Raw genomic sequence first — 140821 nt, 5'->3', positions numbered from 1 at the left:
GTCTGCAAATGTTATTTCCCTGCAACTCCCCAAATCCACCCAGGGCAAAGATCTCATTGGTGGGCCCCCTGGGGCAGCCTCAAGGCATGTGTGGTAGTGTTACCTTCAAGCAGGTGAACTAGGATATAGGTGGGCAATAAAGAAATGCTCTGTATTCTGTAACTGTCCAATCACAGCTTTTATACTTTCACTTATGAAAATTTCCTTCTTAATGTAGCCCACCTGTGCAAATACTGTGGTACTACTTGCTTACTTTGGCGCTACAGGAGCCCTGAGCCCCGCTTATTATGGGGACAGGCGTTTCCCAGCAATGGCGTGCCTCCACCCAGGGATAGTGGTATGGACTTATTTCCTACCCCCTGGGAACTTCATAGGTTGGTGTGCCCCTCCGGACTAATAGATCTCACCACACGGGTATATGAATGAAGTAAATAAAAAGGTTTATTGGACGAACACCTCTCCAGGAGCAGCTTAACCACAGTATACAGTGCAGGGTATATCTCCATACATCTCATTGAGTACCATCTCCTGTTGGCCTACCCAACGGTACTCCCGACATGTGTTCCCATCTAGGGGCTCTCCCCGGTACTCACGGTAAGACACTCTACCATAGAGTTCCCCCGGTACTCACGCTAGGACGTTACCCCACAGGGACCCACACCGGTACTCTCACGGGGCATCCTCAGATCCGGCCTCCTGGACTGGTGGTGCCTTGGTACACCTTCCCTAGCCTCTTGATTCCCTGCACTCCGGCTGATGTACTGCCGGGAGGTCTTAACCTCGCTTACTACTCCTGGAGGGGCCATGTCCGCCCATTCTAAACTCGCTACTCTACATATCACTCCTAGAGCGATCTATCACAAAACTCCTATCTCAGAACTGTGCCCGGGACACCCACTCCATTACTGGAGCAATCCCTGGACTACCCCACAGCACCTGCTGCTCCCCTTATATGGGCCTATACACCACCCTGTGGCCATAACCCGAACTACAATTGTACACCCTATTAACCATGTGCAACCCAGTCATCCCAGTGTCCCTGTTTCCCAGCACCACCCTGTGGTCTGTCCTAGGGGTTCCTGTCCTAAGGGCCCTTTTTTTTTTTTTTGTAACCCCTACATTCTCCCCCTACAAGAAAATTGTCACCTCCTGGCTGACACACATTCTACTAAATACAATACATTTACCATGTTGGTTTCACATCACGCTTCACAGTTCCTCCAGGAGACTGCCAGGGTACAATGGATGACTGAAAAGGAAAAGTGAGACATAAAAACATCCCCCCCCTCCATAGTCTTGGTGAAAGTCCCCATAGAGTCTCTGTCCCTTAGACATTTCACACTCAATGAAGAACCGGACAATTTATTTGCCCAAAAACCAAAACACTTTCTTTATTTTACAGCAAAGAAAATAAAGGTAAACTTTCCTTTTCCTGGCCCTCCCCTCCTCCTTGAGGGAGTCCAATTCCCAAGGTGATCCCACCTTGGGTCCGTTCATCCACCAACGGGTGGGCATTAGGCAACTTGCGCCCTCTTGGGCTAACTCAGAATCTCCCCTCCGGGAATCGTGACAGAAGCGACACTTTCCTCCCAACCAGCCGGTTGACTGCGACGTGGGTGATCCTTACCCATCGCCGATGGTTCCTCCCTGGGAAAAGGACAAGTCCCTCCTGAGGGGCACACCTAAACCGCAGGTGTCACTCACCCCTGAACTGAAAAGTTCCCTCCTGGGATTAAACAAGTCCCACTGAAGACTCTCTCACACCATATACGCAAAACGCATCTGTATATCAATATATGAAGCGTAGTAGCAAGGGTGTGGCTTTTCCACTGGTACCCCACTGGGCAATTCAACTTCCGTACTAAAATAGCGCGGTTCTGGGCTCTTTCTCCCGCAGCTATATACTGTGTGGCGTAGCACAGTGCGGCCCCACCACCACTCTTTTTCCAGCGCCCTGACAAACTTCCAGGCCGCCATTTTCTTCAGGGGATCAGCGTGGTACAGGCACTTCCCAGCCTTCTTTTCCTTGGCTGCTATCTCCGCCACCACCCAATCGTCCATTAGGGACTCCATTTTATCATACACCCAGAGGGGTGCGTATGGCATATAGTATCCCCATAGCCTAAATATCTTGTAATTCATGACCCGCTGTATTCTGGACACTCGGCAGAATATATCAGGGTCACCCTTACCAGGCAGAACCCAGAAGTCCTTCTCCTCCTGTTTCGTAATTTTTCTAGGAGCTAGGATACTATTAGGTAGTTTAAACAACTGAGGACTATAGAAGTCTTCCTCCTCCGTCTCATCCAGGTTATCCCAGCCGGGATTAGGGGTACTAACTGCCCCATTGGCTCCTTCAGAGGCTTCATTTCTCTTTTTGAGAACCTCTATATAGGGTGGTAGAGACTTTACTTCGGGTGGTCCCCCTTTATCACTAGTGGACTCGGGACTCTGCGCGGCCTCCTCCGGGCCTTGCTGCACCCCTTGGGGTTCTGGCTCAACCGTAGCCTGGGCTTGACTGATACTAGGGGCTTCAGGTAAAATGGCTGCAGGCTCACTCTCTACCCGTTCGGCCTGGGATTCCCAACCTTGGGACTCCTCATTCACCCCCTGGGGTTTCTCACTACTTACATCCCCGGAGGCTACGGACCCCGAGATCTCCACCTTCCAGGGATACAACTGTAGTGGCCCGGACACCAGGGTAAGGTCGCCGTCCCCTAGGTATCGCCCATATACGGCTGGACTTGGCTGGTTGGTATTTAGAGTCGTCAACATTGCCAGCGTGGTTCTGTATCCATCATTTAGCTTGTCCTCTCTCAAAGGTCCCATCCAGCCTCTGTGTCCACAGCTTGGGCAGCGACCCAGGGCCTGTTTTAGAGCTGAATGGACTTCGGCCCCGCAGTCACCACATATTGGCACCAGGATGAATTCTCCCAACGGCGTGGGCTTCTCTACAAAAGATCCTAGCCACACGTAACGAATATTGGCATCATACAGGCTACCAACTTCCGGTCTAGAAAGCATGGGTGTCTCACTCCCTCTTTCACTTCCGGACTTAATCGACATGCTTGCTGTGAAGTTGTAGAGAAGCTCACTCTCACGACTCACTGCCAACTGAGAAAGTCCCAAAATGGCCGCCGTGACGTCAACTAGCATCGTCACTTCCTCAGCCCTTGGCGCACTTTCTAACGTGTCCTATTGGCCGCTGAACCTCACGGGGCGGTCGGTATGCAAATCAGGTACTTTCCCTTCTGGCCCGCCTAAATCTCACGTGTCTTCCCCGGCTCTCCCTTGGCGCCAATCTTCCTGCAATCCTATTGGCTAGGAGCGCCCTTGCTCCTCTTTTCGCGCCAAATCCCGCCTGGGGATGCGGATCAGGGTGGCCCAAATCTAGTCCAGTCGGGAAAAGGGTTTCACAGACACACTAGGCCTCAGTTCCTTTAGGGCCCTGTCTGGCAAAAAAGTTCCTGCTCTCATCCCAGCGGTGCCTCCAAATGTAGCCCACCTGTGCAAATACTGTGGTACTACTTGCTTACTTTGGCGCTACAGGAGCCCTGAGCCCCGCTTATTATGGGGACAGGCGTTTCCCAGCAATGGCGTGCCTCCACCCAGGGATAGTGGTATGGACTTATTTCCTACCCCCTGGGAACTTCATAGGTTGGTGTGCCCCTCCGGACTAATAGATCTCACCACACGGGTATATGAATGAAGTAAATAAAAAGGTTTATTGGACGAACACCTCTCCAGGAGCAGCTTAACCACAGTATACAGTGCAGGGTATATCTCCATACATCTCATTGAGTACCATCTCCTGTTGGCCTACCCAACGGTACTCCCGACATGTGTTCCCATCTAGGGGCTCTCCCCGGTACTCACGGTAAGACACTCTACCATAGAGTTCCCCCGGTACTCACGCTAGGACGTTACCCCACAGGGACCCACACCGGTACTCTCACGGGGCATCCTCAGATCCGGCCTCCTGGACTGGTGGTGCCTTGGTACACCTTCCCTAGCCTCTTGATTCCCTGCACTCCGGCTGATGTACTGCCGGGAGGTCTTAACCTCGCTTACTACTCCTGGAGGGGCCATGTCCGCCCATTCTAAACTCGCTACTCTACATATCACTCCTAGAGCGATCTATCACAAAACTCCTATCTCAGAACTGTGCCCGGGACACCCACTCCATTACTGGAGCAATCCCTGGACTACCCCACAGCACCTGCTGCTCCCCTTATATGGGCCTATACACCACCCTGTGGCCATAACCCGAACTACAATTGTACACCCTATTAACCATGTGCAACCCAGTCATCCCAGTGTCCCTGTTTCCCAGCACCACCCTGTGGTCTGTCCTAGGGGTTCCTGTCCTAAGGGCCCTTTTTTTTTTTTTTGTAACCCCTACATTAATAAAACACTTTTTGCTTTTATGTTTTAGGAATGGGACAGTGCCACTGATCTTCCCCTATCTGCTCTACAGGACTTGCACCCAATGCCCCTAAAGCACCCAGCCGGAGCCTGGCTTCATCAGGTGGGCAAAAGGAACAGGGGAACAAGAAAATTGTGAGACGGCAGTGGGAGACCTGGAGCACAGAGAATAAGAACACATTCTTTGAGGCGCTTTTTGAAGTGAGCAGAACTGCCAGTTGCTGGTTGGTCATTGTGGGCTGTTTGATCATATCAGAGGTACTGGTACAAAGGGTACTGCCCCAATAACCCAACAGTGCTGGGTGCAGCTTAAGGGCAGTGGCAAACAGGGAGATTAGTCGCCTCGTGACAAATCTTTGTTGCCGCGGGCAACTAATCTCCCCACAATGCCATCCCACTGGCTAGAATGTGAATCGCCGGTGGGATGGCATACGCGTCCAGGGCAGTGCTTTTACCCCCGGTATGGAATCCCTTATCCAGAAACCTGAACCCAACCAGGAAAGCTTTGAATTACAGAAAGAACATCTCCCATAGAATTTATTTTAAGCCAATAATTACACCAATAATTCTAATTCCACTCACGCTATATTCTTATAGGCAAATATACCACTTTCCTTAGCAGGGGATTTCCCTTTAATATATTGCTATTCAACAGATGATAAAGTACAAAGGCTTAGCATATTTTTCTTTCACTTTATATGGATGGATGCTGCCAGTATGCTTTTCTTACTTCAGGAATTCTCTATAGATACGAGCCTATCACTATTCCATTTATAGAATAAGAATAAGAGGGTACCCAACGTGTTTCAGCCCAACCTACGGGGTCTTTGTCAGTCACAGTGACGATGAAGCACTGTTTTAACATACCCCATTTCTAAAAGATACTTGAAATTACATCCTCTATACAGCCTTTGATTTTCAGCTTGGAGCAGTCTGATCAAAAATAATTGACAACTGGATGCTTATTGCCAGCTTATTGCCAGCCCATGCCGATAAACCCCAGCTTCCTTTCTTGCTCTCTATATTATTAGTTGGTTGGTTTTTTTTGTAATTATTTTAACTTAAGATGACAACAAAGCAAGTTCTTTATTGATTTATCTTAATACCAAGATGTCCACTGCTGAATCCTTGGAGGGAAGATACCCTGCATTTTTCAGTTGATAATTGTTTTTTTTTCAGTTTAATATTAAACTGGTGCAGACAGTGCCACGCCATATATACATGTTGTTCATTTGCAGGGTGTGATTGTTTGCGAGGAAAATTCTTGTAGTCATGCACTATATGGAAAAAAGCATGTGGACTCCCATCTAATTATTGTAATTGGGTATTTAAGCCATACCCAACAATGCCAGCACAGATGCCACTATATCATACAATGACATCCTTCCATGATTCCTGCGGTGCTGTAACAGTTTGGGGAATTTTGCAGCACGATAATGCCCCCATGCACAAAGTAGGGTCTATGCAAAATGAGTTTCCTGAGATGAGACTGGAAGAACCTGATTGGCCTGCACAGGGCAATGGGCATGTTGCAGGTAAAACTTAGTCCCTTTGCTCAGTACTAATCTTAAATTACTTATATAGGTCAGTCAGTGTAGGACTGGCCAGAAGGGATGACTTTGACGTAGTTGGCCAGCTTGAAGTATATTGCAATGTACAGACAAACAATCCCTCTTTTTGGGGTGGGGAGGGAAGGCATTTCTTAGTAGCTGAATGCACAGAAATGTCCTAATGTCCTATTTCTACATATTAATAATGGGTGAGTGCAGAGGATTTTTTGCGGTTGTTTATATGCTCAGGGCCCTGACCTCAACCCAACTGTGAGATGAATTGGAACACATGGGTTCATATAGTCTGTGCTCAAACTTTCATGTATGAGGTGAAGCAAACCCCAACAACAATGTTTCATCATCTAGCAGGGCAGAATTGGATGTGCTGTTTTTCTAGAGAATGCCTAGAGTTAGCTATTGTGATTATTGTTAAATGCAAACATGCTGAGTAGGAATGTTCTGGGCACTTTAAGAAGCAATATGCCACTTGTCCAGACAAGGGAGAAACAAATGAATGATAGCAGCATTTACACATCCAGTATGTGTTGGGTTTATATACCCACCCCTGAGTGCCAAATAGAATAGCTGGGAATGCCCAAACCATAGGACAGCTGTCAAGCAGTGATTTAGTTTCATTGCTTTTGTTGGCACTGTACCTGGGAATTATCCTGCTCAACTGTCTCCAATCAGACAGAAAGTCAAACCTGCCTAATTGATGTCTGCGGGTAGGCCCGTTGGGGGTGCCCATACATAGCAGCTTAATTGCTGAATTGGTCTGAAGGACCTCAGTCGGCATCTGAAATCTGCTTGTGTATGGCCACCTCTAGAATCAGACTGAGCTAGCTTTCTTGCAGCCATGTGAATGAGGGCATCATGGAGCTTACTAACATAGGAGCTAAGTGTCATAGAATCAGCAATTAGCTTTGATCAGATGAGAAAATGCTATGAATAACTGCCCTGGGCGAGAATGTTATATGTGCTAGCGAATGAGCTCCCATAAAGCCCTTAGGGAAGTGCTCTGCCCATAAGCACTAAATTGTAAAAGGCAAAGCCCATAACCTTGTAACATTTACCAGCATACAGTATATTAAGGTTATCCACAACTGAAAAAAGGCATTGAAATGTGTTTGTTTTGTAGGCCAAGAGTTCCCAGCTCCTGTACTCCAGACATGCTAGGAGTTGTGGTTCTGTAGAGCAGGACTAAGACTAATGCCCCACGGAGAGATTAGGTAAATTCATGCAACTTTAGAAAACTGAAGGGACGTGTAGGCCTTTGTTCCAGGGATTCCCTTTATTGCCAGTGGGAAGGACCCTAGCAACCATATAGCTGCTTGACAAAAATTAACAATTCAAAAACTATTAAAAATCTAAAAAAAAGACCAACTGCAATTTGTCTCAGAATATTGCTTTGACATACAAAAAGTTAATGTAAAGGTGAACTACCCCTTTAACTACATGGCTATGGCACACAGGGTGTATTGTTTAGGACACTAATTGCATATGTACTCCCTTCTACCTCTAATGGGAAAACCACTGGCAATCTAATCGGCCAATGTGCCACCTGCATGGTTGAGGCACTTCCTGGGATTCATCTATTGCGCCACATTCATTTATCTGTAGAGTGCCAACATTTTGTGTATCATGGATTTATATTTATATAATCAGTCCCTGCTTATAGTCTAGGGCCCCTATCACATTTGTACACACTAGGGTCATTTTCATTACAAGTCAATTAACCTGGCAGATATGTTTCCATATGTGTCATGTTGCCTCCAACCTGGAACATTGGGTCTCTTCCCTTTGTATCAGTGTAAATGTATTGGTATCTCTTTGTATTAATTTGAACCTACCCTGTAAGGAAACACAGAAATCATAGTCTTCAAAAATAGCATGTTTTATTTTCATATATTTACATTGTTCTTCTAGTGTCATACATAAAGTTAGGCTTAATAACTAGGCAAAAGTGGCATTTAGCCAGGTCCATCAGGATAGGGGCGGCCACCATAAACCATAACTTTTGAATGCAGAATTGCCCAGAAATGGCAGACCATCGTTTTTATCCGGTGGCATGGCTCTTCAGCTCATCCTGTCATTTCTCCCCATTTCTGGATGGGGTTGCAGATGAGACGCCTGGTGGAGCTCGGCAGCAATGGCTTCTTCCTGGCCGAGGTTCCTCAGAGAGCTCAGTAGGGGGTTAAATGAGATTTCCTTTCCTTGCAGCTGCTCCGTCCCATACCTGGAAAATAAACAGAAATAATTAGATATAAATGGTCATTAAGGGGAACTACTGTGAAAATGTAATATCAGCTTTAACTCCTTGTAATAAGAAACTGTATAAGTATAATCAATAAAATCAGTTACAGTTTCTGACAAATCAAATTCCTCTTCTCTATCCCCCTCTCAGCAATCTGTCTCTTTCCATGCAGGAGTCAGAGTCAGAGTTTGATAGACATTTAGCTCTAATACCTCATGGTACATGCTCCCTTTGCCCAGACAGTGTATCAGAGCTGTCTATCAAAATAACGACACAAAGTTTTCCTATAGAGAGGCAGATTGCAGAGAAAGAGAGAGTGCAGTGTAACTTGGTAATTTCCATGAGATAAAGCTTATATTAAATTTCCATTTTCACAGTAGTTCCCCTTTAATTATAACCCAGGTTGATCTAATAGAAAATGTATTTTGAAAAACTTGAAATATATGAGAGCAGCTCCTTCCTATCCTGGGTTCCTAGGAGAGCGCAGGGGAGAACTCGATAAGATTTCCTTTGACCGCAGTCGCCTCCATCTCACTCCTGAGAAACAGAAACACAGCAGCAATTTCATCTAAACGCCCATTAAACCTGAGATACAAGTTGGTCCAATATGAAAATACATTTTGACTTGAAATATTGGGTGTGAAATGAAAGAGTTGGTTCTTACCTTGGTACTAGACCTTTTTTGGCTGATGCAGATGGAGACGTTTGTGTAGTAAACTGCAAGTTTTGCTGTGGAAACATTTGGAACTTTTAAAATGGCGCAATTATTTTTTTTTATTTAATACGTACATAAAATTTACTAATGGCTTTTAGTAACTGAACTTATAAAGGGTTTATCTGTAAGAACGTGGGCTCACCTGCAGGTACTGTTGTTCCACCATTAGGCTGTTCCTCCACAACTTGATGTCGGGGAATCTGATATCCATTTTGTACCAATGAGGCTTCTCATGTGTATCTGGGGCAGGCCCAGAGTGGCAATCTGTAGATTCTGGCAAATGCCACAAGGGGCTGTTCGGATCTCTGTACTTGAAATGCCAGGGTCTCTTTTGAATCTCAATCCAGAACTCTGCCCCTTAAGGCTGACGTACAGATACTTTGGTGCTGCCATTAGACTGTTCCTTCAGAAACTGATGACTTGGGGCATCTAATATTAACTTTAAGTCATTGAGGCTTCTGATTTGTATATGGACTGGCCCACCACCCGCCCTTTCCAGCCATATATCTGCCCCTTGCAATTGCCTCTCACTCAGCTGAATAGTCAAATCCTTCAAACAGCTCTTGTGCCTCTGGTGATATCGCTTCAGCTGGTGGCATTAATCCCCAGGCTTGGCATTCAGATTGCCTGGTACTCTCTGTAAGGCCACTGACATCTGGTTTAAATGGAGGCATCAGTTCTCTTTCAAGAAATTCTTCCCAATCAATATCCTGTAAAATAGGTGATATTAAATAACTACACACATGAAACATACAGATTACATACAAACACTGACAGATACAGGAGGTATAAAGGGCTGTGCTCATTAGAGGTCCTACTGTATTCCTGGCTTGATGCACAATAATTACAATATAAACTTACTTCAAAGAATTCATGGGCTTTAACCTCTTCAGCACCGGCCTCGCTGTATCCGAGGCGATCACATGGATTCTTCTCCAGTAACTACAAGAAATGTAAAAACATTGTTAAATTGACAGAACCATCAGGCCCCATCCCAGTCCCACAGCCAAATCATCATCCACTTACTCTTAGTATTAGGCACTGAGCTTCCTCTGACAATTCCTCTGTCAGGGCAGGTTTGTCATTCCTGATGCTCTCAAATAATTCCATGTCATCTTCTGCATCAAATGGGAACTGAAACATGAATTATTAATCCTTTATTAAACCAGTGTTCTAATTTAATATTATAAGTATTTTAAAATCCTATTTATCATTATAATGATAGTGATAGCTGATTTCTAGGCATTATGCTTACCTGGAACATGATCATGACATATAACACAACCCCAAGGGCCCACCAGTCAACGGCCCTGCTGTATGCCATCTCATCAATGATCTCTGGGGCCATGTAGCAGTTTGTTCCGCACCGGGTCTTACTGCGATCTCCATATCTGAAACCTTAAAGACAAGAAAACACAGTAAGATGATCTGTATCCCCTATCTGTGAGAGACTTCCCTCAGCTGCTTGCATACATACTGCACATACACAGATATATATATATATCATCCAAATCAACCCCAACTATTCCCTTATATGCTTTGCAATTATAACAAACGTTACCATCTTTGCTCAGGCCAAAATCCACAATTTTCAGATAGCCATGTACATCCACCATTAGATTTTCCAGTTTCAGATCTCTGAATTTGAAAAAATATGAAAATTGTTAAATAGTAGACACCATAGTGAGGGAAGACAGATATATTAGATAAATCACACCATTTTTTTTATTTTATATTAAATTATATAATTTGTACAGTGCTATAAGAGCTGTAACACTTACCTATGAACAATATTGTTCCGGTGCAATTCCTCCAGGCCGAGCACTATACAGGCAGTGTAAAACCTACATAAAGAGGAAAATAATTCAATGAGTGATTTGATTCAGGACATATATGTGAGTGCTACTCTATGGGGCTGATTTACTAACCCACGAATCCGACCCGAATTGGAAAAGTTCCGACTTGAAAACGAACATTTTGTGACTTTTTCGTATGTTTTGCGATTTTTTCGGATTCTTTACGAATTTTTCGTTACCAATACGATTTTTGCGTAAAAACGCGAGTTTTTCGTATCCATTACGAAAGTTGCGTAAAAAGTTGCGCATTTTTCGTAGCGTTAAAACTTACGCGAAACTTTGCACCTTTTAAGTTTTAACGCTACGAAAAATGCGCAACTTTTCGCGTAAGTTTTAACGCTACGAAAAATGCGCAACTTTTTACGCAACTTTCGTAATGGATACGAAAAACTCGCGTTTTTACGCAAAAATCGTATTGGTAACGAAAAATTCGTAAAGAATCCGAAAAAATCGCAAAACATACGAAAAAATCGCAAAATACCGATCATTACGAAAAAACGCAATCGGACTCATTTCGACCCGTTCGTGGGTAAGTAAATCAGCCCCTATGTGAATGTGATTGTCAGTGTGCTAGGACTCTCTGCCAGTCAGACACCTCAGTATTTCATATGGATCAACCCTGAATCCTAATCCCATCCCACTTACATGGCTTTTGATTCCTCAAATGCTCCTTGATGCTCGAGCAGATGGCACAGATCACCTCCAGGAAGATATTCCATAACAAAAAAGAGGTGATTCTCACTCTGGAATGTGGCGTATAAGGAAACCAGGAATGGGTGCTCTGCGCTGGTAACCTTCTGAAGGATTCGCTTCTCCTTGAATACACTGGGGGGAGAGAGTATAAAGCTGTCACTAAATGAACCCTGAACATTTACCACTTTTTGCACTTTGTTGAAAGTAGCAATAAACATTAATAATACTGACAATTCTTTGACATTTTGTTGTGCAAAAAAGACACCAAAAGTAAATTTTATATGACTAAATTAAAAATATCAGTAGAAAACAGAGAGCAGGTAATGACCGCTCTTTAACTGACCTCTTGATATCATTCTTGGCAATAATCCTCTCTTTCTTGAGGGTCTTTATGGCACACAGTTGTTTTGTGTCCTTGTACTCTGCCAGGAACACCTGGAATGAGACAGTAAGGTCAGTGCCTATGCTTTAGCAGGGTAATAACCCTTATTAGGGACACAGCAGCTCACCTTTCCAAAGGTGCCTTCACCCAATACTTTTCCCAGATTGAAGTTTTCCAGAGATCTGGGCATGGCGCTGAAATGAAACGTTACAGGCAGAGAGTTATAGTTATTTTATAATAATAATGGTAAACAGAATAACAGCAGAATACAAATAATAGTGAGAATATAGTCCAAACTAATACCTATCAGAGGGTCCTTCTGCGCCTAGTAGCTCAGCGACTGACTCTGAGCCATTGGAAGCTTCTTCATACTGTTACAGAACAAAGGGAATTATATATCATAAAAAGACTGATATATATGTGAAACATTTCTAAAGAATACATGGAATGTACTTACAGCTGAGGGGACACTAAAGGAGGTGACAGTGAAGTTTGCCACCGTGTCCTCTTCTGACTCAAATCCACCCTCCTCCTGTTCTAGGATCATTTGTCCAACAGTGTGAGACATTCCAACATCAGGAGGCTCAATCACTTCAGGAGAATCTATAACAAACAACATGGCATCATTAGCACTGTACCCTGTGATTGTTATTGTAACCAGGACCCCCCCAAAAAATATGTATAATCAGGAAATAATAGACTATAATATTCCCATAAATGGATAAGAGTATTGAGCTATGAAAGATATTACTCAATAGATAAGAAAGATTAGTGAATGCTAAACCTGGTTGTTATATATAATGTCACCCCATTTCTTATTGTTTTACCAAAAATATTAATAGTGAATGAGCCAGGAACTCATAGTATAAACATTACAGGTGCATATTAGTCTCTTTATGATCACACTTACCCATTAATGGCACCGGGTGGTCGGGCATCTCTACAGTGGCAATGAACTCCACCGGAGGCTCCAGCACATCAGTTATTTCATGAATCTTCACAAATATAGGTTCAAAATCGGAATAGTTCTGTAAAGGTGAAGACACGCAGAATATTAAATGACAGGCAGAATATTAAACAAACACACAAGGGCTCATTTATATATGTGGGCAATGTGCTGAGTACAAAAAAATCTGTTTGACCATTAAGTGACCATGTTAATTTTTGCCCAGTAAAATATTGTGTTTGCAACTATACACAAGCTATGCTATAACCTAAGTGAAAGTTTTATGCCCGGATGTGAATAGTGCACACTTTGCCCTGTGCCATTATGGGCATTAAGATGGTGGGCATGGGCATTCTCTTACATGCATATATTGAAAAAGAGAAGAGAATCCCTTTACCTTGGATTTCGAAAAAATAGTGTGACAGCAACCCATCACCATTTCTCCTGTAAAAGAAAAGAACATGGAATTAAAAACATCTCATGGAAACTGCTTAATGATGCAGGAAAATGTACTTACAGAGAGAGAGCAGGCAACAGGCAGGGATCTGTAGCTGTGCAGCTAACTGCATCATGGGATATCAGTGGAAACCAAGCATCTGATTGGCTGCCATGTGATACTAGACCTGGTACAAACTTTGTGACTATTATTATATTGCCCCAAAAGTGCTGCCATAATGCATTCCCTTTCTTCCAATCATTACCCAGCTGCCCATGTCTGGACTAGTATTCAGAGGTTCAAACAACTCCCCTCAGACCCAATATAAAGCAGCTTACAGCAGCCCCTTTGGCATTGACCAGAGTTTCCAGACCATCCATTTCAGTAATGGCTAAAGAATAAGGAACCTATAACTCTGATATAAGCAGCACTAATGTTACACTAAATATATTATATAGGGATAATGTGCAAAAAAAAATATGTATATGATTAATAAAAATGTATAGAGAAGTGTCAGTATCACTGCAACTACAATAGGGAGTCACGTGCCAGTGAAAGCATCAAAACACGGGCAAAACGGTCTCAGTACACTGGCCCAAGGACTGGCAATGCCTCCCTCTTAATGAATTAGCCCCTGGCCCTGGCATTTCAATTACACCAAGGTCCAAACAACTCCCCTCAGACTATATAAAGCATCAGTCTATGGCAGCTTACAGCAGCTCCTGTCATCAACCGCCAACCTACCATCCATTATCAGCAATGGCTAAAGAATAGGGAGCCCATAACTTTGATATAATCAGCACTAATATTACACTAAATATAATATAAAGTAAAAATATGAGGAGGAAATATTAATGGGATGAATAAAAACGTATAGAGAAGTGTCAGTATTGCTGTAATTACACTAGAAAGCCACGTGCCAGTGAGCCCATTGGATATGGGCAAAATCATACTTCTTGTGCTTTTAGTTTTTATTCAGTGCAGCCCAAGGACTGGCAATGCCTCCCTATTAATGAATTAGCAATGTAATAGCAGGATTCTTTCCATATTTAGCAGGAAAATGTACTTACAGTGAGAGCAGGCAACAGGCAGCGATCTCTAGCTTTGCAGCCAACTGTCAAAAAAAACAGTTGGGCAGTAAGGGCATCATGTGACATTGGCTGAAAGCATCGGTTGCTCTGTGACACTAGACCTGGAATAAACTGTGACAGTTATTACATTGCCCCAATAGCATTGCCATACTGTGTTACCTTTCTTCCAGCCATTGACCATTGAAAGCAGCAGAAAGTGAAATTGCTCTACTCTTGCAAATAATAAACACATCTTTAACCCTTTTACTGCCAGCCGTTTTGGTCAAAGCGGAACTTGTATTGCCCGACAGCTTTTTAACATTTTGATGTTTCAATTTAGGAGCCTTTCCTTGGGGGGGACTTTTAGTTTAACCAGGAAAGCAATATATATATTTTTCAGGACAACCTAAGCTTTCAAAATATGGTAGAATTTTTGTGTAATTCCAATTCTGTAACAAGATATAGGCTTCTAAATGTCTAAAAAATGAAAGTAATTAATATTTTTCATAATATCAACACATATACCATAAACAAAAATTATTTTATTCACAAAAATACAACTGATTTAGAAAGTCCCATGTCTTTTGGACGTGCCAATACCAAATATATTTAGTTTTATGGAGATTTCTCACTTGTATAGGTTAAAAACTCCCAGCAGTACACTACCAAATTTCCAAAGCACTGCTCCAGAAAGCTGCATACTTTAGATTTCAAGGCCAAAAATTCCACTAACAGAAGGTTTATCCCAGAAAATTAATAGGTAGAACTGTCTGTCTACTCCAAACCACTAAGTTGCAATGCTTTCCTAAAGTTATTGGTTTTTATCAAAATAAACCAATATGTTTAGGTTTACCTAAGTATGTGGCATGTAGGGGCCCCAATGGGAACATACCCCCATATGATCTATCATTTCTGTAATTTCAGCTCCTGCAAAATCAACACATTTACATCATTTTATGTGGGATAAAGCTACAAAAGAGTACACGCACCCCAAAACCATATATTTTTGGAAAGTACACATTCTTACAAATCCAACATGGGTTAAGAGTCCTTTCTACACCAAAGTACCAATCTGGAAAGTTAGTGGTTTCTATGACTTTTCTGAAAAATGCCTAAAAATGTTGCAAGCCCAATGACCATGTATTATGTGCCGTAAGACCCCCTAACTATACAGAGACCCCCAGAAAAGCATATATTTTTTAAAGTACACATTCTGACAAATCCAACATGGGTAAAGAGTCCTTTCTACACCAAAGTACCAATCAGCAAAGCTTTCCTAAAATTAGTGTTTTTTATGACATTTCAGAAAATCGCCTAAAAATGTTGCAATTTGCCGCTTTTATCTCACACAATTTCTTGCGTACAAAGGCAAATCACCCCAAATAGGAACACCAGAGGCCTACTGAACAGTTTGATGCCCAATAGGCATAGATATACCAAAGTCTGCGGTATGTACTGACCCCAAAATGAAAATAGCGCATATGGATTTCTCGCCTGCCAACTCAGCTTTTGCACACAGAGCCCCCTGTCAGTGTATTATGTGCCGTAATCCCCCCTAACTATACAGAGACCCCCAGACAACCATATAGTTTTGGAAAGTACACATTCTGATGAATTCAAAATAAGTAAAGTTATTTTCTATATTTTTCTTTCACTTTATATGGATGGATGCTGCCAGTATGCTTTTCTTACTTCAGGAATTCTCTATAGATACGAGCCTATCACTATTCCATTTATAGAATAAGAATAAGAGGGTACCCAACGTGTTTCAGCCCCACCTACGGGGTCTTTGTCAGTCACAGTGATGATGAAGCACTGTTTTAACATACCCCATTTCTAAAAGATACTTGAAATTACATCCTCTATACAGCCTTTGATTTTCAGCTTGGAGCAGTCTGATCAAAAATAATTGACAACTGGATGCTTATTGCTAGCTTATTGCCAGCCCATGCCGATAAACCCCAGCTTCCTTTCTTGCTCTCTATATTATTAGTTGGTTGGGTTTTTTTTCTAATTATTTTAACTTAAGTTGACAACAAAGCAAGTTCTTTATTGATTTATCTTAATACCAAGATGTCCACCACTGAATCCTTGGAGGGAAGATACCCTGCATTTTTCAGTTGATAATTGGATTTTTTTCAGTTTAATATTAAACTGGTGCAGACAGTGCCACGCCATATATACATGTTGTTCCTTTGCAGGGTGTGATTGTTTGTGAGGGAATATCTTGTAGTCATGCACTATATGGAAAAAAGCATGTGGACTCCCCTCTAATTATTGTAATTGGTTATTTAAGCCATACCCAACAATGCCAGCACAGATGCCACTATATCATACAATGACATCCTTCCATGATTCCTGCGGTGCTGTAACAGTTTGGGGAATTTTGCAGCACGATAATGCCCCCATGCACAAAGTAGGGTCCATGCAAAATGAGTTTCCTGAGATGAGAATGGAAGAACCTGATTGGCCTGCACAGGGCCCTGACCTCAACCCAACTGTGAGATGAATTGGAACACATGGGTTCATACAGTCAGTGCTCAAACTTTCATGTATGAGGTGAAGCAAAGCCAACAACAATGTTTCATCATCTAGCAGGGCAGAATTGGATGTGCTGTTTTTCTAGAGCAGTGTTTTTCAACCTTTTTTGGGCAAAGGCACACTTGTTTCATGAAAAAAATCACGAGGCACACCACCATTAGAAAATGTTAAAAAATTTAACTGTGCCCAGCAGCAGTGCCCCCCTAGTACACTGGTGCCCAGCAGCAGTGCCCCCCTAGTACATTGGTGCCAAGAACAGTGCCCCCCTAGTACACTGGTGCCCAGCAGCAGTGCCCCCCTAGTACATTGGTGCCAAGAGCAGTGCCCCCCTAGTACATTGGTGCCCAGCAGCAGTGCCCCCCTAGTACATTGGTGCCCAGCAGCAGTGCCCCCCTAGTACATTGGTGCCCAGCAGCAGTGCCCCCCTAGTACATTGGTGCCCAGCAGCAGTGCCCCCCTAGTACATTGGTGCCCAGCAGCAGTGCCCCCCAGTACATTGGTGCCAAGAGCCAGCCCCCCTAGTACATTGGTGCCCAGCAGCAGTGCCCCCATAAGTCAGTGTGCCCCGTGGCCCCCCCTAATACATTGGTGCCCAGCAGCATTTTACTTCTGCTCTTCGGCGGCTTCAGCAGCATCTTACCCTCACGCGCGCCACCTCTGCACTTCTGCCTACACGTGACCGCACACAGGCCCTTTTATAACGTTGCGCCCCGTGCGTACTGATGTCACCCGTACACACGGGGCGCAACCAATGACAGGGCCCGGATTTTATTAAGAAAAACTGTAGCATCGCCGGGCCCCCTTTGAAAGTAAAAATTGCGGCCCTGCCTACGGCACACCAGGCAACATCTCGCGGCACACTAGTGTGCCGCGGAACAGCGGTTGAAAAACGCTGTTCTAGAGAATGCCTAGAGTTAGCTATTGTGATTGGTTAAATGCAAACATGCTGAGTAGGAATGTTCTGGGCACTTTAAGAAGCAATAAGCCACTGTTGTCCAGAGAAGGGAGAAACACATGAATGATAGCAGCATTTACACATCCAGTATGTGTTGGGTTTATATACCCACCCCTGAGTGCCAAATAGAATAGCAGGGAATGCCCAAACCATAGGACAGCTGTCAAGCAGTGATTTAGTTTCATTGCTTTTGTTGGCACTGTACCTGGGAATTATCCTGCTCAACTGTCCCCAATCAGACAGAAAGTCAAACCTGCCTAATTGATGTCTGTCGGGTAGGCCCGTTGGGGGTGCCCATACATAGCAGCTTAATTGCTGAATTGGTCTGAAGGACATCAGTCGGCATCAGTCAGACTGAGCTAGCTTTCTTGCAGCCATGTGAATGAGGGCATCATGGAGCTTACTAACATAGGAGCTAAGTGTCATAGAATCAGCAATTGGCTTTGATCAGATGAGAAATTGCTATGAATAACTGCCCTGGGCGAGAATGTTATATGTGCTAGCGAATGAGCTCCCATAAAGCCCTTAGGGAAGTGCTCTGCCCATAAGCACTAAATTGTAAAAGGCGAAGCCCATAACCTTGTAACATTTACCAGCATACAGTATATTAAGGTTATCCACAACTGAAAAAAGGCATTGAAATGTGTTTGTTTTGTAGGCCAAGAGTTCCCAGCTCCTGTACTCCAGACATGCTAGGAGTTGTGGTTCTGTAGAGCAGGACTAAGACTAATGCCCCACGGAGAGATTAGGTAAATTCATGCAACTTTGGAAAACTGAAGGGACGTGTAGGCCTTTGTTCCAGGGATTCCCTTTATTGCCAGTGGGAAGGATTCCCTTTATTGCCAGTGGGAAGGACCCTAGCAACCATATAGCTGCTTGACAAAAATAACAATTCAAAAACTATTAAAAATTTAAAAAAAGACCAACTGCAATTTGTCTCAGAATATTGCTTTGACATACAAAAAGTTAATGTAAAGGTGAACTACCGGGGGCGTGGCTTGGCGCTGAATGTGAACAGACGCACCTAGAGACTGCTCCGTGCCCGGTCCTTAAAATCCTGCAGATAAGTGCTTAAAAAACCCACACAGAACGGATACCTGGGGATACACCGGAGAACCCTTACCCCCGAGAGCATTAATGGGGCAGAACAAAGCCCAAAAAAGGACTTCGGAAGCCGCATCAAGGCTTGAAAAGTTTTCCCGCGAAGCGTGGCACACCCAAGATGGCGATGAGGAGAATGAGGCCCAGCCACCACAACAACAGCAGGCCAGAGGGGAACCCAGTACTTCGCACGGTGACTCCCGAGCCTCCTCGGCAACCCCGCCAACTGAACCTACACTGTCCGACTTACTTTCAGAAATCCGGGCCTCCAAAGACTCCTGTACTTCCCATATATGCTCCAAAACTGATGAGATAAAAGTCAAACTATCAATAATAAAACAGGACTTCCAGAAGCTGCGGGAAAGAACCACGCTTCTAGAGCATCGGGTAAGCTCTTTGGAGGATGTCTCCAACCCTCTACCCGACCGACTGCAGCAACTACACCAATCAGTCAACACATGTGCAGCCAAGTCTGACAACCTCGAGAATAGGCTACGCAGGAACAACTTGCGATTCCTCGGTTTCCCTGAACGCTCTGAAGGCAACTCGCTGGAAAAATTCATTGAAACCTGGCTGGTAGACCAATTTGGCAGGAAGTCGTTCTCCACAGCGTTTGCGGTCGAACAAGCACACCGCATACCCACCAAGGCCCCAATACCAGGGGCACCAGCCAGACCGCTAATAGCCCGACTGCTGAATGCGAGGGACAGAGACTCAACACTGTCGCTAGCCCGCAAGAAAGAGCAATTAACCTACCAGGATGCCAAAATATCAATCTTCGGGGATTTTTCCGCTGAAATACAAAAGCAAAGGGCCCGGTTCCTGGAAAGTAAAATGCGCCTACGTGACTTGGGCCTCCAGTATGCCATGCTGTGATCGAGAATCGAGAACGGGACCTCACACTTCTTTACCAACCCGCAGGATCTCTGCAGCTGGATTGACGGCATGAGAAATCGTTAAGAGACTTTCGTCCCACACTGGACCCCCTCAAGCCAGGGCGGTCTCCGATCACGGCCTCATCTACCCCGTGCATACGGGCCACTGGACACTCCCAGGTTGTATAACAATATGTTGTGCTATGTTTGCTATTAAGTACCCCCCCGTTTACACCCGTTAGATGGTGGTTAAGACACTTGCATTAGAACCGGGACTGAGCACATACCTAAAGAGAACCACTCAAACTTTACCCCCAGAATCCCTGTATGGTGACAAGCAATACAGCTCTTTTCACGGCCGCTAGGCCAAGCGCTGACTTAGCGCCTCACTGTTATTCACAATGATGTTTGATGGCTTATGGGAACAAATCTGCCAGGAGTTGGGAATCTGTGCAGATGGGGAGGGTGCGCAGGGACTGTTACAAGGGTTTTGTTACACAGTTATAAGCATGGCCAAATCCAGGCACTATATTACTGATGCATGCAACCAGGTACTAGATAAGGTTGGACCACTACCGCAGAACACAAGGGGCACCCCGCTAGGACTACCTAAATCCCCAAATGGTTAAACTGCTCAGTTGGAATGTGAGGGGTCTCAACGACCAAATCAAATGTAGATTAGTGCTTGATTTTCTGAATCAGGGGCTAATATATTCCTGCTGCAGGAAACCCACCTCCAGGGGAGCAGAGCAATGGCCCTCAGACGGCCATGGGTGTACTGGCACTATCATTCGGATTTCTCAACACACTCGTCTGGGGTTGCCATCCTCATCACCCGTAACACCCCCTTTAGACTGGGGAAGGTGGAACTGGACCCTAAGGGTAGCTTTATTTTTCTACACGGCTTTCTACAAGCCCAAGAGGTTGTGATTGCCAATATCTACATCCCTCCCCCGTATCAAGACACATGCCTAACCCACTTTGCTAACTTTATAGCGAAATTCCCACATGCTGCGATAATCGCAATGGGAGACTTCAACACCCTTATGGACCCTGTTGTGGACAGACAGAGAAGGGGCAATAGGACTGGGCAGGAAATTAACAGCAACCTACGAGCCCTAACGGACTCGCTAGGCCTAACGGAGGTGTGGAGGCACCTGCACCCCAATACTCGCCAGTACTCATGTTACTCTCATTCCCACACAGTGCTGTCACGAATAGACCTGGCATTTGTCAACCGGGTTGCGCTTCCCTGAGTAAGAGCAGCCAAATATCTTGCAAGGGGCATTTCAGACCATGCCCCCTTGGAGATTCAATTCAGGGACGCGGAGCAAGCTAGAAAACCAAGGTGGTCTCTGAACCCAGCGTGGCTGGGAATCTTAGATAACTGTCAGCAGATAGAAGCAGCTATTAGGGAATTCATTTCACTAAATGAGCACACGGTGGGCACACTAACCTTCTGGGACGCACTAAAGGCATATCTTAGGGGCCTATTTAATGATGAAATAACAGCCTTTAAAAGGCAGTCCAGGAATGAACAGCACCAGTTAGAATTTGATATTCTGGAACTAGAGGCAGTGGTAGCTGCCACCCCACTCCCCGACAAATTTAAGCAGCTAGAGGAAGCCCAGGAAAGGTACGCAAAGTACATGCGAGACAAAGCACTCGCCCAGTATACTTTTATGAAACTAAATGTTATGGAGTACGGGGAAAGGGCAGGGAAGCTGCTTGCTCACCTAGTAAGAACACAGTCCACCCCCAACGCAATCACGCTACTAAAAATGGAGCAGGGCCCATTAACAACAGACACTAGGGAAATCCAGCAGGAGCTAACTAAATTCTACTCCAATCTCTATACGTCCACTCTGGACGATGCCAATATTAATAAAGTAGATGCCTTTCTAGACCCCCTAGAATTGCCGCAACTCAGCCCAGAATATAAGGCATTCCTGGAGGAGGAGGTCTCCTTGATAGAAGTGCAAGAGGCTATAGAATCCTTCCCAAATAGCAAGGCGGCGGAGGCTGATGGCCTCCCCGTAGAATTATATAAAAGACATGCAAAAACACTTGCATCTATGCTACTAAAGACCTTTACAGAGGCTCTTGGGGAGGGACAGCTACCCCAATCCATGTACCAAGCAGCAATAGTGCTGCTGCCCAAAACGGGCAAAGACCCCACTCTGCCAGAATCTTACCGACCTATATCCTTACTCACAGCTGATGTAAAAATCCTGCCTAAACTGTTGGCCAATAGGCTTAAGAAAATAATTGGCAGCATCACCGCTGATGACCAACTAGGGTTTATGCCGGTCAAAACAACAGCCATGAATGTTAGGAGGCTATTTCTGAGCATAACGATGGCACACACCAATGCAGGAGAGAGGGCCATAGCCGCTTTGGATATCGCAAAGGCCTTTGATACGGTCGAGTGGCCCTATCTATGGAAGGTCCTAGATAAATTTGGGTTCGGCACAAAGTTTGTAAACCTGATAAAACTACTTTACAAAACTCCTACCGCTTTCCTTAGGGTGGGTACTGACGAGGCACCCTCATTTAGCCTTACCAGAGGCACTCGCCAGGGCTGCCCCTTGTCCCCATTGTTATTCGCAATAGCAATAGAGCCATTTGCGGCGGCTGTCAGACAAAACTCCAAAATACAGGGCTGGATATCTCAAAACCGCATTGATAAACTCCAACTATATGCTGACGACACTTTAATTTACTTAGGGGACAGGGGGCAATCCCTATACGCACTTGTAGAACTCACGGCGGAGTTTGGAACAGTCTCAGGGCTAAAGGTCAGTCAGGCTAAATCCCTGCTTTTCCTAGTGGACCCGCAGCAGAACAGGCCTAGACCCACGCCTAGTCCACTACCAATAGTAAACCAATTCACATACTTAGGAGTAGAGATAGCACTCCCCATAACGACATATTTTGACCTAAATCTGGGCCCCTTGATGGGGTGGATGGGCGCCAAGTTTGCCGCATGGAGCAACCTGCCAATAGGACCCGCGGGTCGCATACAACTTATTAAAATGTTTATTCAACCAAAAATTATGTACGCCCTCTGGCACACACCAACGCCCCCCCAAAAACCTTCTTTAACAAACTGGATACACTTATGAGATCATTTATCTGGGGAAAGGGCCGCTCTCGGCTAAGTATGCCTCATCTGAGAAGGCCAAAAACAGGGGGTGGGATGGCTCTCCCTGACTTCAGAGTCCTGTACCTTGCGTCGCAATTGTCGCATCTATGCCCACTGGCCCTAGATGGCCCCTGCTCTGCCCTATACGGCTAATGGCAGGAACTAATACCCCCATATATATCCCCGTGGCAAGCCGCGCTGGTCCAGCCATCACTACTTCCCTGCAACCTTCTGGTGGCAGCAGTACGACGGGCATATGTGGACGCCCGGAAAATCGCCGGGTCTAGTACAATAGAGCCTGCCTCCCCCCTTTGGGGCAATAAAGTGTTGGGAAACCTGGCAGAAACCACCCCCCTAGGCAATGGCTGGAGGCAGGCCTCACCTGGAGACGTGTGGGACATGGGTGTAACGGCCCCATTCACATTCCTAAAACAACACCGCTCCCTACCAGCCTCCCAATGGTTAATTTACCACAGAGTAAACACAACCCTTAATCGCCTAAACAAGAGGTCCCAGTTGGCCACCCTAGAAGACCCACTTCTATCACTTCTAAAAATGGGCTATAAAAAGTGCAAGATTGCAGTCCTATACATTATGGAGGCGAGGCAAAAATCCTCCACCATGAGATGCAGGGAGGCCTGGGAGGATGACCTAGGTCCCATATCAGATGACCAGTGGAAGGAGGTACTGGCCTCCCCAAAAACAGTGTCCATCAACTGCAGACTTGGGCTGATGCAGCTTTACCTTATTCACCGGGCCTACTACACCCTGGCAAAACTCCACACAATATACCCAGAGTCCTCCCTGCTCTGCTTTAGGTGTCAGGCGGACACTGGATCCCTCCTGCATACTCTCTGGTCCTGTCCACTATTAACCACCTACTGGGCTAGGATTCTTACTAAGCTAAATGAGGTGACAGGCGCAGACATCACCCCGTCCCCAAAAATATGTATACTTGGGATAACCTCTAGTCTAGAGACCAACCACAGTCTAAAGACACTCATAATTAAGGGGCTATTCCAGGCCCATAGACAAATAACCCTTAACTGGAAAGCCCAGATAGCCCCTTCTTATGGCTCATGGTTGAAAGCCATGAACGAGGTATACCTGCAAGAAAAGCACTCACTAGGTAGAAAAGGGAAGGGTATCACCTGTACCAATATCTGGGGGAGCTGGGCAGCACACACGGACCAGGAACCTATACCAAGCTAAGCATGCCCGAGATACGCCAGTATCGACTGAGATTCAGGGCTCCCCAGATACTCACCTCTATGGCAAACCACTAAGGTGCCCTACCTGCTAGAGGACAGTACTACTCTATACTCCAATGCATAAAAGCTGAGTGTTTTTTATCAATGCAAATGTCTATTCTTCACAGTGAATGTATAACTGTATGCAGTACCGTGTTGTAACCTGTGATTGAAACCTTGCTTGTATAGATGCCAATGCTTTGTTTTCAATAAAAAATTTTATTGTTAAAAAAAAAAAAAAAGGTGAACTACCCCTTTAACTACATGGCTATGGCACACAGGGTATATTGTTTAGGACACTAATTGCATATGTACTCCCTGCTACCTCTAATGGGAAAACCACTGGCAATCTAATCGGCCAATGTGCCACCTGCATGGTTGAGGCACTTCCTGGGATTCATCTATTGGCACAATAATACATCACGTTACAGAGATTGTCCATTATTCACATCAGTCCCTGCTTATAGTCTAGGGCCCCTATCACATTTGTACACACTAGGGTCATTTTCATTACAAGTCAGTTAACCTGGCAGATATGTTTCCATATGTGTCCTGTTGCCTCCAACCTGGAACATTGGGTCTCTTCCCTTTGTATCAGTGTAAATGTATTGGTATCTCTTTGTATTAATTGGAACCTACCCTGTAAGGAAACACAGAAATCATAGCCTTCAAAAATAGCATGTTTTATTTTCATATATTTACATTGTTCTTCTAGCGTCATACATAAAGTTAGGCTTAATAACTAGGCAAAAGTGGCATTTAGCCAGGTCCATCAGGATAGGGGCGGCCACCATAAACCATAACTTTTGAATGCAGAATTGCCCAGAAATGGCAGACCCTCATTTTTATCCGGTGGCATGGCTCTTCAGCTCATCCTGTCATTTCTCCCCATTTCTGGATGGGGTTGCAGATGAGACGCCTGGTGGAGCTCGGCAGCAATGGCTTCTTCCTGGCCGAGGTTCCTCAGAGAGCTCAGCCGTTCCATCTCATACCTGGAAAATAAACAGAAATAATTAGATATAAATGGTCACTAAGGGGAACTACTGTGAAAATGTAATATCAGCTTTAACTCCTTGTAATAAGAAACTGTATAAGTATAATCAATAAAATCAGTTACAGTTTCTGACAAATCAAATTCCTCTTCTCTATCCCCCTCTCAGCAATCTGTCTCTTTCCATGCAGGAGTCAGAGTCAGAGTTTGATAGACATTTAGCTCTAATACCTCATGGTACATGCTCCCTTTGCCCAGACAGTGTATCAGAGCTGTCTATCAAAATAACGACACAAAGTTTTCCTATAGAGAGGCAGATTGCAGAGAAAGAGAGAGTGAAGAGTAACTTGGTAATTTCCATGAGATAAAGCTTATATTAAATTTCCATTTTCACAGTAGTTCCCCTTTAATTATAACCCAGGTTGATCTAATAGAAAATGTATTTTGAAAAACTTGAAATATATGAGAGCAGCTCCTTCCTATCCTGGGTTCCTAGGAGAGCGCAGGGGAGAACTCGATAAGATTTCCTTTGACCGCAGTCGCCTCCATCTCACTCCTGAGAAACAGAAACACAGCAGCAATTTCATCTAAACGCCCATTAAACCTGAGATACAAGTTGGTCCAATATGAAAATACATTTTGACTTGAAATATTGGGTGTGAAATGAAAGAGTTGGTTCTTACCTTGGTACTAGACCTTTTTTGGCTGATGCAGATGGAGACGTTTGTGTAGTAAACTGCAAGTTTTGCTGTGGAAACATTTGGAACTTTTAAAATGGCGCAATTATTTTTTTTTATTTAATACGTACATAAAATTTACTAATGGCTTTTAGTAACTGAACTTATAAAGGGTTTATCTGTAAGAACGTGGGCTCACCTGCAGGTACTGTTGTTCCACCATTAGGCTGTTCCTCCACAACTTGATGTCGGGGAATCTGATATCCATTTTGTACCAATGAGGCTTCTCATGTGTATCTGGGGCAGGCCCAGAGTGGCAATCTGTAGATTCTGGCAAATGCCACAAGGGGCTGTTCGGATCTCTGTACTTGAAATGCCAGGGTCTCTTTTGAATCTCAATCCAGAACTCTGCCCCTTAAGGCTGACGTACAGATACTTTGGTGCTGCCATTAGACTGTTCCTTCAGAAACTGATGACTTGGGGCATCTAATATTAACTTTAAGTCATTGAGGCTTCTGATTTGTATATGGACTGGCCCACCACCCGCCCTTTCCAGCCATATATCTGCCCCTTGCAATTGCCTCTCACTCAGCTGAATAGTCAAATCCTTCAAACAGCTCTTGTGCCTCTGGTGATATCGCTTCAGCTGGTGGCATTAATCCCCAGGCTTGGCATTCAGATTGCCTGGTACTCTCTGTAAGGCCACTGACATCTGGTTTAAATGGAGGCATCAGTTCTCTTTCAAGAAATTCTTCCCAATCAATATCCTGTAAAATAGGTGATATTAAATAACTACACACATGAAACATACAGATTACATACAAACACTGACAGATACAGGAGGTATAAAGGGCTGTGCTCATTAGAGATCCTACTGTATTCCTGGCTTGATGCACAATAATTACAATATAAACTTACTTCAAAGAATTCATGGGCTTTAACCTCTTCAGCACCGGCCTCGCTGTATCCGAGGCGATGACATGGATTCTTCTCCAGTAACTACAAGAAATGTAAAAACATTGTTAAATTGACAGAACCATCAGGCCCCATCCCAGTCCCACAGCCAAATCATCATCCACTTACTCTTAGTATTAGGCACTGAGCTTCCTCTGACAATTCCTCTGTCAGGGCAGGTTTGTCATTCCTGATGCTCTCAAATAATTCCATGTCATCTTCTGCATCAAATGGGAACTGAAACATGAATTATTAATCCTTTATTAAACCAGTGTTCTAATTTAATATTATAAGTATTTTAAAATCCTATTTATCATTATAATGATAGCGATAGCTGATTTCTAGGCATTATGCTTACCTGGAACATGATCATGACATATAACACAACCCCAAGGGCCCACCAGTCAACGGCCCTGCTGTATGCCATCTCATCAATGATCTCTGGGGCCATGTAGCAGTTTGTTCCGCACCGGGTCTTACTGCGATCTCCATATCTGAAACCTTAAAGACAAGAAAACACAGTAAGATGATCTGTATCCCCTATCTGTGAGAGACTTCCCTCAGCTGCTTGCATACATACTGCACATACACAGATATATATATATATATATATATCATCCAAATCAACCCCAACTATTCCCTTATATGCTTTGCAATTATAACAAACGTTACCATCTTTGCTCAGGCCAAAATCCACGATTTTCAGATAGCCATGTACATCCACCATTAGATTTTCCAGTTTCAGATCTCTGAATTTGAAAAAATATGAAAATTGTTAAATAGTAGACACCATAGTGAGGGAAGAGAGATATATTAGATAAATCACACCATTTTTTTTATTTTATATTAAATTATATAATTTGTACAGTGCTATAAGAGCTGTAACACTTACCTATGAACAATATTGTTCCGGTGCAATTCCTCCAGGCCGAGCACTATACAGGCAGTGTAAAACCTACATAAAGAGGAAAATAATTCAATGAGGGATTTGATTCAGGACATATATGTGAGTGCTACTCTATGTGAATGTGATTGTCAGTGTGCCAGGACTCTCTGCCAGTCAGACACCTCAGTATTTCACATGGATCCTAATCCCATCCCACTTACATGGCTTTTGATTCCTCAAATGCTCCTTGATGCTCGAGCAGATGGCACAGATCACCTCCAGGAAGATATTCCATAACAAAAAAGAGGTGATTCTCACTCTGGAATGTGGCGTATAAGGAAACCAGGAATGGGTGCTCTGCGCTGGTAACCTTCTGAAGGATTCGCTTCTCCTTGAATACACTGGGGGAGAGAGTATAAAGCTGTCACTAAATGAACCCTGAACATTTACCACTTTTTGCACTTTGTTGAAAGTAGCAATAAACATTAATAATACTGACAATTCTTTGACATTTTGTTGTGCAAAAAAGACACCAAAAGTAAATTTTATATGACTAAATTAAAAATATCAGTAGAAAACAGAGAGCAGGTAATGACCGCTCTTTAACTGACCTCTTGATATCATTCTTGGCAATAATCCTCTCTTTCTTGAGGGTCTTTATGGCACACAGTTGTTTTGTGTCCTTGTACTCTGCCAGGAACACCTGGAATGAGACAGTAAGGTCAGTGCCTATGCTTTAGCAGGGTAATAACCCTTATTAGAGACACAGCAACTCACCTTTCCAAAGGTGCCTTCACCCAATACTTTTCCCAGATTGAAGTTTTCCAGAGATCTGGGCATGGCGCTGAAATGAAAAGTTACAGGCAGAGAGTTATAGTTATTTTATAATAATAATGGTAAACAGAATAACAGCAGAATACAAATAATAGTGAGAATATAGTCCAAACTAATACCTATCAGAGGGTCCTTCTGCGCCTAGTAGCTCGGTGACTGACTCTGAGCCATTGGAAGCTTCTTCACACTGTTAGAGAACAAAGGGAATTATATATCATAAAAAGACTGATATATATGTGTGAAACATTTCTAAAGAATACATGGAATGTACTTACAGCTGAGGGGACACTAAAGGAGGTGACAGTGAAGTTTGCCACCGTGTCCTCTTCTGGCTCAAATCCACCCTCCTCCTGTTCTAGGATCATTTGTCCAACAGTGTGAGACATTCCAACATCAGGAGGCTCAATCACTTCAGGAGAATCTATAACAAACAACATGGCATCATTAGCACTGTACCCTGTGATTGTTATTGTAACCAGGACACCCCCCAAAAAATATATATAATCAGGAAATAATAGACTATAATATTCCCATAAATGGATAAGAGTATTGAGCTATGAAAGATATTACTCAATAGATAAGAAAGATTAGTGAATGCTAAACCTGGTTGTTATATATAATGTCACCCCATTTCTTATTGTTTTATCAAAAATATCAATAGTGAATGAGCCAGGAACTCATAGTATAAACATTACAGGTGCATATTAGTCTCTTTATGATCACACTTACCCATTAATGGCACCGGGTGGTCGGGCATCTCTACAGTGGCAATGAACTCCACCGGAGGCTCCAGCACATCAGTAATTTCATGAATCTTCACAAATATAGGTTCAAAATCAGAATAGTTCTGTAAAGGTGAAGACACGCAGAATATTAAATGACAGGCAGAATATTAAACAAACACACAAGGGCTCATTTATATATGTGGGCAATGTGCTGAGTACAAAAAAATCTGTTTGACCATCAAGTGACCATGTTAATTTTTGCCCAGTAAAATATTGTGTTTGCAACTATACACAAGCTATGCTATAACCTAAGTGAAAGTTTTATGCCCGGATGTGAATAGTGCACACTTTGCCCTGTGCCATTATGGGCATTAAGACGGTGGGCATGGGCATTCTCTTACATGTATATATTGAAAAAGAGAAGAGAATCCCTTTACCTTGGATTTAGAAAAAATAGTGTGACAGCAACCCATCACCTTTTCTCCTGTAAAAGAAAAGAACATGGAATTAAAAACATCTCATGGAAACTGCTTAATGATGCAGGAAAATGTACTTACAGAGAGAGAGCAGGCAACAGGCAGGGATCTGTAGCTGTGCAGCTAACTGCATCATGGGATATCAGTGGAAACCAAGCATCTGATTGGCTGCCATGTGATACTAGACCTGGTACAAACTTTGTGACTATTATTATATTGCCCCAAAAGTGCTGCCATAATGCATTCCCTTTCTTCCAATCATTACCCAGCTGCCCATGTCTGGACTAGTATTCAGAGGTTCAAACAACTCCCCTCAGACCCAATATAAAGCAGCTTACAGCAGCCCCTTTGGCATTGACCAGAGTTTCCAGACCATCCATTTCAGTAATGGCTAAAGAATAAGGAACCTATAACTCTGATATAAGCAGCACTAATGTTACACTAAATATATTATATAGGGATAATGTGCAAAAAAAATATGTATATGATTAATAAAAATGTATAGAGAAGTGTCAGTATCACTGCAACTACAATAGGGAGTCACGTGCCAGTGAAATCATCAAAACACGGGCAAAACGGTCTCAGTACACTGGCCCAAGGACTGGCAATGCCTCCCTCTTAATGAATTAGCCCCTGGCCCTGGCATTTCAATTACACCAAGGTCCAAACAACTCCCCTCAGACTATATAAAGCATCAGTCTATGGCAGCTTACAGCAGCTCCTGTCATCAACCGCCAACCTACCATCCATTATCAGCAATGGCTAAAGAATAGGGAGCCCATAACTTTGATATAATCAGCACTAATATTACACTAAATATAATATAAAGTAAAAATATGAGGAGGAAATATTAATGGGATGAATAAAAATGTATAGAGAAGTGCCAGTATTGCTGTAATTACAATAGAAAGCCACGTGCCAGTGAGCCCACTGGATATGGGCAAAATCATACTTCTTGTGCTTTTAGTTTTTATTCAGTGCAGCCCAAGGACTGGCAATGCCTCCCTATTAATGAATTAGCAATGTAATAACAGGATTCTTTCCATATTTAGCAGGAAAATGTACTTACAGTGAGAGCAGGCAACAGGCAGCGATCTCTAGCTTTGCAGCCAACTGTCAAAAAAAACAGTTGGGCAGTAAGGGCATCATGTGACATTGGCTGAAAGCATCGGTTGCTCTGTGACACTAGACCTGGAATAAACTGTGACAGTTATTACATTGCCCCAATAGCATTGCCATACTGTGTTACCTTTCTTCCAGCCATTGACCATTGAAAGCAGCAGAAAGTGAAATTGCTCTACTCTTGCAAATAATAAACACATCTTTAACCCTTTTACTGCCAGCCGTTTTGGTCAAAGCGGAACTTGTATTGCCCGACAGCTTTTTAACATTTTGCTGTTTCAATTTAGGAGCCTTTCCTTGGGGGGACTTTTAGTTTAACCAGGAAAGCAATATATCGTTTTTTCCAGGACAACCTAAGCTTTCAAAATATGGTAGAATTTTTGTGTAATTCCAATTCTGTAACAAGATATAGGCTTCTAAATGTCTAAAAAATGAAAAAAAATAATATTTTCCATAATATAAACACATATACCATAAACAAAAATTATTTTATGCACAAAAATACAACTGATTTAGAAAGTCCCATGTCATTTGAATGTGCCAATACAAATATATTTAGTTTTATGGAGATTTCTCACTTGTATAGGTTAAAAACTCCCAGCAGTACACTACCAAATTTCCAAAGCACTGCTCCAGAAAGCTGCATACTTTAGATTTCAAGGCCAAAAATTCCACTAACAGAAGGTTTATCCCAGAAAATTAATAGGTAGAACTGTCTGTCTACTCCAAACCACTAAGTTGCAATGCTTTCCTAAAGTTATTGGTTTTTATCAAAATAAACCAATATGTTTAGGTTTACCTAAGTATGTGGCATGTAGGGGCCCCAATGGGAACATACCCCCATATGATCTATCATTTCTGTCATTTCAGCTCCTGCAAAATCAACACATTTACATCATTTTATGTGGGATAAAGCTACAAAAGAGTACACGCACCCCAAAACCATATACAGGTCCTTTTCAAAAAATTAGCATATTGTGATAAAGTTCATTATTTTCTGTAATGTACTGATAAACATTAGACTTTCATATATTTTAGATTCATTACACACAACTGAAGTAGTTCAAGCCTTTTCTTGTTTTAATATTGATGATTGTGGCATACAGCTCATGAAAACCCAAAATTCCTATCTCAAAAAATTAGCATATCATGAAAAGGTTCTCTAAACGAGCTATTAACCTAATCATCTGAATCAACAAATTAACTCTAAAAACCTTAAAAAGATTCCTGAGGCTTTTAGAAACTCCCAGCCTGGTTCATTACTCAAAACCGCAATCATGGGTAAGACTGCCGACCTGACTGCTGCCCAGAAGGCCATCATTGACACCCTCAAGCAAGAGGGTAAGACACAAAAAGAAATTTCTGAACAAATAGGCTGTTCCCAGAGTGCTGTATCAAGGCACCTCAGTGGGAAGTCTGTGGGAAGGAAAAAGTGTGGCAGAAAACGCTGCACAACGAGAAGAGGTGACTGGGCCCTGAGGAAGATTGTGGAGAAGGACCGATTCCTGACCTTGGGGGACCTGCGGAAGCAGTGGACTGAGTCTGGAGTAGAAACATCCAGAGCCACCGTGTACAGGCGCGTGCAGGAAATGGGCTACAGGTGCTGCATTCCCCAGGTCAAGCCACTTTTGAACCAGAAACAGCGGCAGAAGCGCCTGACCTGGGCTACAGAGAAGCAGCACTGGACTGTTGCTCAGTGGTCCAAAGTATGTCATTCGGAAATCAAGGTGCCAGAGTCTGGAGGAAGACTGGGGAGAGGGAAATACCAAAATGCCTGAAGTCCAGTGTCAAGTACCCACAGTCAGTGATGGTCTGGGGTGCCATGTCAGCTGCTGGTGTTGGTCCACTGTGTTTTATCAAGGGCAGGGTCAATGCAGCTAGCTATCAGGAGATTTTGGAGCACTTCATGCTTCCATCTGCTGAAAAGCTTTATGGAGATGAAGATTTCATTTTTCAGCACGACCTGGCACCTGCTCACAGTGCCAAAACCACTGGTAAATGGTTTACTGACCATGGTATTACTGTGCTCAATTGGCCTGCCAACTCTCCTGACCTGAACCCCATAGAGAATCTGTGGGATATTGTGAAGAGAAAGTTGAGAGACACAAGACCCAACACTCTGGATGAGCTTAAGGCCGCTATTGAAGCATCCTGGGCCTCCATAACACCTGAGCAGTGCCACAGGCTGATTGCCTCCATGCCACGCCACATTGAAGCAGTCATTTCTGCAAAAGGATTCCCGACCAAGTATTGAGTGCATAACTGAACATAATTATTTGAAGGTTGACTTTTTTTGTATTAAAAACACTTTTCTTTTATTGGGCGGATGAAATATGCTAATTTTTTGAGATAGGAATTTTGGGTTTTCATGAGCTGTATGCCACAATCATCAATATTAAAACAAGAAAAGGCTTGAACTACTTCAGTTGTGTGTAATGAATCTAAAATATATGAAAGTCTAATGTTTATCAGTACATTACAGAAAATAATGAACTTTATCACAATATGCTAATTTTTTGAAAAGGACCTGTATTATTGGAAAGTACACATTCTTACAAATCCAACATGGGTTAAGAGTCCTTTCTACACCAAAGTACCAATCTGGAAAGTTAGTGGTTTCTATGACTTTTCTGAAAAATGCCTAAAAATGTTGCAAGCCCAATGACCATGTATTATGTGCCGTAAGACCCCCTAACTATACAGAGACCCCCAGAAAAGCATATATTTTTTAAAGTACACATTCTGACAAATCCAACATGGGTAAAGAGTCCTTTCTACACCAAAGTACCAATCAGCAAAGCTTTCCTAAAATTAGTGGTTTTTATGACATTTCAGAAAATCGCCTAAAAATGTTGCAATTTGCCGCTTTTATCTCACACAATTTCTTGCGCACAAAGGCAAATCACCCCAAATAGGAACACCAGAGGTCTACTAAACAGTTTGATGCCCAATAGGCATAGATATACCAAAGTCTGCGGTATGTACTGACCCCAAAATGAAAATAGAGCATATGGATTTCTCGCTTTTGCACACAGAGCCCCCTGTCAGTGTATTATGTGCCGTAACCCCCCCTAACTATACAGAGACCCCCAGACAACCATATAGTTTTGGAAAGTACACGTTCTGATGAATTCAAAATAAGTTATTTTCTATATTTTTCTTTCACTTTATATGGATGGATGCTCCAGTATGCTTTTCTTACTTCAGGAATTCTCTATAGATACGAGCCTATCACTATTCCATTTATAGAATAAGAATAAGAGGGTACCCAACGTGTTTCAGCCCCACCTACGGGGTCTTTGTCAGTCACAGTGACGATGAAGCACTGTTTTAACATACCCCATTTCTAAAAGATACTTGAAATTACATCCTCTATACAGCCTTTGATTTTCAGCTTGGAGCAGTCTGATCAAAAATAATTGACAACTGGATGCTTATTGCTAGCTTATTGCCAGCCCATGCCGATAAACCCCAGCTTCCTTTCTTGCTCTCTATATTATTAGTTGGTTGTTTTTTTTTTCTAATTATTTTAACTTAAGTTGACAACAAAGCAAGTTCTTTATTGATTTATCTTAATACCAAGATGTCCACCGCTGAATCCTTGGAGGGAAGATACCCTGCATTTTTCAGTTTATAATTGGATTTTTTTCAGTTTAATATTAAACTGGTGCAGACAGTGCCACGCCATATATACATGTTGTGGAAGAATGGAAGAACCTGATTGGCCTGCACAGGGCCCTGACCTCAACCCAACTGTGAGATGAATTGGAACACATGGGTTCATATAGTCTGTGCTCAAACTTTCATGTATGAGGTGAAGCAAACCCCAACAACAATGTTTCATCATCTAGCAGGGCAGAATTGGATGTGCTGTTTTTCTAGAGAATGCCTAGAGTTAGCTATTGTGATTATTGTTAAATGCAAACATGCTGAGTAGGAATGTTCTGGGCACTTTAAGAAGCAATATGCCACTTGTCCAGACAAGGGAGAAACAAATGAATGATAGCAGCATTTACACATCCAGTATGTGTTGGGTTTATATACCCACCCCTGAGTGCCAAATAGAATAGCTGGGAATGCCCAAACCATAGGACAGCTGTCAAGCAGTGATTTAGTTTCATTGCTTTTGTTGGCACTGTACCTGGGAATTATCCTGCTCAACTATCCCCAATCAGACAGAAAGTCAAACCTGCCTAATTGATGTCTGTCGGGTAGGCCCGTTGGGGGTGCCCATACATAGCAGCTTAATTGCTGAATTGATCTGAAGGACCTCAGTCGGCATCTGAAATCTGCCCGTGTATGGCCACCTCTAGAATCAGACTGAGCTAGCTTTCTTGCAGCCATGTGAATGAGGGCATCATGGAGCTTACTAACATAGGAGCTAAGTGTCATAGAATCAGCAATTGGCTTTGATCAGATGAGAAATTGCTATGAATAACTGCCCTGGGCGAGAATGTTATATGTGCTAGCGAATGAGCTCCCATAAAGCCCTTAGGGAAGTGCTCTGCCCATAAGCACTAAATTGTAAAAGGCGAAGCCCATAACCTTGTAACATTTACCAGCATCCAGTATATTAAGGTTATCCACAACTAAAAAAAGGCATTGAAATGTGTTTGTTTTGTAGGCCAAGAGTTCCCAGCTCCTGTACTCCAGACATGCTAGGAGTTGTGGTTCTGTAGAGCAGGACTAAGACTAATGCCCCACGGAGAGATTAGGTAAATTCATGCAACTTTAGAAAACTGAAGGGACGTGTAGGCCTTTGTTCCAGGGATTCCCTTTATTGCCAGTGGGAAGGACCCTAGCAACCATATAGCTGCTTGACAAAAATTGACAATTCAAAAACTATTAAAAATTTAAAAAAAGACCAACTGCAATTTGTCTCAGAATATTGCTTTGACATACAAAAAGTTAATGTAAAGGTGAACTACCCCTTTAACTACATGGCTATGGCACACAGGGTATATTGTTTAGGACACTAATTGCATATATACTCCCTGCTACCTCTAATGGGAAAACCACTGGCAATCTAATCGGCCAATGTGCCACCTGCATGGTTGAGGCATTTCCTGGGATTCATCTATTGGCACAATAATGCATCACGTTACAGAGATTGTCCATTATTCACATCAGTCCCTGCTTATAGTCTAGGGCCCCTATCCAATTTGTACACACTAGGGTCATTTTCATTTCAAGTCAGTTAACCTGGCAGATATGTTTCCATATGTGTCCTGTTGCCTCCAACCTGGAACATTGGGTCTCTTCCCTTTGTATCAGTGTAAATGTATTGGTATCTCTTTGTATTAACTGGAACCTACCCTGTAAGGAAACACAAAAATCATAGTCTTCAAAAATAGCATGTTTTATTTTCATATATTTACATTGTTCTTCTAGTGTCATACATAAAGTTAGGCTTAATAACTAGGCAAAAGTGGCATTTAGCCAGGTCCATCAGGATAGGGGCGGCCACCATAAACCATAACTTTTGAATGCAGAATTGCCCAGAAATGGCAGACCCTCATTTTTATCCGGTGGCATGGCTCTTCAGCTCATCCTGTCATTTCTCCCCATTTCTGGATTGGGTTGCAGATGAGACGCCTGGTGGAGCTCGGCAGCAATGGCTTCTTCCTGGCCGAGGTTCCTCAGAGAGCTCAGCCGTTCCATCTCATACCTGGAAAATAAACAGAAATAATTAGATATAAATGGTCACTAAGGGGAACTACTGTGAAAATGTAATATCAGCTTTAACTCCTTGTAATAAGAAACTGTATAAGTATAATCAATAAAATCAGTCACAGTTTCTAAAAAATCAAATTCCTCTTCTCTATCCACCTCTCAGCAATCTGTCTCTTTCCATGCAGGAGTCAGAGTCAGAGTTTGATGGGCATTTAGCTCTAATACCTCATGGTACATGCGCCCTTTGCCTAGACAATGTATCAGAGCAGTCTATCAAAATAACTGGCACAAAGTTTTCCTATAGAGAGGCAGATTGCAGAGAAAGAGAGAGTGAAGAGTAACTTGGTAATTTCCATAAATAAAGCTTATATTAAATTTCCATTTTCACAGTAGTTCCCCTTTAATTATAACCCAGGTTGATCTAATAGAAAATGTATTTTGAAAAACTTGAAATATATGAGAGCAGCTCCTTCCTGTCCTGGGTTCCTAGGAGAGCGCAGGGGAGAACTCGATGAGATTTCCTTTGACCGCAGTCGCCTCCATCTCACTCCTGAGAAACAGAAACACAGCAGCAATTTCATCTAAACGCCCATTAAACCTGAGATACAAGTTGGTCCAATATGAAAATACATTTTGACTTGAAATATTGGGTGTGAAATGAAAGAGTTGGTTCTTACCTTGGTGCTAGACCTTTTTTGGCTGATGCAGATGGAGACATTTGTGTAGTAATCTGCAAGTTTTGCTGTGGAAACATTTGAAACTTTTAAAATGGTGCAATTATTTTTTTTTATTTAATACGTACATAACATTTACTAATGGCTTTTAGTAACTGAACTTATAAAGGGTTTATCTGTAAGAACGTGGGCTCACCTGCAGGTACTGTTGTTCCACCATTAGGCTGTTCCTCCACAACTTGATGTCGGGGGATCTGATATCCATTTTGTACCAATGAGGCTTCTCATGTGTATCTGGGGCAGGCCCAGAGTGGCAATCTGTAGATTCTGGCAAATGCCACAAGGGGCTGTTCGGATCTCTGTACTTGAAATGCCAGGGTCTCTTTTGAATCTCAGTCCAGAACTCTGCCCCTTAAGACTGACGTACAGATACTTTGGTGCTGCCATTAGACTGTTCCTTCAGAAACTGATGACTTGGGGCATCTAATATTAACTTTAAGTCATTGAGGCTTCTGATTTGTATATGGACTGGCCCACCACCCGCCCTTTCCAGCCATATATCTGCCCCTTCAATTGCCTCTCACCCAGCTGAATAGTCAAATCCTTCAAATAGCTCTTGTGCCTCTGGTGATATCGCTTCAGCTGGTGGCATTAATCCCCAGGCTTGGCATTCAGATTGCCTGGTACTCTCTGTAAGGCCACTGACATCTGGTTTAAATGGAGGCATCAGTTCTCTTTCAAGAAATTCTTCCCAATCAATATCCTGTAAAATAGGTGATATTAAATAACTACACACATGAAACATACAGATTACATACAAACACTGACAGATACAGGAGGTATAAAGGGCTGTGCTCATTAGAGATCCTACTGTATTCCTGGCTTGATGCACAATAATTACAATATAAACTTACTTCAAAGAATTCATGGGCTTTAACCTCTTCAGCACCGGCCTCGCTGGATCCGAGGCGATCACATGGATTCTTCTCCAGTAACTACAAGAAATGTAAAAACATTGTTAAATTGACAGAACCATCAGGCCCCATCCCAGTCCCACAGCCAAATCATCATCCACTTACTCTTAGTATTAGGCACTGAGCTTCCTCTGACAATTCCTCTGTCAGGGCAGGTTTGTCAATCCTGATGCTCTCAAATAATTCCATGTCATCTTCTGCATCAAATGGGAACTGAAACATGAATTATTAATCCTTTATTAAACCAGTGTTCTAATTTAATATTATAAGTATTTTAAAATCCTATTTATCATTATAATGACAGTGATAGGTGATTTCTAGGCATTATGCTTACCTGGAACATGATCATGACATATAACACAACCCCAAGGGCCCACCAGTCAACGGCCCTGCTGTATGCCATCTCATCAATGATCTCTGGGGCCATGTAGCAGTTTGTTCCGCACCGGGTCTTACTGCGATCTCCATATCTGAAACCTTAAAGACAAGAAAACACAGTAAGATGATCTGTATCCCCTATCTGTGAGAGACTTCCCTTAGCTGCTTGCATACATACTGCACATACACAGATATATATATCATCCAAATCAACCCCAACTATTCCCTTATATGCTTTGCAATTATAACAAACGTTACCATCTTTGCTCAGGCCGAAATCCACAATTTTCAGATAGCCATGTACATCCACCATTAGATTTTCCAGTTTCAGATCTCTGAATTTGAAAAAATATGAAAATTGTTAAATAGTAGACACCATAGTGAGGGAAGAGAGATATATTAGATAAATCACACCATTTTTTTTATTTTATATTAAATTATATAATTTGTACAGTGCTATAAGAGCTGTAACACTTACCTATGAACAATATTGTTCCGGTGCAATTCCTCCAGGCCGAGCACTATACAGGCAGTGTAAAACCTACATAAAGAGGAAAATAATTCAATGAGTGATTTGATTCAGGACATATATGTGAGTGCTACTCTATGTGAATGTGATTGTCAGTGTGCCAGGACTCTCTGCCAGTCAGACACCTCAGTATTTCACATGGATCCTAATCCCATCCCACTTACATGGCTTTTGATTCCTCAAATGCTCCTTGATGCTCGAGCAGATGGCACAGATCACCTCCAGGAAGATATTCCATTACAAAAAAGAGGTGATTCTCACTCTGGAATGTGGCGTATAAGGAAACCAGGAATGGGTGCTCTGCGCTGGTAACCTTCTGAAGGATTCGCTTCTCCTTGAATACACTGGGGGGAGAGAGTATAAAGCTGTCACTAAATGAACCCTGAACATTTACCACTTTTTGCACTTTGTTGAAAGTAGCAATAAACATTAATAATACTGACAATTCTTTGACATTTTGTTGTGCAAAAAAGACACCAAAAGTAAATTTTATATGACTAAATTAAAAATATCAGTAGAAAACAGAGAGCAGGTAATGACCGCTCTTTAACTGACCTCTTGATATCATTCTTGGCAATAATCCTCTCTTTCTTGAGGGTCTTTATGGCACACAGTTGTTTTGTGTCCTTGTACTCTGCCAGGAACACCTGGAATGAGACAGTAAGGTCAGTGCCTATGCTTTAGCAGGGTAATAACCCTTATTAGAGACACAGCAACTCACCTTTCCAAAGGTGCCTTCACCCAATACTTTTCCCAGATTGAAGTTTTCCAGAGATCTGGGCATGGCGCTGAAATGAAAAGTTACAGGCAGAGAGTTATAGTTATTTTATAATAATAATGGTAAACAGAATAACAGCAGAATACAAATAATAGTGAGAATATAGTCCAAACTAATACCTATCAGAGGGTCCTTCTGCGCCTAGTAGCTCAGTGACTGACTCCGAGCCATTGGAAGCTTCTTCACACTGTTACAGAACAAAGGGAATTATATATCATAAAAAGACTGATATATATGTGTGAAACATTTCTAAAGAATACATGGAATGTACTTACAGCTGAGGGGACACTAAAGGAGGTGACAGTGAAGTTTGCCACCGTGTCCTCTTCTGGCTCAAATCCACCCTCCTCCTGTTCTAGGATCATTTGTCCAACAGTGTGAGACATTCCAACATCAGGAGGCTCAATCACTTCAGGAGAATCTATAACAAACAACATGGCATCATTAGCACTGTACCCTGTGATTGTTATTGTAACCAGGACACCCCCAAAAAATATATATAATCAGGAAATAATAGACTATAATATTCCCATAAATGGATAAGAGTATTGAGCTATGAAAGATATTACTCAATAAATAAGAAAGATTAGTGAATGCTAAACCTGGTTATTATATATAATGTCACCCCATTTCTTATTGTTTTACCAAAAATATCAATAGTGAATGGGCCAGGAACTCATAGTATAAACATTACAGGTGCATATTAGTCTCTTTATGATCACACTTACCCATTAATGGCACCGGGTGGTCGGGCATCTCTACAGTGGCAATGAACTCCACCGGAGGCTCCAGCACATCAGTTATTTCATGAATCTTCACAAATATAGGTTCAAAATCGGAATAGTTCTGTAAAGGTGAAGACAAGCAGAATATTAAATGACAGGCAGAATATTAAACAAACAGACAAGGGCTCATTTATATATGTGGGCAATGTGCGGAGTACAAAAAAAATCTGTGTGACCATCAAGTGACCATGTTAATTTTTGCCCAGTAAAATGTTGTGTTTGCAACTAAACACAAGCTATGCTATAACCTAAGTGAAAGTTTTATGCCCAGATGTGAATAGTGCACACTTTGCCCTGTGCCATTATGGGCATTAAGATGGTGGGCATGGGCATTCTCTTACATGTATATATTGAAAAAGAGAAGAGAATCCCTTTACCTTGGATTTAGATGAAATTGTTTGACAGCAACCCATCACCTTTTCTCCTGTAAAAGAAAAGAACATGGCATTAAAAACATCTCATGGAAACTGCTTAATGATGCAGGAAAATGTACTTACAGAGAGAGAGCAGGCAACAGGCAGGGATCTGTAGCTGTGCAGCTAACTGCATCATGGGATATCATTGGAAATCAAGCATCTGATTGGCTGCCATGTGATACTAGACCTGGTACAAACTTTGTGACTATTATTATATTGCCCCAGAAGTGCTGCCATAATGCATTCCCTTTCTTCCAATCATTACCCAGCTGCCCATGTCTGGACTAGTATTCAATTACACAAAGGTTCAAACTCCCCTCAGACCCAATATAAAGCAGCTTACAGCAGCCCCTTTGGCATTGACCAGAGTTTCCAGACCTGCCATCCATTATCAGTAATGGCTAAAGAATAGGGAACCTATAACTCTGATATAAGCAGCACTAATGTTACACTAAATATATTATATAGGGATAATGTGCAAAAATATGAATATGATTAATAAAAATGTATAGAGAAGTGTCAGTATCACTGCAACTACAATAGGGAGTCACGTGCCAGTGAAAGCATCAAAACACGGGCAAAATGGTCTCAGTACACTGGCCCAAGGGCTGGCAATGCCTCCCTCTTAATGAATTAGCCCCTGGCCCTGGCATTTCAATTACACCAAGGTCCAAACAACTCCCCTCAGACTATATAAAGCATCAGTCTATGGCAGCTTACAGCAGCTCCTGTCATCAACCGCCAACCTGCCATCCATTATCAGCAATGGCTAAAGAATAGGGAGCCCATAACTTTGATATAATCAGCACTAATATTACACTAAATATAATATAAAGTAAAAATATGAGGAGGAAATATTAATGGGATGAATAAAAATGTATAGAGAAGTGTCAGTATTGCTGTAATTACAATAGAAAGCCACGTGCCAGTGAGCCCACTGGATATGGGCAAAATCATACTTCTTGTGCTTTTAATTTTTATTCAGTGCAGCCCAAGGACTGGCAATGTCTCCCTATTAATGAATTAGCAATGTAATAACAGGATTCTTTCCATATTTAGCAGGAAAATGTACTTACAGTGAGAGCAGGCAACAGGCAGCGATCTCTAGCTTTGCAGCCAACTGTCAAAAAAAACAGTTGGGCAGTAAGGGCATCATGTGACATTGGCTGAAAGCATCGGTTGCTCTGTGACACTAGACCTGGAATAAACTGTGACAGTTATTACATTGCCCCAATAGCATTGCCATACTGTGTTACCTTTCTTCCAGCCATTGACCATTGAAAGCAGCAGAAAGTGAAATTGCTCTACTCTTGCAAATAATAAACACATCTTTAACCCTTTTACTGCCAGCCGTTTTGGTCAAAGTGGAACTTGTATTGCCCGACAGCTTTTTAACATTTTGCTGTTTAAATTTAGGAGCCTTTCCTTGGGGGGACTTTTAGTTTAACCAGGAAAGCAATATATCGTTTTTTTCAGAACAACCTAGGCTTTCAAAATATGGTAGAATTTTTGTGTAATTCCAATTCTGTAACAAAATATAGGCTTCTAAATGTCTAAAAAATGAAAATAATTAATATTTTCCATAATAAAAACACATATACCAGAAACAAAAATTATTTCATTCACAAAAATACAACTGATTATTACACTACCAAATTTTCAAAGCACTGCTCCAGAAAGCTGCATACTTTATATTTCAAGGCCAAAAATTCCAGTAACAGAAGGTTTATCCCAGAAAATTATACATTTTTGGAAAGAACAGATTCTGGGTAATCCAAACCACTAAGTTGCAATGCTTTCCTAAAGTTATTGGTTTTTATCAAAATTTGTGAATTTTTTGAAAAATTGCATCAAAGCTTTCAGTCTATAGTATATTATCTTCTACAGGTCATAAAGTAACCAGATAAAAACACCCTAAATATGAACACCAGGGGCCCACTGAACAGTTTGATGCCCAATATGTATAGGTTTACCTAAGTATGTGGCATGTAGGGGCCCCAATGGGAACATACCCCCATATATACTGTCATTTCTGTCATTTCAGCTCCTGCAAAATCAACACATTTACATCATTATATGTGGGATAAAGCTACAAAAAAAGTACGCTCACCCCAGAAAGCCATATATTTTTGCAAAGTACACATTCCCCAAATCTAAAATGGGAACCCGTGTCTTTCTACTCCAAAGTACCAAGCCGCAAAGCTTTTCTAAAGTTAGCAATTTTGATGACATTTCCAAAAATACTCTCAAAGCTTCCACTTTGCAGCATCTTATCTCCCACATAGCATTAGGTACCAAGATAAAACACCCTGAATTTGAACGCCAGGGGTCCACTGAACAGTTTGATGCCCAATATGTTTAGGTTTACCTAAGTATGTGGCATGTAGGGGCCCCAATGGGAACATACCCCATATGATCTGTCATTTCAGCTCCTGCAAAATCAACACATTTAAATCATTTTATATGGGATAAACCTACAAAAAAGTACACGCACCCCAGAAAACCATATATTTTTGGAAAGTACACATTCTGACAAATCCAACAAGGGTAAAGAAGTCTTTCTACACCAAAGTACCAATCTGCAAAGCTTTCCTAAAGTTAGTGGTTTTTATGACATTTTAGAAAATCACCTAAAAATGTTGCAATTTGCCGCTTTTATTTCACACAATTTCTTGCGTACAAAGGCAAATCACCCCAAATAGGAACACCAGAGGCCTACTGAACAGTTTGATGCCCAATAGGCATAGATATACCAAAGTCTGCGGTTTGTACTGACCCCAAAATGAAAATAGCGCATATGGATCTCTCGCCTGCCAGCTCAGCTTTTGCACACAGAGCCCCCTGTCAGTGTATTATGTGCCGTAATCCCCCCCTAACTATACAGAGACCCCCACAAAACCATATAGTTTTGGAAAGTACACATTTTGATGAATTCAAAATAATTAAAGTTACTTTCTACACCAGAGTACCACATAGCAAAGCTACGCTACAAACAGATCAGGAATAATAATACAGGGAAAAAAATGCAATAAAACCACAAAAATTGTGCAAATCAATGAAACAACAAAATAAGTCACATGACAGTGTAATTAGTGGTCAGAGTATCTGATCCAATAGTCAGGCTGTCAAAATATACGGTTTTTAGGGAAAAATTAAAGACAAAGGGGTAAAATAAATAAGTAAAAAAAAAAAAGTGTTTGTGTATACATGTGTGTACACATCTAAAAGTTGTGTGACAGTGTGTAAATGTGTATATGAGTGTATATAGTGATCGCATGGTGAGAGGTCCTGGAGTCTCCTGGAGGGTCCGTTGCAGAGCTCATCAGGCAGCAGGAAGTGAGTGGGCATCATTGGAGGGGTGAGGAAGCCGGAGGGGAAGGAGCAGGAGAAAGCAATTGCATCTGCTGCTTGGAGGTTGGTCCTGCGATGATCGAATCGCAGGACCGACATTACAGCCCCCCTGGCTCGTTGATCTGCCAAACAACGTTTGTTGGCAGCAGAAAGGTTAAATGACATGTCAACCCCAAAAATAACCCGGACCAGCATTTCGCATCTTTATTTGCTGTGACCCAGTTCCCAACCCACAACTGCCTTATGAGCAACCCGATCCCTGGCCCGCTGACAACCATTAAACAGGAAGCACTGTTGCTGCAAACCTCAAAGTGGGCAGTGGTAGGAAAAAGTTTAAAAAAATGGGGTAAAATATAGATAACACAGGTAATATAATATAAGAAATATGGATAAGACCCACAGACCCACATTTATACCCGCATCTGAAAATACCACGTGCAACCATCAGGGTTACAGCTTTACTTGAGGGTACCCGACCCCCCTCTCTCCTAATATTCCCATTCTGGACCCCCCTCCCACATTTACAGCTAGAGCTACCGGGGCACAACGTGATACATAGGATATCCATTGGTTGCTAGAATCCAACTTCACACAAAGAGAAATTATTAGCGCTGAGTCTAACCCACACTGTAGCGCTGACCTGCTGCTATGTTTTACTGCACTCGGACCTACACTCTGTGAGTGAGCACAGTTCTACCACTCAGTCACATATAATGCACATTGCTGCTGGGGGTTCCATGTGTTTAAATGCACTACAGTATTTAGTACTCAGTGGGCAGTGTAGTGACACGGCACATGAGCTTACACACATACTGTACATAATAATGGCACATTCTGTTAGGAGAGCTGGAGGCCCAAATGTCAGGGTTTTGGGGAAGGTTACTTTTTAATTGAGAAACTTATCTTTTTTAGTATTCAGTGCAGGAGATAAAAGGAAATTAGGGACTTTTCAATCAGAATCTGGGACTACAGGCTCAGCTGTTAAAAGAGGGACTGTCTCTTACTCTTACTTAACACCAGGTTAGTATATCATTATACCATAGGAGTAAAGTGCTGCACGTATCAAAACCAGAACTAAAACGTTCAACTGAAAAGAGGTATTCGCCTAGCCAGAAGCCAGCCTAGCGTCTATAGCTATTAGCCCAGCCAGGAGCCAGCCTAGCGCCTATAGCTATTAGCCCAGCCAGGAGCCAGCCTAGCGCCTATAGCTATTGGCCCAGCCAGGAGCCAGCCTAGCGCCTATAGCTATTAGCCCAGCCAGGAGCCAGCCTAGCGGCCTAGTGCCTATAGCTATTAGCCCAGCCAGGAGCCAGCCTAGCGCCTATAGCTATTAGCCCAGCCAGGAGCCAGCCTAGCGCCTATAGCTATTAGCCCAGCCAGGAGCCAGCCTAGCACCTATAGCTATTAGCCCAGCCAGGAGCCAGCCTAGCGCCTATAGCTATTAGCCCAGCCAGGAGCCAGCCTAGCGCCTATAGCTATTAGCCCAGCCAGGAGCCAGCCTAGCGCCTATAGCTATTAGCCCAGCCAGGAGCCAGCCTAGCGCCTATAGCTATTAGCCCAGCCAGGAGCCAGCCTAGCGCCTATAGCTATTAGCCCAGCCAGGAGCCAGCCTAGCGCCTATAGCTATTAGCCCAGCCAGGAGCCAGCCTAGCGCCTATAGCTATTAGCCCAGCCAGGAGCCAGCCTAGCGCCTATAGCTATTAGCCCAGCCAGCTTTGGTGCAGTCTCACTAACACTAGTTCATCCTAAGACCATGAGAGGAGACCAAACCAGAAAAGAAAACAGCACATTCTTTCTTTTTTGTGGCTTTTTTTTAGTTTATTTTAAAAAGATAGAAAAGCTTCCAGATTCCCCTAGGCATTAACCCCTTCTTATACATTCAGAATAGCACTAGCTTTTTAATGTACAATTTGTTATTTCCAATGCCTAATTTATACAAATTACCACCATACAGGCTACAACTCGACCCCAAGATGCTCCCACCTTGTGCCCATTCTCTCCCATGTAGCCTTTACCATGATTTTACCCAAAATACCCTTAACACATGGTTATGATATCCTGTGAATATGAATCAGAACACACATCCAGTCCATTCCGACTATTGCCAAACCCATATAACAGTGCATTTGCATAGGCCCCTGCAGCTTAGAGACATACGAGTGGTTACAATAAGTGACAGTCTGTATCCTGATGGGCAGTTACAGCCCGGCCAGCTGCATCCCTTCACTGGCACCTACGTGAGTCTTATAAGTAAAAAAGTCACCATTACTTCCCAATAATTCTATTTTAAAGCATAAAAAGTGACATCAATTTTCTAAAAGAAGGGGTTACTGCATGTAGAATCTGTGAAAGTGCCAATTTGTTAGAGCGAAACTGCATCCTCCACTAATGCTTCTCTCTTGGACGGAATTCCTGGGATGCTCCCAAACACAGCTTGTAGCGCCAGCCGGGCACAGCCTCAATGCCTGAAGTGACTGCACTGGAACATGGTAGGGCGGCTCCTTATTCATATATCCAGCTCTCTGTGCTGTCCTGCCAGCAGACAAGCTCATCGGGTTGGAACCAAAGAGCGATCTCTCGCTGGGCGCTCTCCCTGGAGTCACTGCCGTGTATAACGTTCCTGAGGGAGAAACAGAGAAACCCCATGAGCATGTAGGGAAATAAAGAGGGATGCAAAGAACCCTAAAAAGCAGAGTAGCACGGTGGGGTTGGCGGCTGTCACCTCATGCCACTTAATTTTCTCTTCCCAGTGATCTCGAGCCAGAAGCATGCAGAGTTGAAGATGATGAAGACCTAGCTTCAGGTGCACATGTTCCAGGTCAGCAACCGGTCAATGAAGAGAACATCAAGCAGTGTGAGTTGGTGCCCACCACATCCACGACTCCACTGAGGGTCTGCAGTGGTGCAGCTCAGGGAGGGGTAGTGCCGAGACTCTCGGTACTCATGTTACAAATGGCTCCAGGACCCCATTACTTTCCCAGTGGACCTGCTTCCCTTATTGCTATGCCCTAGTGCCACCCCTTCATGCCATCCACAAGGAGGAAAAGTACTGTACAGAGCCTTCCCACGACTCCCTCAACCTAACTGAAAAGTCTGTGTTCAAATTTACATTTAATACACCAAACACATTTCTACACTAAATCAAAGATACAAAGATACTATAGTTAATCTCTATCTTCTTGTTGCTTTATAATTCAACAGATATTTTTGTTTTGAATTTAGTGTAACCTAAGCTTCCCGGAGCTCTGGCATACACCATAAACTTGAAGCTCATTTTATTAATACGGCATCATCTATTAGTAGTCCATTGAATGACAGTGGCTCAATGCGGCTATCTCCAAACCCAGTGAACTTACCTGCCGACATCTACACAGAAATCCCCTCGGATTGTGCCTGGCAAAGAGTGAGCTGGGTTTGTCTCCCCAATCATTAGACGGGCAGTCTTAACCACATCCAAGCCCTGCCACACCTACGAGGGAAAAGGAAATCGTATGAGAGGAAGGGCACATCTGATAGCACCACAAGGTGGCAGTAGAGAGGGTTGGAGAGAAACCTGGTGTGGCAGGAAGAAGAGATGTAAAGCTACAGAAGTGGGAGGAATATATATATATATATATATATATATATATAAAATGTATATTAAGGTAATAAGAAAACCTTGCGATCCTTACCATAGCAACCACTGGTCCGGAACCCATGTACTTCACTAGACGGTCATAGAAGGGCTTGTCCTGCAGAGCAATGTAATGCTGCTTGAGCAGTTGCTCCGAGGCCTGCATCCAAATACACAGAATTATAACCCCTCAGTTTTCTCAAGCCATAGAATATTTGCTCTTTGGCACTAATATGGTTAAATCCCACTTAACCCTTCTGAGTCTGTTTCTGTAAAGGAAGGGCACTATATGACTGCTCCTAATGAGGATGCTGACTATAATGCAGGTCACAATTACTTATTGCAGATCTGTACCCTTCGTATTTACAAATTCAGGTGATGAATGAAAATCACATGGGAGTTTTCACCTGATTCCCACAGACAGATATGATGAGAGGCTATTTGGAGCACTCTGACTCCCCAGAATTGCTATGTGTGCCATAATCCTCAGAGAGGCTGGACCTGGCTCTGTGTAATCATAGAACCCAAAAGTATTTTATATTCTCCTCCTAATATCAATCAGAAGGTTCTACATGTCTGTCTATCTCGGTCATCAGTAGAAACTGGGTTTTACAATATCACCTGCATTATCTTCATCGCCACCAGATGGAATCCCTTTTTCTCAAAGCGGCGTATGATCTCGCCAATCAGTCGCCTTTGGTACCCATCAGGCTTGATGGCCAGGAAAGTGCGCTCATTAATCCCTGTCCAGGCTGCAGAAGACCAAGCAAGGAAAGCGCATCACAGAAGGGAAATGCATTACCTCTATACAAATAGCAGTTACTTTTAGCCGCAATGCCCTTTACTGACCAATAGAGGGAGCACATATACTACTGCAGCGCTCTGGATGCTGAATACTGCCCAATACGATGGTTTTCCCACTTTTCAGATTTGGTACGAGCCCCCTTACCATTGAGGTCCAACCTATGGTCTGGGCCTGTTAATCTATAACACGTTTATTTATATACTATCTATCTATATATGAGTTGAGAACCATAGGACTAATGAAAAGGGGTCTGTATATAGATGCTGCCCAGTTGGCCAATGCCCCTTCCTTGTACAGAAGGGCTAAGCAGAACATGGTGCCCAACAGATCCAGCCGACTCCTGGCAGTTGTACTTTTGTTGGCACAGCTATTCCATAAGGAAACTGCTGACAAAATAAAGAATTATCCCCATGTGACATTCCCCCAAGGGCACTTATTTCCATGCACATATGTTCAGAGAAAGAAAATAAAACATTATTGGTTGCTAAGGTAATCAGCCCCTAGCAACCAGATGCCCCTTTGTCCCCAGATTTACTGATACACCACTCCGCTACTCCATAACAGGGATCCGAAACCCAGGGCCGGCAGGGCATGCTGGGAGCTGTAGTCCCGCCTCCGTTGAACTAACTAGTAAGAACAGAAAAGCGATCGCTCCCTCTCCATTCAGCCTCCCGCGTTTCACACTACAATCAGCTCCGAGTGTTTGCTGGATCCCCCAGGGGTTTCCCTGATCCCTGCTATCGATCTACTCCAACCCCCCGATGGGTCCCACCTGTAGGGAAGATGTGGGCGAAGATGGTGAGCACCAAGCAGATCATGGCGAGAGCGGAGAGAAAGGGCGGGAGCGAGCCCGCGGGAAGAGCCAGCAGCAGCGGGAGCGCGCACGCCGCCCATAGATAGCGCCGGGCTTGTCAATCATGTGGCTGTGGGGATGCTGGGAAGTGTCTGGCTCTGTATAGCCGGCTCCATTGCCTTATCCACTTATCCATATGATACCCTGAGGAGTTCCCTTTGTCTGATACAGAGCAGCGGTATAATAAATAAAGAACCCCATGAGTGTGTACACTAACATACAAGAATAATTAGCCTGGGTCTTCACATTTAACCGTATGGGCTCGGCATAATGCGATTATGATGGCAGCGTGTGGGAGTAACAGGCTAATCCTAGGATTTGTTTAAAGGGGAGCTTAGAGCGAAAAGCTGTTAGGGGTTTTGTTATTCTTATTGTTACATATACAGGGTGTCACATGATGCTGAGTAGTTATTGCTACACAGGTAAAAAAATTATAACATTCCATTTAGGGGGAAGACACACAGAGCTACTTAGTAGCAGCTACTTTTTCACAGGCAACTAAACTCCAGAAAATCCCCTGCCATAGACAATACTGAGAATTGCCTCTGCTAAAACACACATAGATACAATTATCAGTAAAAGATCAGCATTGTCTATTTTAGTAGCCAAGACAAGTAGCTGCTACTAGTAGCTCTGTGTTTCTTCACCCTTAATTGTGAAGATGGTCAGCAGATCATATTGATGCCTCATGCATTCTGCTGGGATTTAGCATAATCCAGTTGTGTCACATTTATGGGTATATATCAGAGCACACACTATGGCAGCAAGATCTGAGCTCAGCTGAAGGGGCTGAGGTACATTGCCATGTAGATTCTTTTTTAACCATTTAGAGATATCTATTTAAACCGACCCGCAAAGAGTGTTAGGTATTAGGCACTGTACTCTTTAATTAATAGAGAGCATTCAGGTAACAAAATATTCAATTGTATTCAAAGCCAAACCTATGCATATAATATATATTTACATATATGAATTTAAAAGTAATCGAAAAACTGTACCGTTTAAATTCAGTTATACATTTGGTCAAATCCTGCAAAAAGTTCTGGCATTTAGGCAAATCCAGGATCTGGTATATTCCTATTTATTGCATGTAGTGATGTGTGGGCTGGCCCCAAACCCGCTGGACCCGCAGGCCGACATCCTCACAGCTTCTGTAAGGTGCCCATACACGTTAAGATTTGATTACTTGGCGAGATTGCCAAGCGAACGAATCTTTACCCGATATCCCCACCTACGGGTGGGCGATATCGGGGAGCGTGTAGGCCCTGGGGCCAAACGATCTAATTATATTGGCAGCAATGGGGCAGTCGGTTCGGGGACTGCATCAACGAGCCGATGCGGTCCCCGATCCGACTAGATTTTCTAACCTGCCCGATCGAGTGGGGTTCAGCCCAAACCTGTCCGCGACTTGAGGTCCCCATACACGGGCCGATTAGCTGCCGAATTAGCTGCTAAGGGATTCATGAGCCATATCTTAATGTATGCTTGGTATTGTTTTTAATAGTTTTATTTCTGTAATACTGTTAATTGGTCTGCCCATTTTATTGTACAGCACTGCAGAATATGTTGGTGCTTTATAAATAATCAGTAGTAATTACAATAGTAACCCAGGGCAGAGTCTTGCCTGCACCATATTATTAACATAAGTGAGAAAATGGGAAAGTTGGGAGCGCCATGTACAGACAACAGTACGTAACGCAGGATTTTATCAATCATGTCCTGCTGTGATGACATCATTGCTGGCAATGAAGCAGAGCAGATTGACTTCCTGTATAACTGGTTTTGCCAGCACATGGGCGTGGTTATAGAGCTCCACACAAAGAGGGAGCCCAGTGAGAAACTCCCAGCCCAACATGACATGGCAGGGAGAATAGCATAGAAAGGAAGGTATTGTCTTGTTTTGCATTCTATAAACATAAACTGTTGTGTTTAATGCCCAACCTATGCCATAGTGTGTACAATCAGGTCATGGGTTAGGAGTCATTATATGCCTGTGAAACTCCATGCTGCAGGGCTGATAATAACCATGTGTCCAAATAATGTTTTACCTACAGACAGGGAGCTTTTGGTTATTTATATAGTACCAATGTATAGCTAAGTGTTTTACAGAGAAAGCTTTGCAGTGTGAACTGGGTGCTTAACTGCCCTGCAGCAGGTGGGTTTATTAGCTGTTTGGGCACAACTACCTACAGATCATTTGGTGCAAGCTGTAGTCCCTACCTGAAACAATGCACATTTAGTTAGACATTTGGGGCTTTTTTACACCTGAAGCTGCAATAATTGCTGCCTGAAGCAACTGACCACAATCAGGCAGTTGTAGGTAAGATAGTTGTATAGATAGCAGGTGTATCAAGACAAGATGAAGGGTTTTTTAAGCCTCTATTTCCCAGGGTCCTGGTTATTTGTATATTTACTGTATGTACAATATTCCTACTGCATGAATGCAATGCACGGAAAAGTCTACGCTAAGGTTTCTGTTAAAAAAAAAATCGGGGACACTTGTAATAAATGCCTACTCAGTAGTTGCTATGGGTTACTAGAACTGGAGCAAATGTTGCACCTATTACATCTCCCTCTTTATATGTAAATATATAGCTATAACTATGTACACATAATTATGTTGTAAATGTTATTTGCTTACTTTCTTCTCAGTGAGGGATGGATTTATTCAGGAGGAGAATGACATCTGGCAATAAGTGAGGTCGAAGATGGAAACAAAACAGGAAAGGGAAACAGGCAGGAGCAGTCCAGACCCATCTCCAAGGAAGCTGATCCGACGAGCCGCCACATGGGAAATATCAGACTCCGACAATGAAGAAGAGACAAATAAACCCCAAACAGAGTCCCGGAAAGGACCCATAGTGAATATAGAAGCAACAGATCAATTATTAGGTGTCCAGAAAGACCCAGCACAACAGCCTGATGTTGAAGAAAAAACTAAAAATCTTGTCCTTCCTCCTCCCACTTCAACCACCCCAAGTCCAACCAGAAGGTCCCGAAAGAAAAAGACCCCAGAACAAGTGGCAGCTGAACAGGAGCAAGCCGAAGAAAAGAAACGACAGCGGGAGCTAAAGAGGCAAGAGAAAGCCCAAAAGAAAGAACTGGAGAAGATAGAAAGAGAGAGACGGAAGGAAACCAACTTGGCTTTGAAGCTCCTGAGACCAGACCAGTGTGGGAAGTACATGGTGGTCAAGGTTGATGCAGGTGGGAAAGGACTTTTATTATTCCACATGAGCAAGTTACATTATTGTTAAATCTATGATGTGATTTCCAGAATTCCCATTCATTACAGGATAGAGAAGGAACAGTTCCACTTTCTACTGTATTTCAGAAATTGAAAAAAAAAATCACCTTTCAGGTAAAACATGGTTTTTACTGAGTGACTTTTTTTTTTAACCTCTAGGTCTGCTTGAAGATGCAGGATCAGAAGATGTACTGGAAGCCCTGAGAGTGGCAGAGTATAATTATTCTATTGAGCCCCACTCCGTGCCACAGAGCATCAGCTGGAGAAGGGAAATGCCTGCTGACTGGACCTGTATAGTAAGTCAGCTTTATTTAATGCTACTCAGTGCTAGCCTAGAACAGGCTACCAAGTCTTCTGGAACCTCTAATATGAATATCTAGGACATTCACCCCATGTAACTCCCTAGTACCCACTTCCATGGGGAGCATACAGCTTTTGGGCTGACTGGTAGGTACTGATTTGGGAGTTTTGAAGCGCAGGCAGCAACTTGCTGTGTTATTTATCCTGTATCTTGGAATGGATGGCAATGTTGCTGACCTACAATTGCTAGAAGATGCTGAGAAGAAAATCTCTAGTGTAACAGCAGCCCTGTTACATTAAGTAATACAGCCATCAATCTTATTATTAAATAAAACTGAGCTAAAATGCCTGCTAATAATTAGGCTATTGCTTCCTTTTCAGAGCTCTTTTCGTCTATTAAGCACTGAACATGTTTTTGTCTTATCCAGGAGGGAATGGACATGAAAGAGGAAGAAGAGGATCAGTTGCTGGTTTTGGTGGAGCCAAAGAGTTATTTAAGTAGCGTACGCACTTATGCGCAGGTGAGATCTTTAGATGTGTAAAATAAAGTTATAAGGTAACAAACATCTGTTGTTCTCTTCTGCGTTTGGGGTTGTAGTTCAGCAGAGCCAGTGAGGATCCCTGAGTTAGGCAGTAACACAGATGTCTACATTTCAGGCTCCATATTATTTCTGTGTTGGCAATGAGATGGAGGAAATACCTGGGTCTGTGTTTTCGATTCCTGCAAAGAACCCACACAAGAAAGTTACCCTGGTAATTATAGGACTGCAAGAATATCGATGGTAAGTGCCGTAAAGTCAGTATAAAAAGGTTATTACAATGGAAAATTGCTTACAATAACATGGCATCTACTGTGGGGGTGAGAAACAGCAGGGTATCGCGGAGGATCTGGAAACCTGACCTAACTTAAGTGGAAGCGGAGACATGGCGGCTTAAAAAAATGCCTGATGGCTAAAATCACCTTTAAATCTTGGTAAATCTTGTGCTATAATTGGATCAAAAAGAAGAAATTTTGTCTTATCTCTTTTGAAACCGCAGGTGTGAGAGGCTCTCCCGCCAGATACAGAGACAGTCATTGGATGCTGCGGAGGGCCGTGACTCTAATAAGGACCAGTCAGCTACTCGTGCAACTCGGCAGCAGATACAGGAGGTGTGTTTGAAAACCTTTGAAAATCTCTTACAGTTATTGGCAGTAGGCTTATTTCTAGTGTTTTGAAAAATTGTTCCTTTGCTTTGTATAGAATGGGGGTCTTTAGAGGTGATCAGAACAGTATGAGTGCTTTTAAGCCATTGTAATTATAAAATACTGCCATTGTTTTGATGCTGTGGCTGCTTGCATAATTGCCCTTTGTACATGTGCATGGAAACAATTTCTACACAGACTGCTTTGAATGGCTGGTTAATAACTTTAATGGTTTCTCTGCCTATGAATCTAATATATTTACTCCCTGTGTATTACTCTGTAGGCCCTTGTCTTCCTACAGCTCCATTACAATACAGAAGTGTTATGCTTGGACACGTGGAAAGAGCTGGGCCAACATGTATGTGCAGTGACAAAGAGTATAGCCCAGCGGCCTTTCAGGTGAGTGCTAAGGACAATGGCACATGTGCTCTTTGGAGCATTTTGACTGCCACGGTTCTCTGCACTAACAATAGAAGAGCAAAAAACCCAATCTCACCCATTGATCCCTATGGAAATCTAGCATTAGCACCGGTACATCATGTAAGTGTCCATCATGTTTGCTAGAAACTTAATGTCTAACGCACGTTATCCTATGTCTCTTTAGGAAGCACTGGGAAGCTCAGACCTTCTCATTTTGTACCTCGGCTGGAAGCTGGAGAGGGTGGGGACCCCGTGGAGTGCTCACCGGTTTGCCCCTGACATGGAGGAGACAAATCCAGCAGCTTAACAGAGTTAGTCCAGCAATGGCTGCGGTGGTGAGCCAGGCCTACCCATCTCCTCAGCTTCTCATGCAGGTTAGTGGGACAGAATGGTGTTTATAATTTGTCCTTCTAATAAAGAGGTATGTATTTCATTTGTTACACTCTGGGACAAAAAGGGACTCTTTATTTTCAACTGCATACAATTACACATCATCTCCTTGTTCTGTTAGATACACAATCCAGTTACAACTTTCTCATACTCTCCTCTTCTCCTACCCACTCCTGTCTTTGCACCTCTCCTTTCCACAAGGCTTATTCTGCATGTGGTTCAGACCGTGAGAGAATGTCCCTGCTCACCGACTTACGGATCCCACAAGACAATAACACTGGTGTCACACAGAAGGCGGAAGACCCTAGAGAGGTAGCCGATATTGCCCAAGAGGGTGACCAAGTCCCCGGTCGAGAGAGACGCATTGGCCCTGATTTATCGCGAAGGATCTGGCTTTTAATGACATCCAAAAACCCAGAACTGGTACTGGATTTGAACTCATAAGCTGTGAGATACCCTGTCTCATGTAGGCACTCAGTACAGTGCTGATCTATGTGGGTCCATTCCATACCTCCGGGAAACATTCATTGTGGCTCAGCATAATAACTCCAGTTTTGCCATAATATTTGGGACCTTTAAAGTGATAGTGACACTTTCCACATTTATCAGGAACATGTCACTATGACTTTAATAAGCTCTATAAAGAGAAACTTAAGTCTAGCCATTGCACCCCTGCTTCCCAGCAGACACCCGTTACTGATCCACTGGCAGCTACTCTTCCCGATGCCTCAGAATTTGACATCAGGTTTGGGGAGGGGGGCAAAAGGCAAATAATACCCCAGCCAGAGGTTTGGCACTCTTTTAAAATGAAGAGTTAACTGCTAGTTAGGGGACAGGTAAAATCTGGTGCTTGGAAGGGCCTTGTAGTTTTCTGCAACTTTTGTGACACTAATACAAATACTTGAATGTTGTCTCATAGAAAGGAGATGGCACATGTGTTATAGGCCTTATATATCTGCCTATGGTGGGAATAAGGGTAGGCATTAACCTTTTCCTATTGACCTATGGGTACACTGGCAGTCCAGCCTGACCCCGCATTGGCACATTTACTACTGATCTCCTCCCTGTGTTAAATGCCAGTCCAAAAGAAGAGGCAGCAATGCGGTTTTGGGATATATTTATATATGTACACACACAACACTTGTCTATTTGTTTTCTGCTATAAGACCTTCCATCAATCAGACAGACTGTTTTTTTTTTATAGAATACAGAAGAGTAAACCTTGAGAAACATTATATATTGCAAATAAAATATAAAAGCAAATTAAGAAAACAGTCAAGCTTTACAGTTTTTCAATTACATTTTACAGGCGTGTCAATTCAATGTGTGTCATTCTATAACCAAGTGAGCCAGTGTCGGAGGGCACAGGAAGAGGATTTCAGCACAGTAAATTTAGGCTGTATTGTTTGCAACAGAATGGATTTGCTGTATACCTATGGTATAAATCAGTGCTGGCCAACATTTTCCAAGTAGAATGTTCAATAATGTTGCCATACAATTCCATGTATAGCACCATGGCCTTTTTCTGTTGTCCCAGTCTACAACTTCTTGCATTCTTCAACATTCATTCAGGGACTAAAGCATGATGGGGGTTGTAGTCAGCAACAGCTGGGGACCCAAGGTTAAGAAAAAAGGGTCTAAAACACTTTTGCAATAGGTACTAGCTGTCATTTCTGGGGCCCGGTACAATAAAGCAACATTTAGGGTCCCAAATTGCTGGGTATGGTTTTACAAAACCTTCATGATTCCCTTGTGTGCCAACTGTCAATTACATTGTATATAATCTCTGTAAATACTGGTCTTCTGGTAAGGTAGATCTGCCCATTTACAATTTCATTCTCTTCCAGAGCATTCTGATTACTTTGGTATCATTCATTTTCTGTCATTTCCAACACATGGCCTTGGGGACCTCTCTGGAATATGCTCAGCATATGAGCAAAGCTGGTTTTTCCCTTACCCAATAAAGGCTCACAAAGAGGCCTCCAACTGCTACAGAACTAGTTTCCAGTGGCCTGGCAGGGGTTACTGGGAGTGGTAGCTTAGATGGAACTAGGGAGATGCCTGTTGTCTATTCCCCATGTCTACACAAATACTGTGCATGAAAATGAAATCAGTCCTGCAATCCAGAAAGATGGCAGTCAATCTGTTTAGATTCATCAGCATTGCCATAAGCCGCTTGTGAGTAGCAGGGGAGCTGAGCCACCAGGATATCATTACTAAGTCTCATATTTAGAGCACCATTTCCAGGTATCAAAGGTCACACAAACACTCATACCTCTGGTATACAGCTCTCTCCATCAAGAACATTGTTTCCTGAGCAAATAGTTTGTAGTTCAGGACACACTGCCTGCATCACTGGGGGCCGCATTTAGGAGCACAGGAGGGGCTGATATTGAAATACAAAGATGATTTGATACAGGCCAATTGTCTCAACAGGACTGATCATTTGACACAGCTTATTAGATTTAGCAAAATGTAAAATAGCAAGGGCCCACCTATAATCAATGGGTCATGGTAGCAATTACAGCACATGAATAAGAAGGCCAGAACGAGAAACCCGGAAAACCCGTCCCCATATACACACCGTTTCTAAAAGCAACATGGTTCGTGGTCCCTATATTTAGGCTATTTTTTGTTGGGCCCAATAGTGGTTTACCATAAGGGCCACTAGAGTGACCCTAAGACCACCCTGACTCCCAAACTGCCTAAGGGACACCCCATTAGGGTGGTATGGATGCTGAAGACTCTGCGTCCTGTGACATTACCAAGCCCCTTTTGCTGGAACATTATCGCTTCTACCAACTTCCTGTAGGTGGCGACAGCCTAAAACAAAGTGGGGGTCTGCCTGCCTTCTGTCAGTCCGCTGCTATCACATAGATGGGGCAAAGTTCCTGCTCTACTTTAGGAATGAGTGCCTACTTTCACTTCACATACTACAGCAGCATTGCACGTTAGAGAGCCGACAGAATGTGGGTGTAAACCATTTAAAAGAGAACAGAGTAGCCAAAAAAGAACAGCATGGTGGAGTTGCCTGTGCTTTCCCTGTGGGGCCCTTATCCTAAGAACAGCTCAGGGCCCCAGCTTTTACTTAATCCTCCCCTGGTTAGTCCCCAGCAGAGCATCTGAAGGAAGTCAGATATTTTTAGAGACAGGCTTCTTCCCTAAAATAAAAAGTCTATAATAAGCTAAATTTGAGCTGGCAGAAGTCATCATGTGTGTCATGCAGTAAAATGCATGGTCAGTAGGTATTTAAAGCACACTTACCTTATCTGCTCACAATATGACTCTACTCTGGCTTCTTACGAAACATGCCTTTAAAAAAAAGTGTGGTGCTAAAGCACATGGGGGTCAACAAAAACAAGGGGAGCCCAATCACTCAGCATTCCCATGTGGGAGCTATAGTGAGGCTTGGGGTTACATGGATCTCACAGTCCCTCCCTAAAATGCTGTTCCAGCCAGAAATGTTCCAGCCCTCCCAGACGCCAGCTATGCTCCAATCACAGTATATCACAATTGGGATGATGGGAGTAGTGTAACAAACAAGAAACCAGGACTGTCCCACAGGAGAGCATCAATAGAGAACAAACCCCCTTCTTTATTGTATGGAGCATAGGCACAATATCTTGTGGGACTCGATGCCACCATTTTTAAGTGCATAACTATGCATATGCATAAGTGGCATTTGACTCCCAAATATGCTCCTACACCGTGCTATAAAGGAGGCTTATTCCCCATCAATGGGCTGCAGGTTTTAGCTGGCTTTGCCTCTATAGTTCAGGTCTATTAGGAATACATTATATTACATTGTTGCAAGACAGATGTTTCCTGTATGGAGATGGCCAGTAACAGGAAGAAAATGAATCTTTGAAGGCAGCGATGCCTAACCTGTGGCACATCACCCGCGGCTACATCTCTGCATTTTCACACAACCGATGTTGTTGGGTGTCAGTCGGCCCAAATCTGTGTCACAGGTTACCGTTCACTGCCCCCTGAATGTTCCACAGAGTCAGACGCATTATAAAAGGGTAACCGTTGAACAAAAATAAAATAAAAACCGTGGCGGGTACTTATTCTGTTTCAGTGATACCATCTATAAAAGGTAATAATCACATGTGTGGATCTTTCCGGGCTGGCCCAGTTCACTCCTTAAGAACAATTCCACCCTTGTGAGCTGTCAGTTTAATGGTTTGCATGGGAAACACAAAAGGGCACTTCCTGTTGTTGCCCTAGAGTTCAGAATGAGGATAGTTCTGTGCATCACAATCGTTAGGACTGTCGCCTCTTAAAACATCAGCTGAGACCAAACTTTGGGTGAGCAGAAATACTTAAGCACCATTATTCTCAGTCATTCAAAGAATAACAAATAAGCGAAATGGAAACCCATTTCCTGCATTCCCATTGTTTTAATTTCACTCCCTAGTAACGAGGTACAAGGGACTTTCGTTTGTCCATCGTAATGTTCACAGTGAGATGTTCGGCCTGCCGGGTGGAGAGTCGCGACAGAACTCCCTCCCGCTTAAATCCTGCGGCATCGCTTGCGCTGACAGTCGTCCTGTCCGGGTGTGCAGCTGCTGTCTGAGTCGCTCCCACAGGAGGTGGTCGCTGAGGTGTCGCCTTTGTGTTGGTTGGAGCGGTTTGAACCCATTTGCAGAACCCATCCCAGCTTATTACCCAGCACTTGTTTGAGACCAGGAGGGAGGGGAAGGACCTCCAGAGAGTCCACAGAGTCTGGAAGCAACTGGCGCAGGCGGGCGCAGCAGAGGTACTGGAGCGAGGTGCGGCAGCAGCAGGAGCGAATCACCTTCATGCTGCTCTTAGCTGCTGTGGAACAGACCATAGGGAAGAGCTTTTTGTTCCTCAGTTGTGTGGCCGCGACACCTGTTACAATACAGAGACTCCCGTTAGTAACAAACACATTCATTTCCTAAATTCACAGCATTGTCCTAAAGCTGCGAGTGGCTCTATTACCTTTACAGCATGATTGCTTTCTTTTAACTACTGACTAGTCACAACCGAAAGGTCCCATCTACCAGAGCCTTAAAGGGGTGGTTATGGGATACTTTCTTTGTTGCATTTGACCATTTTGGTTGAGGGGGTGTATCCTGTTCTAGGGCCTAAACTAGTTATCTTTCTATTCAGGTCCTCTCCTATTCATTTTCTAGTTTTGCCTTTGAACCTCTACCTGGTTTCTAGGGTAATTTGGACCCTAGCAACCAGGTAGCTGCTAAACAGCTGAACAAAGTGTTAATAATAAAAAAAAAACACAAATAAAAAATGAAGACCAACTGCAAACTGTCAAACTGTTTGTAGAATGATGAAGAGACGATAGTTTGAAGATTTCAAATAAGGCCCTCATGGAAAAAAGGAATGCTGCATGGGAGCTTGCCTATTAAATATGATCAAAACATGGGTAGAAATTACAATTCAAAGCTCGAAAAAAGGCACATTGTGTGCATGGAATCACATGGCACCGTAAATACATAGGCCAGTGTGGTCACTAGAAGTAATGTGATCAGGTGACTTACTACTGACCAACAACACAGGCCAATCACTTACTGCAGTTCTGTCCAAGTGGTGGACCATGCCCCCCCCCCCCCCTTACCTTTGTATAAACAGGGTAAAAAGGTATCAGTACTGAGATTAACTGGGCCTCCCTGCATTGTTCACATCTCAGACCACAGGTTTCCCTGTTTCCTTCCCTACTCATCCTGCCCTGCTCTACCCTGCCTGTGTGTGCCATACTCCGCCTGCTCTACCCTGCCTGTGTTGTTGTTAGGGGGTCCCTAAGGCATGTAATTATGTGCTGGGGGTTGATGTGCTACTCACAGGGGAGGAGAAGGCATATGGATCTAAGGGTATGTCTTAATATGACTTTGAACTTTTTTCACATATGAGTGATGGGGGATATCCCTGCAGTGAGCACCAACCATTAATGTGGGTATGGTCCTAAAATTTCTTGAGATAACATGGATGTGGTTTAAAAAAGGGAGTGGTCAAAACTGGCTTCCATTATCAGCCCTCCACAAAAGTTGGACAGCACTGACTTACTGCTTACACAGGCCAGTGTGGTCATTAGCCAACCAGAGTTGTCCTTTTCCCTCCAATGAGATTCTAGGAAACTAGCTTACCGGAGCACATCATGTATGGCTATTGCCAGTAAATAATCCGACTTTAAAAATAATTAGAGCCTGGCACAAACAGATGGAAAAAAAGCAGATGATTCTCACCGATGCATTTCCTGTTTTTATAGAAAGTTAACACTCCATGCCATGTGTCCAGGTGCACTCCAATAATGGAGCCTTGGCCAAAGCGTGAGGAGAAGTTGCTTTTGTCTCCCTTGTGCTGGAGAAGGCCTAATAGAAAGTAAAATTAATTGATTTTTATTGAATTGTTGCAGTGTAACAGATCTCAAGATATTCTAATCAGACTTAATTGGCCCTTAATGTCCAGTTTATCCTGGCCCTAAGTACTGCGCAGTTTGATCTACTGTACACAAAGGGGTACTGGGTTTGCAATCTGGAAGACTAACAAAAGTGCAACTGGATCATTAGTGAGAGTTCTAGTGACTTAAGGTGGCCATACACAGGTAGATTTCAGCTGCTGATTCGCGTCCTTTACACTGAGTCGGCAGCTTATCTGCCCCTGTATGGGGACCCCCGACGGCCCTACCTGACCAATATCTGGCTGAAAATTGGCCAGGTATCGATCAAGTAGGTTTGATTTTTAAGTCAGATCGGGGCCACAGCATCAGCTCATTGGTTTAGGGGGAACAGTTGCTTGTTTGGTGACCTTGCCAAATGAGCGAATCCTACTGTGTATGGCCACCTTTAGAATGAAACAGTGCCTTTTGCATCTAACTGGTGAATGAGGCCTGCTACAAAGGCACATTTGAAATTTCCAAACTTATGCAGAAATTGTACCTTTTTTTATTGCAACAATTTACCTGTGTAAGAGAGTCCCCAGCTCTCTGCATCCTTGCCCAAAAGGCTGCAAAACGTGTGACGATATTTATCTAGGTTCACATCGGAAGTCCCAATGCCAACCATCTAAAAGTAAAAAGCACAACAGCAATGACACTCTTGATAATTCCATGCTCCCTTCATTGTGGCAAAAGTTTGGGGAAGGCTCTTTTCTGTTTCAGCATAATACTGCCCCCATGCGCAAAGCCAGGTCCGTACAGATTGATTTTGCTGAAACGGGAATGGATTTCTCATACAGGAAAGCTAAGTATTATGACATAGTTTTCCTAGGAGGATTGTCAAAGCAGAAAACGTGTGTGTGTGTTGTATTTGCACTATATATTTATGGATACTTTCATACTTTTAAATGAAAAGGAAAGTCTATTTCACTATTTTTTTTCCACGGTTTTCTTCAACTGAGACCACTGGACCAGGAAAAAACTTAAGGGGTTATGTAATAAAAGTTTGCACAGGAGCAGTAACCCATAGCACCTGTTTAGAAGCCAACATCTTATTAGCTGATATAGGTTACTACTACTGGGCAAACATAGTGCCTTTTATTACATATAGGTGTTAGACTACTTGCAGTAAAACAGATGGCTAAAGTTGTTCTTGTCCTTGTTTTTTATGCAAAATGGGTTAATTTTTTTTCTTTGTACTTTTTCATGTAAAGGCAATGCTAAGCACCCAGTGTTGTTTGGGAACACAATCACATAACCTTGACTCTGTGCAAGAGGAAAGCCTTTTGGTACATACCATATCTGTGCCATAGACTGGGGATGTCATCTTGATCTCCCAGAAGTGCTGCCCTTCGGTGAGCATTCTGTTGCCGCGTATGGCCGCGGTGCCGCAGCTGTACTCCATGTGGAAACTGACCTTCCGGTTGTCACAACTCAGTACGGTCGCCGTGGATTTACTGCAATCATCCCACACCCAGTCGAAGTCTATAAGTAAAGAAAGAAATGAGATGTTGGCTAGGGGATGTACAAAGGGGATGTATAGGAGAAGAGATTTCAGTTTGCTTTTGTTCTTACAGTTGTCTTCCTCTCCACACTGGCAGCTCTTGATCTGATGGAAAGTGTGCAGGCTGGAGCAATAGGGATCATTCTGACTGTCGCAATCGCAGTACGACTCTCCCGTCACAGGCACAGCGCTAGGGATGGAGGGGGGCAAGTGAAGCAGGTCTGTGTCAGAGTCACTGTTACTGTGCTGCAAAGAGAGAGTTTGCCTTTTACAATCATCAGTCTAAAACATGTTGCAGGCTTTATATTTTAGTCTTTTCCAATTATTTTACTAATTGCTTGGCAGTTCTGCATTTTGGAATTTACTCTGCTATCTAGTTGCTAAGGTCCAACTTTCCATAGCAACCAGGCTGCGGTTTAAGGAACAGACAGGAAGATGAATAGTATCAAATGGTTTTTGTATCAATAAAAGTCCAATCTCATGGCTGATCTGCTTTCTTGTTGCCGACAAGGTAAGGGTCAAACCATATACAGCTATGGGACCCATTATCCAGAATGATTGGGACCTGGGGTATTCCAGATAAGGGGTCTCTCTGTCCCTTCTGATCTCCAGAACTTAAGTCTAACATTAAATAAATTCAATAGGATTGTTTTGCCACCAATAAAGATTAATTATATCTTATATCTATTTGTACAAGGCACTATTTTATTATTATACAGAAAAAGAAAAATATTTGTAAAAATTAGTATTATTTGTTTATAATGGAGTCTATGGGAGATGGCCTTCCTGTAATTCAGATAATTTCTGGATAACAGATCCCACACCTGTACCATGGCCCCCTAGTAACTCTCCCTTGTTGGGCCCAACAGCAATTTACACTTGCCCTTATGTAACCTGCATAACAGCCTGTGCCTTTTTCTCACTATGGAACTCCTTGGTGACTTATAATATCCTTATAATTTACCATCGGGGGCATAGTATTCACTATCTATTGAATTCCAAGATTCCTTGCACTTACCTGACCATCAGAGTCATAACCCCATGCTTCCTCCTCTGCTGGTAAGGTTGGAGAGCGGGCATCCTGATCCCTGCGCACACCACTAAGAACGAAACGCCAGGCACGGCTGTTACGTGGACGACGTGCCATCCTGTGTTATCTGGGGAGCACCTGCAGGGAACACAAAGCCTTGGGATCAGAGAAAACCAATATATTTCTCAATAAAGCAAAGGCACATAGGAGGGGGGGAATTCAAGTCATTTTGTTGTCCAAGCAACTTACAGTACCTGGTGGGCAGGTGGGTGACAGAACACAAAGAATCACCCCTCATTCATTTAGTGTCAGTGGCCTGACCTGTGAGTTTCTGGCCAATTCCAACAGAAATAAATGAGGGTTTTGTGAGTGAGTTTATTATATCTGCAAATCTGTATTTGGCCATCAGTCACAATCAGGCTGGCCTCTGTCTGTGGTACCTGCCCAATCCCCCCCCCCTCCCTGCCAGGCTGGCCTTTGTGGTACCTGCCCAATCCCTTCCCCCCTGCCCTGTCAGGCTGGCCTCTGTCTGTGGTACCTGCCCAACCCCCCCTCCCTGCCAGGCTGGCCTCTGTCTGTGGTACCTGCCCAATCCCCCCCTCCCTGCCAGGCTGGCCTCTGTCTGTGGTACCTGCCCAATCCCTCCCCCCTGCCCTGTCAGGCTGGTCTGTCTGTGGTACCTGCCCAACCCCCCCCCCCTCCCTGCCAGGCTGGCCTTTGTGGTACCTGCCCAATCCCTTCCCCCCTCCCTGCCAGGCTGGCCTTTGTGGTACCTGCCCAATCCCTTCCCCCCTGCCCTGTCAGGCTGGCCTCTGTCTGTGGTACCTGCCCAACCCCCCCTCCCTGCCAGGCTGGCCTCTGTCTGTGGTACCTGCCCAATCCCCCCCTCCCTGCCAGGCTGGCCTCTGTCTGTGGTACCTGCCCAATCCCTCCCCCCTGCCCTGCCAGGCTGGTCTGTCTGTGGTACTTGCCCAATCCTTCCCCCCCCCTGCCCTGCCAAGCTGGCCTCTGTCTGTTGTACCTACCCAATCCCCCCCCTCCCTCCCTGCCTGCCAGGCTGGTCTGTCTGTGGTACCTGCCCAATCCCCCCCCCCCTCCCTGCCAGGCTGGCCTCTGTCTGTGGGTCCTGCCCAATCCCCCCCTCCCTGCCAGGCAGGCCTCTGTCTGTGGTACCTGCCCAATCCCCCCCCCCCTGCCTTGCCAGGCTGGTCTGTCTGTGGTACTTGCCCAATCCCCCCCCCTGCCCTGCCAGGCTGGTCTGTCTGTGGTACCTGCCCAACCCCCCCCCCTGCCCTGCCAGGCTGGTCTGTCAGTGGTACCTGCCCGACCCCCCCCCCTGCCCAGCCAGGCTGGTCTGTCTGTGGTACCTGCCCAATCCCCCCCCCCCTGCCCAGCCAGGCTGGTCTGTCTGTGGTACCTGCCCAATCCCCCCCCTGCCCTGCCAGGCTGGTCTGTCAGTGGTACCTGCCCAATCCCCCCCCCCTGCCCTGCCAGGCTGGTCTGTCTGTGGTACCTGCCCAATCCCCCCCCCCCCCCTGCCCTGCCAGGCTGGCCTCTGTCAGTGGTACCTGCCCAATCCCCCCCCCCCCTGCCCAGCCAGGCTGGTCTGTCAGTGGTACCTGCCCAATCCCCCCCCCTGCCCTGCCAGGCTGGTCTGTCAGTGGTACCTGCCCAACCCCCCCCCCCCTGCCCAGCCAGGCTGGTCTGTCTGTGGTACCTGCCCAATCCCCCCCCCCCCCTGCCCTGCCAGGCTGGCCTCTGTCAGTGGTACCTGCCCAATCCCCCCCCCTGCCCTGCCAGGCTGGTCTGTCTGTGGTACCTGCCCAATCCCCCCCCCCCCCCCTGCCCTGCCAGGCTGGTCTGTCTGTGGTACCTGCCCAATCCCCCCCCCTGCCCTGCCAGGCTGGTCTGTCAGTGGTACCTGCCCAACCCCCCCCCTGCCCAGCCAGGCTGGTCTGTCTGTGGTACCTGCCCAATCCCCCCCCCCCCTGCCCTGCCAGGCTGGCCTCTGTCAGTGGTACCTGCCCAATCCCCCCCCCCTGCCCTGCCAGGCTGGTCTGTCTGTGGTACCTGCCCAACCCCCCCCCCTGCCCAGCCAGGCTGGTCTGTCTGTGGTACCTGCCCAATCCCCCCCCCCCTGCCTTGCCAGGCTGGTCTGTCTGTGGTACCTACCCAATCCCCCCCCCCCCCTGCCAGGCTGGTCTGGTCTGTCTGTGGTACCTGCCCAATCCCCCCCCCCCTGCCTTGCCAGGCTGGTCTGTCTGTGGTACCTGCCCAATCCCCCCCCCCCTGCCCTGCCAGGCTGGTCTGTCTGTGGTACCTGCCCAATCCCCCCCCCCCCCCCTGCCCAGCCAGGCTGGTCTGTCAGTGGTACCTGCCCAATCCCCCCCCCTGCCAGGCTGGTCTGTCAGTGGTACCTGCCCAACCCCCCCCCCCTGCCCAGCCAGGCTGGTCTGTCTGTGGTACCTGCCCAATCCCCCCCCCCTGCCCAATCCCCCCCCCTGCCCTGCCAGGCTGGCCTCTGTCAGTGGTACCTGCCCAATCCCCCCCCCCTGCCCTGCCAGGCTGGTCTGTCTGTGGTACCTGCCCAATCCCCCCCCCCCTGCCCTGCCAGGCTGGTCTGTCAGTGGTCCCTGCCCTACCAGGCTGGTCTGTCAGTGGTACCTGCCCAACCCCTCCCCCCTGCCCTGCCAGGCTGGTCTGTCAGTGGTACCTGCCCAACCCCCCCCCCCCCCCCCTGCCCTGCCAGGCTGGTCTGTCTGTGGTACCTGCCCAATCCCCCCCCCCTGCCCTGCCAGGCTGGTCTGTCTGTGGTACCTGCCCAACCCCCCCCCCCTGCCCTGCCAGGCTGGTCTGTCAGTGGTACCTGCCCAACCCCCCCCCCCCCCCTGCCCTGCCAGGCTGGTCTGTCTGTGGTACCTGCCCAACCCCCCCCCCTGCCCTGCCAGGCTGGTCTGTCAGTGGTACCTGCCCAACCCCTCCCCCCTGCCCTACCAGGCTGGTCTGTCAGTGGTACCTGCCCAACCCCTCCCCCCTGCCCTGCCAGGCTGGTCTGTCAGTGGTACCTGCCCAATCCCCCCCCCCCTGCCCTGCCAGGCTGGTCTGGTCTGTCTGTGGTACCTGCCCAACCCCCCCCCCTGCCCTACCAGGCTGGTCTGTCAGTGGTACCTGCCCAACCCCTCCCCCCTGCCCTGCCAGGCTGGTCTGTCTGTGGTACCTGCCCAATCCCCCCCCCCTGCCCTGCCAGGCTGGTCTGTCTGTGGTACCTGCCCAACCCCCCCCCCTGCCCTGCCAGGCTGGTCTGTCAGTGGTACCTGCCCAACCCCCCCCCCTGCCCTGCCAGGCTGGTCTGTCTGTGGTACCTGCCCAATCCCCCCCCTGCCCTGCCAGGCTGGTCTGTCTGTGGTACCTGCCCCAACCCCCCCCCCCCTGCCCTGCCAGGCTGGTCTGTCAGTGGTACCTGCCCAACCCCCCCCCCCCTGCCCTGCCAGGCTGGTCTGTCTGTGGTACCTGCCCAATCCCCCCCCCCTGCCCTGCCAGGCTGGTCTGTCTGTGGTACCTGCCCAACCCCCCCCCTGCCCAGCCAGGCTGGTCTGTCTGTGGTACCTGCCCAATCCCCCCCCCCCTGCCTTGCCAGGCTGGTCTGTCTGTGGTACCTACCCAATCCCCCCCCCCCCTGCCAGGCTGGTCTGGTCTGTCTGTGGTACCTGCCCAATCCCCCCCCCCTGCCTTGCCAGGCTGGTCTGTCTGTGGTACCTGCCCAATCCCCCCCCCCCCTGCCCTGCCAGGCTGGTCTGTCTGTGGTACCTGCCCAATCCCCCCCCCCCCCCCCCCCTGCCCAGCCAGGCTGGTCTGTCAGTGGTACCTGCCCAATCCCCCCCCCTGCCAGGCTGGGTCTGTCAGTGGTACCTGCCCAACCCCCCCCCCCTGCCCAGCCAGGCTGGTCTGTCTGTGGTACCTGCCCAATCCCCCCCCCCTGCCCTGCCAGGCTGGCCTCTGTCAGTGGTACCTGCCCAATCCCCCCCCCCCTGCCCTGCCAGGCTGGTCTGTCTGTGGTACCTGCCCAATCCCCCCCCCCTGCCCTGCCAGGCTGGTCTGTCAGTGGGTCCTGCCCTACCAGGCTGGTCTGTCAGTGGTACCTGCCCAACCCCTCCCCCCTGCCCTGCCAGGCTGGTCTGTCAGTGGTACCTGCCCAACCCCCCCCCCCCCCTGCCCTGCCAGGCTGGTCTGTCTGTGGTACCTGCCCAATCCCCCCCCCCTGCCCTGCCAGGCTGGTCTGTCTGTGGTACCTGCCCAACCCCCCCCCCCCTGCCCTGCCAGGCTGGTCTGTCAGTGGTACCTGCCCAACCCCCCCCCCCTGCCCTGCCAGGCTGGTCTGTCTGTGGTACCTGCCCAACCCCCCCCCCCTGCCCTGCCAGGCTGGTCTGTCAGTGGTACCTGCCCAACCCCTCCCCCCTGCCCTACCAGGCTGGTCTGTCAGTGGTACCTGCCCAACCCCTCCCCCCTGCCCTGCCAGGCTGGTCTGTCAGTGGTACCTGCCCAATCCCCCCCCCCCTGCCCTGCCAGGCTGGTCTGGTCTGTCTGTGGTACCTGCCCAACCCCCCCCCCCTGCTCCTACCAGGCTGGTCTGTCAGTGGTACCTGCCCAACCCCTCCCCCCTGCCCCTGCCAGGCTGGTCTGTCTGTGGTACCTGCCCAATCCCCCCCCCCCTGCCCTGCCAGGCTGGTCTGTCTGTGGTACCTGCCCAACCCCCCCCCCTGCCCTGCCAGGCTGGTCTGTCAGTGGTACCTGCCCAACCCCCCCCCCCTGCCCTGCCAGGCTGGTCTGTCTGTGGTACCTGCCCAATCCCCCCCCCTGCCCTGCCAGGCTGGTCTGTCTGTGGTAACCTGCCCAACCCCCCCCCCCCCTGCCCTGCCAGGCTGGTCTGTCAGTGGTACCTGCCCAACCCCCCCCCCCCCTGCCCTGCCAGGCTGGTCTGTCTGTGGTACCTGCCCAATCCCCCCCCCCTGCCCTGCCAGGCTGGTCTGTCAGTGGTACCTGCCCAACCCCCCCCCCCCCTGCCCTGCCAGGCTGGTCTGTCTGTGGTACCTGCCAATCCCCCCCCCCCCTGCCCTGCCAGGCTGGTCTGTCTGTGGTACCTGCCCAATCCCCCCCCCCCTGCCAGGCTGGTCTGGTCTGTCTGTGGTACCTGCCCAATCCCCCCCCGCCTGTCACACGCACGGCCTGGTTGATGAGTGCAGCAGCGATTCGGCCTATCAGATCCCTGTGCCTTGGTGACTTTTTCACTGGCCATAGGAGGGCCCCCTGATAACATGTACAAGTCAGAGCTAGTCTGTAAAGCCCACACTCCCCGCACTGACCGCCAGAGTACAGCCCCAAGCCCATGGCTGGCACCCTACGCCCCTTCTCTCCCAATGGGCCTACCATTTACTGTAGCCTCCTGGCAAACTTAGCTCTCCCCCCGGAGCCCTCACAGACTCCCGAACCCCCCGTCCTGCCCCTCCCACCTGTTCCTCCAACACCTACCTATAGTTACCGGGCCACAGACGTCAACAGTAACCCCTGACCCAGCCCCGGCCTGCCCTCCAATGCAAGTCAGACCCGCCCACTGACCCAGTTGGCTATCGGGCAATGTCAGTCTGCAAACGATGCCTGTTCAGTCGTCAGTCGCCTTGCTCGTCAAAACCCCAGGTTTAGCCAAACACTCAATCTCAGCATGCTATTGGTTATCAAGGGCTGTCACACATGGAAGTAACGCCCACATATTTTGTGCTTACATGTAGCCAAGCGTAAGTAGTATGTCATAGGCTGTATGCCTTTATAGTGATGTCCAGCCTTCTAGAAATTCCGATTATTCAATGGCTGCTAGAGTCTTCTAGAGGTGTGGCTTAATCGGGAATTCTGTTCACTGATTGGCGGGTGGATGCATCCGTCGCTTTATATGCGGAAGTAGTTCTGAAGCATGGAGCGAAGTCAGGGTGAGTGGTAGTCATGGAATTTGGGGGCCCTGACTGAGCAGAAATAAAAGTAGATCGGATAGGGGCATGTATCTGACAGGCCAGAGCCTAGCTGAGAGTGTGTGGGCAGGAGGGCGGGGGCTGAAACTACAGACAGAGAGCTCAGTGTGTCTGTCACTGAAGAAAATGAAGACCAATTGAAAAGTTGCTAAGAACTAGCCGTTCCATAACATACTATTTACATACTAAAAGTTGACCCACCACTTTAATACTGTGTTCTATTAAATCACTGACAGAAATATGATACTAACAGAGTAATGGTTGGAAGCCCCCCCCCCCCAAAGTAAATTAAACGTGTGGGCTCCTTCCCACATATATCACTGCAGCAACTCTCACAGGAGTTACCCTCTAAATCTTTCCTACCAGTGATATCAGTGGTGTGACAAACAGGTGGTATCTCTGTTTACATATCATAGAAACCTCTTATGCATGTCATGATTATAGAATAACAATATTTTAACGCTCTTTTTCAGATGGAGGAAATCTTTCTGGGGTGCAGCACATCATCCTGGTGTTGTCAGGAAAAGGAGGAGTTGGGAAGAGCACCATTTCTACTGAGATTGCACTTGCACTGCGGCATGCTGGGAAAAAGGTGAGTGCATGGGTATTTACATTTAGTCATAGCAGCCCCTACTGCCCCGGACTCACTATGTCCCTCTCTTATTTCTTTGTTTTCTTTCAATAAAATAGGGTTTCTTGTCATTATTGTTATCTTTAGGTTGGAATACTGGATGTAGATCTGTGTGGTCCCAGCATTCCACGTATGCTCAATGCTCAGAGCAAGGATGTTCACCAGTGTGACAGTGGCTGGGTACCAGTGTATGTGGACCAGGAGAAAAGCATCTCACTCATGTCTATTGGGTTTTTGCTGGAACATCCAGATGATGCTGTAGTATGGAGAGGACCCAAGAAGAATGGTATGGACCGTGAGATATAATTTGGATAAAAGTGAGGAGATACCATTAGCACTGATTGGGGAGACTTAAACATGGAGCAGGATTCTCTTATCAAACTCAAGGGGGGCAGGTGATATGTACAAGGCTCCATTGCTCCTGACACTGCAGTGTCAGGATCAATGGAACCTTGTACATATCACCTGCCCCATGTCACCTGTCTGCACCTTGCACTGTACATTTAAAGAAGAAAGAAAGGTGAAATCACTGGGAAGGGGGGGGGGGGGGTGCCAAGTGTTATGTACCCCCAGTGAGCATAATCACTTACCTAATTCCCTGGTCCAGTGTGTCTGTTAGCAGAAAACTGCATCAACCCAGTGTACTTCTCAGCAAATACCACAGAGCAATCTTCTTCCTTCTTTGTGTCTGTGCACATATGTGATAGTGTTTAAAGCCAAAGCCATTATTTGGCCTGGGCCCAGGCAGTGTTGGACTGGGGTGGGCAGGGCCCACTGTGGCTGCTGCCCCAGAGGCCCTCACACCCCCCAGGCGCCCCTGCCCAGTTCCCTCAGCAAGATCAGTGGGGTTGAGCCAGCGGGGATCAGATCTGGGTCAACCTGTTAAAAGGAGCATTGGCCCGGGGTCTCAGGTAAGTAATTTATTCATTGCTGCTCCAGTTGTACAAGCACAAGTTTTAGTTGAAAGGGCCCTACTTCCTGTACAGGTTATAAATGAGCTCCATGGTAGTTTTATTATATTTGGTTATTTTGTTAAAGTAGGCGCTTTGAGTAATGCAAAACTACTGTGCATTAGACACACAGAAACATGTACTGTGGGTTAAGAGAAAAATGATTTTGCCTGTGGATTGACATGATGGGTATCTGGCAAATGGCTCAGAGGATTTTTTTTTAGCTATGTATTAAACCATATAATCACCTCTTCTATAGTAGAACCAGTGTAAAAGCTGTTTCTGTATGATCTTTTATTTGTTTCCATCCCAGCTCTTATCAAACAGTTTGCAAGTGATGTGGCATGGGGGGACTTGGATTTCCTCATTGTTGACACACCCCCTGGAACATCAGATGAGCATATCGCCACCGTGGATGCCTTGCGGCCTTTTAACCCCATGGGTGCTTTGCTGGTCACCACACCTCAGGTAACACGCTGCTTTTAGGGTAATGTACCATGGGAAGATTAGTCACCTACGATAAATCTCTGCTACTGTGGGTGACTAATTTCCCCGAAAAGCCTTTCCACTGGCTTACGCATTGCTTCAGTTTTCAAAGTCGCATAAAGTTGCCTGCAGGAGCAAACTTTGCGCAAATTCAAAAAAGCCGAAGTGATAAGTAGGCCTTTTCACTGGCGATTCCCTTTATTGCCAGTGGGGAGATTAGTCACCCTCTGCAGCACTACACTTTCTCATTCAGTCTGCCTCACCAACATTGGAGAAAGCAGGAAGGAAATCACCGCTATGCTGATTTGTGTTATTTGCCCTTTATTTGAAAGAAGGTGGTGGACAATGTAAGGTTACAATATGACCTTGCATTTTTTGATTGCCAATGGTAATGTTAAATGGAAGATAGGGATAACTCCAGTTCAGGCTGGGTTAAAGGAAACATTGGCATCTGTAAGGCATGGCACCCTGTGCTGGAAGTTGCTTTGAGAGGAAACTTCAGTGACTTTGGCAAATCACGGCGCCACGTATGCCATCCCACCAGCGATTTACATTGTAGCCGGTGGGATGGCTTTGCGAAGAGATTAGTCGCCCACGACAACGAATCTCCCCATGTGTCACTGCCCTGAACCACAAGCAGGAGGACTGAGGGAAAAGGGGCTTGACCTGCATTCTATCTCCTAAAGCTCACTGTTTCTTGGAGAAGGCTCCATATCTGTGTTGTTGAGTCTTCATTTATACTTGAACACGTCAGTTTAAAGGGCCCTCACATAAAGTATGACTTGATTTCTGTACAGGCAGTCTCTGTCGGAGATGTAAGAAGAGAGCTGACGTTCTGCAAGAAGACAGGACTCCGAGTAATTGGGATCGTGGAGAATATGAGCGGATACGTCTGCCCTCACTGCACCGTATGATACCTTGCCATTTACCTTCCGCTTCTGAAAATGCACCAATTGCCACCCTAACAGATATATTGATAGTTGTGGTGGCCATTTCTGAGACATAATTGGTTTACAAGTCCGGACTGGCAATCTTTGGGTTCTGCCAAATGCCAGAGGGGCTGCTGTAAGATGCCACAGACAGTCACTATTAATTGGGCTGGTGGGGGGCTGTTTGGGCCTCTGTGTACTTGAAATGTCCAGGCCTGTTTTGACTCCCACCCAGTCCAGGCCTGTTGGTTCATGTTATTGAAGTCAGAGAGAAGATTTAATGTTGTTGCTTGTTGTATCACCTCTTAGTACCTTAGGGCCATTGAACATTATGCTCATCTGATAAACATGGCATCCATGCCTAATTTCCTTGAGGTTCTTATATTACATGCACAATGCATCAAAACCATGTAGAATTTGGTACCTTTGCACAGACTAAATCAGTTCATGTCATGTCTGATTCGCCTCCTGTGAGTTTATATGTGATGTGATGAATTAGGTGTATGCAGATGCACCACGCTGCATTTAGCACAAGGCGGGGCAAGCATAGGTAGCTGCCTGCCATGTTTCTAAGTTTCCAGTGAATGGGGAACAATTTTTAATGTTTTGCCACCCACCAATCAAGTTACTAATTGCCTGACAAAACAACAGAAATAGCTACATGTACAAGTGTTCTTATGAATAGTCCATTCTTGGCCTCAGAAGCTACTTTCATGCATCTAAATATATCTGTATCCAGTACTATCAAAGATAACAAAGCCATTCAATTGTATGGGAATTCCAGGGAGAAATGTGCCAAGTGGGCTTGTCGAAACAGAATATTGGCAGCTTTCTTCCAAATAAGTAATACTTGCTTACTCGAGGGCAATACTATAACTGGCACGAGGTTTGCTCCCCCTATTAACCCATGGCAACCAGTGAGATGCTGACTTTCAGACTAGTAGACTAATTTCTGCATGTTATTGGTTGCTATGGCTTTCTAGAACGAGAGCAAACATTGCACCTGCTATTTTATTCCCCCATCAAGTGTAATTCAAATAGACTGAACCATAATGTAAGAGAAATATCATTTTGTGCTCCCTCTTTGTACAGTCCCCTGATATGTTCCTTATTCACCCTAGGAATGCACCAATATCTTTTCCAAAGGAGGAGGGGAGGAGCTGGCTCGTCTTTCCGGGGTCCCTTTTCTAGGTGAGACAACATTACATTTGTTACAGCTTTTTTTTTAAAGATATTTCTTTGTTGTCTTAAAGGGGTATTTCAACTTTAAATTAACCTTTAGTATGACATTGATATTCTGAGACTATTTGCAATTGTTTATTTTTTTGCAGGTTTTCAGTTATTTGGGTTTTTTTTTCAATGAGAAATTTTAGCGGCTAGCTAGTTGCCAGAGTCTTGTTTACCTTAGCAACCAATGTGAATGAGAGACTGGTATATGAATAGGAGAGGAACTGAATATGAAAAGTAATAGAAAGTAACAACAATAATAATAAAATTGTAAGCTCTCAGACAAAAGTGTTTTGGCTGCCGGGGTCAGTGACCCCCATTTAAAAGTTGGATAAGATGTACAAGAGGAAGGCAAATAATTAAAAAACTATATTAAAAAAAAAACATAATGAAGACCAATTGCAAAGTTGCTAGGAATAGGGCATTCTATAATATACAATAATATAAACAGTTAAAGTAAGAACTCTGGCACACGGGGAGATAAGTCGCCCGCAACAAATCTCCTTGTTCGCGGGCGACTAATCTCCCAGAAATGCCATCCCACTGGTGGCGTGATTTCAGTGAAATTGCGCCGCCGCGTATGCCATCCCACCGGCGATTTACATTCTCGCCGGTGGGATGGCATTTCGCGGAGATTAGTCGCCCGCGAACAGGGAGATTTGTCGCGGATGACTAATCTCCCCGTGTGCCAGAGCCCTAAAGGTGAAGCATCCCTTTAGGGTGAAGACACCCAGAGTTACTAGTAGCAGCTACTTGTCACGGCTACTAAAACAGACAATGCTGATCATTTACTGATAACTGTCTCTATGTGTGTTTTAGCAGAGGCAATTCACAGTATTGTCTATGACGGGGTTTTTTCTGGCTTTTAGTAGCCCTGCCAAGTAGCTCTATGTGTCTTCACCCTTAATTGAATGGCATCATGTGCCTACTATTCAGACCAAAAAATGGGCTGCTGCTTTGGGTGTGGATTGTCAGCTATGAAGGGAAGGTCAGGCTCAGGTCTTGAAGTTGCTTCTCAACCTTGGGCCAGGAAGAAAGGGATTTAGTGCCCATCTTATGGCTATGGATGCTCAGGGCAGAATGAGGTCTGCTTGTTTGATGAGGGGTGATGTACAACAGACCTCATATAACTGAATGTACATTTTATTACTAGAATTGTACATAGCTGTAAGTGAAGGTGCATTAAAGGGCCAGTACAAAGAGAGAGGAAGCACTGTACATAAAAATGGTTGTTTGGTCATTTTTCCAGTAGTCAGGAGCCCCGTGATAACCTTGTGTATTACTAGAAGAGACAACCGGAACCGGCATGTAGCCACATGGCACCTTTTTTATTCCTTTGTCCTTTCCCCACAGGATGTGTCCCACTGGATCCCCTTCTGAGCCAGAGCTTGGAGCAGGGCAAGGACTTTGTGCAGGAATTCCCCAACAGTGCCGCATATCCAGCCATTTCCAGCATCGCCCGCCAGATTCTCGATATGGCCTCTCCACGCTCCTGACCCTCTGCCCAGCTGCCCGATTTTCACCAATCTTTTCTTTCTATTGACAAAGACTACGGCACATAAATTATTATTATATGGTGAATAGACATTGGTAGAACTGACCCACTGTTGGGTAAGATTTAGACATGACTGCAACAGAGCTCACTGTGCCCAATGCTCACATTATTACTGCCTGGAATGTCCCTATAATTATAGCACTTCCATCAGTTTCTTTGTGGTACCCTGATTGTTCCGCATTTTTTGATGGCTAGACTGAGAACAAGGCAATTGATGTCAGACTTTCATCACCTTTTAAGGGGGTTTTCACCATTATATTAACTTTTAGTATAATATAGAGAGTGCTATTTTGAGACAATTTGCAATTGGTCTTCACACTTCCAGAGCTATCTGGTTGCTAGGGTACAATTTAACCTAGCAACCAGGCAGTGGTTTGAAAGAGAGACAGTAATATGAATAGGAGAGGGCCTAAATAGAAATATATGTAATTAAATGTGATAAAAACTTGAACATTGTAGCCTTCCAGAGCAATAGTATTTGAAAGCTGAAAAAAGTTAGAAGTGGAAGGTAAAAAAAACAAAAAACTATAACTGAAAAGTTGCTAAGAATTGGCCATTCTATTACAAACTAAATGTTAACCTAAAGGTGAACCACCCCTATAATAATATCCTGTAACAACAATATTTGAACAGAAACAAAATATATAGCGGAGATAATTCATAGATTCTTTTTAGGTCTGGGCTCAGGGCCGTGATCCTGGCCTCTTTATAAAACATTCCTTTCAGAGTGTTGAAAAGTGAAATTCTTCTTTAATGTCATGTGTCTGGCAGATTGCAGCAGGTTTTGCTTAACTATTGATTTTCCCTTCTCTCCTGACCACCGGTAGCTGTTCTGTTTTTATGGTGATGAGTTATGTTGGTTTTGCATTAAAGTGGACCTGTCACCCAGACATAAAAAGCTGCATAATAAAAGCCCTTTTCAAATTAAACATGAAACCCAAAATCATTTTTTTATTACCACATCCATACCCATTATAAAAGCATTTAAAAATCTCAGCTGTCAATCATATATTGCCTGCCCCGCCTCTATGCCTTAGGCATAGAGGTGGGGCAGACAGTTACTTTCACTTTCAATTCAGAACTTTTTAGATGTTGCTGCACTCCTCACATTCCCCCTCCCTCCTCACCATGTAATTATGTAACCAGTGCATGGGCATGGGCATCAGGTCCCCCCATACTGGCACAGAAACAAGATTTTGGCAGGATGCAATGCCTGCTTTGATAACAGTGTCCATATAATGGCACCTGCCTGCTTGCTGCAATTGTGAATTCCAAGGCTGAAGAAAATAAGATTAAAATAATGTATTTAGTGTAAGTAAAGTTTATTTTGCTTGACAAAACAATAGAAAACAATTTGGAATGATTTCTTAACGTGACAGGTCCCCTTTAAATAAGGGCCACACTATTCTACCTTCGCCTTATTACACCATAAAGCTTTTTCTCCCATAGGAGACTTAATATATCCTCTTTCACTGTATAATTGGGATGTTTTGTTTGTCATTTGCCTTACGCTATGCTTCCCCTATTCATGGAATACCTGAAAAGGGATGTTATGTTCAATGGTATCCCCTTGATGTTCATTAGTTTTGCAGTGCCCCCCCCCCCCCCTCCAATGGTCACAGGGTCTGCTGATAAGGAGTTACACATCTGGTTAGAAGCAGAATAGAGGGACAATATTTCTAATGTATGCAAAGGGTTAAGATCATCTTCCAAAAACCATAAGATCTACCTCCATTTGACCTAGAATGTGACAGAGAGACCAAACTGCATCCAGTGGTGTTACTACAGAGGAAGTGGTGGGGGGTGGGCAGAAATCTTCTTCCCCAGCTTATCTCCTAGCTAAGCTGACAGGGAATGAGGGAAACGAGGGGTGGGTGGGCACACAGGCAGGTGGGGCTGGGTAGGAATGGATTTGCACGCCTGGCCCCTCCGAAGACTTCTTTTGTGGGGGGCCCAGCCACATATAGTTACATCACTGCCTGCATCTGGCCAATTTAAAGCAAATGGAAACATGCCCATTCTGCTCTGATTCTGAATTCATTATGCCCAGTGGAGCCCTTTCCTTACTGCCTATCGAGGTCCCTATTGCACCCACCCTCGCTGTGCTCTGCAGCTCAGTTCAGATTTTCAATCTAGTGCCAGGTGCAGAATACAGATATACGCTTACCGCGTCTCATAGTATTCTGTATATTCAGTTATGTGCCAAAACCCACATATACTCCAGTATGGTGAGAATGATGATATACAGTACATCACATCCAACAAGGCATATAACTATGACAACTGCATAGGAATAGCAGAGCCTAGTTAACAGACAATTTTTATTAAAGAGGAACTCCACCTAAGCTTTTTGAAAAGTAAACATAATTATAAGCAACTTTGCAATATACATTAATTAAAAACTATGCAGCCTTTTCATGATTTATAATGTAATAATACAGGTTGGAACAGTTACCCAAGCCCGCCCCCTGTTCCCCTGCTGATCTGGCTGGCTACTTTGAGACTCAAATAAAATGTAACAGTAGTCGCCTGTCCTCAGCCTGCCTTCAACCTGCATCCTCCCAATCCCACAATCCCCTGCACATGTGATGTCAATAACAATAAGAACATCCCAGTGCAATGCACTGTGGGTTATGCAGTCCCTTTATGCTGCCTGTAAGCTGTGGAGAAGGTATTACAATTTGTAACATTAATATTTCAGTCCCTCCTCCCCTGCCAGGATTACAAATGATGCAGAAAGAGTAGAACTGTTTTTCAGCAGTAATTCAGCATATAAAATGGTATTTATTCATACTTTTGAAGGAACAGATTACAGAGATAGGTATATTAAGGGGTTTCTGTGTTGGGTGAGACTCTTTAACACATTTTGGTTTGGAAGCTGGAGTTTCCCTTTAATAATAAGCAGTGACAGGCAGTTCAGCACAGGTTTCCCTAAGTGTCAATAGTAGAAAATCCCATAGTCATCCTAAATCTCAGAGAGAGCAAGAGAGAGGTTTGGCTGCAGCTGTTTGCTGACAGGGTTAATAGCCCAGGAAAGTTTTCTTTGCTCTCTGGTTGCTGAATAACAGGGGACTTTGGTAATGACCTTGTCCCTGTGTTTTAAGCATGGATTCTGCTGTGCTGAGAGCGGAGCTGAACTGTTCCATTTGCCTGGCCATTTATACCGACCCTGTAATGCTGAGATGTGGCCATAACTTCTGCCAGGCATGTATAGGGAATGTGCTGGCCAGCCAAGAGGAGTATGGAGTTTATTCCTGCCCTGAATGCCGGGAAGAGTTCCTGGAGCGGCCGGCCCTGCACAGAAACCTGAAGCTGAGCAGTATAGCTGAGTGTGTCCTGGCAGCTCATGTGGAGCAGAAGGAGACTGAGATATTGGGCACTTACTGCGAGCCAGCCATACCCGCAGCTAAAACCTGCCTCCACTGCAATGCCTCCTTGTGCCAAAGCCATTTACAGAAACACAGCCACTCCAAGGAACACATCTTATCGGAACCCACCCACAGAAGATGCTCTGTTCATAATGAAATCCTAATGTATTACTGCTGCAACGACAATGTCTGTATCTGTGCGTCTTGCGGCTTGTTTGGCGACCACAGGGGGCACCAGGTGGAACCACTGAACAAGGCCTCCGAGAAGAAGAAGCAGAGGCTCAATACAATCATGGATCAGCTGGTATCTAAGAAGGAAAATACAGATAAACAAATCCAGGTGCTGCTGGGTCACATGAGAGACATCCAAGAAAAGCTTTCGGGTTTACATGGGAGGGTGATCGAGCTGTTTAAGGACATTGAGAAATTGTTGGGGGCTCTAGAACATAAAGTTCTAGGTGAAATCACCAGGCAAGAAGAACAGGGGCTGCGCCATATCTCCGAACTTGTACAGCGCCTGGAGCTAAAGAAAGATGAGATCTCCAAGAAGATTCTTTACATTGAGGCAATGCATGATACCACAGACCCTTTAAGGACCCCATGGGAAGCTTTTGAGGAGGGGGACATGCTTCCCAGGGACAATGATATAAATCCTGTCAGTTGCCTAGATGAGGCATCCATCTCACTGATGTTAGACAAAGGCTTTAGAAACTTTACTGACCAAGTCCTTGACCTCAGGGCAAAAAGGCAGCTTCCAGTGCTGCAGCTTCCAGATTTACTACTGGATGTAACAACAGCAAATAATTACATTGTGATATCGGACGACATGAAATCGGCCTCTTTTACATCTAAAGATCTGAGGCGGCCGGACGGCCCAGAGAGGTTCCTATCATGTCAGGTGTTGAGCACCGATGGGTTTGCCTCGGGCCAGCACTACTGGGAAGTGGATGTGAGTAAAGCCAAAGTATGGAATATAGGGGTGGCCTATCCTAGCATAGAGAGGAAAATAGACGGGCCGGAGTCGTACATTGGCTTCAATAAGAAGTCCTGGAGTCTGGCTTTCCAAAACACACTGGGTGCCCTTCACAACAAGATAGGACAAAAGATAACTGATTACCCTCCTTTGCAGACATTGGGGATTTTCCTGAATTACGAGGCCGGGCAGCTGTCCTTTTATGAGGAGTCTGACACCAAGAGGCATTTGCACACCTTCACTGCCACCTTTACTGAGCCCCTCCATGCTGCTTTCTTTATACCCGAAAATAGCAACATCACCGTGCGGGGTGGCAAGGGTGCTTATAACACATAATACACTGTTTCCATACAAGATGTATTTGGTAGTTACATGCTACCTGCTGATTGGTTTCTATGGGTTAGTAGACCTTGCACAAATTTGGTATTTTTCTTACATTACCCAAGTGCCTGTGATCTTTATTGCTAAGAATGTATTCAGAAACAGCGTTTCCCCAATGGGAAAACTGGTCTGGGCCTGACAGGCCTGACTCTGCTCCCTGCCCACAACCGCAATGCGCCCCCTCCAGCATTCTTACAATACAAAGGATACAGAAATATTTTGATTTGTACTATTAAAATAAGTGCAATGTTGCTCCTTTACACCTAGAAAACCGAAATCATGTCTATTATTTGGTAAATGGCATTACAGAAGGTGCTTTTATTTTAAAAGGAAATGATACTACATATATTATATATTTATACATGCATTCACATTGATATTACATGCTGTATTTATGTAGGGGGGAGCAGCCATGATTGCTCTAGATCTCTCTCTCTTTTTTTTTTTTTTTTTTACTTTTTTTCTTTGCCAATGCTGAATTTACATCTCCACTTGTAATTAGATTGCTCTTTATTTCCCATTAGTGTTATTACTTCTCACTGTAAAATGCCACTCAGCCTTCCCCGCTGCTCTCTGTGTTATTTTATCACTGAGCCCCCTGCACATCCTGGGCCCCCCACCAGTCATGGGGTTCGCTTCCTCCAGGCCCGGACTGGCAATCTGTGGGTTCTGGCAAATGCCAGAGGGGCTGCTGTAAGATGCCACAGACACTCACTATTTATTGGGCTGGTGGGGGCTGTTTGGGCCTCTGAGTAGTTGAAATGCCAGGGCCTATTTTGTATCCCAGTCCAGGCCTGGCTTCCTCTATAGTTACACCCCTGCCTTTCTTATTGATTTCTCTTTCTACAAATGCTAAACCCCAGGGGCACCCTAGCGCCACCCTGAGGTGACCTAGGGAATGTCACTAGAGCAAAAAGCACAATAGTGATGTCCCCCAAACCCAACAATCGAATGAGGGGTTCCATGACCATATAACGGTATGAGGCGAAGTGCTTTTATACAGGGCATAGAACCCTATTTTACAACAGGGGTTACATTATTTATTATAATAATAGTTCTAGTAAGTCACGTGACAGGAATTACATCACTAAGCACTGATTATAACTGATAAGAATAAGAATAAAATTCCTGCCTTCCAATAAATCTGATTTTGTATCATTTGTTTTTAATAGTGAAGCTTTTTACTATCATGATTTCCCTTGTAGGGTATGCAGTCATTGGGTGCCATAGGGAATGGATGCCTCACATGATTTCCCTTGTAGGGTATGCAGTCATTGGGTGCTATAGGGATTGGCTGCCTCACATGATTTCCCTTGTAGGGTATGCAGTCATTGGGTGCCATAGGGAATGGATGCCTCACATGATTTCCCTTGTAGGGTATGCAGTCATTGGGTGCTATAGGGATTGGCTGCCTCACATGATTTCCCTTGTAGGGTATGCAGTCATTGGGTGCCATAGGGAACGGCTGCCTCACATGATTTCCCTTGTAGGGTATGCAGTCATTGGGTGCCATAGGGAACGGCTGCCTCACATGATTTCCCTTGTAGGGTATGCAGTCATTGGGTGCCATAGGGTATGGATGCCTCACATGATTTCCCTTGTAGGGTATGCAGTCATTGGGTGCCATAGGGAACGGCTGCCTCACATGATTTCCCTTGTAGGGTATGCAGTCATTGGGTGCCATAGGGAACGGCTGCCTCACATGATTTCCCTTGTAGGGTATGCAGTCATTGGGTGCCATAGGGAATTGTGCTCTCTGAAGTGGCTGGGTGTCTGGCAGTCTGAGTCAGTATAGACAAAAGAGAATTAGTGGCAATATGGAGAGGGAAAGCACCCTGATGCCATTACTAATAGCTAAGGTCACGGTGGGGGGTAATATTTGGAAAGGATGTACTGGATAGAAATTGAAGGCAGAGAAAGGGAAGGGGACAAGTTTTCCTTGACGACTGGCATTAGTGGCAATGCTGACAGCTGTGTTGGCACAATATAGAACAATTGATACAGGTCAGTCTGTTAATCTGTTATAGAGACCCTTATCTCTTACCTCTCTTATTTGGCACTTAGCCGGGGGGGGGGGCCTCCATTTAATTGATTATAATCCAGCCTATTATGACTAAAAGCAGGGCCAGGGGAGGACAATAATGATGTGCAGGTCAGAAAAAACTCAACTCACACCTGACCCAAACAGGTATATTGTATATTGTAGGATCTGCACTCAGCCCCTACCTGGGTCCTTCTTTAAAGTGCATGCATTTTAGGTTCCTAGACAGGGAAACTTTGGGAGCAAAGAAATAGTGTGCTTCCCCTGTCTGACCCGCACCAAATTGCCCAAATCTGAACCCTAAACAGCCTGACAGCCTGGATCAAGCAGTGGTTCAGAGCAATGTTGGCCCACGGGATCAGGACCAGCTCTGGACTGGGATTCAAAATAGGCCCTGGCATTTCAAGTACACAGAGGCCCAAACAGCCCCCCGCAGCCCAATAAATAGTGACTGACTATGGCATCTTACAGCAGCCCCCTGGCATTTGCCAGAATCCATAGCTTGCCAGTCTGCCCAGGCCTGGTCCGGACAGCAACTCTTTCTCATTTTTCAGTTGCCCCTCTGGGACTCCTACTCACAAAAAAAGCTAAATCTTGGCCCTAGCTGTGGTACTTGAGGGGACCCAAAAGATTTTGGAGGGAGACCCTCACTGAAAGTAGCAATTTAGCCAAGAGGCCATTCCAGTTAGGAGATACATTAGCCATTATAACAAGCAAATGTGCAGCTTCCCTTATTGTCTGCTTCCCCAGAGCCAGGGTTTTCCCTATAAATCCATGCCTGTTTATTAATAAACCAGAAGTCCTATTTCTGAATGATGCCAATGTACCTTAGACTTTAAGGCCTAGTTACACAATAACTGGTATAAGGAAGAACAAAATCTGAAGTCAGAATCATGTTCATGACCCCAGAAGGGAGGGGACAGGGGACATTACACGGAGGAGAAGGAAGTGTCACATTCAAAGGAATAACCAGGATCAATGACACCATGTCTGATTAGATAAATACCAGGAAAGTCACACGCAAATGTAACCATTTAGCTTACCTGCTGATGATCCCTCTAGTAAATGGGGACCAGGAGACACCTCCTCCCATAAAGAAGAATATATAAAGGGACTATGTATTTACAACTATGGGTTTAATGTAAAATACACAAGACAAAGAGCACATAAATATTCCTAATTATTGTAACTATATTAACTAAGTAAGTATGGTAACTCCTATATACAAGACCAGAGCTGAAAATTATAGTGGGCATATGCTCCTTAAGGTTTATAAAATAGAAAAATAATGTACATACAAAGATCTTGATCTGCATGAATAGTGTCATGCAGGGAAGCACAATACATGTACATTTACATGCCTTAACCCCGTGACTCATGGCCTTGGCACCACCAAGTCTTAATGATGGGCCTGGAGCTGCAGCACTATTATTGTCCATTGTTAAAGGAACAGTAACATCAAAAAATTAAAGTGTTTTAAAGTAATTAAAATATAATATGCCGTTGCTCTGCAAAAAACTGGTGTTTTTGCTACAGAAAAGCTACTATATAAATAAGCTGCTGTGTAGCCATGGGGGCAGCCATTCAAGCTGGAAAAAGGAGAAAAGGCACAGGTTACATAGCAGATAACTAGTAGATAAGCCCCATATAATGGGGGTTTATCTGTTATCTGCTAAGTAACCTGTGCCTTTTCTCCTTTGAATGGCTGCCCCCATGGCTACACAGCAGCTTACTTATATAAACTATAGTAGTCTTTCTGGGGCAAACACACCAGTTGTACCAGTGCAGGGCAACAGTATATTATATTGTTATTACTTTTATACACTTTTTTTGGTGTTACTGTTCCTTTAATACAACCCTTTCTATAAATGTTATGTTATGCCTGTTTGGTGAGGTGTAATAGTTAATACAATAATATCCATTCTCAAACATAAAGCTGAGAAACCTAGACAGAAAGCCCACCAACCCATATGTAGGGTCCTCAACTTTTTTTTTTAAACAGGACCCATAGGAAATATACAACCAGCACAGCTAACTAATTGGGAATAAATTCAAATGCCTGCTGCAGACTGTTTTGTTTTTATGCAGCCATGTATGTTAATGGCATTAGTATGTAGATAGGGTTGCCACCTGGCTAGTATTTTATCTGTAAAGATGCTGCTTAATTACAATGATATTAATATGAAAAAATAAATAAAAATAGAGGAAGGCTGGTATTTTTTTCCAGAAAAGGTAGCTCCCTATATGTAGATAAAGCAGCTGATAATCAGCAATCATTAGGGCTCATCAGGGCTGGAAATAGGTGTAGGTAGCAGAGAAGCCTGCCAAGGCCACAAAGGGTAGAGCTGATCCAGTGAGCTAATGGGCAAGCAGCCAGGAGGAAGGGAGTTGCAAGCAAGCAGGGGTGGAGGGCCGGATGCCTTGGACACAGAACGTAACCTGGAACTGGGGCTCATTTACTATAACATGCCACCTTTCAGTTGCCTCTGGCACCCCTACATGCAGCACTGCTAGGTATGGAGCTCTCTCTGTATGTGGCACTGCCAGCACCTGGCATACAGAATAATGTAGAGGGGCAGGTTTAGTGTGAGCAGCAGCAAAGACAACCCAGGATAAGGGGCACAACAACTAGAAATCTCTCCCTGCATCCAATTCATTTCTGTGCTGTGCCTTTCTCCGGAGCAGTAGTCCTGATTTTATGGCAGTGAGTGTGCAAATGTGCAAGTAATGCTGATCAGATATCAGTTCATATTCCTCCCATACTTCCTTGCTCACTCCAGTCTATATATGGAAATAAAGAGCAGCAGTCTCTCCAGGTGATAAAACTGCTGGTTTAACAGTCAAATCATTAACTTTTTAATAGCTAACCGGCTTCACTCAGCATCCTGAGGAACCGCAGGCTTTTAGTTTTGTTCCTCATTGCTGAGGAGAAGGATGGCTTCTGTCGACCTGAGAGAGGAGCTGAACTGCCCTATCTGCCTGAGCACCTATACAGACCCTGTCATGCTGAGCTGTGGCCATAACTTCTGTCAGGCCTGCATTGGGCGAGCTTTTGATCAATCTGAACTGTACCGTTGCCCTGAATGCAGAGCATTCTTTGCAGAACGCCCTGTGCTGCAGAGAAACCTGAAGCTGTGCAGTATAGTGGAACGTTTTCTCACTGCCCAGTCGGCACCAGGGGAGGCAGTGCTATGTACATACTGTGAGTCTGATGTGCCGGCGGCCAAGACGTGCCTCCACTGTGATGCCTCCTTGTGCACCAACCATCTAAGGAGACATAGCAAGGCAGAAGAACACATCTTAACCAAACCGACCTCTTCATTGGAAAACAGAAGATGTTCCATCCATAAAAAGGTTCTAGAGTATTACTGTAGAGATGACCATACTTGTATCTGTGTGTCCTGCTGTCTGGCTGGAGAGCACAGTGGACATCAGAAGGAGGCATTAAATGAGGCCTTTGGGAAGAGGAAGGAAGACCTGAAAGACATTTTGGAAAGTCTGTATTCAGAAAGAGAAGAGACAAAGAGCAGATTCCAGAGTCTTCATCAGCACTGGAAGGAAACCAATGACAAGGCAACGTGCACGACAGAGCGCATCACTGCTCTTTTTAGGGACATCAGGGAACAGATGGAAGATCTAGAGATGCGGGTCCGGAGTGAGATCAACAGGCAAAAGACAAAAGTCTCACTGCAAGTCTCTGAGCAAATTAGGCAGCTAGAGGTGAAGGAGGCCGAGCTGTCCAAGAAGATCAGCCATGTGGTGGAACTGTGCAATATTACTGACCCGTTAACTTTACTAAGGAGTCAGCAGGAGAATGATATACGGCACCCAGACAGCACTGGTGCCAATGAAGTCAGCCATGTAGGGCATCTCGATGAGGCACCCATCTCTGTGGTTTTACACGTGGGGCTGAAACATTTTGCTGATGCACTTCTAGATTTAAAGGCCACTCGGCTCTTCCATGCCCTGGAGACCTCCGCCATTGTCCTGGACTTGAAAACAGCTTCTAATAACATCACTTTATCAAAGGACCTGAAATCTGCTAGCTTTACCTCCACCCATCAGCAAAGACCTGAAGGCCCGGAGAGATTTGAGTCTTGTCAGGTCTTGGGATGCTGCAGCTTCACCTCAGGCCAACACTACTGGGAGGTGGATGTCAGTGAAGCGAAGGAGTGGATAGTGGGAGTGGTCTGCCAGAGCATGGAGAGGAAAATAATAGGCAATGAGTCTTTCCTGGGTTATAATGACAAGTCATGGGCTTTATACTGTCAGGATCATATTGGTGCATCTCATAACGACGTACAGGAACTGGTCACTTCATCCACCCCCGTGCAGTCAGTTGGAATTTACCTCAACTACGAGGCGGGGCTGCTGTCTTTCTATCAGCTCTGCCCAGTGCGCCACTTGCACTCCTTCACTGCCACCTTCACCGAGCCTCTTTATCCAGCCTTCTTCCTGTTTGAGGACTGCTGCATCAGGGTTAAACACAGTCATCAGACGTAAGGATAGCATTGCAGTTCAGGGTAAATAAGAGCCACAAGACTATCAAGTTTAAACTTAATGGGACGTTAGGAAAGACAGCACATAGTGCTAGACCAGAAGTGCCCAACAGGCACGGCCATCCTAAACATCCTCCCAACTGCTTGTGTACCCTGCTCCCCACCTGCTCTAGGGTAGGCTGGTGAAGGGCAATTTCTACATAACTATAGAGGAAACAGACCCCACAGTTCAGGGCCTGTGGCCATGGGTTGTGCTAAGGGCCGACTTAAGCCAATTGGACCTTTTGGGCCAACACCCATGGGGGCTCAGCACCAGCAGGAACAAGCACATAAAGCTGCCTACCCCCAACAATGATTGCCTGATAATGCTGCTGTGTTCTGGGACATTAAACACAAATTGGGCATTGCATTCATACTGCTACCCCAGGGAACTCACAATCTTTTACTGTGTATAGTGTGCAGTGTATAATCACTGTCTCACTGTATATAGTATGTTTGGTGTGTCCTAAAACTTTGGGGGCCAATGGAACAAGAGAAAGAGAGATGAAAAGGCAGAGTTACACTATCAGTCACATAGAGCGAGTAAGAGGCAGGAACTAGAATCCTTTGCCAGCTGGCAACACCTTGTGTAGGGGGCCCGCCATAATGGTCCCAATTGGGCCCTGCAGTAGCCGTGGGTGTGCTTCCGCTATAGTTACACCACTGACGTTAGTGGCATAACTAGAAATGTTTATGCCCCCACCATCACTAAGCTCTGTTTCCATGGATATAATTTGCAGGATATTCAGGGATCTTGTGTATTATATAAAAAAATAACTTTTAGATTTTGCAAATTGTCTCTCAGGATACCATTGTCTTTATCATATTAAAAATCATGGCTACCCCCATGCCACTTGCAATGTCCTGGGGATGAACGTGAGAGGTCCCAGTCTGCAGCCTTATCTGGTGCTGCTTGGTAGCCACTGGCTACATGAACCGGCATCTGGGATTTGTAGTTCACCCAAAAGCTGTAGAGTTTCAAGCTGAGAATCCCCTGACTTTATACATTGTATATACTACTCTGCTTTATTATTGAGCACAGGTATTATGTTATAGATTGGCGCACTATAAATGATTTTAAATGCTACATGGTTATTAAATAAATTGTAGAAATATTCCCTGTACAATATTATATATGACTCAAATGTGTATTATTTGTATTAGATCTATGTGGGGGGGCTACATAGGATTCTACAGCAGCTACATTTGAAAGTAAGAACAAAAAAAGCCCCTACAATTTTTTTTACCCAATGAAAGAAAAACTATGCAAGTTTCCTGTATACATTCTTTACATATTTACACTTTTCTGCACTGCTGGTTCTGAATATATGAAACAATGTAGTACAAATCAATTTTCCAGGTTTGTTAATCAAATCTTTTCCCACAACTTTGTTCCATGAATCAGAAGCAGCAGATCAGGGTAATGAGCTGCCAGAAAAGATCAGTAATTTCTATTTCATTTTGCAAGACTTGGTAGTGATTTACTTGCCTCTCTAAGCTTTGTGTTCTGTTTCCCTTGGTGTATTCTGGATCTGTAGCATTAGACACAGGCACATACATACAAAACACTTTAAGATACTTTAATGCAGCTATTTACAACAAAAATGTACATTTTCTTTACAAACCCCACAAATACAACACTACCAGTCAGTATAACTGGACCTGTCTTTGGTTTCTTTGGTAATTTAACCAATAACCAACCTTTAATTGCACAGCTTTGTTTTGTAGTGAGCTACTGGCTGCTGTCAGCTTAGTGGTTCGTTTTATCCAGACACTTATATACAGTTGGTCTAGAGGAGAAAAAAATATAATTGCACACTATAATACAAAGGTGTCCTTATTTTAAAAGAGTGTTGAACGCAGCCATACAGGGCTCTGTAACCTGAGCTGGAAGAAGTAATGATAGGGATATATATGTACATATAGATACTATATAGCGATCTTGCTCTCTCAGAAATAGGACATGCTGTTTTATGTCGGTTGAGGAAAAACTACATTTACAATACAATTATTAGAGTGCAAGAACAGTGCATTATAAAGGCCAGTTTACCTGATACAACCCAAACTGAAGGCAAGAGGCAAACTGGCACCAGTTTGGAGCATAAGTCTCATTTTCTATCTTGCCCCTTATTCTGCTAACTGGATTTCCTTCTGTGCCAATGGCAACTACCCATGGTCATATGATTAAATGCAGGAACACTGTTGCAGGGTGCCCCTGCCAGCCTGCAAAATACTGTTCCTTCATTTACTCCCTATGCTGAAGGTCTGGGGCATTCTCTGTTGTATACAACATATGATTAAATGATCCACTATTTCATCCAGCTACAGATTTCAGCAGTAAAGTCATTGGGCCTTGCTCATCTCCCATACAGCAATCTGTTTCTAGGCAGGACTTTTGAAATCTCAGCTGATTCCGTTTTTCTCAAACTCCTTAATTTTTTCTTTTGGGGCCAATCCTGTGTAAGAATAAATGTAGATAGTTCCATTTTTCTGCCCAGCCAGAACTTGTGACATGCTGTGGGTCCATCTTACCAAGGACCAGTGAATGTCCACATTGGTAATGAGAAGAGCAGAGCAATGACTTCTGGGTAAATCCCAGAATGCAACACTTCCACTGGTTAATACTGCGGCTGCATTGTGGCTAATGATATCACCTTCCAAATACCTTAAGGGAAAAATGGACAAAAATTCAAGAATGACATTTCATTTAGAGGAGTTATAATTGAAACACAGAAATTAATAATTTGAAACCAAAACAAAAAAATGCAGCCTCATTAACCATAGTATATTTTAAATTAATTATAATTTGTTGCACCGTCCCTAGAGAAAAGCAAAATGCATGGAAGATCAACCAGCCTAGAGTGGTAGTATACGAGCCCAGGGTGGTAGTATACGAGCCCAGGGTGGTAGTATACCAGCCCAGGGTGGTAGTATACCAGCCCAGGGTGGTAGTATACGAGCCCAGGGTGCTAGTATACGAGCCCAGGGTGCTAGTATACGAGAGAAAGGGAATCTGTTCAGTATATTGACTTTATGAGCTATGGGAAAACCCTGCCAAATGTTGGGCATCAAAGGGGTACTTGACCTGCAAAGGTCCAAAAACCACTGTAGGTTAATAAAGTAAATACAAAATATTGTTATGTATATTTACATAGTCTTAAAGTGTGCTCTGGATTTTCTATTGAAATCACTCACCTTCCATCCTGTCCTTCAGGCAGAGTATAAGACATAACGTGGGCACAACGCTCACTCTTAGGATTGGCTGCAATCAGTGTAAAAATGCATTTCCGTGCCGCCTCTAAGCTGTTGCTATAAGGACTGGCGAGGAGCAGGAAAAGCAAACCCTGAATTAAACATAAGCAGTACAGTCAGACAGTTAGAAATTTAACATGGCTGTGAGCAATAAACTAATGGCAGTAAAAATCAGGTCTGCTTACTGAGTCGGAATATGCACTTAAACAGGCTGAGTCACCGCAGAGTTCCCCTACATTTATGGTGCTTAGCAGCTGCCCTGTGGCACCATTCCTGCAGGTGAAGAGAAACAAACAAATGTTAAAGATAGATTATATATATATTATATATTTGTGCACATACATTGTGTAATATATACTTTGGTTGCAGAAGAACCTGTCGCCAACCAGTCACTGCTGCACTGCAACTCCCAGTACTCCTTGACAACCCAAGGCCTTAATCCAGTAAACATCTACGTAAACGCAGCTCACAACTTACCAAATAACCACTTTGTTATCGACAGTGGAGCCCACTACAGCATCCGCCTCTCCTTCCACTTCAGAAAAGGACAGGATACTTGCCTCCGGGGGCTGCAGTGTATGAGACCTCATGGTTCTGCAAAATACCAGGGTCAAACAGTAAATCAAAGGTACAAATCTCTAACCTTCCAAAAGGTAACTGGATGTTGGCAGCAGAAAAGCTCAAAAATTAGCTCTGCAGTGCTGGGGATCTTTATATTGATTTCAGCCAGGGAACTATCTGGAAGGAGTTTGTATGTTTGCCATTGTATGCATGGGTTTCCTCCTGTTCCTTCAGTTCCCTTCCACACTCCAAAAACATATGGAATGTTTATTTGGCTGATAAAACTGACCATAGTGTTAGGGACGTAACTTCTGTGGTCCAGCACTCCCCCCACTGAAAATAATTTCTGGCCCCCTTTGCACTAAATCATGGGTCACCGAAACCCCCCTGTACAAAATCAAGGGTGACTAACAAGGAAGCAGACCCTCCTGACTTCCTCGCTAGTTAGGCTACTGCATAGTGTGAATGTCATGGGAACCTTAGATTGTAAGCTCCACTGAAACATGCACATGATGTACTGTATAAGCTCTGTAAAGAGCGGAGGAATATAAATACATAAATAAAGGTGCCAGATAGCAAACCCATAGCATCCTCACCTTCCTTTCTCTGACAGCTGCAAAATTTCCACCTCTTGGTTTGGGCCCAGGCCACTGCTGCAGACCAGCCGAAGTTTGGACAAGCCCCGAGCTGTTTCTGTATGTCCGAGCTTCACCACTCGCTGCTCCCAGCTCAGACCTCTTGGACAGGAGAACAGAGCCCTGGAAAGATTAGACAGTAATATTCATACCACTGTAGAAAAGCTTTGCCAGAAAAGGGCTAAATAATAGCAAAATGTTGTCAGGATGCAGACTGGATGCTATTTATAACAGGCCAATACCAAACATTGCACTCAATGGTAAATTCAGCCAGGCCAGGACTGGGATTCAAAATAAGCTCTGATATTTCAAGTACACAGAGGCCCAAGCAGCCCCACAACAGCCCGTTAAATTGTGACTGTCTATGGCATCTTACAGCAGCCCCTCTGGCATTTGCCAAAACCCACAGATTGCCAGTCCAGTTGACTGGATCCAAGGCCAGTTTGGTCAAACATGTGGTAGGCAAAGTAACAATGAATCAATCATCTTGGCCAAGACTGAATGACCAGAATACTAAGGGCTTTAATCAGCATGGCCAGCCAATGGCTAGATATGGTTGCCTGCAGCCCAGATACAGCACTCCACCTACACTTGCTAGCATTATATAAAATGGTCATCGATTTAAAGAACAGCTGTACCCATTGTCCTAATTTCTAGGATGGTTGTATGGACTGTGGACATTGGCAATCACAAGCAATGTGGCTCACATTTATAGTAGTTTTATAGTAGTTATATGCTACTTAACTAGTGGTTCTATATGCTGGACACACAGTCATTCAGTTAATCAGGTTCTTTTGGAAAACATTTTTATGTAGAATTTAACTGTATATTCCTTTAAAAAGTATATAAGCAAAGCATATTTAAACATTCCTTCTTTACATATTAGTCTTTAGTGAAGCAATACGGAGTTGCTATACTGCTTATTGCAGCCAAGGCAATCTTTTACAGCTAATAGTGAGAATTAATTTGAAGCAATACAGAAGCCATAGAACACCTCGGACTGGAGACCAGAAGAGATTTGTACCTACCAGATCTCCAGAATCTCAAGGTTTCCCAAAGCCACACACATAATATTCTTCTCTCCTGGAAGAGGGAGTATCTGGATGACAGGCATCTGGAGTGAGGAAACAGTAAAGAGCTCTTAAGAAATGAAAGCACAGCCATAGCAGAGGAGCTAGAGGTCGGTGAGAAACCATATCAAATAAATATAACTTGTTGGTAGAGGTAACATCCACCTGACATCTTTTCTACTCATTGTTTGAGGTAAAAAACAGTTAGTGGTTGCCTATTTGTGACACTGCAAAATGATGGATCCGGTAGCTGGCACAATGCTACGGCCTTGCCTAGGCCTGATATCTCAATTACCAGAAGCCCAAACAGCCCCCCCACCAGCCCAATAAATAGTGACTGTCTATGGCATCTTACAGCAGCCCCTCTGGCATTTGCCAGAATTCACACATTGCCAGTATGGGCCTGGCACTGAATAAGGAATGAATTGCACTGGCGCTATTGTCGGATGTCCTTGCATTAACAGAATGCACCATACAAGTTGCACACTGTGTAACTGATATTCAATATCTGGCACGTGTTTTACTAAATGACTAAATGTGCCCTATTTCTATTGGCCCATGTAAACACATTCACAAACCTCAGTAAAGATCCAGCTGTGAGCAGCTTCCCACTGCCGCCCTGCACTGTGTGGTCTCCAGAGAGAGATGGCAGATTCACTGGCACCCACAATGCACATCTCTGTCCCAGAAGGAAACTCCCACTGTACTGAACAAAGGTCTATCATGCACTTCCCAAAGCAGCCATCCTGAAAAGGCAACACATCATGTTACATGTTATAACCAACTGGTTACAGGAGGTATTCTTTACATGTAGGGGTTTTTGGATAGAACTGCTAATCCACCTCAAACACCTTCTGTATCTAATACGGTTTCTGGACCTTAACCCTTCCACCATTTCTCTTAGACAAGCATATTTGTTGACCCTTGTTAATTTACTTAAATTCTCCCATTTGCTATAACAGAAAACAGGGAATTACTTTGTTTCCTATACAAACAATAATTTATTGCTTCAAGCACTCCTTTCTCTCAACCAGTTTTCTCTTGATCCCCTCACAGGCCTGGACTGGGATTCAAAATAGGCCCAGACATTTCGATTACAGAGAGGCCCTAACAACCTCCTCTCCAGCCCACTAAATACACACTGTCTATGTATATATATCCAAGCTTATGCCTAGGGTGCTGTTTAGTTTATAACTGCCCAACCTGTATCTGTGAGATGAGACGCAGGTGACCACCCTCAGATGTCCACAAAGGATTTTCATGCTGAGATCCACAAGATTGTTCCTGCCAGAAATTAGGAATTGGAATCAAAAGTCATCCAGCTACAGATCATTTACATGTATAACAAGGTGGGCATAACATTTTGAACATTATAGAATGGATAAAAGCATAAAGGTGACATGAATCACTGATCCATATGGAGTTGTGCACAGAATGGATTCTCTGTATAGATACAAACAGGGGCACTCCTTCCTTCCTGAATCAAAAGGCCCACACCTAATGGGCAAATGATTTGATAATAAATAGTTACAGATCCCCTAAAAGGAATATGAGAGAGATCAGTTAGAACCACCGTAGTACAACATGGCACTACATTTCCCCTAAACTCCCCCCACTTTGCAGCTGTCAATAAAACCACAGGCCTATTAAGGATTTTACAATTTACTAATTAGGCTACAATTCTTTGTACTTGTATAGAAAATGTTTACCGTGATAAATTCTTCTGCACAATTCTCTACATGATAGACTTCTTGCAGACTCTCCTTCATAAGTATGGGTTTCACATTTACTGCAGTGTCCCCGTACTGAGACAAGCTGCCTGAACCGGGTGCCAGTACAATGCATTGCTCTGCCTTACTCTCATTTACTTCTTTTTCGATGACCTCACCCAATCTCAGGCTTTTTAATTCATCCGCAGAACTTTGTGCTGGTAAGGTCTTATTTATGGTTGCTGTTGGTTTTTCCAATTTAGGACTGCATGGCGTAAGGACAGAGCCTCCCGGTGATGGAGCGGAAAGGGCAGCAGGCGTGGAACCCAAGAAAGGGAAGCCTGGAGTGCAAGAAGCCAGCTCAGTGTCATTTGATGTTTCTAGAGGCATGGAACACATTGAGGTTGCTAAAAGGACACTGCAGGGAACTTCTTTTAAAGGAAATTGTGGAGCAGATGATTTTATCTGGAACTCTGAAGATCCTGAAGCCCCCAACTCCTCACAAGGATGTAAGGAGAGTTTGATTTCACTGTTAGTCTGTGTCTTAAGATGTTTGGAAGGCAGTGGAGATGCATGAGGCACCGACTCATTACCAGTGGGTTTCACATCAACCTCACAAGGCCTGATGTCATCACTCCTTTTCTGTAAATGGTTTAGAACAGTTTCCTGACTTTTCCTGACCTGGGAGACTGGGGGCGGAAGTTCTACAGAATGTGCAGAATAAGCAACATGCTCTTGGCTTGGTGCATTTGGTATTTCAACACAAAGTATTGCTTTAGAGGCTGTTTTGTCAGGTGGCGCTGCATTAGATTTTCCATTGTATAAAGTGCATGCACTGGGTTTTATGGCAAGGACACTCGAATCTATGGTGGCCTGAAATGCAGTAGAATAATCTGTACCTGGCAGCGTTGTATTATCAGGTTTTGTTCTACCAGTTTCAGTAGTTGGTAGGGGGACAAAAGGTTCCAGTTGACTTAATGACTTCAGCTTTTGAAGCTTCAGGAAACCAAAATCATCATCAGGCAAATGGAAATCTTTAATTTCTAAACAAGACAATAGCTTTTCCAGGCTCATTCTGCTGCTCAGAGCAGGGAATGGAGAAGATGGAGTAAGGCATGATCTCTGCCTCTCTGATTTCTGGTTATCTAAAACGGTCAGGAAAAAAAGTGTTACTTTAAGGGTTCACCTGGAAAACAAATGTAATCTTCACAACACGGTACAGGGCCCTGTCAGCAGGGCCCTGTACTGAGCACCACAGTAAATCTGTTTAAGTACAGAGCTGATGAGCCAAATGCACTCAGAAAAGGAACACTGCCCAAATGACACACTGCTGTGGTATATGTGCACAGAGGACACAGAAACCTACCTATCTGGCACCAGTGAAGCAATGCCATGAATATAGGTCTCTCAAAGATTCATGTCAGAGTTCTTCTTAATAGAGATTATGGTGATGTTTGCCTTTGTCTGCATCTGTGCTGTATTGCTCCTGTTGTGGCCAGGTATCATACTGGCACCTACTGACTGAACAGCAGAAGCAAATAACAGCCGAAACTTCACCACTAGGCAAACTCAGCTGTGAGTACACATGCAGTAGGTCAGAAGCTTATGTCACACTGGTTATTAAGCAAACCACAAGTCAGTATATGCAGCTCTAGACACAAAGGTTGGAATTTTTGCATGTAGGGATGACAGCATCTTTTAAAGCAATAGAATGAATGTGCAGACTTTTGCCCTCATGATAGAAAATATTCTTATCTTAAAAAGCCTGTGAATGTTTCGCTTCCTACGCTCCCACCTGCTCCTTCTTGTGTGTGCCCTGACAGTACAGTGTCGGTCTGCATGCAGACATACTAAGTGGATTTCAGCACAAAAATACATACTTTCCTGTTTCCCCACTGATAACCACTCTGTGTGTCTGCACACATGCTGACGCTGTGCCTATCAGTGCAGATACAGGAAGAAGCGGATGGGCGTGCATTGGCTTTTTTCTGCCTGCGAGAAAACGCAGACAGAGAAAAGCAGATGCAAAGCCGTGTGTGCCATTAGCTTAATGCACTGTCTATACTTGTCTGTACCTGGAACAAACTGAAACACCTTAGAGTAGAACTTTCCATACTATAAATGCTTTCTAGACCTTAAGGGTATTCCAGCAAGCCCAGCCTCAAGGCCCATAAGGCTGAGTTTAGTGATAAGCATTTATTTCCAATCCAGGAGATTTTGAGACAATAGAAGCATAAATGATACGACAATTTTTATTCAATAATCTGTAATTCCAGAAGGGCCCAAAGCAGATGCTGGACATCACAGCGGAACTTCAACCCAAAAGTCTGTTTTAAAGACCCAACACTCTGGTCTAAGCAACACATCATTAATAAAAGAATACTTGATTTTGATTAATATAGACTTGCGGATTTTAAGAAAATGGAAAGAAGCCTACCTGTAAACTCAATGCTTCGTTTCAGCTTATTTTGGTTAATGGAGCCATTATCAAAGTCATCCATGTCATCTGGTAAGGAATAATGAAAAAGACTGGCAGAGTTTCTTGATCTTAGATTGTATTTACTTTTCTGGTCAGAATTGGGCAGGATGTAGATTTGTTCAGAATTCAAACCTTCTGTCACATGTGGCTGTTCTGTTCTGTAAGGGGCAAACAAATGGGCAGAATGAGGATCCAACCTGGGGGTTGTCTGTTCCTCGCAATTCTCTTTTTCGCTTTGTGAACCATTAGAAATTGGGCTAGCGACTGCATCAGGTTCCAACAAGGAGGATCTCTTCCTAACATCATGTGAGGAGGATACCTGAGGTAATTCGAGCTTTGGACTGGAGTATCTTCCCCTCCCCCTTCGGCCCCGATTTGCTCCATGTTTATTGCTGTTAGGAGTCTGGTGGCTGAGTGGTGTTAAACACAAAGCATTAGATATAAATTCTGATGCAAAGCAAGCCATTGGGGATGGAGATGTGTAAATGCTTCCCTCTTCTCCGCTTACTCTCCTTGACCTTGGTTTTCCTCGTGACCCTCTCCTGCTGGTACCAAGCTGGCTGTGAATAATGGCATCAAGGTCCACTTTTCTTTGGCAGTTAGACATGCGACGTGTTGTCCTCACATAGTATTCAACAGGGAATAGAAGTCCCTCCACAAGAGTACAAGAGTTCAGTGGGTTGTTGTCCTCCCCTGTGTTAGTGGTTGTATCTTGGACATTGTTTATTTGGTTTAAAAGATTCTGTTCATCTGAACACAAGGGAGTAGGTATGTGTGGAGTAGAATGTGTGTGCCCCTGTTGTAGTGTAAGCCCAAGATCGCAACTTGTCTGGTCCTTCTGAGCCAATGTATTGTTTTGTTCCATGTAAGAAGACAATGACAGTTCCCTTGATGTCTCTATATCGGCAGGTGGGGGTTCTGTTTTGTCTTTCTGACGAGACCGTAATGGACTGGTTGTTTTGTCAATATTAGGACTTAGACAAAGTGGGGGTGTCCTTGTTTTCTCTGTATTAGGAGATAAAGAGGGTTCTCTTGGCTTGTCTGTACATAGAAGCAATGAGGATTTCCTTATTTTGCCCAAGCAAGGAGACAACAAGGGTTCCTTTATGTTTTCCAAGCCAGGAGTCATGGGTGGCTCTTGCATTTTCCCTATAGTGACTTCAGTGAATCCTGACTTAACCTGTATCTTGTTGTCAAGGCATTGTTCTCTGGTAACTGGAGAAGCATCCACATTCCCCCCCAAAAAATCTGTAATATTCCCAGTGTCCAGTGCTGCAGTGTTCAAATTCTCTGTGCCAAAATCAGGACCGACAGAGAAATCATGCAGGTTCACATGATTTTGGTCCATGGGATGTTTTGCACTCTTTTTAAAAACTGGCAACCCGCAATCACTCCTATCCATCACTTTACCCTGTAATCCATCTGTATCTTTCAGTGTATCACTGAACAAGGAGCCATCAGAAAGAGACTGATCTGCAGAACAGCGCCTCTTTGTTGATCTCCTTAACTTCAATCTGCTTCTCTGAATTGTGGTGTCAAACGCTTGCCCCATATCCTGGGGCTTTTCTGTGCCATCGAGCTCCTGCCCGCTACTTCCACTCACAGAACAACATGGGGAGCTGCCTTCAGCACAAAGGATTTCTGGCTCGAAGTTAAATGTAACACATGGTTTTCTCTCTGTGTCTGGTCTGGTTGATTTACTTTGTAAATCTGCATCATTGCTTGCGATGCTGCTTTGTGATCCTGGAGAAAAAAAAATCACAAATATATGAAATGCCTGAAAGCTAGCAAGTTGGAAGATTGGAATGTTAAATCAATCTTTAGTTATTAGCCCAGAAATTCAGTCTCTAACACATGGTACATTTAACACAATGAATTAACCCATAGTGACCAAAGATATTTTTTTATTCTGTCTGCAGTGCTCTGACCAAAGCGGACTGCTGATTGGGCAATATCCAGCAAAGTACAACAAACTATAGCAGAGTTAATATGTAAGGGCTGCAAGCTGCTAGAGCTATATGCATTACTCCTGCTGGTGATGCACCATGGCAGATCTGCAAAGAAATGGAAAAATATTACCATTAACATTAGTTTAGCATGCAGGGTTGTGTGCAATAGAAGTTATAACCATGCCTATCTATCCCTGCGCTCACTGTATTTTAGCTACCATCTCCCTTTATCAGATGCAGCTTTATGTGGCACCTCTGTTACCAGGTCCGGCTCCTTCTTGGCTAAGCAAATGGTTCTGCTCTGCAATGGTCTTTTGCACATGTGTTTTCACCCGCTCGGCCCTCTGGGATCGCTGTTAAAGAGTATACATTGGTTAGCAGTTAGGGTATACAAAGCAACCTGTGCCATATTTTGATTATTTTAGAAAAATAAGTCAAGGGGTAAAATAAGCAACAGATTTCCATTGGTTACATTTGTTGTGGTGTCTGTATTTTAATGGGGTAGGTAGCAGGAAGAAATATTCTTAAAGTCTTTAATAACTTTCCCTGCACCCGCATCTATTAGACTCCAAAGGCTAAAAGGCCACAACACATGTGAGCAATAAAAGCAGCCATAAGGAATAAAATACTGATAACATGGCATAAAAACAGCTTAAAACAGGCTACTCTGGCTTAAGCTTAAGTCAGTCTGCTCAGCTTAGCGGACAGGATTCATAGCCTGATATAGCTCTAACTTTAGTAATTATAGGATGAGGTTGTATTAGTAGCACAATATATTGAGATAATGTACTCTGTACTGTAATTTATAAAGACATTTAAAGTCACAGAATTCCAAGAAGTCTTTCAATATGCTCATATTCTACAAAGCACAAGTTTAGTCACTCACGTGACACAAAGGATATCACTAAGCACTGTTTCTAAGAATATAATTAACAGGATCGTCTTAGGTCTAGTCTATTATATGATTACATTACTCCTTCAAAGGCTTATACTCACCCGCAAACGGTTAAATGTTCTCTTGTATTCCTTCTTTAACAAGCAAAGCCTTTCTTTTATCTGAAAAAAAGAAAATACTAACTACGGTAATAAAAACTAAAACAACAACACAACAATAAACTTAATATGAACTGAAAATACCTTCTCTTTCTCTTCTGACGTGAGGGATTTAGCACCCACTGCATCTTCCATGGTTGGAGAGACATCTATAGCTGTTATAAAATTAACGGAAAAACATGGTTCAGACAGTCAATAGTTGCTTGCAGTGGCTCTGAAATTAGCTATTCTTTTTGTAATACAGACATTGGATCCCTTATCTGGAAGCCCATTATCCAGAAAGCTCCAAATTATGGGAAGGCTGCCTACCATAGGTGCTATTCTAAGCAAATGATTCTTTTTTTCTCTGTAATAACAAAACAGTACCTTGCACTTGATGTAACTAAACTGCATGAATTCATATTGGAGGCCAAACAATCCTACTAGGTTTATTTAATGTTAAATAATTTTTAGCAAACTTGAGGTACAGAGAGCCAAATTACAAAAGATCCCTTATCTGGGAAATCCCAGGTCCTAAGCAGTCAGGATAACAGATCCTGTACCTGTGCAGTTAACAAGATGCTTAAAGGGCCAGTACAAAAAAAGTAAAAATAAAATGATTCTAAATAGCAAAAGTCCTAGTTTTTACAATAAATCAGGGGTGGGCAAACTATGGCCCATGGGCCACGTCCGGCCTGTTGGTCTTTTTAATCCGGCCCGCCAAGGATTGGTGTGTCTCGCTTTTCCTAACAGAGACTGCAGTATTCCGGTATTAAATGAGACACAAGTGCTTTATATAAAATCCTTTAATATTCTTTGGTATCATGGGCTCTTTTCAAATTATACCCTACATTAAAGAAATTATTATTATTTTACAATTCCCTCAGGCAGAAGAGTAACAGGTATCATTCAGCACTTCTGGCAAAGGGAAATACTGCACAGTTTGTGCAGGATAAAGAAAAGCTGGAGCGAGTTTACAGCGCAGTGCCAGGGAGCAGAGCTCAACCCTGTGTCCTTGTATTTAAGCAGCAAAGTAGGGGGTGGGTGTTGGAGAGGCGCATATGAATCATCATTCGCCCCCCAACTTGTGTGTCATTCAGGTGTGCTTGTTAGGGGTGCAGCAGAGCTGGCAGTAAGTACAGGGCTGTCTTGCACCTGGTAGTGCTAAACCCTGCACTTGGTTTTGTACCCCTCAGTACTCTCGCACTTGTAGCCATACGGAAACAAGCCCCTTGGTGACTCAGGATCCATAACAGTCCTGACACATTACAGGTAGGAGGCCCTGTAATCAAATTCATCTTTAAGGGCTCCGGCACACGGAGAGATTAGTCGCCCGCGACAAAACTCCCTGTTTGCGGGCAAACTAATCTCCCCGGATTGCCATCCCACCGGCGAAAAATGTAAAGCACCGGTGGGATGGCATACGTGGCGCTGCGATTTCAGTGAAATAGCACCACCGCGTATGCCATCCCACCGGCGATTTACATTTTCGCCAGTGGGATGCCATTTCGGGGAGATTAGTCGCCCGAGGCACAGATTTGTTGCGGGTGACTAATCTCTCCGTGTGCCAGAGCCCTAAAGGAAACTGCGGATTTTTTCACAACCAAAGTAATTTTAATGGAGACATATTGGATAAATGGGGAAAAAAACCCTAATTTTGTAGACAATTATGAATAATATACGGTGCTGGTTTCACTTTGGGTTAAAAATTAATCCTATCTCTAAAAATTGCCCCTTTATTGGAGCTCCCTATAGATCCTATCAGTTCTCTGTCCATGTTTCAAATAAAGGGTGGGCGTGTCCTAACGGTCCCTGCCAGAAGCACAGTAGGAGGGGGAGAGCCAATCACAGCCCTGCACTCACACAAGCAAAGTCAGGCTTCAGTTCCCTATCAGGTCAGCCTAGCTGCTGATTGGTTCCTATCCTACAGTGCAGGGTACGGAGGGCCCCCCAGCTCATCCAGAGAATTCAGCCAGCAGGAAGTGGAACAGATGGGCGGGGCTAGTGGGGTTTTGGGGGAATTTCTCAAAAAATCAGCCTGAAACACAACTTTTTTAAGCACAATCCTTCTATATCTAGAGGAGTATAATTCCCTGGTACATTCTTCATTTTTATATCCTATAAAAATGAAGAACCTACATACCAATTTACATTCATTAAAAAATGGCAAGATCATTTGTAGTGCTAAAGTAACTCTGATTGTATATTCTCTGCACTGCTGGATCTGACTCTATGGGACTCTGCAGCTGCTGCATTGTTTCAAGAGTCAAACAGGGAAAAAGGATAAACAAATGCTGCTTCAGTTTGTAACTACTCTTGCCAATACCTTTTAGACTGCGTAATAATGACTAGTGGAAAGTTGCTTAGTATTACATTTTCTTTCAATGTACACAAACAGCTTAGGGGAGGCGCTTCCCTTTCAAAAAATACTCTGCACATAAGTTGCACTTACATGTAACTGTGCCCAGTTCTCCAGGTACAAGCCCTCTAGGTATCCATTGCAGCCTTAGCTGAGGGAAAGTTTTGGCCGCACTTTGTGACAGGAGATCATGTGACCTCACTGCGCCTGTCTCTCCCCGCGCACCGGAAGTGACGCCGGAGCGAAGGGACCATGGAGCTGAGTGAGCTTCTGTATAACAAGTCCGAATATATAGAGACCGTAAGTTGACAGTGATGAAAATTCAGCTACTTCACTATATGGCAGTGAATGGGATGTGCTAACGCTCTATATATTGGCTGTGGTTATTCTTTCCGCCCAGGCAGGGCAGGGTAGGGCTGGGTGGGTACCGAGGGTGTGTGCTCATAATCCCCTGTATCCCAGATGAGGAGGGTTGTATTCATCTTGTAGCTCTTAAGCTGTAGCTAACCCATAAAAATGCTGCAGGTTGGGAATGGGAACACCTATACTTGGGCATCCCACCCCCAAGCTTCCCTGCAATAGGAGAAAGGTTGGTCCATGTCATTCTACAACTTGGCCACTAGGAGGCGTTCTTTAATATTCTGCTAACCCTTTTGAAATAAAAAATAACAAAAGTGGTATAAAGGTGATACCTTTATTGGCTAACTAAGATAATCATAGCAAGCTTTCAGAACATTTTAGTTTCTTTTTCAAGCTGATTGAAAAAGGAACTAAAAAAAAAAAAAAAAGGAACTAAAATGTTCTGAAAACTTGCTATGATTATCTTAGTTAGCCAATAAAGGTATCACCTTTATACCACTTTTGTTATTTTTTAACTCAAAAGGGTTACCCTGTAAACATTTTTGACTGGCTAGCATGGTACATCACCTTTTCCTGCATATTCTGCTAAAGAAATGTCTCTATACTTTGACAGCACAACTCGTCTGAAAGCTGCACAAGCAAGGATAACTCGGCAGAATCCCCTACACCAGTAAATAGTCTGGGTGTTTATATCAAAATCAAGTAAACTTATAGCTAGGTTTTAGCTTGTGGTTGGAATGGATCGGATCAGCCATTTTTGACTGCGATTGTTTACTAATCAGTTATGAACTGTGCAATTAAGCCCCTATGTTCATAAATATGCCCCACAGGCAACCTTTAAAGAAATTGTATAAAAGTTGCATTGGAGATAATGTTAGGGACCTTAGATTGTAAGCTCCCATGGGGCAGGGACTGATGTCAATTATGTACACTCCATGTAAAGCACTACAGAATTACATTAACATTTATTTATAAAGCGTCAACATATTCCGCAGCGCTGTACAATAAGTGGGTTTCATACATTGGACATACAGAGTAACATATAAAGCAATCAATAACCGATACAAGAGGTGAAGGGGGCCCTGCCCAAAAGAGCTTACAATCTACAAGACAGAATATGTCCGCAATATATTAATAAAGGATAATGATAATAACTCAATGACTGTAGTGGTGCAGGGTGGTGCAAGAACAATTGCATTATCTGGCATGGCTGCAAGCCATCTGATTTCTTTATATTTTATTGCAGGCATCTGGGAATAAAGTGAGCCGTCAGTCTGTCCTGTGTGGCAGCCAGAATATTGTACTTAATGGGAAGGTAGGTACTTGGACTCTTGGGTTCCTTATTGTGGTGAAATCACTACTGTGGAGGAATGAGACCTTTAGGTACATCCATGTAGGGGTTATGGCACATAGGTTTAGATAATCACTACAGTGACTGAGTACCTCCATCAGCTCCACCAAGCAACCACAAGCATTTTCATAGATCAGTGGTGACCCCCTTCCACCTCCCACTAATATGGGGGTACCTGACCTGCTGTAGAACCCTAAACATTTTTTAGAGAGGTGCATTTCAATGAATGGTTCAGGCCAGCCTGTTATCCCCTAAAAGGATGCTAGGGAAGGAAATGGCATTGGTTAGAGAGACAATGTATATTAAAGAGACAGTATAATCTAAAGATAACATTTCTGTCTGTGTCCGAAGACAATGTGTAGTGTCTAGTAAAGCAGAGTATATTAGTCACTATCACTTATATTTATGGGAAGAAACCAGTATACAGGTGAAATTCTCAGGCAGCAGCAAACCTAATTAGAAACTACCATTCCCAGCATTACTTAAGCTGGTATATGAATGCTGGGAATTTCAGTTCATGAGGGGTGCCACTGTAACTTATCAGTAGTATACAGTACAGCAGTAAATCAAGGAGGAGGGAGAAACAGCAGTGCAGTTAAGGGCCAATAAACATGAGTTTTACAGGGTTTCCACAGCAAACTCTCACTTTTTGTTCTCCTCTTACAGACAATTGTTATGAACGACTGTATTATACGAGGTGATTTGGCAAACGTTCGAGTGGGGCGTCACTGTGTCATCAAAAGCCGCAGTGTGATCAGGCCTCCGTTTAAGAAATTTAGCAAAGGGTGAGTTGACTATGATCTGAATTACAAGGATCATAGTGCTGGGCATTTGCTCGTATTGCACTTGCCCCAACATTGCCAGGTGGCTTAGTGCTGGCAAAGGGCATTTTTAGTGGAAAACAATATTTTTTGCCCTATCAAAATGCGGGATTTATTAGCCCAGACCTCCAGTGGGTGAAACAAGTTTTAATCACTTACCTCTTATCACCTCCTGGGGTAGGAGATAGTTGATTACTATTATTATTGAGTCACTTTATGTTTCCTTCTCCTTTCATTAAATTAAATCTTAGCCACATATTTTGATAAGTCTGCCCCTCAGTGGCCAATAGCTTTGTTTTCCTGGCTTTGTTAACCAATGAGTATTTATTCCCCAAGAAAATCCTGCCAAGTATAATACTTTTATAAGATACTACAGAATATGCTGGCTGTATATACCATAAAGGTTAATCAGAGATAATTGGTTAATATAAAGTTTGTTTAACCTGGGGAAACTGTAACTATAATAAAACTATTCAGGTGTAGTGGGTGTTTAATAAATCTGAGTGAAGTGTTCTTTTATACCATTGTGAATGGGTTTGTAAGCAACCTAATTTTCTGTTTTCCCAGTTGTAACCATACTAATTTCCCCTGTAACACTCCTGCATTCATGGTTGCCTTGCCACACCTCAGATCCACCCTAGCCTTCCCCTTGCATAAGAAACCACACCTCTACCTAGTTTGTCTGGGCCCCATAATTCCTCAGGGCACATTAAAGACCTACCTGGCCCCCCAGGCTTGGACTGCCAGTCTGTGGATTCTGGCACATGCCATAGGGGCTGCTGTAAGTGAGGCCACTGGCAGCAATATCCAAGGGGTTGGTGAACAACATGTTGCTTGTGAGCCACTATTTGGGGATCAGTGGGAAATCAATTGGAAACACTCTGCTGACACTGCTGGCTTCTGCTGACAGTGTTAGGCCATGTTCTTCCTGAGTTCACCATGGGGGGCAAAACACCTTAGGGGTCATTTACTGTGACCCTGGATGCAAGCAGTAAAGGTCACAAAACCATGCCCCTTAGGGCCATTCAAAAAGCACTTGCATCCAGAGAATGGCTGCGCTAGGTGCAGAATAAAGCATTGGTAAGCACTGCTCAGCACTGTTTTAACCCCTGCCATAGGGCAAGAGGTAAGTACAGCACCATGCAAATACAGCACTGCCAAAAATAGGCAACTATGTATTCATGGGGCACTTACAATTGAGAAAAGTGCAGGGCAATGTGCAGAAAACAAAACCTGGGGGCTAGCAGTCAATTTTCTGTATTTTGTGCCCTGCACTTGGTAAATTGCCCCACTTGTGTGCAATTTGATGAAAATGTAAATTGTCCTTTTTGCCATGCAATGGGTTAAAGCAGTGATTGTGGAACCTTTTGGGTTCAAGCACGTCTCTAGGACAACAAAAACATTTTAACCCCAAATCTAACCCTAAATCTACAATATCTAGGAGAGCAAATAGGCATAGTCCCCAAATGTGACCCTACCTGGTCTTTAGAGTGACCACCTTCCCTCTGTCTTCAGCACTGCCACAGTTTGGGAACCACTGGGTTAAAGGCATACTGTGCAATCTGTTTTATAACCATATTGCATTAGTTCTTGGACACCTGCTGTCCTAGTATTCAAGTTACATTGTGTTAATCTTGGTGCTGCTGCCGATTGCCATAATTACTGAAATTACAGCCAGCGATTGAATAAGTTTATTTATGTAACAAATAAGTACATGTTGTGAGGCCCCTGGCTTATGTGAAGCTGATATGTTGTCATTGCACTGTATGTTCTCGTACAATCAGACAAAAAATGTCTTTGGAGCTAGGTTAGCAAGTGGGCCGAAAATGAAGGCCTATTGTCCAGATAATTATACTGGGGAGCTAAACTGGGTTGGAGTGTACACGTGCTGAGAACTCATGCTGTACAGCAGATTCATGTGATATTAATACACATGACAGCTAGCTAGTTGCAGTTTGTTAAAGGGAAACAATCATCAAAATATAATCTTTATTTCTTACCATGGGAGGTCAGAACCAAATAGACACTCACTGATGGAGCACCGTTAGCAATTTAATGATACTAGGGAAGTGAACCCCAACCCATGGCTCGCAAGCAAAATGTAGCTCAACACCCTCTTTGATATTGCTCCTTCTGGCTTGGGGTCATAAAAACACAAGCATACTGGCAAATACAGCCTCCTGCAGGCTGGTCATATGGGGCCAAATAGCCAATCACAGCCCTTATTTGTCAATCACTAGGAACCTTTTTTCATGTTTGTGTGGTGGTTCCCTGACACATTTTACATTTGAATGTGGCACAGGGATAAAAAGAAAGTTTGGGGTCCCCTAGACCCTTAGGATAAGGCTTCTGCCACACGTGGGTGTGGGTGTTGGCCTGTGGATACATGCAGTGTTATGCAGTTCCGTGCCATAATCCACTTTGTGCGACTGCACCAGGGTCAACACAATGGCTTCTAGTGTAGGCACATAAAGAAGCTTTAAGGAGCTGCATTTATCCACAGGCTGCCTCGTGTGGCAGTAGCCTAATGGAACACAGCTTGTTTAGACAGGGGCTTAATATGTTGCCATTTGTTTACTATTATTTCTCTTTGCAGTGTGGCGTTCTTTCCTTTACACATCGGCGACCATGTTTTCATCGAAGAGGACTGTGTGGTTAATGCAGCGCAGATTGGCTCATATGTACACATAGGAAAGAACTGTGTGATTGTGAGTATTGTGCAAAAAGGTAAAGCTGTGTTGGGTGTTTCATTGCAACAACTTGGGGACCATAATAATTGGGCAATTTGCCCTCCTGTTTGAGGTGATAGTTGGGCAACCCGCATAGTTTCCCAGTATCGCCAGTGGTAAGCGATGCTGCATTGTGGGCATTGTATGCACCCCCTGTTCCATAATCTTTTGGTGAAAAAACGTACACATTGAGTAGTATATACTCTTATCAACACTGTTGATGAATTATTTCTTATTGCAGGGCCGTAGATGTGTCTTAAAAGATTGCTGTAAGATTCTGGACAATACTGTTTTACCTCCAGAGACTGTGGTTCCTCCCTTCACGGTGTTTGCTGGATGTCCGGGTAAGTCAGCATACAAACCCAATATGATTTGTGGGTTGGTAAAGCATTACAGACACTGAAAGGCTTTACGCCACACTGTTGACTTTACTACGTGATTGGCCAAACTGTTCCAGGTGAATTATTATTTGCCCAGAGTGCCTTGTGTCTCAACGAGTGATACCAGTGCATATAGGGGGTTATGTAATAAAAGGGGGTTCATCTCAGAGACCAAATCATTTTTTTGTCTATTTTGCTTCTCTGTTTCATTAGGTCTGTTTTCTGGAGAGCTCCCAGAATGCACACAAGACCTCATGATTGACGTGACCAAGAATTACTACCAGAAGTTCCTACCCCTGACACAAATTTAGAAGTCTCTTCTCATGGCTTGAGCTTTCTCCTTTTTTTTTTAATTTGTTAATGTATATATGTTATGTGCATCCAATAGATTAACAGTGTATGAAATTGTCTCCCTCTAGCTATGTAACACTATATATTTATTAATGCCCTTACTTACTCCCTCTCACCTATTCGATACTCTGTTATCAACTGTATTGAACCTGAAGAGCCCCAGCTTGGACATTTGTTATGATAATCCCGGCTGCGAGTGCCTTAGGAAACCCATGCGCAATGCTCCACTGCCCTCCTAGCATTGCCAGTGCTGCACTTTTCATTAAAACGAATAATGGCATTCACTATACAGTTTTTACTGATTCTCTTTTATTCTCTTTTATACACTGGGTAAGATGCGCTCCACTCCACTGCCTGTAATGTAATGGACATGCAGCTATGTTCCATCTTTTGTGTTCTGTTAACTTCTAACCATTGACTGTGTCCAGTAATTTGCTTTAAAGGGTTCATACACCTTCCCTACATCTCATGCCTTGGAACCATTTCAGTATGGATCTGTTTGCTTTTGTAGACAGCCTAAAATGCAAAAATGTCTCCCAACACGCACTGCTGGGACCTGCTATTACTCTATTATGGCTGGAGGCAGGTGAGTGTGTGTCAGCTTCTACAAATCCACATCACTGTCTTCAGCTCTGTTTTTACTAAATGAACACCTATGGCCAAACTAGAGACATTATACAGAACACTGCTATTTGTGGATGTGTAGGCTATTTAAATAGACTTAGCAGGAGTACCCGCAATGGTGTCTTGGGATCTCCATTACTGACACCCTTGCCTGCCTGTAAACACAAGAATAATGCTGCAGTAATTGTGGATTTTGGGGTTGAGCAGCAGCACTTCTTGTTTTTGATAGTGGGAAGGGACCCACTGGGTATGTATAATTTATAAAGCACTATTAAGTTACAGTCTAACAATATTTACAAGTATACACATGAACAGGTCTGGGTTCAAAATGGGTATTGGCATTTCAAGGCCCAAACAGCCCCCACCAGCCCATTAAATAGTGACTGCCTATGGCACCTTACAGCAGCCCGTCTGGCATTTGCCAGAACCCACAGATTGCCAGTCTGGGCCAGCAAATAGAGGGTAAACCGACTGTAAATAATAAAGTGGTAGGAGATTCAGTAGGAAGGAGGTCCCTGCCCAGTAGAGCTTACAATCTGGCCATAAGTTTTCTGTGGCCTGTTGATATTTAATACTGTGCTTCTGATTTTCTTGTTAATCCATCGGGGGAAAGAGAGATGCCATTCCATTGTCCCTTGTCGCTGACTATTTCTATAATACTATAGGGCAGATTTACTAAAACTCTAACATTTCTCGTTTTTTTTCTTTTTAAAAATTCAAATAAACTCATTTCCATGAATGTCTGGCATTTACTCAAAAGTCTGAACTAAAAAAGTATGCGCAGTATCAGAAATGTCACGAAACTGCGACTTTTTTGTAATTGCAAATGGAATACTCAATTTATTGTGGAAATACATAGCACTATATATTTTACGGTTGCCTTTATCTCCATCCTGTCTTTTGGTGGCAGCAGTACCTTACCCTGCATGATAAGAAGGAAGACCCTTTCTTACACCAGAGCACCCTTGTTCTGAATAAATAATAGTCTTACTGGCTTGCAGAAAAGTACTTCCTAGAATGAGTAGGAATAGAGTTCAAGCCATTTCTCTGCAGTGATGCTGGCGCTTGCATATTTACCAGCCACACTGAGCCTTTCCCGGCACTGAATAACAAGCATGTTTTACCTGGAGATGATTTATACTTTATAAATGACTTCCCTGTGTGGGGGTGTGTGGCACCGCAATGACAAAACATTCTTATCGCTAAATGTCAGCCTTATTTTTTTTGCTTTTCTGGACACAGGTTGATCATGCACAAATATAATAATTTCCAGCTGCGGTTCATGAAGCCTGCCAGTGGAGTAAAAACCACCTCTGTTCAGCCAGACCCTGACTGGGATTCAGAATAGGCCCTGGCATTTTAAATACACAGAGGCCCAAACAGCCCCCACCAGCCCAATAAATAGTGACTGACTGTGGCATCTTACAGCAGCCCCTCTGTCATTTGCCAGAACCCATAGATTGCCAGTCCGGGCCTGGTCTCGGCATAAGAAATCATCTACATAACTTTTATGTTATAGAATGTCCTATTCCTAGAAACTTTGCTATTGGTCTTTTTAGGTATTTGCCTACTTATCTAGCTGTTCCCAGCTTTCAAATGCGGGTCCCTGACCCAAGCAGGCAAAAAACAATTGCTCTTTGAGGCTACGAGTTTATTGATATTGTTACTTTTAATTATCTTATTATTCAGTCCCTCTCCTACTTTTATTTCAATGTCTCATTCAAGCCACTGCCTGGTTGCTATGGAAAACAAGATCCTAGAAGCCAAATAGCTGCTAAAATACCAAACTGGAGAGCTTTTGAACAAAAAGCTAATTAACTGAAAAACCATACAAAATTGTAATTTAAAGGTGAACTAGCCCTTTAAAGATGTGCATCTTCGTAACAGGACTGTAGGAAGTGTGTCTGTACCTTTTCACTATGCAGGTAAATTAGGTAGTCCTCATTGAAAACATAACTCAAGAATGCCAATAGGGTTCCAGGCAGCCCACGGGTCCCTCTATTCAATTGTACGGGAACTGATTCTGGGTTGGGTGGCATTTTAATCTGCCACAAGTTGCTGTGATCATATCCCTATATGTGTGAAGCTGGCCATACAGGTACAATGATCTGGACTGACATCCATGTAAAATAGATATTGGTCAGTTTGTTGATGGGGAAGGATTGAATCCACCGTAGGCCAGTGCATGGTGCATGGTGCATCAACACTCCAACTGTTGGCCTGAACCAATGTTACAATGCAAAGGTGCCCATACCATATGGCCCCTCATTGGAATCATATGTGATTGTCCCAAGTATGGTCACCTTAATGGAACAGTTAAGTGTAAAAATGAAACTGGGTAACATTTGGGTTACATTTGTAATATAGTTAGACATCTGCCCACTCCAGCCTTTATAGGTTACATTTTTGGCTAACTAACTATGTTGAAAACATTTTTTATTTTGCGCAGTCTATCTGTTTTACCCAGTTTCATTTTTACACTGAACAATTCCTTTAAAGGGGTGTTAAACCCTGCTGCACTGCTCTGCTCAACCAAATTTGTCTCTGTTGTTGCTGGACTACAAATCCCAGAACAATGTAATATATAATGAAAATTGAGGCATGCTGGGAACTGTAGTCCAGCAACATCAGGGTTATATACTTAAATCAATATTGCACAATATTGTATTATAATATAATGACTTTTTTCCGTATCTAGCTTCTGTAGGTAACTAGGGGGCGCAGTGGGACAGGGTTGGGTTTACAACCCCTTAAATATGTTTCTATAGAGATTGTTCCACGTGTATGTAATTACCCCAGCAGCCAGAAAACTTGATTAGCACTGATTAAAAGGATATTAAAGGTTTCCATTATGCACTCGTGAATTAATATTGTCACAGAAGTTCATGGTGACATTCAGTATCCTTATAATATACAGCAGCTAATAGATCTTTGCTGATGAGCGCTGACGTGGGAGCCACTTTCTGGTAATGTTCCACAATAAATACAATCCATGAGGCATAGCAAAGGCTACATCATTATGTGGGGACACGGTGACGCACCTCTCTGGTACCTATGCAAGTGTCCCTGAGCCCGGCAGCTTCATTATCTCATCTCTGGTTACTTTGTGATACTTGCAGGCTTCATATTGCTGAGAAGGAGTCTCATGAATATAAAAGGCTTCAGGTTAAATTGATGAATAACCAACGGCCTATAAATAGGCAGGATCAGTGGCCACCTTTCCTGTAAGGGCTGCCATAGCCTTTCACTGGGAAGTGTCTTGCTCTCATTTTATTCAGTACTACACAAACAGTAGGGTGCCTGCTGCCCTCAAGTCTTTCTGGGCCATTTGGAGACAACTTCAGTGTTTATTGGTAATTTTAATCTAAATGAGCGTCAATGGAAACTACTATTGGGGTATGGGGGGCTGTCGAGAGGGCAGCTAAGTCGAGATTTACCCCACTAGACTCTTTCAAATTATAACACCATTGAAATTTGGTCAAATTAGGTACCTGTATTTATATAGGTGCTAGAGGGCCTGTGCCTAGGAGAGCAGCTTAAGGGACCCAAAATAGAGCCCTGGCCACGTCAGGGTACTATTTACATCTGGTCATGTTTTTCATATCCAAGCCCTCCTATCATGGTTGCATCTCATGAGATAAGTGTCTCCTGACAAAGGGACAGGTCTCATAGGGCTTAACCCACCCCTGCCATTAGTTTATATAGGAGAGAGACTGCCAAGGCCAAAGCATTGGTTTAATAGGCTTATCTTCCCCTGCTTGTGCTTGAGAGACTGCCCAAGCCAACACCCGTGGTGGATTAAGCCTTTTGAAACCAGTTCCTAGGTCAGGATACACTTATCCCAAGAAATTCAACCATGCAGGGAGGTGCCAATATACTGGAGGTAAATATTTAAGACCACCATTACCTTGACATGAGGTGGGCGCTTGTCTATTTTATGGGTAGAATCTTCTAACTAAAAGCTCCTGTTTTTAAAAGTATATACTTTTTCATAGATACTAAACTCCTAGTTTTATGGGACAAAAGAATGGGCACTGATTGATCATCTTTCTTTCATGTGTTTGAAGCCTGGCACAGGCACTGCATGATCTCACTACTGAACCTTCTTATTGTTTGTTTTGCAATTGTTTTCCAAGAAAGGGAGCTTTAGACCTTCACTAAACTCTTCCATTTGATCCCTCAATCTCCAGAGGAGTCCCTCTTAAATATAGAGGCAATGGGATTGGCCAGTGTGAATCATCCCTGCTAGCGGTACATTGGCCATCTCACTAGTCATGGGAAGGGTAGCCACAGTGCTGCTTAGGTGTTTGTACAGGGGCCTATGAACTAGAAGCTGGGTGACTAGGAGTGCCACCGGTCTAACATTTTATTTCTAAATTTCACTGTTTACATAGCAAATAAGAAAATTAGAACTGCAGGAGGAGTCCCAAGCCAGACTTGGATTTCTTACTATTGAGTGCTATTTTGCTCCCTTCCCATTGTTCTGCTGATCGGCTGCTGGGAGGGGGGCGATATCACTCCAACTTGCAGCGCAGCAATAAAGTGTGACTGAAGTTTATCAGAGCACAGGTCACATGGCTGTGTGCAGAAGCTCTATTAACTGCTGCATTTTGAAAAAAACATGTTTTCCTATTACAGTATTCATTTAAGAACATCCAGATAAAATGCTGTGACCATCTCCCACTGGAGAATATCCAGAGACGGAATGTTCTGTGCCCACCCTGTATTACATGCTGTGTGTGAGGGTGATTATGTGGAAGCTGCACCCCGGCTATAGAAATAGACTAATATCCAATTTAACCACGGAATGTGTTTACAAGGAATGAAAAGCAGAAAGCGCAGGAGCAATCGGTCGCTGTAGGTCGGCATTGAGACTGTCACGTGCAGCCATCAGCGCATTGTGAAATAGGTCACTGGCACGTTCCAATTAGCCTGTTGACACAATTATGCAGAGAGCTTTTCGCAACAAACCTTGTTCCACTCATTCCCTCCGCCTGCTGAGCACAGACACTTTCATCATGCTACAGATTTACCATCAGCGCATTAAATAGAAGGCACTCATTATTCATCTTACATATCTGTGCCAGCCTGCGACCTGAAGGGACTCTTTGCCATGCATGCCAGCCACATGTGCCATCCTCATGATCCAATGTGAGGCCTCAGTTGAGTTTCTGCTATATGGTCTCTAAGTTGCCAGCTCTGTCATATACATTTTTATCCTTTGTTTAATTCATTTAAAGGAAAACTGGGATTCTGAGCCTTGCCTGGGATGACCGATATGTTTGCTTCAGGAACTAGGTCTTTCCTATCTACATTTGTTTGCCATAGATTCCTTTAGGTCACACCATGGGAAGTCTATAGAGAGAACCCATAATAGAGATATCTGTCAGTATTACTATAACTGTCCTGGGTGCAATTAAAATGTGGCTGCCCTGGGCACACATATCATTCTTCTATAGGCAAGGGGAGCAACATGACATCCACCATTTGGCGGACCCTATCCCTCGTGCCATTAAATCTGCCAGCATGGGTGCCAGGGTGGGACTGGGGGGTGCAGGGCCCCACCCCCCACAAGGGACCCCCGCTGTACCCCCCCACACCAGGCCTGCCGCTCACCCAACTCCCTCTCCCAAGCGTGCATACTTAACCTGAAGCCTATGGGTCCTGGAGCGCCCAGCAGGGATCGGTTCTGGCCCAGTGGGGCCCACCGAGTTTTTTCCCGGTGTCCCGCCAGCCCAGTCCAACTCTGATAGGTGCTGATTGGGTGATAAAGGGTGCAATCATATTGACACTTTTAGAAAATCAGTTCTGGGTCAGCTGCACCAAACACTCCCCAGTAGCACAGCCAGAGCCGGGACTGATTTTATGGAGAAGATTGTATTCTTGTAAATTAATTGCAATATGCACATTAATATAATATGCCTGTTTGTTACAGTGTATCCTCCGTTGCCCTTTTTGTATCTCTCTAAAGCCATAGGGTCCCTGTCCTTTCTGCATAAGAGCACCTTGCATGGCATGATTACAAGACCTAAACAGAGTATAAACAATAACTGTTGATAAGGAATAAGGGGGATTAATGTAAAATGCCGTCTTTGGACTTAGAGCGGACGTCACTTTCGGCTGGAAGTGAAACCCAATGCTGCCTGCCGGGGAGGGAGACAGCAATAAATCTGCAAGGGTAACAGGTGCGGGGTCAGTACCTGCTCAGAAATCCAGTGACATAGCTACTTGCTATTCATGTTGTTTCCATCGCTGCCTGAGCTGGGGTTGGTTACACTAAAAGATACGCAGTTCTTAGCAATAATGTGTAGCCACACAGTGGTCTAACTATTGACTGCTGTGACCCAGGGGGGGCAGAGGGGCACATATGGGACCCACATTAGGGTGCCCAGATCACTTGAAAATTTGGGGACACATCTAAAAAATCCAGTTAGCAGGTTAAACTAATTGCAGTTTATTGTAAATGCAATCAATATTGCCCTGCAACATGCATTTATTAGATGTGTTCCTGGGTTTTAAAGTGACCTAGTCACCCTAAAGAGACCTGGATTGGCAATCTTTGGGTTCTGGCAAATGCCAGAGGGGCTGCTGTAAGATGCCATAGCCAGTCACTATTTATTGGGCTGGTAGGGGCTGTTTGGGCCTATTCTTAATCCCAATCTAGACCTGACCCTAACCCATGTCCTCCTGGCACTCTACCTTCTGCACACAACCATACTGTCAGCTTGTGGGGGGCGGGAGGTGGGTAGCTGTAACATTACTTGAAAGGTGGGGGGGGGGGGTCAGGAATTCAGGGACTCATTAATTAAGTCTTTGTGGATTAAAGTAGGCATACAAATATTTAGAAGCTGGTTTAATTTGGAACCAAGGAAGAAAACCTTTGGCCATCCAAATGTTATGTGATGTCAATAACATCCACAAGGTCCGTTGTCAGTACAAGTGGCAAGCTTGCCTTAGGGCCGTGACACACGGGAGATTAGTTGCGCTGCAACAAATCTCCCCGCAATCCCATCCCACCGGCTAGAATGTAAATCGCCAGTGGGAAGTTGCCTTAAGAGGAAACTTCGGCGACTTTGGCAAATCCCAGCGCCGCGTATGCCATTCCACCAGCGATTTACATTCTAGCCGGTGAGATGGCATTGCGGGGAGATTAGTTGCCCGCAACAACGAATATTTGTTGCGGTGCGACTAATTTTCTATGTACCGCTGCCCTTAGGTGGCAAGTTGGCATAATAATCTTTAGACCAAGACTTCACCAACATTTCATGGGTCTCTTTAATAACATAACCGGGTGTGGTTTGGGGCATGACCAAAGGCAGGGAGTAGATTTGCTATCTACACATTCATTATTTCTTCTGTTGTGACCAAAAACCTCCCAGATTTCACCTCCAGGGATGTAACCGGATTCAGGATCAATACCCAGCATTCAGCAAACACCTCATTTATGATAACTATGAATCACTCAAGGCAGATATTGATTGAATCTTACCATCTGTCCCCTATCAGATAGGTATTCGCATAGTGTCAAGGCTAATGTACTAAGGGTTGGGACATGTGTGTCTGTGTGACAGCAACAAGAGTCATACAGGTATGGGAACCATTATCTAGAAACCCATTATCCAGAAAGCTCAGAATTACAAAAAGGCCATATCCCTTTGAATCCATTTTAAGATCACTATGTAAAATTACATTCATTTGAGTTTCATACCATTGCAGAATATAATATATTTGCAACTTAGAAAAATATTTCTTGCCCCACCACAAACTTGTGCAACCTGGCTGTCCCATGACACCCCACCTTCCAATGAGTGTTTACATATGCCATAACAACACAGTCAGACTGGCCCACTGGGATACTGGGAAAAATCCCGGTGGGCCCTGCCACCTGCCAAGCACCCCTAGCCACCACTGGTCCCTGCTCCACTGTGCTACTTACATTGCTGTTTAACAGCAAAGTGAGAATTGCTGTGGCTGGGGGTGGGCACGTAGGTGGCTGGGTGGTGGGCCCTTAAGTTGGTACCCAGTGGGCCCTGGATAGTCCAGTCCAACTGTATAACAAAGGCACTGTGGGGAATGGGGGGGTGGAACCAATGTTCTAGTAGATGATAACCAGGATTGCCTAACTTTTTTTCATGAAGTGGGTCATTTAGCCTACCTGCCACCTCTCTGGCTGCCAATTTAGAGAAAAATGATAATATTGTAAGACGAAGTTAATGGAGCCCTTGGACAAGTCAAAAGTCTTTTGGAGGACCAAATCTGGACTGGGTGGCAGGTCCTTCTCAAATTATTACCTTATTGGTTTTATAGTAACATTACAATAGACAGAATAATTTGGGCCATTTTGATACACAGGAGGAGTAAAGTCTGGATGCACTGGGACACCTTTTAAACTGAAAAAAGCCATCTAGGGGTAGGAATAGACCTTCAATCTGGTCAAAATTAGCTATTAATTAAGGTGAAGACACACTAAGTTAATTACTAGCATCTACTTGTCACGGCTACTAAACGCCAGAAAATCCCCTGCCATAGAATATACAGAGAATTGCCTCTGCTAAAACATATGTAGAGACAGTTATCAGTAAATGATCAGCATTGTCTATTTTTGTAGTCGTGACAAGTAGCTGCTACTAGTAGCTCTGTGTCTTCTCCCTAAAGGCCCCCATACAAGGGCCGATAGAAGCTGCCGATATTGGTCCCTTGGACCGACTCGGCAGCTTATCTGCCCGTGTAGGGGCAGAAACGAGCGGGCTGGCCGACCGATATCTGGCCTGAAATTGAAAGATTCAGACGGATCGGGGGCCGCATCGGCTCGTTGATGCGGTCCCCGAACCGACTGCCCCATTGCCGCCTACATAATCCGGTCGTTTGGCCCCAGGGCCCAGTAGGTGGGGATATCGGGGGAAGATCCGCTCACTTGGCGATCTCGCCGTGTATGGGGACCTTTAGGACTGCCTTAAAACCCCTATAGACTGAAACAGAAAGGAGTCATTCTAACATCCTGGTTCTTTTCTGAAAACAAATCAGGAGCCCTCTGGATAATTAACTGATCCTTATCACAAAACCTAACAAAGGCTGCAGCTGGGGAAGAATAGATTTTAAAAATGTGAAAAATTCTAGGGGTAATATCTCCAGGAATGCCCCCTAGCTTAACCTCCATCCAGTTGTGCAAGCTAGCAAGGGATGTCATGCCTTGTATTTAATGGCTGCTTATAGCCAGTATTATGTATGAATTGACCAATAGCAGAACTGCTTCACAGATAAGTCTTAAGAGGTGCAATTTTACGCTAAGGACCCCAAAACTTGCACCCTTGGGATTCATAATTGACACCATAAATGTCTTTCCAAACGCACAGTAACAGTGCTCCAGGACTCGCTCTAGTTAGACAAATCAATTAGCTCCATTAGATTGCAGTTTATTTCTCCGTAAAGTTCAGTTGTCCCTTAGGAAAAGCTGTAATAAATGATTGAAAGGGATAATTACAACAGCCGTTCTGCTGGGCTAACAGGCAATAATTAATGAGCAAATAAATGTAATAAAATACATAACAAGATAAGAACTGAAGTGAATATAATATTAGTTATAAACTAATAAATCAATGGTGGTTATCTCTGACATATACTGCTCTGGCTAAATATTTCATAATCTCAAAAAAAAATAATATATATATATATATGTATAAAGCAAAACAATTAAGAGATCAAAATGACACCTTATTTCATATAAATCCCCTTTACTAAAATGCTCTTATTTGCCTCTATTTATTCTGCAGAAAGCTTTACCATACCTGAGTAAGCAGCTCTAAAAGCTTTCTTTGTTTGATTAAGATAGCAGCTGCCATTTTAGCTTGGTCTCAGTAGCTTCCTGCTGCAGCTCTGGTCATTGGTAGCATAGATCACACATTCTGATGGGAGGGGAGTGAATTCTTATGGGAGGGGGCAGCAGGAGAAGGAAGAGAAGAGAGAGCTGGAATGAAGTCTGATACCTAAGAACATGTTTACACAAAGGAAAATAAATCATGTGTTTCTTTTGATAGAGGACTCCTTTGAACTGTACCTTGAAGACAGGGTAGGGTCTTTGTGTAACCTATGAAAGCATCTCTATGGGGGGGGGGTGAAGGCCAACCCTCCAAGATCTGTTAGTGTAATCTAAATACTTATATACCCTACCTCAAAATGCTGGAAATCTGTAATAAATTGAATAAATGAGGCCCTGCCTCTTTACAAGCAGACCTATATAAGCAGAGGGTGCCCAGGCAAATTTGAAGGAATCCTGGGCCAATGGACAGACAAATTTGCCAGGATAATGTAAAAAAAAATAATAAATATAAATATATATATGTGTGTGTGTGTATTTATTTATATATATATATATATATATATATAAATAAATACACACACAACACACACATATATACATACATGCAACAAAAGTCACCAACACGCCTTGGTTTTATGCAAAAAATCCACTTGCCTGTAAAATATAGAAAAGCAGCAGAAAACAGTATCTAACGATTTTATCATTGTGATTATGTTTTGTAAATATGTATCTGGCAGTAAAAGGGTTAACATTATTATTATTATTGTGTTCCATGGACTTGCTTACAGAATGTTATTATTCCTCTAGCTTAAAGGGAAATCTAATGCCAGGGCCCCTCAGGACTATATCAGATAAGTGCCCACTTGGGACAATTAAATGGCACAGCAGGTGGATTTGAGAGTCCCCTCGTGGCACAGGGGTCACTCCTCTCAGGTTAGACTGGCACATATTAACATTTATCATTCCCCGGGGTTTGATAACATCTCCCACCAGCTGTGAGATGCAGATGAGTCCAGCTCCTAAGGACACTCCATAATCCCAGCTTCCCAAACATAATGTTAGTTCCCGCCCTTCTCTCCATCGATTGCCAGCTCTGTGGCCAAATTAGTGACTCTATAAACAATCTATAAACCTGAGCCTAGTATGGAACATTATCACCAGGATGATTCCGGCCCCGCAGCCTGGCACAGGATTGTCGCAGTGTTTTTCCACCACAAGTCAATGTTCTGCGCAGTCAATGCATGTTAATGAGGCCTCTAAGTCAGGCCGGGATTGAATGAGCTCAGATTTGTTGGGTTACATAAATAAAGATGGGAACAATATTCACAAAATGGAAACCAAACACGTCCTACAGACTTTTCCAATCATTTTCATGAAGCTTCTTTGAAAAAAAAAAAAAAAAAAGGCTTTTGAAGGCAGGGACAGTTTAATTATAGGATAATATGTACTACTGGGCAAAGAGCAGCATTGATTTCTCCAAATAATCTGCCATTACCAGATATGCACCATACAACAGAATATAAGTATATGTTGCTCAAAAATATTCTATAATATAACATATAGATTTTTACCCAAATAACAATACCAAAAATCTCACCCAATAAGCTTGTTTCCGGTTGTGGTACGCCTAGATTGTAAGCTCTTTTGGGCAGGGCTCTTTTCACCTTCTGTATCGGTTATTGGTTGCTTTATATGTTACTCTGTATGTCCAATGTATGTAACCCACTTATTGTACAGCGCTGCGGAATATGTTGGCGCTTTATAAATAAATGTTAATAATAATAATAAGCTTCTTATCCCTAAACTGGCGCCCAGTTCAGCTGACCTCTGAGTGGTTGCTGACCAGAGGGGGTGAGACTGGGGATTTGGAGTCCATTTATTCAGTTACACAGTCCTATTCAATGAAACCATTTTATTTTTGTGGTGGTGGTGGTTTTAGTTGACCTTTAAAGCTTACACGACAGGAAATGAACCTTCCCAAAAACTCTTCTGATTTAGGGTAGAATGTCTACTTGCTCTTTTTGACACTCCTAGAAGCTTAGCTTGAAAGCATAATAGAGTGGGATTGTGGGGGGACTACTAATCAGATATTGGGGTTGTTGTTGGGTTTATGGCTGGCCTACTCATACAGCAATGTTTTCATGTCATTATAACCTTACTATAAGCTAAGGGGGTCTGACGAGCAGCCCTCCGGCTCTTTGGGGGGAGCCCTACAACGGTTATTCTCCTTTCTCTGCCAGCCTATTCTCTGTCTCGGTTTCATATTCCCAATCTGCCTGGAATCAGTGTTTAAAGGGAACTATGGAAATATTAATGATCACTTTAGGCAAAATGATTACAATTTATTACCAGACGCCCTGAATGGATCCCTGCAAATGGGTTACAGTAAACTTGTCCCTACTTTATTTTTTCAAGCTGAAGAGTACTATGTCTGGCCTTCTGATATATAATTATACTGTGTCCCACCAGCTGCCTAATGAAGGCAATGCCTGCTAATCTCCCCATTTTAAATAACCGCACTGCTAAATTACTGCTAATGGTAATTATTGTTCTAATGAGGAAGTTTTAGGGAAGATTCTCGTTCTCTTTGATGGGATTGAGTAACACACCCATTATACTCCCAGCTGATCCAGCCGGCAAGCAGTGAGGGCCATCCCACTGTCAGACATATTCCAGTTATAATTATTTCTGGCTTATCAATATTATACTGTAATCAGACCTCAAAAGGGCAGATGTAGCTGTTCGGATCTAAAAAATAAAACATTTAATATATAAAAATGGTGGACTACACTTAAAAGCCCCTGGTCAGTTTCCTATCATTACACTGCCCCCAGGCCCACTGACAGGAGTGCATGGGCAGTACTACATCCTAAACCACTGGGCATAATGGTACTGGTCTAGATTAAGCAAGGGGGTATCAGCCCATGTACTTGAACAAAGGAGGCTATTTTGACAGTGATATGAAGGCTACTGCAGAGGCCCAAACAAGTGAATTCTGCCTCAGTGAGAGACATATTTTGCTTTTGTTGGCCTTTAGGTAGATCACATTTACTTTAATACCAAATACTAATCTACTAATCAGTCTTTACTAATCATAATAAGCAAGTAAATTCATTTGGCATGGTCTGTCCTTTATAAAGCTTTGGTGACTGCTATGTAGGAGGCCAACATTTTAAAGGAAAACTATACCACCAGAATGAATACTTCACCAACAGATGGTTTATATCATATCAAGTTGCCTTGAATCTTACCAAACTTGAATATATATATATCATTATATATATTGCCCTTTTACATCTTCCCCTTTGAGCCACCATTTAGTGATGGTCTGTGTGCTCCCTCAGAGATCAGCTGACAGGAAATAATGTATAACTGTAACAGGAAGTAGTGTGGGAGCAAAAGATAGAACTTTGTCCATTAATTGGCTCATGTGACCTAACATGTATGTGTGCCTTGGTTTGTTTGTGTGCGCAATGAATCGCATGATCCTGGGGGGTGGCCCTCAGTATTTAAAATGGCAATTAAGATTACTCAATGGCATATACTACAAAAAAGTATATTTTTATGAAAATGTTGTGTTTATAGGAAGCAGAATTTTACATATGAGCTGTTTTATGCAATATATTTTTATAGAGACCTACATTTAGTGGGTTCCTAGACCACACCTTGCCCCCCAGCAAAAAAATCTTTAAGGGGCCCAGAGCACAATGCAAGCACTACCTGCCCCTCTCGTTTCGCCATCACATCCCCCCTTCTCACCCACTGCCTTATGTCCCAACTCCCTGCCTGCTAGCTCTTAGGTAGGAGAGCAATGGGGAGGGAGGTTTGCTAAAGCTACACACAAACTATACAGGAAGTGCTCTTTGGTCCCCAACCTTTTTTTTACATGTGAGGCACACAAGCATGAATTAAGTTCTTTGGGGATGCCAAATAAGGGCTGTGATTGGCTATTTGGTAGCCCCATATGGACTGCTGGCCTGCAGGAGGCTCTGCTTTGAGTTAAACTGTGTCTCTGGGCTTCCAAAACTTGCCTCCAAGCCAGAAATATTAAAATGGGCACCTACTTTGAGGCCACGGGGTGCAACAACAAAGGGGGTGGGGAGCAATGTGTTGCTCACAAGCTACTGGTTGGGGATCACTGGTCTATAGTTACCCCACTGCCTGCATTGTTTGGGGGTATAGTTTTCTTCTAAGCCAGTAGTTTTCCCTTACCATGGAGTACCAACTCAGCTTATCCTCCTGCCCCAAGGTGGGGGGTAGGTACTAACACATGTTGTAAGTCATGTAGGTGCATTATCAGGATAGGATAATGCTTTCTAACAAAATAGCATATCCATAAGTAAGAGGATAAGAATCTTAATTACCAGTCAGACCATTTTACCAAGCCTAATTTGCTCCCAGCCACCCAAGTTTCACATCTAATTAGCTGTAAAAGGGAGTGTCAGCATGGAGAATGGGAATGTTGCACTTGCATGCATGCCAGGACTCACATACAGATTTCTGTGTGTGTCTGTGTAACAGCTACATTTTGGGTAAAACATTGCATTTAGCTGCAAAGCTTCTGTTTCCATGGGACACATAATATGATGCTCTTTCCTAGTCAGAATGTAATATATGGGACCATTAGGTGCTGCTACAGAGCAGTTTTGCAAAAGGGACAAAGGGACTCTGTAAGGTAAATCAAACCAAAGACAAGCGGAAGAGTTATATTGGTAGCAGAGAAGCAGAACAGGCTGGGTATCAGTGCCCACAGCTAAATTATTTTAGGGCCCCCTAAACTGACATTTTTATATGTTTCTCAGTCATAGTTCCAAGAATAAATAATCATAAATAATCATCCCCATTCTCACTTTCTAGCTAGTATGTAGGGGACCAAATAGTCATTTTGCCATAACTAGCCTTTAGGCTAAGATCTCCCACCAGGGTCGGGCTTGTCTAGCGGGACACAGACCCAAGTCTGATTCCTGCCAGAAACTTCGGCCCTCCACCTCACCCCCTAAGAATGCGACATGGCCTGCAAGGCAGTGGGTCAGGTGGGGGCCCCCGAGGTGGCAGCCCCAGTGGACCCGGACACCTCAGTCTGACACTGCCCCCCACCCTCAACTGCTAGAAACTGCCCCTTCCAGGACAGAACAATTGATGCACCAAGATAGGCAGATGAACATGGCAATGGAACATTGGGAAAAAGAAGGGGGCACAAAGCAGAATACACATAGGTACAGTGTTGGACTGGCCGACCAGGATACCAGGAAAACTCCCGGAGGGCCCAGGTGTCAGTGGGCCCTCCTGCTCCTGACCATTTGGCCTAATTCATGGTCATTCCCTATTTCTGAATGGGAATAAAGAGGAGAAATAGATGGAAGGATAGATTCTAGCATGCAAATAAAGGAGACTAGGAAAATAAAGAGGTTGGGTGAGGAAAGTTTGGATAGTGGGCCTATGGTCTAAGGTTTTCTGGTGGGCCCCTGAGGTCCCAGTCCGACACTGCATAGGTACCAGAACAAGGTGGGCAGAGAATTTCTATGCATGGGAACTCAATGATTTATGGGCCATTGGCTTGGAAATATTAATCCTAATAAGTTTCTTCAAGCAAAATCAGGAGAGCCCATACTGTTGTTTCTCAACAGTTATGCAAGTGATTGTTTAGAATCAACAGTGTCTTCAAATCATAGCTATGGACACTGAATATACACTGAATTGCTGAAGAAACAGTGTAGTTTAATGAAGGAAAGGGGCAGTGCAATGTCATGAAGAGGCTTTGGAGGGTTGTACACTGTACTGGAGGTTCATTTAGAACACGGATCCTTTTTAACCCGTGAGCAACATTCAAATGTAAAAAGAGTTTGGGAGCAACACAAGCATGAAAAATGTACCAGTAGGTACCAAATAAGGGCTGTGATTGGCTATTTGGTAGCCCCTAGGAGGACTGGCAGCCTACAAGAGGCTCTGTTTGGCAGTACAACTGGTTTTTATGCAACCAAAACTTGCCTCCAATCTAGGAATTCAAAAATAGGCAGCTGCTTTGAGGCCACTGGGAGCAACATTCAAGGGGTTGGTGAGCAACATGCTTCTCCCGTGCCACTGGTTGGGGATCACTGATTTAGAAGCTAAGACTGTGAGATGTGCTTCGAGGGTGAGTGCAATACAATGCATAGACACCAAATGCCGTGTGTACTACAGGGGCATAATGCAAAATATATATGTCCCATGCAGTGTTCCCAAAGCTGTGTAGAAATGTGAAGCAAACAAGACAATGGTAGACATTCCAAAAAAAGGAAGAAGTATGGGAAGTATAGTTTATTGAATTAAAGACCATATAAGTGTAGACATGTGTTTTGGTATACATGCAAATATCACTATCCCTTGTTGTTTCTTTAATGTCTACTAAAGGGTAAATTAATGTAAGAAATATTATAAGGAAAGGATCTGTTTCATCCAAATGAAGGTGCACTACAAGTCTGCAGCATGAAGTTTAATTGTAGCCCCTTTCAGGCCCAGACTGGCCGTCTGTGGGTTCTGGCTAATGCCAGAGGGACTGCTGTAAGATGCCATAGACAGTCACTATTTATTGGGCTGGTGGGGGGCTGTTTGGGCCTCTGCGTATTTAGAATGACCGGACCTATTTTGATTCCCAGTCCAGACTTGGACCTTTGTTTTAGAAATAAGCCCCCAGCCATAATGTTGTCACCAGGGCACAAAGCAGTTAAATGGGTCAGAACAGTTTTGGTGCTGACTAAGTCTACATTTAATATCAGAACCCAGGGGGCCATAAACCTGGGCGGTTTGTGTACAGCCTTCATATCATGTAGTAAATTAAACTCTGCACAGATGCTCTAATATTCTACAGCAAACACGCGGCCTGTAAAGGTGGAGCTGCTCCTCCACGGAAAAACCAACACAATTAGACAGGATCTGGCTCTGCCAAGTAGGTCTAGGTCAATGCCAGGAACAGGGGTGCAGCACATACTGTGTTCTGTATTGGTACAGAATTACTGGCAGAGGGACTGGAATTAATAAATACACTGATTGGGCATGGCTTGGTACACATGCAGTCTTTTTGGTACCTATAAATGGGGGGATGCCAACTTACATACAAGGAGCAGTGGATGGATTTCTATGCCATCCCTTCCCCCCCACAGACCCTGTACCTGTAGCCCAGGGCCTGTCCCTGTAGTCATGGGTTCTGTCCCAAAGCTTTAAGCCTTGATAATATGCTGGGGAATGCTGGTAGTTCTAGGGCAGAATCATTTGGGTGCAGCAATTCTGCTTTGGAGGGTTCACGTCCCCTTTAACTTGCTTATCTCAGCCAGTGCCAGCGGAGGACAGCTTATTCTACAATAACAATACAATAACACAATAACCTGCAGAGAAATATAAACGTCACTTATCAGATTTCACTTGCTCTTGGTTCCATTGAGGGCAAGCTGGAAAATTAAAGAGGGGAAAAAAGGCAGCAGTGGAGTTGCCAGGCTGTTTCCATGATGATAAAGCAGTAGGGATAAATGAATGGCATTTTGACCCCTGTCTCTCTCCTCCATAAAAACAGTTCCAGGTTCAGATCAGTTACTTTTCACCTTTAGATTTGATGTTTTGAAGCAAAACCAAATTTTAGCAAGAAAAACAAATTGACTGCAAATCTTTAAAGGGGCCATAAACCTTCTATAGCAGTGCTGCTCTACTGAAATATAATAAAATGCTCTGTATACTCTGTCTACAACACAGAGGTAAAGCATGCTGGGAGCTGTAGTCTAGCAAAATCAGGGATGGACTCTAATGAGTCAGACTGCTGATTTTAACCTTACTATTACTGCCCAACCAGGCCAGGGACCATATCCACTGATTGCCCTGCAATCTTAGCGGATCACAAATCAGTTTCTTCTGTTGATGCACCATGTTGGCAAGTGAATTTTGAAAACAAAATGAAGGTGGACATACATGTATATAGCCGCACATACGGCTTACGTCTGTTCAGCCCAGGGGCCACCTGTAAAGCAACACTGCTTGATAAAAGGATGGTTTTGGACCTCTTTGAATAGAATGCACAGTAAAGCTAATGCCAGAAAAGTAGTTTCTCCACCAGTAGAGGGAATGCCAATCCTACCCACCCAATATTTATGCTATTGACTTCAGTGGCATTCACTTGTCATGGGGTGGTCTTTTGCCTGAAAACGCTTAGTTATAGCAGTAGCTATAAGGGTAGCCTGGGGCCCAACAGAAAGCTTGACCCAAAGTGTCCCCAATATGTACGCTCACAGATGGGATACCCAGGACATTAACATACAGTCTGTGGAGTAGTCAAGTACTGAGAAGGCCTACCCGCACTGTTACATATCTAAATCCATTGATAATTACTGCCTGATAAGGCATTATCCATGCTGAAATCAGAAGGTAGCGTAGCTGTGCTCCTGGAGGTGGCCATGGGTGTTTCGGCAGCGTCTCAGGCACAGAATCTGATCTAGCGGCAATGGGTGAGGCCATGTGTGCAACTTGAATAGGCAGCCACTGGTGCCTGCCTGCTGGAATGGACATGTTCAAGTGAAAAGCTAAAAGGACTGGCAATGCACTTTTGGGCTATGGCCGACGGGGGGATTAGTCATCCACTGCAGGAGGAAACTTCATGCGATGCGTATGCGATTTCACCAGCAATTCACTTTATTAATTAATATTAATAAATATTAATGGATGAGCCCAGGGCCCACCAGGATGCTTCTACTACTCTACAAAAGTACTCTGGTTCCTTAGCCACTTAATGAAGAATGAATAGCAATGTTAATATGTGTGCATTAGACACATTGGGTTACATTATCCACTGGTTAACCCATTTAATAAGCACTGTAACATGCTGGAATATACACTGGCATGATATAAATACAATAATAAACAAGTATTCAGAGCCCTGTGGCTTTGCCATGTACCTTGTCATCAGCCTTTATAGAAGGCCTGCAAATATAAATCACTCAATACCATAAAACAGCACATTGTAAATACACACATTGTCTAGACAACTTCATCTGGGAAACATACCCATCTGCTACATCTACAAATCCAGGGGCACCCATCACAACAAGGATATAGGAAAGATTTGTACACACATCTAATTCCACTGGCTCAAACCAAACAGTGAGCCACTAATGTCCTTGGGAAGAGGATTCTCCAGTAAGGATTATCCCCACCAGAGCTACATAAGCCAAACTGCTCTTATCTGACATAGGGAGATTACTGTGCATTTTTGCTTGCTGTTTTGACACTGCCATTAAAACATCAGAAGGGCAGATATAGTGCTGATAACACAATGTTTGCTCAGCCATCACAAGCTCAAGGTGCAAGCAGCAACCCTTAGCAGAATGCCTTTGAGATAGTCCACTGTGTGGATAAAGGTAGAGCAGAATATGGTTAGGGCCCAAAGAGACAAAGGGCCTGGTAAGGACCTGTGTTTCCCCATACCCTATCCCCACATCCCACGATCCCCATTCCCCATCACCCCAGTTGTGGGAATTGGTGGTTGGCTGCGGGTCCCAGGTTTCACCATTGCAGTTAGTAAAGGTAACAAGGGATGAGTGACTTCATGGAAGTTTATCCTACACCTTTCTCTGAATAAATTTGCCGTGAATATGGAATACTGGGAAGGCAGACATGGGAAAAGACCCCTTATCCAGCAATTCCCAGATCCCAAGTATGCCGTATTATAGATCTCATATCTGCACTGAGTGGGAAACAAAGAGTAAAACATATATATATGGTGATAGTTTCCTTCCTTTTACTTTCAATTAAACAGATAATTATGAGGACACGGGTTACTAAGTGCAAAGAATATTCTTTCTGCACATGTACATTTATGTAATAACTGGGCTGTGTCCCTTTAATGGCTGCAGGTTCTAGTTCTTGGATTTCCAAAAGCTGAAAAGAGATGGGAACAATACTGAAAGTCTGGGAGATGTCTATTAAGTGCTATTCTATTAAGTATTCAGTTTCAATGTGAGTTTAGTGCCCCCTAGTGGTAAGTATAACCAGACACAGCTTAACATTTCATAGTTGGGACATTTGCATTTGGCAAACCAAGGGCTTCACAATTCATGGGGGTCCCCGAAATGTAGAGGGCCCCTCTGGGCTCCAGCTGATGTGCAAGCTATTCCCGAAGTTTAAAGGGGATCTAAATACTGCTGATCAATTATAAATCAATTCCAATAAACGCTTTTACGACATTATGTGCTTCTTACTCAGGATAGGTTAAGGGAGAGTTTAGATCCCATGTAGAATTTGGTTATTATTTTATTATTTTGTAAGAGGCTCAAAATCATTAGCCTGGCCCCTGTAAGTTATAATGTACCCCCCTCAAATTTATTGGTGGCCAGAGGGCAAAGACAATTAATTGTGCCCCATCAGTGCCGGGCCAAGTTCTAGTGACCCAGTGAGCCACCTTGCCCCCTCTGCTGCTGCCATGTTCGCCTGTGTAGGGGCAGGTGACAGAAGGGGTTCGTGCTTAACACTCCCCCACCATTGCGCCCTGGGCACGTGCCTCTCCTGCCTAAAACTTGTCCTAGCCCTGCATCTCATATATACACAAAAGGACAGAAAACAACACAACCTTAAAAGATGGCATACTGCATGTAGAATGAAGCCAGTGGTGGCACCTCCACTGAGGTAGAAGTTGCTGCCATAGCCACTGGCGAGGATGATGCCTGCCACCAAATTTTAAGGGTAACTTTTACTGATAACCAATATGTTTTTTTTTTTTGTATTATTACAGACCCTGGCCCCTGTTTTATTTTTACTATTAGGGACCCTGGCCACCAATGAGTGTTTCTTTTTTTTAACTATTAGGCCTTTGATAATATGTATTGGGGATTGGGGGTCCAAGACAATTTTATTGCAAAGGTTCCCATGATTTCTGTTGGTTCTTACTGCTCCAGCACTTGCACCTACCCATTCTGCCTCTCAAGAATTACACCTTGTTCTGTTTAGTACACAGAATTATTTTGCTTCCCATCTTTCTTTGCAGGTACTGCTTCCGTAAACCAGAAGAGAATAACATATATAATATCACCCCTGACCACTAATGTATTTCTACTACGGTTCCTATACTGGCAAGGAATCTGAAGACACAAGCACAGGTTGGGGATATGCTCACACCACACTCCTAAGCAGTTTTATGAATGTCAACAGAGCTGTGTCCAATCCAATAATCTGTAAATAAGCTTAAAAAACCTGGTAAAACTTGTTTACCATTATGGGATTGGGGGACTGCCACACTGTTCTAGGAATCGCTAAGGCCACACCTTTTGATATGAGGAATGGGGTGAAAACAGTCTACTCAAATAAGTTTACTGCCTTCCCTTTAAAACAGCCATCCCATCATGCTTTATGGCTGACAGCCCAGGTACATATACAGTCAAGTGAGGGTTCTGGACCCCTCCAATGCACTGCTGTGGGCAGGCAATTATCACACTGGGGCTCATTTATAAACAGCGGGCAAATTTGCACCTGGATAGTAACCCATAGGAAGCAATAGAGCTTTTTCAGCCAGTTGCAAGTTGAACAAACATCTAATTGGTTGCCATGGGTTACTGCCCAGGTAATTTGCCCCGTTTTTATAAATGACCCCCAGTGTCTGACTTGCACTTGAGGCCATGTTCTGCAAACCCATAGTACTTCTGAACAAACTATTTATTTTTAAAAACTTGGGTATTTTATTTACTTGGACCAATGCAGCGCCAATGTGAAAAGCTCATGTGAAATGCCAAACATTTGCACTTGGTTAATAGAAACAGAATTGCCCATTTATGCAGCAATTACTGACAGCCCAAATCATGATTATGCCCCTTCACCCCCACATCTCCCAGTCAGTAGATTACCTGCTGAACAAGTCATTTCCCAGTCTCATTAAGTCATTTATTCAGGAAACAAACACCCTGTGCATGCGCCTGTCCCTATGGGATCACGTTCCCACCTAGCGCTCTGTCTATGAATTGTAAAAAAAAATAACATTGTTGTAAAAGAAACATGGGGATTCTTATTAAATCTGTTTTCATTCTGGACTTTATAGCAGGAAACAATGTTCCCTCTAATTTACTTTAGTCTGTGTGCACAAAAAAAAATCAATTTTGTGCAATTTTTAAGGACCAGTGTACAAATTTGTGCGCAACATCACGGATACTCATATGCATTAAAAATATGTTTAAATCGCAGTAATATTTGCGTACACAGCACAGATACAATTTTCCCAGTGAGTGGACACTTAGGGGCACATTTACTAATCCACGAACGTCCGAAAAGCGCCTGAATGCGTTTTTTTCGTGATGATCGGTATTTTGCGACTTTTTCGAGCGCTCAATACGAAAAATCGCGACAATTCTCGCAAGTCGTAACGGCTACGAAAAAGTCGCAAAAAATACGAAAAAGTCGCAAAATGTTTGTTTTCCAATCTAAGTTTTTCCCATTCGGATTCAGATTTGTGGATTAGTAAATCAGCCCCTTAGACTGCATTCTTTAAAAGAGAACTAACCTGAAACATTCCTGCTGTATAGTAAAAACCTATGCTAGTATAGTTTTATGGTATCTCTCTGTACAGGCTATGAGCAACCTTAGGGGGCTGTTCCTGCTGAATTGTGCTTAGTACAGGGGAATCCCTATGTGCCATAGTTTTATGGTATCTCTCTGTACAGGCTATGAGCAAACTTAGGGGGCTGTTCCTGCTGACTTGTGCTTAGTACAGGGGAATCCCTATGCTGCCATAGTTTTATGGTATCTCTCTGTACAGGCTATGAGCAACCTTAGGGGGCTGTTCCTGCTGAATTGTGCTTAGTACAGGGGAATCCCTATGTGCCATAGTTTTATGGTGTCTCTCTGTACAGGCTATGAGCAACCTTAGGGGGCTGTTCCTGCTGAATTGTGCTTAGTACAGGGGAATCCCTATGTGCCATAGTTTTATGGTATCTCTCTGTACAGGCTATGAGCAACCTTAGGGGACTGTTCCTGCTGAATTGTGCTTAGTACAGGGGAATCCCTATGTGCCATAGTTTTATGGCATCTCTCTGTAGAGGCTATTAGCAACCTTAGGGGGCTGTTCCTGCTGAATTGTGCTTAGTACAGGGGAATCCCTATGCTGCTATAGTTTTATGGTATCTCTCTGTACAGGCTATGAGCAACCTTAGAGGGCTGTTCCTGCTGAATTGTGCTTAGTACAGGGGAATCCCTATGTGCCATAGGTTTATGGCATCTCTCTGTACAGGCTATGAGCAACCTTAGGGGGCTGTTCCTGCTGAATTGTGCTTAGTACAGGGGAATCCCTATGCTGGTATAGTTTTATGGTATCTCTCTGTACAGGCTATGAGCAACCTTAGGGGGCTGTTTCTCCTGAATTGTGCTTAGTACAGGGGAATCCCTATGCTGGTATAGTTTTATGGTATCTCTCTGTACAGGCTATAAACAAACTTAGGGGGCTGTTCCTGCAGAACTGAGCTGCAGAAAGCTGGAATAATAGTATTCTGGAATAATAATCCTTAATAATCCTTCAATTTTACTGGTTGCTTTGATTGGCCAACTAGAGTAAGACTATGGATTACCCCCAGTATAGTTTACATAGTAAATCCCCAGCTAGTAATAAAACAATTGTTCTTTTCTCTCCATTTGTGCACATTTAAAAATGGCCGGCTCTATTTTGTAAAGCACTGATCACCGCATAAATCTTGTGAGAATTTTCCTAAATGTTAAGGTCTTTGCATGCCATCTTAGAAAACAACAGCTGCCCACAACTGCTTCTTTTCATTTCCAAATCATAAACAAAAGACTAAGCAAAAATATAAATAAATCGGTTTTTCAATTGAAGTTAAAAGTTTTAAGTTCTGATGGGTCTGTAAGAGTCGGGGACAGGTACCCCTTCTCAATACCCATAGTTCCGACTCTTATAAGAATATCAATAGGTGGAAATACTCAAACCCAAGTAACTGGCACTGGTACAGGAACATATTGTTTACAGGGTAACCCTTTTGAAATATAAAATAACTAAAGTGGTATAAAGGTGATACCTTTATTTATTTTTTTTTTAAAGGTTGGTTTTTATTGACAGCAATAGAATAGGGTAGAAAAGAGGGAAAAAGAGAAGAATGGGAGAGAAAATAGTCATTATATTGTTGTGGCTGGGTGATACCTTTATTGGCTAAGATACCCATAGCAACCTTTCAGAATATTTTAGTTCCTTTTTCAAGCTGATTATAAGAGTTCTGGAATTCTGTTACAGAACTCTGTTTCCCAAGAGGGGAAACAAATGGTTCCACAGAGTTTTCTGTGTAATATAATGGGGCACAAAAGGTACGTAGCCCTGAGGTGGTGAGGCTGCATCCCACAAGCACAGCTAACAGCTCACTGCCAGTACTTCACTGCCCACCTCAGGATCTGCACAAACGATACAGAAGCTTTCCCCACCCACTCTGCTGCTGCCCCGCCCCTCCTGCCTTCTGATTGGCAGATTGGATACAGACTCTCTCCTCTTCTCCACCGAATTACAACAGAAAGGAAAAAGGTAGAAAATGCTTTTCTCCACATGACTTACTTTATGTGCGCTCTGCCCAAGCTTGTGTGCATTCTCATAATAAAAAAACTTAAGGAACATGAGCAGGAAACAGTTGCGGCTCATTCCTCTGGCTGTTAGTCAGACTGTACACAGACACACGTGTCCAATGACAAACCCCGCCCCTGGCTCAGGGCCACTCAGCGCTACCAATGAGCTTTGTGCTGGCTTTGCGCTGATTGGTTGGAGCTTGCCGGGGGTGGTGTATAAAAGCAGAGGGCTGAGCCGCAGTGTGCATAAAGCTAAGGGACACCGGGCTGCTATAGTTTATTCTCTTGTGCTCCCTTGGATGCATCTGAGCGCACAAAACCAAGGCAACGAATACAGAGGAAAGCAAAGTACGTCTGTTCAGCAGCACTTACACAAGGACAAGACTACGAGCAGTTCGTATCTAAATCCCCCTGATAAATCATTTATCAGCACCCTGGATAGCGCCGCTGGATCCTTCTCTGCTCTCAATTGCCCAGTCGTTCCAGGCGCAGAGCGCAGCGCACACTCCAAGCCCAGCATGTCCCTGTCTGTGTCCCCAAGTGACACTGTCCGCTTGGTGTTCTTTGGAGCTGCCGGGGTCGGTAAGACTGCCCTGATCCAGCGATTCCTCAATGACCGTTTCGATGATCGCTACCGGCGCACAGTGGAGGAGATGTACTGCCTGAATCCCGAGCCTGGGGCGCTCCAGTTGCGCATCCAGATCCTGGACACCAGCGGCAGCTACTCCTTCCCGGCTATGCGCAAACTCAGCATCCAGCAAGGGGACGCCTTTGCCCTGGTCTTCTCTCTGTCAGAGCCGGACTCCTTCCAGGAGGTGGAGAGGCTGAGGAGTGAGATCATCCAGGTGAAAGGAGACGCAGAGGTGCCCATAGTGGTGGTTGGCAATCAGATGGACTTGTTCCCTGGGCTGGAGGCTGGCCAGCAGGTGGATCTCCGGGCAGCTGCCACCGCAGAGTTGGAATGGGACTGTGGCTATGTGGAGACCTCGGCTAAGGTGGACTACCGAGTGTGGGACGTGTTCCACCAGCTGATCCGCAGGGTCAACTCACCTGCCTGGCTGAGCCCAGCCCTAGAGAGGCGCAGAGCCAGTGCGCAGCCAGAGGCAAACAGGAGCCAGCAGCGCAGGAAACCTCAGAGCTGTACTTTATCCTAAAGCAGTCTCATAGGAATGGATCTCCATCTCTGCAGGCCCTGTACCAGCAGCTGAAACTATGGCCTCTCCAGCCCCATTAGTGTTAGGGCCACTTGGTACCCAAAAAGCCTTGGGTGTCCATTGGAATGATTACATGGGTGGGACATTTCCGAACAAACCACTGGCGAACAATGTTCCCTCTAAGGTGTGCGCTTGTGCGCTCAAACAGGCACAGTGGGTGAGGAAAACTGTATCCTTGTGCAAATCCAGGGGTGCTAGCTATTGATATTCTTATAGACCATCATACAACTATACTAGCATAGGTATTCTCCTGTACTAAGCACAATTAAGCAGGAACAGTCCCCTTGCTCAAGTTTGCTCATAGCCTGTACAGAGAGATGCCATAAAACTATACCAGCAAAGGTTTTTACTATAAAGCAGGAATGTTTCAGGTTAGTTCGCCTTTAAAGAGTGTGTCCACTAACTTGTGTCTGTGCTGTGCATGCAAAAATGTGTAATTTTAAAAAAATGTGAGTATGGGTGATGCTGCGCACACATTTGTACACTGCTCCTTAAAAGTTCCATAATAATTCTTTTGCACACAGACTAAAGTAAATTAGAAGGAACATTGCTGGTGAATGAGAGAAGGCATCCCTGCCAACCTGATGGCACTTACTACAAGTGCACAGTGAGAGAGTGCCAAGTCTCCCAGCCACAGAGACTGGACCAGCCGCACTGGTGGATAAGAGAAGCCGTCCCTGCCAACCTGATTGCACTGCATACGAGTGCCAAAGTGAATGCCAAGTCTCCCAGTCAGTCACAAAGGCAGGGCTGTGCTTGCACAAAGCCACTCTAGGGATAAGAAATCGGAAACAGTTACTCTAGGAAGAAACAGTAGTCTGTGTTGCAAAATATTTGCTCAGTGTGTAAAGAACTGGTTATATAATCTGGGTGGGACACTACACGTTTTTTATACCCCGTAACACCTGATAAAGAAAATAGACCTACTGTATTTGCCTAAGGTTGCGAATGAATGCTATTTATCAGCCGACTGCTTGGTACTGTAGAACAAGAGCTGATACCTGGCCTTCCTGCCCCCACAGGAATAAATGCTCATTCTAAAAAACTGTGGGTCATGTGGTTGCAGCCCTAGTGTTACCTGTGTTAGTGAATGAGCTTCTTGTGCCAAAAACATCATTACCCCTTGCTATAATTGGATGGGGGGGCAGTGTCTTTTATAATTTATTTTACATTGTGGAAGAATAATGACTGTCACAGGCAGAGATGGAAAACCCGTGGTTGTCAAGATGTTGCCCAAAACCCCCCATGGGTCACCCAAGACTGTTCCAAGGACAATGCTACAAGGCTGTTATATCAGGGACCCTGTGCTTATATGCTTCTGATACATTCACCCGGTTTGCACTTTAATACTAGTGTTGCTTTGTGAAGGGGAAGTTAGAACTGTTATTACTGCACACTTCTGTAACGTTTTACTTCTGTCTGTAAATAAAAACAATGCTTTGTATTGAACTCACTGTATATCTTTTTTTCCACTGAGAATCCTTCTCCTTGCAGTTTGTGCTGGCCATGTCAGTTATAGCAAACAACATATATTTTAGATATATTTCAATAAGAAACAAAGATCTTCCAAGTAAAATACATTACATATATATATATATATATATATATATATATATATATATATATATAAATATATACTGGTATGGGAAACCTGTTATTCAGACATATCCAAAAAGAACAGGCCTGGACTGTGGGTTCTGGGAAATGCTAGAGGGGCTGTTGTAAGATGCCATAGACAGTCACTATTTATTGGGCTGGTGGGGGCTGTTTGGGCCTCTGTGTACTTGGAATGCCAGGGACTATTTTGAATCCCAGTCCAGACCTTAAAAAGAATAAGGAATAACCCAAGTCCAAAGCATTCCTTTTTTTTATTTCACCTTTCTACCAATCAAGAAGGCAGGTTACATTGTGCGTTCCAAGTGAGCAAGCAAAGCAGTTATAGGTGCATAGAGGCTATGTCCCTTTGAAACAATGTTTGGGGTGGCGGGGAGGGGTGCGGATGGGGGGGTGTTTGGGGTGGTGGGGGGGGTGTTTGGGGTGGTCACCTAATCATGCATGGGGAAAAAAAAATACCGTCAAATACCGTGATATAAATTTTTGGTCATACCGCCCAGCACTAGGCAAGGTGTAGAGGGGGGGCCGCATTGCTAGTGTAGAAAGCGCAATTGTGCACTAAGAGAGCCAAACTTCCATTTTATAAACCGGAAATGCAGCTCTGTAAGTTACTAGGAGTGGCTTTATGCCGTCCCTTGTAACTTTGGGTCATTGCCACCTGAGGTGAGTTTCTCAACTTGCCTATTGGCAGCAACTCCCCTGACCATGGGAATACAGAGTTGCTGCCTCTAGGAACCAGACAGCGGTGCTTTCTTGTCCCTTACACTGGTAACCACCAAGCATTTAATACCTTGGGTTAACGAGAAGAAAGATACGCAAAGAAACAGTTGTAAATGGTCTCAGAATATTAGTATTTACATCCAAGTAAGCAATAATTCTAACATGATCTTCCCCTTTAAAACACAATAGCATGCATAAGGCGGGGGCAGCAGGGGGGAAGAGTGGGGACCCCTGGGGTAGCAGCCCAGTCTGACACTGCCATTGCTCCATCTCCTTTGCATCCCCTACTGTCAGGCACTAATTGTTGGAAATGTGATTGGCATTCATTGTCGAACTGGGACCCACCAGAAAACCTTAGACCATGGGCTCACTCTCCAAACTATTTTTTCTCCTTTGATCACTCAACCACTTAATTCTCCAAGTCTCTTTTATTTACACGCTAGCAAATATCCTTCCATTTATTTCTCCTCTTTGTTCTCATTCAGAAATAGGGAATGACTGTAAAGTAGGCCAAATGGTTAGGAGCAGGAGGGCCCACTGACCCCTGGGCCCACCGGGAGTTTTCCTGGTATCCTGGTGGGTCAGCCCAACACTGTTTGCATCTTCCATGTATGGGGCAGCACCCAGCTGTGATATGGGTCACAATACCCTTTCAGTAATGCCTGTGAATACAAGGTGCAAACAAATTGCTGGGCAAGGTTTAATACAGGTTTTGCTGTCCTAACAAGGATGGCAAACCTGTATTGTCTGGCTGGCTGATGGGTGTAGTGTAACTTGTGTAATTCCCATTAGCCCATCCATATTTTCACCATCGGCATATATGAAAACTTAAACATTTAGAACTATCTACATATATTTGCTGTGAACACGGTCCCATGATGTCAGGTTCTCTGGTGGGCCCAAGGAGGTCCAGTCTGACAGTTCCTTTAGGTGTGACTATACTGTGGGCCCCACCAATGAAGGAGTCATGCATTCAGTTTCCAAGATAAGGATGTTACTGGTGTGGAACTATATACACAGATGTATATGGCATTTAGTATATACTGTATATATATCATTACTGAACTTTCATGAACCCCTGTTTGCTCCACTTACTTACTGGGGTCTCAAACATAAGTAGATAATGTTGGGTGTTAGATCACCAATCTTTAACCTACACCCCCCAGGGTCAGACTGGGCAGCCCCCTATGCCCCAGGCCTGCTCTCTCCACTAACTGCAGGCACCCAACTATTGTGGCTGCAAGGGTGAAGGTGGGTACACGGTGGGTTGGAGGGGGTTTGATGTTGTGACTGGGATGAGGGTAGGGCTCTTTAGATATATGTCACCGGGGCTGGGGCAGTCACGTTAGGGGGAGATGAAGGACAAGTTTTGAACTGGGCAGCTCATCTAAAAACTGGGATGTCTGGTTCAAAACCGGACAGGTGGAAACCCTAGGTGGGGGCCCCCCCAGCTGCAGTCCCTGTGGGCCCCAGACATCCCAGTCTGACCCGGGTGCCCCCTCCAGCTCCTATAAAACTAATATTTCTAACATGCATCAATAAACCTTGGGTTGGGCATCCCTATGAGCAATGAGGCATTCTGTATATTTCCCAGATACGAGTTATCACTTTATTGTGTTGTGGTTTATATCTGATAATAATAATATAAAACAAATAAAAGTGGATTTCCAGCTGTTGTGAGATACAACTCCCGGAACCTTAATCACCACTTTATTTAAGCCTCCCCTTCTGTTATTGCTTCCTAAGAAGAACTCTTCAAGGGCTTTTAAATGGAAATTATAGTCATTATCAGCATAATCCATTTTATTTTTCCATCACATAATGTTCCATTCCTTCAACTTCCTGGGTGAGCAGCAGGAGTATGTGCGAGGGGGCTGTCGTGGCCAAGTGGGCAAAGAGCTAGGGCCAAGCAGGGAGAGGGAGGGGGAGGGGCACTGTTGTGGCGAGCCTGTTCAAGAACTGAGGAGAGGGTACAAGTGCAGTGTCGGGCTGACCCACCAGGATACCAGGAAAACTCCCCGTGGGCCCAGGTGTCAGTGGGCCCTCCTGCTCCTGATCATTTGGCCTGCTTCATGGTCATTCCCTATTTCTAAATGGGAAGAAAGAGGAGAAATAAATGGAAGAATAGATGTTAGCAAGTAAATAAAATGGACTAGGAGAATAAAGAGGTCGGGTGAGGAAAGGAGAAAAAATAGTTTGGAGAGTGGGCCTATGGTCTAAGGTTTTCTGGTGGGCCCCTGGGGACCCAGTCCAAATCTGTACAAGTGGTATTTGCCTTGAGCACAAGAACCTCTTGGCGTGGGTTTGGCATTGTGTATTGCACGCATTTCTATCTGTTTCCTGCTGGGTGGTCTTTTGGATTCAAGGGAAAATGTACCAGGCCTGTAAGTGTGTATCTGTAAATTTATTAGACAGTTTTTTCTCTTACTGTGTACATTAAACATTCCATATTTGTAGCATTGGGCCAGACTAGGGCACTGTCATGGCAGCTTACAGAGAGAAGGTTTTCAACAGGTACAGGAAACATAGGGGCTATTAAATAGGCAATCATAGCTCTCATTGGCACCTCCAGCAACATTTTTTCATGCTTGTGTTGCTCTAAAAATTTTTTTCCATTTGAACAGGTATAAAAGACTGGGGATCCCTGCTGTATACAATATAGTTAACCACATCTTTGGTTGTTATTTTTATGCTAACAACTGTGAATACATGAATGACCACTCCCAGCATCCCTCCAACAGGGAATAAAAAAGCCACAATTGTGCTCCTAGAATGGATAATAATATTTGCTCCAGTGATTCCCATATAATAGCAAAGCTCAATGCGTATCTGCTCAGGGACAGAGAAAAATATTTTCACCAGATTATAACCTAGAGCAATAAGGTGCTTAATTGCCCCAGCAAAGCAAATATCTGATAGATTGCTACGGTTATTTAACATTCCCTCCTTGCTCATCACTTCCAAGGAAAAATTCTTCATGTTCCTTCAGCAGAAATTATTCCTTTTATTATATTTGTCCAATCTCAATTTGTGTAATGTCTTTTTTTTCTTTGGAATTATGTATTGACAGGTGTGTTGCAAACACCCCCCCTGTTACCTGCTGTATGCTTCTCTTGAATTCTTGGTATTTTTGTGTTTTCATTTTGCTATTGCAAGAGTTGTGTAGTGTTGTGAAATCCAAACCCAACAACCTCTCTTAAATTGCACAAACCTTCTTATAGGTGGAGCCCCTGGCCATCTGGGCACGTATGTCATGTTGTTGGCCGTTCGTAACCCTGTGATTTTGGTGACCATTAAAGTGTTTTGAGATCCAAGTGTGAGATAATGCAGTTTCTGTGTGAATTACCCATCTTTCAACCATCTTACAAGAGATTATATGGGATATGGTATCGCTTTAAAAGGATAAATCTGAGTACTGTAAAGCCTGTAGATCCAATGGCAATATTAACTTTAATACCTTATTCACTATAGATTTGGACTTTGGGTTAAGGATAATATCATCATAGCAGGTTCCTATGGTAACTGAAAAGTCAGGTATCAATGGCTTTATTATAGGGTAACTCAAAACCTAATTTTCCATAATAAAAGAAAATAGAATTCTTTATAAACATTATACATTGATTATGCAGTTGCCACAGTTTTAAAGTTATTTGTAAATATAATTGGTTTTTGGCCTTGGGTACCATTACTACTTGTCCCAGCTCTGCCTAGGGTAGGACTGCCCCATGGGAACATCAGGAACCAATGGAATGCAGGGCCATCTTTACATTTTCCTTGGAGGTGCGGCCTGATTGAAGTCAAGGGGCAAGTAGCTGTGTGGTGCAGAACAGTGGGGCGGATGGGAGGCAGGAAGGGCTTGGGGTGAGGAATTTCAGTGTTGTGGGTCCTGGACTTAGTTACACAGTGGGCCCTGGGTACCCCAGTCCAGGAGATATGGGAGGCAGGGTACTGACTGACAAGCCGTT

General features: G+C 44.1%; 12 protein-coding genes and 1 long non-coding RNA gene across 25 annotated transcripts in view; 7 read left to right on the top strand and 6 right to left on the bottom strand.

The window, feature by feature from the left end:
* Nucleotides 1–5643, top strand: part of LOC108648801 — a 5708-nt gene extending 65 nt beyond the window's left edge. Inside the window, exons 1-2 of the long non-coding RNA XR_001925271.2 lie at nt 1–129; nt 4436–5643. The exon at nt 1–129 is cut by the window's left edge and continues 65 nt beyond it. This is a non-coding gene — a long non-coding RNA (uncharacterized LOC108648801). The remainder of the gene's footprint in view (nt 130–4435) is intronic.
* Nucleotides 5644–7853: 2210 nt separating this feature from the next.
* LOC101732451 (serine/threonine-protein kinase N2) lies at nt 7854–13216 on the bottom strand. Of its 3 annotated transcripts, XR_004220369.1 has the most exons (12): nt 12786–13216; nt 12179–12478; nt 12003–12069; nt 11837–11928; nt 11446–11625; nt 10726–10788; nt 10506–10582; nt 10200–10342; nt 9971–10078; nt 9806–9886; nt 9087–9654; nt 7854–8958 (listed from the first exon to the last, which is right to left on the bottom strand). XR_004220369.1 is itself a non-coding variant. In XM_031892814.1 (11 exons), exons 3-11 carry the CDS (start codon nt 12063–12065, stop codon nt 9472–9474), a joined length of 990 nt encoding a protein of 329 aa, XP_031748674.1. In that variant the 5' UTR covers nt 12066–12069; nt 12179–12478; nt 12786–13216; the 3' UTR covers nt 7854–9471. The 3 variants fall into 3 exon arrangements, 2 of the variants coding, with proteins under 2 accessions (XP_031748674.1, XP_031748675.1); XM_031892814.1 differs by having other exon boundaries at nt 7854–9654; XM_031892815.1 differs by having other exon boundaries at nt 7854–9654; nt 12179–13216.
* Nucleotides 13217–26061: 12845 nt separating this feature from the next.
* On the bottom strand, nt 26062–30274 carry LOC116407505 (serine/threonine-protein kinase N2-like). The gene is made up of 12 exons (XM_031892813.1): nt 29266–30274; nt 28812–28957; nt 28656–28723; nt 28480–28546; nt 28314–28405; nt 27924–28103; nt 27709–27771; nt 27489–27565; nt 27175–27317; nt 26946–27053; nt 26781–26861; nt 26062–26629 (listed from the first exon to the last, which is right to left on the bottom strand). Exons 1-12 carry the CDS (start codon nt 29291–29293, stop codon nt 26447–26449), a joined length of 1236 nt encoding a protein of 411 aa, XP_031748673.1. The 5' UTR covers nt 29294–30274; the 3' UTR covers nt 26062–26446.
* A 5928-nt stretch (nt 30275–36202) lies between these two features.
* On the bottom strand, nt 36203–41636 carry LOC101734648 (serine/threonine-protein kinase N1-like). Of its 3 annotated transcripts, none has more exons than XR_004220371.1 (11): nt 40594–41636; nt 40141–40286; nt 39985–40052; nt 39809–39875; nt 39643–39734; nt 39252–39431; nt 39037–39099; nt 38817–38893; nt 38515–38657; nt 37210–38393; nt 36203–37082 (listed from the first exon to the last, which is right to left on the bottom strand). XR_004220371.1 is itself a non-coding variant. In XM_031892816.1 (10 exons), exons 1-10 carry the CDS (start codon nt 40619–40621, stop codon nt 38274–38276), a joined length of 984 nt encoding a protein of 327 aa, XP_031748676.1. In that variant the 5' UTR covers nt 40622–41636; the 3' UTR covers nt 36203–38273. The 3 variants fall into 3 exon arrangements, 1 of the variants encoding a protein (XP_031748676.1); XR_004220370.1 differs by having other exon boundaries at nt 36203–37969; nt 38121–38393; XM_031892816.1 differs by having other exon boundaries at nt 36203–38393.
* Nucleotides 41637–46213: 4577 nt separating this feature from the next.
* Nucleotides 46214–49702, bottom strand: nme3 (NME/NM23 nucleoside diphosphate kinase 3). Of its 2 annotated transcripts, none has more exons than NM_001005115.2 (5): nt 49608–49702; nt 48652–48782; nt 48089–48190; nt 47774–47886; nt 46214–47037 (listed from the first exon to the last, which is right to left on the bottom strand). In NM_001005115.2, the coding sequence occupies exons 1-5, from the start codon at nt 49651–49653 to the stop codon at nt 46920–46922; spliced, it is 510 nt and encodes a 169-aa protein (NP_001005115.1). In that variant the 5' UTR covers nt 49654–49702; the 3' UTR covers nt 46214–46919. The 2 variants fall into 2 exon arrangements, with proteins under 2 accessions (NP_001005115.1, XP_012825767.1); XM_012970313.3 differs by lacking the exon at nt 49608–49702 and adding an exon at nt 48880–49573.
* A 1765-nt stretch (nt 49703–51467) lies between these two features.
* On the top strand, nt 51468–56499 carry eme2 (essential meiotic structure-specific endonuclease subunit 2). 2 transcript variants are annotated; one of them, XM_012970576.2, is made up of 9 exons: nt 51468–51575; nt 52341–52892; nt 53092–53228; nt 53661–53753; nt 53890–54014; nt 54271–54382; nt 54699–54814; nt 55020–55209; nt 55427–56499. In XM_012970576.2, exons 2-9 carry the CDS (start codon nt 52397–52399, stop codon nt 55667–55669), a joined length of 1512 nt encoding a protein of 503 aa, XP_012826030.1. In that variant the 5' UTR covers nt 51468–51575; nt 52341–52396; the 3' UTR covers nt 55670–56499. The 2 variants fall into 2 exon arrangements, with proteins under 2 accessions (XP_012826030.1, NP_001072860.1); NM_001079392.1 differs by lacking the exon at nt 51468–51575 and having other exon boundaries at nt 52382–52892.
* Nucleotides 56326–69827, bottom strand: spsb3 (splA/ryanodine receptor domain and SOCS box containing 3). 5 transcript variants are annotated; one of them, XM_012970484.3, is made up of 7 exons: nt 69791–69827; nt 64166–64315; nt 63219–63393; nt 62941–63128; nt 62169–62271; nt 61453–61578; nt 56326–60103 (listed from the first exon to the last, which is right to left on the bottom strand). In XM_012970484.3, exons 2-7 carry the CDS (start codon nt 64292–64294, stop codon nt 59742–59744), a joined length of 1083 nt encoding a protein of 360 aa, XP_012825938.1. In that variant the 5' UTR covers nt 64295–64315; nt 69791–69827; the 3' UTR covers nt 56326–59741.
* Nucleotides 69828–70048: 221 nt separating this feature from the next.
* Nucleotides 70049–76901, top strand: nubp2 (nucleotide binding protein 2). Of its 3 annotated transcripts, none has more exons than XM_012969994.3 (7): nt 70049–70155; nt 70668–70786; nt 70913–71111; nt 72089–72243; nt 73059–73169; nt 74312–74381; nt 75771–76901. In XM_012969994.3, exons 1-7 carry the CDS (start codon nt 70140–70142, stop codon nt 75911–75913), a joined length of 813 nt encoding a protein of 270 aa, XP_012825448.1. In that variant the 5' UTR covers nt 70049–70139; the 3' UTR covers nt 75914–76901.
* Nucleotides 76902–78799: 1898 nt separating this feature from the next.
* Nucleotides 78800–80773, top strand: LOC100486775 (E3 ubiquitin-protein ligase TRIM39). The gene has a single exon (XM_031892811.1). It carries the CDS (start codon nt 79078–79080, stop codon nt 80647–80649), a length of 1572 nt encoding a protein of 523 aa, XP_031748671.1. The 5' UTR covers nt 78800–79077; the 3' UTR covers nt 80650–80773.
* A 4308-nt stretch (nt 80774–85081) lies between these two features.
* Nucleotides 85082–88417, top strand: LOC116407504 (E3 ubiquitin/ISG15 ligase TRIM25-like). Its single transcript, XM_031892812.1, has one exon. It carries the CDS (start codon nt 85670–85672, stop codon nt 87236–87238), a length of 1569 nt encoding a protein of 522 aa, XP_031748672.1. The 5' UTR covers nt 85082–85669; the 3' UTR covers nt 87239–88417.
* A 415-nt stretch (nt 88418–88832) lies between these two features.
* On the bottom strand, nt 88833–102623 carry palb2 (partner and localizer of BRCA2). Its single transcript, XM_002932453.5, has 14 exons — nt 102413–102623; nt 100066–100136; nt 99925–99984; nt 99182–99281; nt 96938–98722; nt 94501–95645; nt 93995–94075; nt 93370–93537; nt 92750–92835; nt 91683–91844; nt 91003–91119; nt 90711–90798; nt 90469–90617; nt 88833–89938 (listed from the first exon to the last, which is right to left on the bottom strand). The coding sequence occupies exons 2-14, from the start codon at nt 100114–100116 to the stop codon at nt 89677–89679; spliced, it is 4254 nt and encodes a 1417-aa protein (XP_002932499.4). The 5' UTR covers nt 100117–100136; nt 102413–102623; the 3' UTR covers nt 88833–89676.
* Nucleotides 102556–108598, top strand: dctn5 (dynactin subunit 5). The gene is given in 6 exon segments (NM_001011198.2): nt 102556–102619; nt 103926–103994; nt 104697–104815; nt 107448–107559; nt 107822–107924; nt 108174–108598. Coding segments are annotated over 6 exon segments (549 nt in total). The 5' UTR covers nt 102556–102571; the 3' UTR covers nt 108272–108598.
* A 24986-nt stretch (nt 108599–133584) lies between these two features.
* ras-dva1 (ras-related protein ras-dva) lies at nt 133585–135971 on the top strand. Its single transcript, NM_001011503.2, has one exon. It carries the CDS (start codon nt 133827–133829, stop codon nt 134460–134462), a length of 636 nt encoding a protein of 211 aa, NP_001011503.2. The 5' UTR covers nt 133585–133826; the 3' UTR covers nt 134463–135971.
* Nucleotides 135972–140821: the final 4850 nt, after the last annotated feature.

The sequence above is a fragment of the Xenopus tropicalis genome, chromosome 9 (assembly GCF_000004195.4).
Source record: "Xenopus tropicalis strain Nigerian chromosome 9, UCB_Xtro_10.0, whole genome shotgun sequence".
NCBI classification, from domain to species: domain Eukaryota; kingdom Metazoa; phylum Chordata; class Amphibia; order Anura; family Pipidae; genus Xenopus; species Xenopus tropicalis.
Note: the sequence above shows the minus strand (reverse complement) of the source record. Positions and strands in the feature narration are given on the sequence as shown.

Coding starts and splice junctions, on each gene's coding strand:
- LOC116407504 (XM_031892812.1), top strand. CDS start 85,670: ATGGCTTCTGTCGACCTGAGAGAGGAGCTGAACTGCCCTATCTGCCTG.
- LOC100486775 (XM_031892811.1), top strand. CDS start 79,078: ATGGATTCTGCTGTGCTGAGAGCGGAGCTGAACTGTTCCATTTGCCTG.
- LOC101732451 (XM_031892815.1), bottom strand. CDS start 12,065: ATGCCCAGATCTCTGGAAAACTTCAATCTGGGAAAAGTATTGGGTGAA. Junction 10,343..10,505: donor TTTTGGCCTGAGCAAAGATG/GTAACGTTTGTT, acceptor CTTGTCTTTAAG/GTTTCAGATATGGAGATCGC. Junction 9,655..9,805: donor AAGCCCATGAATTCTTTGAA/GTAAGTTTATAT, acceptor CCTATTTTACAG/GATATTGATTGGGAAGAATT.
- ras-dva1 (NM_001011503.2), top strand. CDS start 133,827: ATGTCCCTGTCTGTGTCCCCAAGTGACACTGTCCGCTTGGTGTTCTTT.
- spsb3 (XM_012970484.3), bottom strand. CDS start 64,294: ATGGCACGTCGTCCACGTAACAGCCGTGCCTGGCGTTTCGTTCTTAGT. Junction 63,394..64,165: donor GTTATGACTCTGATGGTCAG/GTAAGTGCAAGG, acceptor CTCTCTTTGCAG/CACAGTAACAGTGACTCTGA. Junction 62,272..62,940: donor CAGTCTATGGCACAGATATG/GTATGTACCAAA, acceptor TTTTACTTTTAG/ATGGTTGGCATTGGGACTTC.
- nme3 (XM_012970313.3), bottom strand. CDS start 48,982: ATGGTAAGGGGGCTCGTACCAAATCTGAAAAGTGGGAAAACCATCGTA. Junction 47,887..48,088: donor CCGGACCAGTGGTTGCTATG/GTAAGGATCGCA, acceptor TTTCCCTCGTAG/GTGTGGCAGGGCTTGGATGT. Junction 47,038..47,773: donor TTCTGTGTAGATGTCGGCAG/GTAAGTTCACTG, acceptor TTTCTCCCTCAG/GAACGTTATACACGGCAGTG.
- nubp2 (XM_012969994.3), top strand. Junction 71,112..72,088: donor GAGAGGACCCAAGAAGAATG/GTATGGACCGTG, acceptor TTTCCATCCCAG/CTCTTATCAAACAGTTTGCA. Junction 72,244..73,058: donor TGCTGGTCACCACACCTCAG/GTAACACGCTGC, acceptor ATTTCTGTACAG/GCAGTCTCTGTCGGAGATGT.
- eme2 (XM_012970576.2), top strand. CDS start 52,397: ATGGAAACAAAACAGGAAAGGGAAACAGGCAGGAGCAGTCCAGACCCA. Junction 52,893..53,091: donor GGTGGTCAAGGTTGATGCAG/GTGGGAAAGGAC, acceptor TTTAACCTCTAG/GTCTGCTTGAAGATGCAGGA. Junction 53,229..53,660: donor CTGCTGACTGGACCTGTATA/GTAAGTCAGCTT, acceptor TGTCTTATCCAG/GAGGGAATGGACATGAAAGA.
- LOC116407505 (XM_031892813.1), bottom strand. CDS start 29,293: ATGCCCGACCACCCGGTGCCATTAATGG. Junction 28,958..29,265: donor CCACCCGGTGCCATTAATGG/GTAAGTGTGATC, acceptor TGTTTGTTATAG/ATTCTCCTGAAGTGATTGAG. Junction 28,406..28,479: donor GTGAAGGCACCTTTGGAAAG/GTGAGTTGCTGT, acceptor GTCTCATTCCAG/GTGTTCCTGGCAGAGTACAA.
- palb2 (XM_002932453.5), bottom strand. CDS start 100,116: ATGGAAGATGCAGTGGGTGCTAAATCCCTCACGTCAGAAGAGAAAGAG. Junction 98,723..99,181: donor AGCCGGACCTGGTAACAGAG/GTGCCACATAAA, acceptor TTTTTTCTCCAG/GATCACAAAGCAGCATCGCA. Junction 89,939..90,468: donor CCTGAAGGACAGGATGGAAG/GTGAGTGATTTC, acceptor TTTTCCCTTAAG/GTATTTGGAAGGTGATATCA.
- LOC101734648 (XM_031892816.1), bottom strand. CDS start 40,621: ATGCCCGACCACCCGGTGCCATTAATGG. Junction 38,894..39,036: donor CGGAACAATATTGTTCATAG/GTAAGTGTTACA, acceptor TTTCAAATTCAG/AGATCTGAAACTGGAAAATC. Junction 38,658..38,816: donor TTTCGGCCTGAGCAAAGATG/GTAACGTTTGTT, acceptor CTTGTCTTTAAG/GTTTCAGATATGGAGATCGC.